Genomic DNA, 134,398 nt, shown 5'->3' on the forward strand with positions numbered 1-134,398 from the left:
GCAGACACTCGAACAAAATTGCAAAGCGATTGGGGTATTTCTATTTTCCGACTATACAGTAAAATATTTTTTCCTGAAGATAACTAGCCTCGATGAGGGTATCGATTGTAAATTATTTTAGTTAACACTAGCGTTGGGAGTTTAATTGAGACAGGTAATGCACCTAACAATAAATGAAATAACAAAATTGGAAAACCTGATAATCATGATATAATTGATTAAGTTTGCATTTTGTAATTTTAAAACATATCTCAGCTGTTTTGTAGCAGTTCATCCATTATTCTGATAGATCAATACAGTTGCTTTTGCTGGTTGTCAACACGTTTTTAGTTCACATGATTATTGCTTGGATTAGAACATTTCCCCAACAATTCAGGTTTGAGTATTATGTAAATTTGTGTGTATTTAAAATGTAATTAGAATAAAAGTGGTTCTTTTTCTATCTATTTCTATATTTAAGGTTTACATGATACACAACTACTTGGTTATCTGTTTATCTTTCCCTGCACCACAATGACAGAAGTCCTGCAACATTGACAGCTTTCACCTGACCCCAACTGGTATCACTGTACACGTCAATTGCAGGAAGCTTTCATTATTGGTACTATTATACTGAAGGTGGTCGGTGTGGTCGAGTCGGTAAAGCTCATGGTTGCTAAACCGAAAAGTCTCGAGTTCGAACCCTCGGGCAGATGAGGCTCGCTAGCTGGGGACAGCCAACTCCAAAAGCAAACAACTGCTGCCTTGTAGCTTGTTCTTGGTTGGACAAAGGCTATGGAAGTAAATCCAAAAAGAAAAGCAGGCTGAAATCAGAGTCAATGGCTTCAATGGCGCACAAACAGTTGACACGTAACGCTTAATTGTGATGGAAGCATGGTCGAGTCGGCAAAGCTCATGGTTGATAAATTCGAACAAAGTCTCGAGTTCAAACCCACTGGCAGATAAATCTCGTTCCCCTTCAACACTAATAATTAAGAACGAAGAAGAAGAAACAACGCAGTTTAATTAAGCATTTACTTTTTTTTTCTAAAAATGAAGCCTACGTAGGTCGCTAGTAAAACATCAACATTATGTAGGTCACTAGTAAAACATCAACACACCTTAGGTCACTAGTAAAACATCATCACCATTTAGGTCACTAGTAAAACTTCAACACACCATCCCCCGCCCCTCTCCTCATCACCTTGTCATAAACCTATTATCCCCCCCCCCCCACCGTTTGTATTACTCTACTCTTCACCTCTAGTCCTCAAACCCCTCCCACATCCCCCATCCGCCTGTTTACGTTCTCCTCTGTTTACACCCCCTTCCCCTCCGCCAAATACACCGAATATCTTCGTAAACCAGATAGAAGAATCTGGATCCTATTCTAAAGATAGAATAGCTTTCTTATATTTGACTTGTTGCATTGTGTTACAAAGATGTGGAAGAGGGGGGGGGGGGGGCGCATGCCATTCAAGTGGAGGGGTGGGGGCCAATGATAAAACTATTTGCTTGTGTTGGTATGTATGTGAAGCCGTGTGTGACCGTTGGCTTATTTCTCAAGTCGTTTGTCTGGTGTGTCGTTTGTCTGGTGTGTCGTTTTTTTCTACGGTGGCGGCTCGTAGCGCTGATTTATGGCAACAGTTTAGTCGGTGAGTTCCCCTTTTTTTATACAGCTACATCATTGTAACTCTACGGTCAAATAGTTTGTTAAGACACCAGCGTAGAACACCTCCCCATTACCTCAACATCACTACCAAGCACCCACTATAACATACCACTCACCACCACACTATTGCTATACCACACAACTACCACCCACCCACTATACCACACAACTACCACACCCACTATACCACACAACTACGACACACCCACTATACCACACAACTACCACCCACCCACTATACCACACAACTACCACACACCCACTATACCACACAACTACGACACACCCACTATACCACACAACTACCACCCACCCACTATACCACACAACTACCACACACCCACTATACCACACAACTACCACACACACACTATACCACACAACTACGACACACCCACTATACCACACAACTACCACCCACCCACTATACCACACAACTACCACACACCCACTATACCACACAACTACGACACACCCACTATACCACACAACTACCACCCACCCACTATACCACACAACTACCACACACCCACTATACCACACAACTACCACACACACACTATACCACACAACTACGACACACCCACTATACCACACCACTACTACACTACCACACCCACTAAATCACATCATTGAAATTCATTGAATTAATGTCCTCATACATTTGAAATCTAAGACCAATGTTTTCCCACACATCAGCTAAAGACACCTCTTGTTTTCCCACACATCAGCTAAAGACACATCTTTGTTTTCCCACACATCAGCTAAAGACACCTCTTTGTTTTCCCACACATCAGCTAAAGACACCTCTTGTTTTCCCACACATCAGTTAAAGACACCTCTTGTTTTCCCACACATCAGCTAAAGACACCTCTTTGTTTTCCCACACATCAGCTAAAGACACCTCTTATTTTCCCACACATCAGTTAAAGACACCTCTTGTTTTCCCACACATCAGTTAAAGACACCTCTTGTTTTCCCACACATCAGTTAAAGACACCTCTTGTTTTCCCACACATCAGTTAAAGACACCTCTTTGTTTTCCCACACATCAGCTAAAGACACCTCTTGTTTTCCCACACATCAGTTAAAGACACCTCTTGTTTTCCCACACATCAGTTAAAGACACCTCGTACCTGAAGACACCACTGTGGTGGCTCAACAGAGAAATATTTTCGAGGCCTCCAGCAATGTCTTGGTTAGAGATAACTTGTGACCCATAGTGACCTATAAACTAATGACCTAAAGTGACCTATAGTGACCTATAAGCTAATGACCTATAGTGACCGATAGTGACCTACAGTGACCTATAAAATAATGACCCATAGTTACCTACATTGACCTATAGTGACCTATAAACTAGTGACCTATAGTGACCTATAAACTAGTGACCTATAGTGACCTATAAACTAGTGACGTCATGGAGAACGAGATGCTGACCAGGCACATGACCTTGACCTCTAGGAATATGGGGGACTGGCTTCAGATCCAGAAGAACACATTCACAAACTGGGTCAACGAAACTCTGAGAGACACAGGTGTTGAAGTTCAGGAGTTAAGGACTGACCTCTCTGATGGTGTCAGGCTTGTGGCACTCATTGAGTCTTTGACTGGACACAGGTCAGTGTTTGATGCTATTTTTAGTTGAAGGTTTAATTATACCGTTAGAACTATAACCAAGATGTCGTGCTTTTTTTGTGGCCTAGTTGCTAACTCCTATCTGAGTTTGGACCCCCTGACCATTGAGGTGCATTAGCTTGAGACAGCGTACCATCTTGGGAAAAAAAAACATCCCTAACGAAATAGTTTCTGCCTTACAATGAGTTCTTAGATGGACAAAGGCTATGGAAGCAAATCCAGAGCAAACCCAAGCTGAAGAGCCAGTCAACAGGCCGTTTGGCGCACTGCTTGTTGACACGTAATACTTCATTGTTGTGTAGAGAATGCTCCTTGAAAATTGCAAATACGAATATAGAAGAAAAACATGCTCTGAACGTGACCTAGTTTTTATACTTTTTCTAAGGATAAGCGGGACCGTGTCCAAGCCAAGCAATGAATTCCAGAAACTCCAGAACATCACCATATCATTGGAGGCAGTGAAAACAGATGGCGTCAAGATTGTCAATATAGGTACACCATTGAATCGTTTTATGTCAATATAGGTACGCCATTGAATCGTTTTATGTCAATATAGGTACAATAATTGAATCATGTTACGTCAATTTAGGTACAACCTTGTGTTGAACTTAGAACATGTCGAGCAAGAGTTCACACAATACATGATCACATAGTATTGGGCAGGTGTGATCATAACAAAGTACCTGCCGGTATAGAAACGTAAACGTTATGTTTATTGATGATGCGTTAAAAAAATAGTTATACGTTACGAACTTGGAGACCCATTCACGTATTTGAAAAATATTTCGCGTGTTTTAAACATTAATGTTGTATATCTACCGTTATTTTTTTTTTGTTTTGTTTTATGCATTATCATTTATTATACCTTTCCGGTTAAAGGAGTAAGTTTGTTTTAATTTTTACTGTTTCAAATCAAATGCTATTACAAAGATTAAGTTAAATACATCTTTTGATGCTTTGTTAAGTTTAACAAATTCATTTTATTCACAATTATTATGTGTGAAAATGTAAACAAAACCATATTGACAGTCAATAAAAAAAGTTCAAATCAACTAAAATTATTATTTTGCTGTGAGGTATTATGTCTGAGATATTTTGTCTGAGATAATTTGGCAATAATATCATTTGTCCTGATATATTATGTCCTGAGATCATTTGTCCGTGAGATTATTTTTCCTTGAGATCATTTGCACTGAGATAATTTTTCCTGAGATCATTTGTCCTTGAGATATTTTGTCTGAGATATTTTGTCTGTGATCATTTGTCCTGAGATCATTTGTCCGTGAGATATTTTGTCTGTGATCATTTGTCATGGAACCCTACGCTGTTATCAAACAACGGGAGGGCCAATCATCTAAGGTCGAAGCACCTTCAGTCAACAGCATCGATGGATGTATGATCGGAAAATCCTAGCAATTTACGTTTCGGTGCATTAAAAAAAAACAGTTGCATTTGTTTTTGTTTTATTCCGTTTGTTTGCCAGACAGCAGTGACGTATTAGAGGGAAACCAAAAACTTGTGCTAGCGCTCATCTGGCAACTCATCTTGAAATACCAGATTGGCTTGTCGGCCAAACAAAATAAAACCTGGCTATTGAAGTGGTTGAAGGCCGTCATACCCGAAAGTGACGTCCAAAATTTGACCACAGACTGGAACTCTGGTTTAGCCCTGCAGTGAGTTTCACATTTTAAATTCACACTTTAGTTGGACACTTTAAATTCATACGTTCACATATTATTTCTTGACAGTTTGACACACAACTAAGAAGACCAAAATGTGGTCAATTATGTTTCGTATTTTGACACTCTACTGACCTCATTGTTAACAGCTCGCTGTTGGAGTTCTGCAAAGCCGGTCTGGCACCAGGGTGGAGGGAACTGGACCAAAACAACAAGTAGGTTCAGGTCATTTCATGTCCAGTCCATGTCCTGTCTATGTCCTGTCCATGTCCTGTCTATGTCCTGTCCATTTCCTATTTATATCATGTCCATGTTCGTAATACGTTTAAAAACTATAAGATTATTATTCTCTATACGTCAAGTAAAAGAAAAAGAAAAATATAGCTTCAGTCCATTTGGTCAGATCTATTGACGTGACAACTGTCCATTTGGTCCGTGTTGTGTGTTTGTGTGTAAGAGTATGCAGGCACATATATCATGCCTGCTTTTGAGTGTGAAGTGTATAGTGTTGTCATACTTGTGCATTCTTGAACAGGTTAGAGAACTGTAGTGCTGCCATGAGATTAGCGCAGCAGAACTTCAATATTCCCGTCATATTGCGAGCTGAGGACTTAGCTAGCCCCGACTTGGACGAGAAGTCGACCTTGACCTACCTGTCCTACTTCACCAGGGTGGGGGGCCCGGGGTATGATGCAACATTGCAAAGGATAGCTGCTCGAACTCAGCCAAAGGTCGTTACAAACTTTACGGTAAGTCTAGACTTCGCTAACCTTAACATGGTACTAAAGAGAAATAAATATCACAGAACCTTACGTGGCTATCTGACAGATTTTTAGGTTAAAAGAAGAATTTTTTTAAATCGAAATTTTAATGATGTCCGGTCATAGAACCCCTGGACATAAACCCCCCGCGACATGAACCACCTGGACGAAAATTCCTCGCAATTTAAACCCCCTGGACAACCCCTTCCCCCTAATTGAGGTTTATATAAGGAAAAACCGAAGATGATGAGAACCAACATTAATAAATAAAAAAAAAACGTTAGAAAAAAAACAGTGTATTATTATAACTTAATAAAGAGAGATTGTGAGCGATGCCTCGCAAATACTCTATAATGGTGGGCTCATTAAAAATTTTAACAACAGTTGAAATTCGATCGCTGTTTTCTGTTTTGGTAAACAGTGACCTGAATTAATCTTTGTACAATAAACCTCTTGGAGCGATTGTTTCTTTATAGTAAAGTCAATGAATTTCCAAATATTTGGGTGGCAACATCGCATATTCGACTGAAAACTTCTGTGCCAGCCTTCGACTGAGTTGTTTGTTTTTGGCATATGGTCTTCTGCACGTGTGAGCATGTTCCACATATCAAATGGAAATAGGTTGTCTTCGACCTCGACGTTGTGGTCTGCCAATATAGTAGTCCTTGAAACAGTCTGCAATAGGCATTGCTTCTTGTGGGAAAATTTCCGATAATTTATTAAAGACATAACTAATGTGTTCATGGCCACAAAAGCCAACACAGGTAGCATTCTGAGCTTGAGAGAAAATTCCCTATCAAGTTGGGAACGTTGTTGAAGACCAGGGCCCTGTATTTTTCTGTATATATTTTGGCTAAGATGGAGAAAGCATCCTTTTACCTCACACTCTAAAAATATCCTTTCAACAATGTTTTATCACAAGTAAAGCATAAACACATGGAACAGTCCGTCCATTGACCAATGCATGGACTGTGTACGGCTGTGAAACAACGCATGAGCTGTTTTGAATGTACCATCTATAAACCAGTGCTGATTAACCTCCAATAACCCCAGGGTATCCTCAGTTCCAAACAAAAATATCCTACCTTTGACTCCGCACCAGAATCGAACAGAAGAAATTGTTGTCCATCTTGTGCCATTTTATACTGATCAGGAATAATTATATCAGCAACACTCATTGAATCAGCCAGGGGATATATCAACGTTTGACGCCTGATGTTATGACTTATGTGTAGAACTGAGGGCACCTTGAGTTTCGCATCTTCACTAATCGTAGTAATGGACTGAGTGATGATCTGCAGGAGGGGGGGGGGGTGGGGGTGCTTCCGTTTCTTCTGCCAGTTGCTTCATCTGCTGCACTACTTTACACACTTCTAGTTGAGATGGATCTGGTCAATGCGAATGTTCATTATATATATATATATATATATATATATATATATATATATATATATATATATATATATATAATTTCAATTGCGCTTTTAATTACAATTAGTTAAGCATTGTAATAATAAATCTTGGTTTTCCGAGTTTAATTTCTACATTTCGAGGTGCGACTTTAAAAGTAGGCCTACTCTTTTATGGTGTTGACAGCAAGAATGAGAGCAAGTATTTATTTAATTAACAGAGACAAAACATTTTTAATGGATAAGGAGTAGATACAAATGTTAAAACGAAAATGGTTTAACAACCAATAAAATAATCCTAGTGAAAATTGACATGTATACTAAGATGGGAAATAAAATGTTCACTGATAGTAATTTGGCAAGAAATTAAAATACACTTAGTTTTGCATCATGCAGCTATCTCAGAATTTATCTTGGAGCTGAAGATTGTAAATCTACACAAACTTTTGATAAATAAAAGAGTCAAAATCTATTCGAAAACGAAGAAGGAACTATATAGCACTTGCTATTAAAGCAGACAAAAAAAAACGACTTTGTGACAGGCCATTACAATTAAATTTTTTAAAGCAAGCTCCAACTGTCACAAAAGAAAAAGTACTAACTTAAAGCTGTCATTAATACATTCGCCACAACCTACAAATAGTATGCAATAACCTAATCGACTATGATTTGTTTAAGAAAACATGCAGTCTATTATTACTTTCTTGTATACAGAGTATAGAGGAAGTATTGTAATGGTGTACAAAAATTACATTAAATTTTGACAGTTTAACCATTTTACTTCTCAATATTTCATCATATATGGAGTATAGGGGACTTATTCTAATCGGGCTAAAATTCTAAATCCAGCTTTTTCAAAATTTCGGCGTTTTACGCGTAATCAAGTCAAGAACACTGGGTTTTGCTATTCTATCCGTGTGTGTATGTGTGTCTGTGAATAGGATCACTTGAGTACCGTTACAGCTAGGTTGATGAAATTTCATATATAAGTATTATATCACATTTGTAGATCCGTATAAACTTTTTCCAATAACCGGAAGTGGAACCTTTTCTACTTTTAATTTTACAAAAGCCTATTACTTGAGTACTATTTCAGAAAAAATAAACTAAATTTCACATATAAGTAAAAATATCTAATTTTCTGCTTTCTATCAAATTTGGAGTAATTTCCGTTTACCGTAAGTAGTAAATTATGCTATTTCCGATTTCCAAAAACGCACATGATTTTATAAAATACTAATATTCCGCACTATTATACACATTTTGGTTGCCGTTCACTTGGCGCGCAATTCTTTTTTCTTCGTGATTCTATTTTATTTTTAAAAATTAAAAAAGTAATTAAATTTAAAAAAAAAAACATCATGTTTATATCCGAAGTCACTATCCCCCCCCCCGTAGTCAAGGGCGGGGGGGATATATGTATATATGTATATATATATATATGTATATGTTTATATATATATATATATATATATATATATATATATATATATATATATATATATATATATATATATATATGTATATATATATATAATTATGTATATATATATACATATATATATATATGTATATATATATATATGCATATATATATATATATATATATATATATATATATATATATACTAGGCATACTGCCTACCTTCGCTTAGGTTTTCAAAAAAGTTGAGAAATTGAATGATTAATTAATAGGTGATTGGCTGTAATGTTAAATGCTTAGGGCCTAAATTTATACAGTGGGGTAGTTTTTTTGTACACATAGATTGATGGAATATTCGCAAACTTATTACTCGCAAGGTTATTAGAACTGAAAGGGCTTTCATAAAAATTATCAATAAAATATTATACTAAATTACTTTTGCAATAAATTTTACAATTTCAATAAATACAAAACTTAATTTATAACAAAATATCCATTTAAAACAATGCTATACTTTATGATTTTTGTTTTTTCTTAAAAAGAGTATACAAAATATTAAAAAAAATTATTACATTAAAAAGTTACCTCCCCTGCTCATAGACCAATTGACCAAATCACGTATAATGAGAGTTTCACTCGCGGTCACTTTTTAGCCCTCGTCGAGGGCTTTGATGCTGACCAACAGGTTTTCCATACGGCCCATTCATCTATAGAGGTGTATGCAAAAAATTAGCCAGTTATACAAAGAGTAAGTACCCTAAAATTTGCGTAGAAATTACCCTCTTTTCCCCATAAAATACAAAGATTATATAGGGAAATACAACTGGTCAGTTTTGACCCCTTTACGAAGTTTTCCCAGATATGCCGAGTTTTTTGTGACACCCCAAGGCGTTCTCCTACCACCTCACAAAATATCAAGGGGGGTCGTCGGAGGAAATTTTTTTTCGTAATAGAGCTCATATAAAGAGAATTTCACTCGCGGTCACTTTTTAGCCCTCGTCAAGGGCTTTGAGTAAAACCGACAGGTCTGCCCTACGGCCAAGCCATTTACCTATAAGCATGCCAAAACTTAGCCAGATGTGAAGAGGGTAAGTGCCCTAAAATCTGTTTTGAAATGACCCTCTGTTTTCCCCATAAAATACAAAGATTATATAGGGAAATACGACTGGTCAGTTTTGACCCATTTCCCGATTTTTCCCGGACATGGCGAGTTTTTTGTGACACTCCAATGCGTTCTCCTACCACCTCACAAAATATCAAGGGGGGTCGTCGGAGGAAATTTTTTTTCGTAATAGAGCTCATATAAAGAGAATTTCACTCGCGGTCACTTTTTAGCCCTCGTCGAGGGCTTTGAGTCAAACCGACAGTTTTCCCTAAAGGTCAAGCCATTGACCTAAGAGTACGCAAAAAATTAGCCAGATATACTGAGTTTAAGTACCCTAAAGTCTGCGTTGAAATGACACTCTGTTTTTCCCATAAAATACAAAGATTATATAGGGAAATACAACTGGTCAGTTTTGACCCCTTTACGAAGTTTTCCCAGATATGCCGAGTTTTTTGTGACACCCCAAGGCGTTCTCCTACCACCTCACAAAATATCAAGGGGGGTCGTCGGAGGAAATTATTTTTCGTAATAGAGCTCATATAAAGAGAATTTCACTCGCGGTCACTTTTATGCCCTCGTCAAGGGCTTTGAGTAAAACCGACAGGTCTGCCCTACGGCCAAGCCATTTACATATAAGCATGCCAAAACTTAGCCAGATGTGAAGAGGGTAAGTGCCCTAAAATCTGTTTTGAAATGACCCTCTGTTTTCCCCATAAAATACAAAGATTATATAGGGAAATACGACTGGTCAGTTTTGACCCATTTCCCGATTTTTCCCGGACATGGCGAGTTTTTTGTGACACCCCAATGCGTTCTCCTACCACCTCACAAAATATCAAGGGGGGTCGTCGGAGGAAATTTTTTTTCGTAATAGAGCTCATATAAAGAGAATTTCACTCGCGGTCACTTTTTAGCCCTCGTCGAGGGCTTTGAGTCAAACCGACAGTTTTCCCTAAAGGTCAAGCCATTGTCCTAAGAGTATGCAAAAAATTAGCCAGATATACTGAGTTTAAGTACCCTAAAGTCTGCGTTGAAATTTTTTTTCGTAATATTGCCCATATAAGGCGCCGGTCAGTCGAGGTCAGTTTTGACCCCCTGTCCTTAGACTTTTCGGCAAACCGTCACCGGCCCTCGTGTTCTATCGCCCCAAGGCACCATCGTGCCAAATTTGACGCGCCTGCGGCGCCGGGAAGTGCCCTATCGGGCACCCGACCACTTTGCTTTATATATATATATATATATATATATATATATATATATATATATATATATATATATATATATATGTGTGTGTGTGTATCCAAGATAGGACAAAAAAGTCAAATGATGGGAATTTGCAAAAAATATTTATACACGTTATCCTTTGTATCAGATGGCAGAATTTGCATTAACATTTTTTTAAATTACCTCCCCTGGCAACATTATAAAACATTTAAATTAATTAGTTTTTTTTTACCCTACTTCTATTAAAATGTATCCAATTTTTCTAGTAATCTAAACGAAAGTATTATTTGACATTGATCCGTTTAATATCTTTTGGCAATGTCGTCTCCTCTATGTTCTCAGTGGTCTTCCTCTCTTTCGCTTTCTAGGCGGAGTCCACTTCAGCGCCATGTTGGGGAGTCTTCTTTTGCTCATGCGTAGGACATGGCCCATCCATCTCCATTTCCTCATTCGAACTTCTGAAACAATGTCTTTATATTTCCTTGTTCGGGACTTTGTCGTCCCACTTTATTCTGAGGATAAGTTGGAGGGATCTCTCCTTTCTTGTTTAGTTTTCACGAAAAAGGAGAGAGCTGAAAACTCAGAGGCTTTGAAAGAAGTTCTCTCTATTATTACATGAAAGCTTGTTATTAAATTTTTTTTTATGAATTTTTTTTTTATATTTTAAAAATTTGAAAATGATGCCATTAGTTTTGTTTTCTTTCCGTAGTTAAACATGTGGCACGTGACGTCATTGTTTAATGCGTTCTTGTCGTGACAATATACATTTTTTTCAGCTGCATAGTTTGAAATGTGTTTCTACAGTCATATATGCCTTTATATTTATTTTCCTTCTATAAATAAATTTTAGTTTATACATTTATAACATCCACCATAATACCAGATTGTTCTCAACAAAAGTCCGTATCTTTAAGATCTCCATATATCTCTGAACATACTCATCACATCGCCTCCCAACAGAGAGAGATAGAGATAGAGAGAGAGAGAGAGAGAGAGAGAGAGAGAGACAGAGAGAGATAAGCGCTCACATTGGCTTTTATATATTAGGATAATTCGGGAAAGTTTAGGAGAGATCACTCCCGCTTTATTTTCTTAAAATTTAGTTGAATATTCTAAAACTTCTCTCCATATCTAAGTACTTTTGCGGTCATTTTAGAGTTACATCGCTGCTAGTCTAATCCAATGGAAGAGGCAGGATTTCAATAGATATGTCACCATGTGTTATGTTAGATCCGTCCACTTAACACATGCACATTTGATGCAGGCTAGAGCTAGTCTAATGTAATGTACTCACTGGTTTTATAAGTATTAGGGGTTCATGGAGAAAGAGATCTGAGATCCCACTTCTGACACCAAAAATGTATGGGGTGAAACCGAGAGAAGAGATGGTGATGGTATTTATTCTCTCAAATCCATGCACCCTCGTTGAAACAAGGCAGTTTACCAGACCTGAGTGAAACGGACACCAATCTATCAGCCAGATAGATGGCGAACGCTCCTGGATTCGTTTAACTGATTATACACAGATGGCGATAAGCCTAAATAAAAGAAAGTTAACACACTAGCTCGCTAGGACTCGTAATGGATGTCTAGGGGAAACACTAGAGAAACTACTGATGCCAACAATACCTTTAATCTGCATATAACTTGTAATGAGTGTACAAAATCGTGGCAGAACACTAGATTTATACAGGAATAAAATAGATTTACAGAATGAACAAAACCCAACTTACAATGTGTGGGAAATAATAATATGATACACTATCACAGCTTTTAACACTTCAGAAAAATCACCACAGTTTACACAACGCTGCTATAAGCATAAAGAATTACTTAACCACAAGTAATATAATAATATGCTACTTAAACAACTTAGTACTAAACGGCAACACACAGGGCTTATGTCTCTTCAACGACGTCTGATCAATGAACTGCCTCGAGACACCTGTGGGCAGTCTATTTATAGATTTATGTTATGGTTACTACCTAACTTTTGTGATTTATGTTATGGTTACTACCTAACTTTTGTGATTTATGTTATGGTTACTACCTAACTACACAATCTACTACCTAACTACACAATCTACTACCTAACTACACAATCTACTACCTAACTACACAATCTACTACCTAACTACACAATCTACTACCTAACTACACAATCTACTACCTAACTACACAATCTACTACCTAACTACACAATCTGTCTTCCTTTTTTTAAAAAGGGGCAAATCGTAGGTCCTACACTTTTTGGTCTGAATTCTGCTGCTGTTTGTGATATTTTTAACTCTTAAATCAACTCATTTTCTTGACATAGTCCGGACTATGTTATTTTAGGAAGCATCAGCCTTTTGTCAACAATGTCTGAGCAAGAGGTGATGACAGCTGATATTTATACTAAAGTGTGTGCACGTGTTTGATATGTTGAAGAAAATTATTTATGCTTTAAAACATTGGTTTTTATATTAAAAACCAATAAATAAGTTGTAAACTGAAATTTACAATGGTTTTTAAATGAAAATTTGAGGACCTCTTAGCCCCCCCCCCCCCCCCTTAATTTGCCTCAGCAATACTCGTCCGACTAACTGGGTTTTTTACAAGTCCTGACAACCCAGCTCCCAATATAGCCCGTGGGTGTATAGAATGTGATGTCAGCCAGGATGATACAACTGAGATATCAGCCAGTATGATACAACTGAGATATCACCCAGTATGATACAACTGAGATATCAGCCAGTATGATACATCTATTCAGTGGCCTAGTTTTGTGGCCCAGTTTTGTGGCCCACGTTGGCCGCTAAGTTTTTATGCTACATAAAGCCACAAGAGTACACATGCAAGTGTGCAACACACCTTTGACCACCCCCCCCCCTCCGACACCCACGTTTTACTGACTTAGACCTACAGAACCGGTTCTTGTTTGGTCTAATTATAGATCGTCTCAACATTCCCCGGTAAAGCACGCATGAATAAATTCTATGACACGGTCGGTTTGCAGGCTCACTGGCTTCAAATCGCCGTCTGCAAAAAGATCTAGCTATCAAATCAAACAAAAAGATCTAGCTATCAAATCAAACAAAAAGATCTAGCTATCAAATCAAACAAAAAGATCTAGCTATCAAATCAAACAAAAAGATCTAGCTATCAACTCAAACAAAAAGATCTAGCTATCAAATCAAACAAAAAGATCTAGCTATCAACTCAAACAAAAAGATCTAGCTATCACATCAAGCAAAAAAGATCTAGCTATCAAATATGAACTAATATTGACTACGTGTAACGGTTTGACCTGTCTCTGTTTTCATCATTGGTTTCTCACAGACTCAGTCTCTAAATGCAATTTAACAGTACCCCCCACCTTCCCCTCCCTCCTTTTTACTATCTCTACCCCCCCCCCCCCCCCCCCCCCTTCTCTCAGTTTCTAATAGTGCCAGCCTAAAAATCCAAATTGCTAGTAAATAATGGTATAAAAGCGCTTCCCAATCATCCCCGCCCCTCATCGGCCCCACCCACCCCACCCTTTAGTGTTGTGTCATTTGATCGTGGTGTGTCAGAATTTTATCAACCTGTCAGCCAGGAATGGGCGCACACAGGTAGACCCACACATACACACAGGTAGACCCACACATACACACAGGTAGACCCACACATACACACAGGTAGACCCACACATACACACAGGTAGACCCACACATACACACAGGTAGACCCACACATACACACAGGTAGCCCCACACATAGAGGTAGGCGGCTCTATGAAGTCGGCGATCTGCTTCGATTGATCGACTCGCGAGAAAGGACAGGTCGAATTGATCGATCTGTTGCTTGAAATCATTTGGATACAGTGTTCTCTTATGTTCTCTTGTGTTCTGATTGTGTAAGTTGTCAAATTTTTAAATTACTAAACTAATTTTACAAGACAAATATTTTCAAATCTGTTGGATAGGTTGATCGATCAATGGATATATAGACTGTTGGATAGGTTGATCGATCAATGGATATATAGACTGTTGGATAGGTTGATCGATCAATGGATATATAGACTGTTGGATAGGTTGATCGATCAATGGATATATAGACTGTTGGATAGGTTGATCGATCAATGGATATATAGACTGTTGGATAGGTTGATCGATCAATGGATATATAGACTGTTGGATAGGTTGATCGATCAATGGATATATAGACTGTTGGATAGGTTGATCGATCAATGGATATATAGACTGTTGGATAGGTTGATCGATCAATGGATATATAGACTGTTGGATAGGTTGATCGATCAATGGATATGTAGACTGTTGGATAGGTTGATCGATCAATGGATATATAGACTGTTGGATAGGTTGATCGATCAATGGATATGTAGAATCTACCTTAATAATTGAGCCGCAGAGCCAAGGGGGTTAAGAGTGGGGTTTGGATAAATGTTACGAGTGGGATTGGAGTGGATTTTGAGGGGTGTGTGATGATAAAACTCTGGACATAAGCCCCCACCCCGACATAAACTCTTCCTGGACCCCCCCCCCCCCACCCCACGCCACACAACAATCCTCGTGAACATTACCCCCCACCCCCCGATAGAGGCTTTTGTAAGAGAATAATCACGAAGATCAGAATAAAAATCATTATTGTAAACAAAACAAATCTTAAGTTCCAATTTTTTAAAATAATGAATAAACAGTTTTAATCAATGGAAATAAATATTGTGAGCTGTGTCTAATATAGAGTCCACTTTAGAGAATTCATACTTTGAACAACAGTTTAAATTCAGGCGTTAGTCTAGATACATTTTTGTGTTTAGGTAAAGTGCTCAGAATGAATCTGTGCCAGCCTTCAACTAAGTTGTTTGACTTTGGCAAATGGTGCATGTTCCACATGTCATGTCATGTTCCACATGTCATGTTCCACATGTCATGTTCCACATGTCATGTCATGTTCCACTTGTCATGTTCCACATGTCATGTTCCACATGTCATGTTCCACATGTCATGTTCCACATGTCATGTTCCACATGTCATGTTCCACATGTCATGTTCCACATGTCATGTTCCACATGTCATGTTCCACATGTCATGTTCCACATGTCATGTTCCCCATGTCATGTTCCACATGTCATGTTCCACATGTCATGTGCAAACATAGGTCGGCTGCTAATACAGTCCTCGAAATAGTCGGCAGGCGGCGTGAGATAATTAGTCAGGTATTGGTCAGGTATTGGCCAGGTATTGGTCATGTATTAGTCAGGTATTAGTCAGGTATTAGCCAGGTATTAGTCAGGTATAGGTCAGGTAGTGGTCAGGTAGTGGTCAGGTATTGGTCAGGTATTGGTCAGGTATTGGTCAGGTATTGGTCAGGCATTGGTCAGGTATTAGTCAGGTAGTGGTCAGGTAGTGGTCAGGTATTGGTCAGGTATTGGTCAGGTATTGGTCAGGTATTGGTCAGGTATTGGTCAGGTATTGGTCAGGTATTGGTCAGGTATAGTCTGGTATTGGTCAGGTAGTGGTCAGGTATTGGTCATGTATTGGTCAAGTATTGGTCAGGTATTGGTCAGGTATTGGTCAGGTATTGGTTAGGTAGTGGTCAGGTATTGGTGAGGTATTGGTGAGGTATTGGTCAGGTATTGGTCAGGTATTATCCTAAAAGTCTGGGGTGCAATTGCAGGGACCCAGGGTGGGGACAAATGGGTGGAGACATGTGTTGGGACATGTGTGTGGACATGTGTGGGGACATGTGTGTGGACATAAGTGTGGGACATGTGTGTGGACATGTGTGGGGACATGTGTGGGGACATGTGTGAGGACATGTGTGGGGACATGTGTGGGGACATGTGTGGGGAAATGTGTGGGGGACATGTGTGGGGACATGTGTGGGGACATGTGTGGGGACATGTGTGGGGACATGTGTGGGGACATGTGTGGGGACATGTGTGTGGACATGTGTGGGGACATGTGTGGGGACATGTGTGGGGACATGTGTGGGGAAATGTGTGGGGGACATGTGTGGGGACATGTGTGGGGACATGTGTGGGGACATGTGTGGGGGACATGTGTGGGGACATGTGTGGGGACATGTGTGTGGACATGTGTGGGGACATGTGTGGGGACATGTGTGGGGAAATGTGTGGGGACTTGTGTAGGGACATGTGTGGGGACATGTGTGTGGACATGTGTGTGGACATGTGTGGCGACATGTGTGGGGATATGTGTGGGGACATGTGTGGGGACATGTGTGGGGACAACTGTGGGGACATGTGTGGGGACATGTGTGTGGACATGTGTGGGACACATGTGTGGGGGACGTTGTGGGGGACATGTGTTGGGACATGTGTGGGGACAACTGTGGGGACATGTGTATGGACATGGGTGGAGACATGTGTGGGGACATGTGTGGGGACATGTGTGGGGACATGTGTGGGGACAACTGTGGGGACATGTGTGGGGACATGTGTGGGGACAACTGTGGGGACATGTGTGGGGACATGTGTGGGGACATGTGTGGGGACATGTGTGGGGACATGTGTGGGGACAACTGTGGGGATATGTGTGGGGACATGTGTGGGGACATGTGTGGGGACATGTGTGGGGACATGTGTGGGGACAACTGTGGGGACATGTGTGGGGACATGTGTGGGTACATGTGTGGGGACATGTGTGGGTACATGTGTGGGGACATGTGTGGGGATATGTGTGGGGACATGTGTGGGGACATGTGTGTGGACATGTGTGGGGACATGTGTTGGGACATGTGTGGGGACAACTGTGAGACATGTGTGTGGACATGTGTGGGGACATGTGTGGGGACATGTGTGTGGACATGTGTGGGGACATGTGTGGGGACAACTGTGGGGACATGTGTTGGGACATGTGTGGGGACATGTGTGGGGACATGTTTGTGGACATGTGTGGGGACATGTGTGGGGACATGTGTGGGGACATGTGTGGGGACATGTGTGGGGACATAAGTGTGGACATGTGTGGGGACATGTGTGGGGACATGTGTGGGGACATGTGTGGGGACATGTGTGGGGACATGTGTGGGGACAACTGTGGGGACATGTGTGGGTACATGTGTGGGGACATGTGTGGGGACATGTGTGGGGATATGTGTGGGGAAATGTGTGGGGACATGTGTGGGGACAACTGTGGGGACATGTGTGGGGACATGTGTGTGGACATGTGTGTGGACAACTGTGGGGACATGTGTGGAGACATGTGTGGGGACATGTGTGGGGACATGTGTGGGGACATGTGTGGGGACATGTGTGTGGACATGTGTGGGGAACATGTGTGGGGGACGTTGTGGGGGACATGTGTGGGGACAACTGTGGGGACATGTGTGGGGACATGTGTGGGTACATATGTGGGGACATGTGTGGGGATATGTGTGGGGACAACTGTGGGGGACATGTGTGGGGACATGTGTGGGGACATGTGTGGGGACATGTGTGTGGACATGTGTGGGGACATGTGTGGGGACATGTGTGGGGACATGTGTGGGGACATGTGTGGGGACATAAGTGTGGACATGTGTAGGGACATGTGTGGGGACATGTGTGGGGACATGTGTGGGGACATGTGTGGGGACAACTGTGGGGACATGTGTGGGTACATGTGTGGGGACATGTGTGGGGACATGTGTGGGGATATGTGTGGGGAAATGTGTGGGGACATGTGTGGGGAAATGTGTGGGGACATGTGTGGGGACAACTGTGGGGACATGTGTGGGGACATGTGTGTGGACATGTGTGTGGACAAGTGTGGGGACATGTGTGGGGACATGTGTGGGGACATGTGTGTGGACATGTGTGGGGAACATGTGTGGGGGACGTTGTGGGGGACATGTGTGGGGACAACTGTGGGGACATGTGTGGGGACATGTGTGGGTACATATGTGGGGACATGTGTGGGGATATGTGTGGGGACAACTGTGGGGACATGTGTGGGGACATGTGTGGGGACATGTGTGGGGACATGTGTGTGGACATGTGTGGGGACATGTGTGGGGACATGTGTGGGGACATGTGTGGGGACATGTGTGGGGACATGTGTGTGGACATGTGTGGGGGACATGTGTGGGGGACGTTGTGGGGGACATGTGTGGGGACAACTGTGGGGACATGTGTGGGGACATGTGTGGGTACATATGTGGGGACATGTGTGGGGACAACTGTGGGGACAACTGTGGGGACATGTGTGGGGACATGTGTGGGGACATATGTGTGGACATGTGTGGGGACATGTGTGTGGACATGTGTGGGGACATGTGTGGGGACAACTGTGGGGACATGTGTGGAGACATGTGTGGGGACATGTGTGGGGACATGTGTGGGGACATGTGTGGGGACATGTGTGTGGACATGTGTGTGGACATGTGTGGGGACATGTGTGGGGGACATGTGTGGGGACATGTGTGTGGACATGTGTGTGGACATGTGTGTGGACATGTGTGGGGACATGTGTGGGGACATGTGTGGGGACATGTGTGGGGACAACTGTGGGGACATGTGTGGGGACAACTGTGGGGACATGTGTGTGGACATGTGTGTGGACATGTGTGGGGACATGTGTGGGGGACATGTGTGGGGACATGTGTGTGGACATGTGTGTGGACATGTGTGTGGACATGTGTGTGGACATGTGTGGGGACATGTGTGGGGACATGTGTGGGGACATGTGTGGGGACATGTGTGGGGACATGTGTGTGGACATGTGTGTGGACATGTGTGGGGACATGTGTGTGGACATGTGTGGGGACATGTGTGGGGACATGTGTGGGGACATGTGTGGGGACAACTGTGGGGACATGTATGGGGGACATGTGTGGGGACATGTGTGGGGGACATGTGTGGGGACATGTGTGGGAACCCATAACCAGTGTATGGACCATTCATTTGATAATAGAAACAGATGAATACGATTCAAGTGGCAAATATTTGTTATCAAATATGTAAAAAAGATAGAACTGCTAGTGTCAATATCTCCTTAAAAATCCTAAACTATTAGGCTTCTTATATGACTTGAAACTTTGTATAAAGACATAAATGGGCGTAGGACGCAAGTGTATCATTAGGACATGAATTGGTATAGAGGCCAAAAACGACATACAAAAATCTAAATTAAAATTTGCCGACTGGACCCATTGCCTACCAAATATGTAATCTTAAATAGGTTTCTAATATCGATATATAAGCGATACTGCTGTAAGGCGATACAATCTAAAACAAATGAATGAACTAATTAACATCACATCTGGTGATCAACTCACGGAGAATCCAACTAAACCCCAGAGAAATGGTGGTTAGAGAAATGGTGGTTAGAGAAATGGTGGTTAGAGAAATGGTGGTTAGAGAAATGGTGGTTAGAGAAATGGTGGTTAGAGAAATGGTGGTTAGAGAAATGGTGGTTAGAGAAATGGTGGTTAGAGAAATGGTGGTTAGAGTAGATCTGCATGATGGGTCTTGTAAGTTTTTTTAATTGCATGAAGGTCAGCCTGACATGCTAACTCCAAATGCCACAAGTTTGAACTCTAGGGAAGATCAGGTTTGATGTTCGGGGACATCAAATTTTCTAAATCAGTTTCTGCTTTGCAGAATATTATAGTGTGGACAAAGGCCAAAGAAGAAATCTAAAAATCTGAGTGTGCTTCACTCAACGGACTTAGGTTAGGTTTGCCTGTCGTCCCTCCTGGGACATAAGCCGTTGACAAGAGCTTTCCAGGCTTCTCTGTCTTGGGCTTGTCTCTCCAACTGTCCCCAGGTGTATCCAATCTTCTTGGTGTCTTCTTCCAGGTCACGTCTCCAGGTCTTTCTTGGTCTGCCTCTCCTCCTCCTGCCTTGTGGATTCCAGATGAGAGCCTGTCTTCTTATGCTGGATACAGGCTTCCTAAGTGTGTGGCCAATCCATTTCCATTTTCTCTGGAGGATCTCTACTTCAACTGGCAGTTGATTTGTCCGTTGCCATAGAACATCATTTCTGATGGTTTTAGGCCAGCGTATTCGCAGGATCTTTCTGAGGCATGCATTTATAAATGATTGTATTAGTCAACGGAGCAAAAGGTGCATAACATGTTGACACATGTTCTGTGGGATATCCCATTGGATATTGCAAGAGTTTGAAGTCTGAACTCATGTGTTAGATGTACAAATTAACATTACCGTTAAAGGGCTGAGGTCTAAACTCTTATGTTAGATGTACAAATTAACATTACCGTTAAAAGGCTGTGGTCTGTAACGTTTACCTATCTATCAGCCAGATAGAAGGAGAACGTCCCCGGATTCTTTTTTCGGGGTTATATGCAAATGCCTTACGGCCTAAATGGATGAACACTAACACAACGGCACACTAGGGCTCGAATTCGATGTCTAGGGAAAACTAGTGATACTATTGAAATTAACACTCATCCAATCTGCATACAACCTTTAATAAGCGAACACAGTTGTGGCAGAACACAAAGTTAAACTAGATAAAATATTTAATGTATAAAATATCAAAACCTAACTTACAAAATGTAAGAAAAAACACTATCACAGATTTCACCACTGTAAAAACTAGCCACAGGCCACACAACACTGCTATAGCTTCAAGAATTACTTGGCGACAAGTAATATTATACTAGAAGACTAAATCAACTTAAGAAAGCAAGGCACACACAGGACTTAAGTTCTCTCACGTTCAAATGGTCAGAATCTATTGCCGGACAATATGGACGGCTTGGTCGTAATGGACCGTTTGTTCCAGGTAGACTCTTGATCAAGGTAAAACTGCCACGTGTGGCGAGTGTGCGGGGCAATTAAAGACTTCTGCCACAGGGGAGGTCATCCTCAACTCATGTAGCCATTGGTTGGGAGGGTCATATGATCAGAATCATTCAATCAGATCTTAATGGAAAATTTCTTAGTCTTAGACACCCTTAATACGACAGTGGAAAATCCCCAGGAGTTGCACAATCATTCCATATAAGGTATTATACAATGTCAAAATACAAATGGAACCTGACTCGACCTAAGTAGGTCACATCCCCTCCCTTTTTGGAAGTGACAGATAGGTTCCACAAAAGCATACATTAGGAACCAATCTGGCAATGAAATAAAAAAAAATGTTTTACAAATGTAGGCAATCAAAATCTTAATACCAGATGAAAATATCCCTGAACATAAAAGGGAAGTAACTCAACCTTTTACAATTGGTGAAAGGGGAGTAACCCTTCAAAAAGTAATTATACATCAAAATCCCTCAAAAAAGGGTATTACAATATTTCCATGTGGATATTAAAAGTGGTAAACCCGCCAGGGTAAGACCTTTATTTCAATGACTAGCTACAATATCAACTGAGTTATATGACACATATTATTATAAAAGATTACATATAATCAAAAACCACCTTTAATTAAGGTTCACCTGAAAATAAACAAAATATTCAACAGGAATGGAATTTTGAAAAAATCAAAATCATACCACTCATTTCCATGTTAAAACACAACACTTGAGTATGGCCCCAATGAACCACAAAACATGTCACATGATCAATGTATACAACAAGATCTTACATCCTTGACAAACAATCAGCCACAACATTATCACTACCCTAAATGTGTGAAATTTCCAGATTAAAATTTTGGAAATATAAGCACCATCTCAATATTCTTTGATTTGTCTGTCCTAACTTAGAGGTAAATTTCAGGGGATCATGGTCAGAAAACACTCTGACTGGATTGGTTGAAGAAGAGACATAGACTTCAAAATGTTGTAATGACAAAACCAAAGCTAAAGCCTCTTTTTCAATAGTAGAATAATTCTTTTGGTTCTCATTTAACTTCCTGGAAAAAAAAGCAATGGGATGGTCAATTCCCATGTTGTCTTCTTGAAATAGGACTGAGCCAACGGCTAAGTTGCTAGCATCAATGGCAAGTTTAAAGGGCTTGCTGAAATCTGGCGCAGCCATAACAGGAGCATTAGATAGAAATGACTTAATGGTTAAAAAAGCTTCTTGACATTTATCTGACCATTCGAACTCAACACCCTTTTTCAATAATGCAGTTAGAGGTTCAGCAATAGCTGAAAAGTTTTGACAGAACCGCCTATAGTAACCAGCCATCCCAAGGAACTTTTTGATTTCTTTACAATTTTTGGGAGGAGGTAACCTTACAATAGCATCTACTTTAGCTTCAATGGGCCGAACTTGGTTCGTTCCCACTTGATAACCCAAATAGGTAATTGAACCTTTACAGAAATTACTTTTATGTAAGTTTACAGTAAAATTCACTTCAGATAATTTTCTAAAAAGGTTAGTCAACTGAACAATATGTTCTTCAAAAGTATTAGAAAATACAACTATATCATCTATGTAGGCCTCACATTGGTTTATGTCAGCAATGACAGAGTTAATGACCCTCTGGAAAGTTTGACCAGCATTGCGCATACCAAAAGGCATACGTTTGTATCTATAAAAACCATTAGGGGTTACAAAAGAAGATATTTCTTTTGCACGGTCAGATAAGGGGATTTGCCAGTATCCTGAAAGTAAATCAATTTTGGAAATTATCTTAGCCTGACCAACTTTATCAATAACGTCTTCTATTCGAGGTAAAGGATAGGAATCAGCTTTGGTGAGCGCATTTACCTTCCTAAAGTCGGTCACAGACCTGAAAGATCCACCGTCTTTCGGTACTAGGAGACATGGGGAACTCCAGCTGCTGAAACTGGGCTCAATGATATCATTCTTGAGCATATAATCAATTTCATCTTTTATCAAAGCAGCTTTTTCCGGATTAACTCTATAGGGGTGTTGCTTAATGGGTTTTGCGTCACCTACGTCTACATCATGAGGTGGAACCTTCGCTTCCTTGGGGACATCCCCAAAAATAGAGGGAAATGTCTCGAATAACTGAGACAATCTATGGCTTTCCTCTGTGGACAAATGCATAAGGTGGACATTCAAATTATCTAAAAAGGAAGAATTTACCAATTTTGGGGGTTTCAATTTATCATGTATCACATCATCAGAAACATTTGAACATACAGGTAAAGTAATTTTAGCTGTGGAATGAAAATTGTTACAATTATCATAATACTTTTTCAGTGAGTTAACATGATACACTGTCTGTTTCTTTCTTCTGTCGGGCGTATTGACAACATAGTTCAAATCACTTAATTTTGAATGCACAGTAAAGGGTCCACAATATCTCAAGGATAACGCATTGTTCAGATTAGGCACTAGCACAAGAACTTTGTCGCCTGGATTGAATGTTCGTTTACAAGAACTCTTATCATACAGTCCTTTCATTCTCACTTGGGCCTTTCTTAAGTTCTTGTGAGCCATTTCGCACACGGCTTTCAGTCGAACGTGAAAATCGTCAAAGTTTTCCACAGGATGATCGCTGGTACCTGTCCACCGTTCGTGTATCAGCTTCAGGGGACCACGGACAGAATGTCCAAACACAAGTTGAAAAGGAGAGTAGCCTAAAGAGTCCTGGACACAGTCCCTCGCGGCGAAAATAATCCAAGGAACAGTCTCATCCCATTGGGTGTTACTGTTAGCGAACGTTCTTAGCATGGTTTTGAGGGTTTGGTGGAACCTCTCAAGTACGCCTTGAGACTGAGGGTGGTAGGCTGAGCTGGTGATGTGGGTAACGCCTAGCTTGGCTAGTGCTTCCTGAAAATGGTGACTGGTGAAGTTGCTGCCTTGATCTGTTTGCACGATTCTAGGTAATCCAAAGGTAGTGAAGAACCGGGTCATGGCTCTGACTACAGTCTTTGCCTTAATGTTCCGTAAGGGAATCGCCTCGGGAAAACGGGTACTTGAACACATAAAGGTAAGTAGGTACTCGTTGCCCGCCTTGGTTTTAGGCAAGGGACCTACACAGTCCATGACGATTTTAGAAAAAGGTTCTTCTAATACAGGAATCGGACTCAAAGGGGCCTTAGGAATTGTCTGGTTTGGCTTTCCGGCCAACTGACAGTTTGTGCAACTTTTACAGTAACGCGACACATCATTTCTCATTTTGGGCCAAAAGAACAGTTCTTTGATCTTCGCCGTCGTTTTAGAGACTCCTGGGTGCGCTGACATTGGATGGTCATGTGCCAGCTTAAGTATTTCATGCCGATAAGGTGGAGGGACCCACAGCTGGTTTTTACCCAACCATGGTTCGGCCGGTGAGGCATTCACTGGTATAGCGCGACGAAAGAAGAGGCCGTTCTCGGAGAAATATTCTCCATCGTCAGATGAGAGAGATTTTTCGACCGTTGCTTTGAGTTCCGCGTCGACTTGTTGAGCTTTAATGATGTCTTCCTGAGATATTCTCAGGGGTAAGCCCAGGCTTGTGTTTTCTGGAAGCATAGACTCCAGTTTGGGAGTCGAATTTCTTGACGATGATGGTAGGTGTGGTTCAGACGTTGTGTCAGCCAATTGTTTGGTCTGGCTTCTTGTAACCGCACATGCAGGATACAGTTCATTATCATTATCTGGAACTGTTGACAAAGGGTCTGAAACCGTACAGGGGTATACTTTGCTTCCCGCAAGGTCATTCCCTAAAAGTAGGTGTACTCCTGGGACAGGAATACTATCTATCACACCTAAAATGACTTCACCTTCGACGAGATGATGTTTCAGGGCAAACTTGTGTAGAGGGACGACAGTAGATTTTGTCCCTACTCCCTGGATAATGGAAATCCTTCCGGTGTTCGTCTCTGGTGAAATGTCCATTGAACTTTTCAAAAGAAGTGATTGTGACGCTCCTGTGTCTCTTAGGACGGTGATATTCCGCTGAGACAACGGATCACCTGGTTTGCTAATGATGGCTTCGGCAATAAAAGATGAAAAGTCAACTTTTCTCGATCCCTCGAGATCGGTAGACTCGGAAGAAACTGGATGGTGGCGAGAACAGTCAAAATGTGACTGCACATAATGTGTGGAGACTTGACTACCTTCTTGCGGACACTTAGGGTTAGAGTCCTTTAGAATTCTAGAGTTCATAGTTGAACTGGCTGCTTGAGGGGATAGAGCATAGTGCGCAGAAGTACGCACCACCTCTCTGTTATATTGACGACGTTTGTAACAGTCCTTGACAAGATGACCAGGTCTTTTGCAGAACTGGCATACCGCTCGACGATTGAGAGTTGATCTTGGGTTCTCTCTGGACTGTGATGCCTTCAAGTGTTGGCCAACAGGAGGATTGCTGCCAAAAAGGGGAAGCACGGGGTTGAGGCGGTTTCCTGACACTGGTGGTTTCTTATGCACCAACATATATGTGTCAGCCGACTCAGCAGCCTTCCGGATGTCAATTATCTTGTTATCCAGTATGTGTAGTCGTATCTCTTCAGGCAGGGACGATAGGAATTCTTCCCTTAGGATAAGTGACCTGAGTTTCTCAAACTCAGAAACTTCCTCCGAGTGTAGCCACCTTGAAAATATTTTCTCCTTTTCAAAGAGAAATTCCACATATGATTGAGTGGGTAACTTGCGGAGTGTTCGGAATTTTGTCCGATAGGCCTCAGGCGTCAGCTCGTAGGCCTTCAAAATGGCAGTCTTGACCAAACTATAGTTATTTTGAACGTCGTGAGAGAGTGCCTGGTATGTTTTTGCAGCTTTCCCAGTAAGGACCGAGCTCAATAAAGCAGTAATGGAAGTTTCGGGCCATTCACATGTCTTCGCTAAACTCTCAAATGAGTTAAAGAAAACGACCAAATCTGTTTCATCAAATTTAGGAACTAATTTCCCGAATTTGACAATCACTTGCCCCACCGACAACTTTTTTGGATCTACCAGAGAAGTAACATCACTAACTTGACCAAATTCTGATTCCAACCTCCTCCTATCTAAAGCAATTTTAACCTCTAACTCCTGTTCTTTTAATGCCTTCTCTAAAGCAACTTTCTCCTCCCGGAGTAATACACCAGCCAACAAACTTTCATCAAATACCCCTTCATTAATAAAATGAACAACAATTTTATCCCTCAACACCTCTGACTTCTGCGTAACAGAATAATCCAATTTCAATTCCTTAACAAGACTAATCAAAACTTTTCTACTCAACTTCTCGACCTCCTCAAAAGTGGGATTAGCCAAAAAAGACTCCATAACACTAACTTTCAAAAACACAACAAGCCTAGATTCACTAACTTAACACTGAGCGTTGGGCCGTGTACTTGACCTCTTATCGTGACACGTCTGGCTGTTGACCTAGATACCTCTAGGCTTGTGCGCGCTGTAAGAACACGGCGCACTGGATAGAAAAACAACCAAATCAAACTAAACTTAGTGCTTACTGATATAACCAACAACTGGAACGACAGATTAAATCTCGGCGAGCCCCCACTTTGTAACGTCCCCTATCTATCAGCCAGATAGAAGGAGAACGTCCCCGGATTCTTTTTTCGGGGTTATATGCAAATGCCTTACGGCCTAAATGGATGAACACTAACACAACGGCACACTAGGGCTCGAATTCGATGTCTAGGGAAAACTAGTGATACTATTGAAATTAACACTCATCCAATCTGCATACAACCTTTAATAAGCGAACACAGTTGTGGCAGAACACAAAGTTAAACTAGATAAAATATTTAATGTATAAAATATCAAAACCTAACTTACAAAATGTAAGAAAAAACACTATCACAGATTTCACCACTGTAAAAACTAGCCACAGGCCACACAACACTGCTATAGCTTCAAGAATTACTTGGCGACAAGTAATATTATACTAGAAGACTAAATCAACTTAAGAAAGCAAGGCACACACAGGACTTAAGTTCTCTCACGTTCAAATGGTCAGAATCTATTGCCGGACAATATGGACGGCTTGGTCGTAATGGACCGTTTGTTCCAGGTAGACTCTTGATCAAGGTAAAACTGCCACGTGTGGCGAGTGTGCGGGGCAATTAAAGACTTCTGCCACAGGGGAGGTCATCCTCAACTCATGTAGCCATTGGTTGGGAGGGTCATATGATCAGAATCATTCAATCAGATCTTAATGGAAAATTTCTTAGTCTTAGACACCCTTAATACGACAGTGGAAAATCCCCAGGAGTTGCACAATCATTCCATATAAGGTATTATACAATGTCAAAATACAAATGGAACCTGACTCGACCTAAGTAGGTCACAGGTCTAAACTCTTATGTTAGATGTACAAATTAACATTACCGTTAAAGGGCTGAGGTCTAAACTCTTATGTTAGATGTACAAATTAACATTACCGTTAAAGGGCTGAGGTCTAAACTCTTATGTTAGATGTACAAATTAACATTACCGTTAAAGGGCTGAGGTCTAAACTCTTATGTTAGATGTACAAATTAACATTACCGTTAAAGGGCTGAGGTCTAAACTCTTATGTTAGATGTACAAATTAACATTACCGTTAAAGGGCTGAGGTTCAAACTCTTATGTTAGATGTACAAATTAACATTACCTTTAAAGGGCTGAGGTCTAAACTCTTATGTTAGATGTACAAATTAACATTACCGTTAAAGGGCTGAGGTCTGAACAGGTTCATAGCAAGTGTGAGATCTATGGGGGAAAGTCTAACAAGACAAAACCATGGCTAAGCTTACAATCTAAGAGCGCTAATGTTGACTTGCCCATGCTTTCATATGAGCATATTTTGTTGTCCACATGTTGACATAGTCTGACTGGCGAGATGGGGAAGCACTTTACAACCTGGTGTGTCAGTCTGGAGGCCAAATAAAGGGAGAGTACAAGACTCAAGGGACACCACTAGAGCTGACACTGATTGGTGAGTTTCCTCGCCTGTTTGGGCCACATTCGGGCCAAATATAAATTCATTCGGGTCAAATATTAGTTCATTCGGGTCAAATATTAGTTCATTCGGGTCAAATATTAGTTCATTCGGGTCAAATATTAGTTCATTCGGGTCAAATATTAGTTCATTCGGGTCAAATACTAGTTCATTCGGGTCAAATATTAGTTCATTCGGGTCAAATATTAGTTCATTCGGGTCAAATATTAGTTCATTTGGTCTTTGAGTGTGACACAGGTCCTTATGTCACTCTGTTAGTTTGTACCCTGGGTCACTGGTCACTCTGTTAGTTTGTTCCTTCCAGTTTCTGTTATGCTGATCGTCGAGGACATTGTCCTGTACCTTAATTATTGAGGACATTGTCCTGTACCTTAATTATTGAGGACATTGTCCTGTACCTTAATTATTGAGGACATTGTCCTGTACCTTAATTATTGAGGACATTGTTCTGTACCTTAATTATTGAGGACAGTGTCCTGTATATTTGCTATATTTAGCCTTGGAGTCTGGCCGCCATCTTGGAGTGGAGCCACTGCTGACAGGAGAGCAGATTGTTGAGGCGGGCAGCGGGCATCTGGGCATGATGGCATACACTGCCCAGTACCTGAGCCTACCACACGTGGCAACCCCACCCCACGGGGCGCCATACAGCTTGCCACATCGGCTGGACGACCACCGGACACACAATGGAGAGCATAGTCAGGAAGATTTCCGTAGTGGCAACAACGACATCACAATGGTGAACCACACCCACTACAGCGAATACAAGGACATGAAACCGTTAAAGGTGAAGTACGGGGGGGGGGGGATAACTATGGAGAAGGGATGCCATGCTGCAGGAGAAAAGTTTAGGTTTAGGGGGAAAGTTTAGGTTTAGGGGGAAAGTTTAGGTTTAGGGGAAAGTTTAGGTTTAGGGGGAAAGGGTTATGTTAAGGGGAAAGTTAAGGTTTAGAGGAAAAGTTTCGGTTTAGGGTAAAGGGTAAGGTTTAGGGGAAAGTTTAGGTTTAGGGGGAAAGTTTAAGTTTAGGGAAAAGTTTAGGTTTAGGGAAAAGTTTAGGTTTAGGGGATAAAGTTTAGGTTTAAAGGAAAGTTTAGGTTTAGAGGGGAAGTTTAGGTTTAGGGGAAAGGGTTAGCTTTAGGGTAAAGTTTAGATTTAGGGGAAAAGTTTAGGTTTAGGGGAAAAGTTTAGGTTTAGGGGAAAAGTTTAGGTTTAGGGGGAAATGGTTAGGTTTAGGGGAAAGTTTAAGTTTAGGGGAAAAGTTTAGGTTTAAGGTAAAGGGTAAGATTTAGGGGAAAGTTTAGGTTTAGGGGAAAAGTTTAGGTTTAGCGGAAAGTTTAGGTTTAGGGGGAAAGGGTTAGGTTTAGGGGAAAGTTTAGGTTTAGGGGAAAAGTTTAGGTTTAGGGTAAAGGGTAAGGTTTAGGGGAAAGTTTAGGTGTATTGTAAAAGTTTAGGTTTAGGGAAAAGTTTAGGTTTAAAGGGAAAGGGTTAGGTTTAGGGAAAAGTTTAGGTTTAGGGGAAAAGTTTAGGTTTAGGGTAAAGTTTAAGTTTAGGGGAAAGTTTAGGTTTAGGGGAAAAGTTTAGGTTTAGGGGAAAGTTTAGGTTTAGGGGAAAAATTAGGTTTAGGGGAAAGTTTAGGTTTAGGGTAAAGTTTAGGTGTATTGTAAAAGTTTAGGTTTAGGGAAAAGTTTAGGTTTAGAGGGAAAAGTTTAGGTTTAGGGTAAAGTTTAGGTTTAGGGGAAAGTTTAGGTTTAGAGGGAAAGGGTTAGGTTTAGGGAAAAGTTTAGGTTTAGGGGAAAGTTTAGGTTTAGGGTAAAGTTTAGGTGTATTGTAAAAGTTTAGGTTTAGGGAAAAGTTTAGGTTTAGAGGGAAAAGTTTAGGTTTAGGGTAAAGTTTAGGTTTAGGGGAAAGTTTAGGTTTAGAGGGAAAGGGTTAGGTTTAGGGGAAAGTTTAGGTTTAGGGGGAAAGGGTTAGGTTTAGGCGAAAGTTTAGGTTTAGGGGAAAAGTTTAGGTTTAGGGGAAAGTTTAGGTTTAGGGGAAAGTTTAGGTTTAAGGGGAAGTTTAGGTTTAGGGGAAAGTTTAGGTTTAGAGGAAAGGTTTAGGTTTAAGGGGAAGTTTAGGTTTAGGGGAAAGTTTAGGTTTAGAGGAAAGGTTTAGGTTTAGGGGAAAGTTTAGGTTTAGGGGAAAGTTTAGGTTTAAGGGGAAGTTTAGGTTTAGGGGAAAGTTTAGGTTTAGAGGAAAGGTTTAGGTTTAAGGGGAAGTTTAGGTTTAGGGGAAAGTTTAGGTTTAGAGGAAAGTTTAGGTTTAGGGGAAAAGTTTAGGTTTAGGGGAAAGTTTAGGTTTAGGGGAAAGTTTAGGTTTAGGGGGAAAGTTTAGGTTTAGGGGAAAGTTTAGGTTTAGGGGAAAGTTTAGGTTTAGGGGAAAGTTTAGTTTTAGGGGGAACGGTTAGGTTTAGGGGAAAAATTTAGGTTTAGGGGAAAGGGTTAGGGTTAGGGGAACACCTTGTTGATAAATCTGTGGTTACATTTTTTAAAAATCATGAGATAAAAGCTGTTTGATGTAACGACAGCTTTTTTTTATGGACAGCAGTTTTATCAACCAGCTCAGCTGTTGGATGTAACAGGCCTTTTGTTTGACAGGTGACAACCTTTGAGGATGTGGATGAAATCATGGGCAGCCACACCGCCATCCTCAAGTCACCTAAAGCACCAACAACATTTCACCTCATCAGAAAGTCCTCTTTCCACGCCCCACATGTTGAGCTTCCGCCTGTGGATCAACTTAAGGTGGACACATACAGTGTTGGTGTCATAATGGAGAGTAGGGTAAGTGTTGTCCTCTTGGTCCTCTAAATGTTGTCCTCTTTGTCCTCTAAATGTTGTCCTCTTGGTCCTCTAAATGTTGTCCTCTAAATGTTGTCCTCTAAATGTTGTCCTCTTGGTCCTCTAAATGTTGTCCTCTTGATCCTCTAAATGTTGTCCTCTAAATGTTGTCCTCTAAATGTTGTTGTCATCTAAATGTTGTCCTCTAAATATTGTTCTCTAAATGTTGTCCTCTTGGTCCTCTAAATGTTGTCCTCTAAATGTTGTCCTCTAAATGTTGTTGTCATCTAAATGTTGTCCTCTAAATATTGTCCTCTAAATGTTGTCCTATTGGTCCTCTAAATGTTGTCCTCTTGATCCTCTAAATGTTGTCCTCTTGGTCCTCTAAATGTTGTCCTTTTGGTCCTCTAAATGTTGTCATCTAAATGTTGTCCTCTTGGTCCTCTAAATGTTGTCCTCTAAATGTTGTCCTCTAAATGTTGTTGTCATCTAAATGTTGTCCTCTAAATATTGTTCTCTAAATGTTGTCCTCTTGGTCCTCTAAATGTTGTCCTCTAAATGTTGTCCTCTAAATGTTGTTGTCATCTAAATGTTGTCCTCTAAATATTGTCCTCTAAATGTTGTCCTATTGGTCCTCTAAATGTTGTCCTCTAAATGTTGTCCTCTTGGTCCTCTAAATGTTGTCCTCTTGATCCTCTAAATGTTGTCCTATTGGTCCTCTAAATGTTGTCCTCTTGGTCCTCTAAATGTTGTCCTCTAAATGTTGTCCTCTTGATCCTCTAAATGTTGTCCTCTTGGTCCTCTAAATGTTGTCCTCTAAATGTTGTCCTGTAAATGTTGTTGTCATCTAAATGTTGTCCTCTAAATATTGTTCTCTAAATGTTGTCCTCTTGGTCCTCTAAATGTTGTCCTCTAAATGTTGTCCTCTAAATGTTGTTGTCCTCTAAATGTTGTCCTCTAAATATTGTCCTCTAAATGTTGTCCTATTGGTCCTCTAAATGTTGTCCTCTAAATGTTGTCCTCTTGGTCCTCTAAATGTTGTCCTCTTGATCCTCTAAATGTTGTTCTCTTGGTCCTCTAAATGTTGTCCTCTTGGTCCTCTAAATGTTGTCCTCTAAATGTTGTCCTCTTGGTCCTCTAAATGTTGTCCTCTAAATGTTGTCCTCTAAATGTTGTCCTCTAAATGTTGTCCTCTAAATGTTGTCCTCTAAATGTTGTCCTCTTGATTCTCTAAATGTTGTCCTCTTGGTCCTCTAAATGTTGTCCTCTAAATGTTGTTGTCATCTAAATGTTGTCCTCTAAATATTGTCCTCTAAATGTTGTCATATTGGTCCTCTAAATGTTGTCCTCTTGGGTCTCCCCAGATGCCTGGTGCTTTTAATCCTGAGAAGTTCCGGGTGGAGGCCGTGGCCCCGAGTGGTCGAGTGATTAAGATCACTGGCGATGGCCACTACGCGGCCCAGTTCAATGCTGACGAGATAGGCCGATGGAAGGTTTCCATGTTTTACGAAAACAGGTTCCTGGATGGATGTCCCATAGAGGTCAGTGACCCTTCACAGGTCAAGGTCATTGGACTCCAGGGAGGTCATGTTGGAAAATCGAATTCCTTTAACGGTGAGTGGCAACATACAAAAATCACATCCCACACACATTTAGACCCACACACATTTAGACCCACACACATTTAGACCCACACACATTTAGACCCACACACATTTAGACCCACACACATTTAGACCCACACACATTTAGACCCACACACATTTAGACCCACACACATTTATTTCAACTAGATATCTATAGGAATCGGATATTTTGTTGAATTGACTTAGTCTTGACTGATTTGTGATTTAGTTGACTTAGTCTTGACTGATTTGTGATTTAGTTGACTGCACAAGGGCCGGCCCAGGAGACTTGGGAGTGGACATTTCACATAAAGGTCGAAAGATAGTGGCGAACATTGTCCAGACCTCGACTCCTGGCCTTCACAAGGTGACCTTCACCCCCTACAACCCAGGAGCTTATGAGATCAACGTACATTTTAACAGAGCTGAAATACGAGGTGGGTTAACAAGATTCAAAACTTGGACAGATCTGACCATAAAACTTAGACACATCTGACCATAAAACTTAGACACATCTGACAATAAAACTTAGACAGATCTGACCATAAAACTTAGACAGATCTGACCATAAAACTTAGACAGATCTGACCATAAAACGTAGACAGATCTGACCATAAAACGTAGACAGATCTGAATAATGAACTTGGAAACCGTCTCACAGAAAGCGAGATTGAGCTGCACGACCCGTCAGACAGGACAAGAAAAGCAGTGTTTTACACACATGTGGACCCCCAAAACGGATATGTTGATGTAAAAGCTGCTTGTAAGTTTGGTTTTTAATCTTTCAAACAGTACAAAGTAGCAGATATTTTGACTGTTATCACTTAGCACTATCAAAATGTTATCCACTCTCTTCCACTCTCTTCTACTCTCTTCCACTCTCTCCCACTCTCTCCCACTCTCTCCCACTCTCTCCCACTCTCTCCCACTCTCTCCCACTCTCTCCCACTCTCTCCCACTCTCTTCCACTCTCTATCTGACTATCCCATCTCCCTTAACTTTTAAACATCTTTTATTTGTTACGAATAATCGTTTTTTACATCCTGGTCTGGTCTGTCTGGTCTGTCTGTCCGTAGCCTGTTTGTCTTTCTGTCTGTCTGTCTGTCTGTCTGTCTGTCTGTCTGGTTCCACCTGTAATCACTATGGCGACTAGTTTCATTTTAAAAGTGTTGTCAGTGTTGTCAGTGTTGTCAGTGTTGTCAGTGTTGTCAGTGTTGTCAGTGTTGTCGGTGTTGTCAGTGTTGTCAGTGTTGTCAGTGTTGTCTATGATGTCAGTGTTGTCAGTGTTGTCAGTGTTGTCAGTGTTGTCAGTGTTGTCAGTGTTGTCAGTGTTGTCTATGATGTCAGTGTTGTCAGTGTTGTCAGTGTTGTCAGTGTTGTCAGTGTTGTCAGTGTTGTCTATGATGTCAGTGTTGTCAGTGTTGTCAGTGTTGTCAGTGTTGTCTATGATGTCAGTGTTGTCAGTGTTGTCAGTGTTGTCAGTGTTGTCAGTGTTGTCAGTGTTGTCTATGATGTCAGTGTTGTCAGTGTTGTAAATGAAGTCTACCTTGCAGGTGACTGGGAAGTCGATTACCTGACAGGTGTTCCCTTCATATGTCACGTGACTGATGCCTCCGACATCTCAGTGTACAGCATGGAGGATGGCACCGTGTGTCTTCATCCTCAGCTCATTGGTAAGTTGTAGGTAACCATGGCAACATCATTGGTAAGTTGTAGGTAACCATGGCAACATCATTGGTAAGTTGTAGGTAACCATGGCAACATCATTGATACGTTGTATGTAACCATGGCAACAGCACGCTAGCCTGAACAAAAATATGCCAATGTGAGAGGTTTTGTAGTCTATTTTCCACATGAACTAAAAAAATCTATAGATAGGTTGTTGGTGTACTGTCCACATGAACTAAATATAGCTATAGATAGGTTGTTGGTGTACTGTCCACATGAACTAAATATAGCTATAGATAGGTTGTGTGGTGTACTGTCCACATGAACTAAATATAGCTATAGATAGGTTGTTGGTGTACTGTCCACATGAACTAAATAAAGCTATAGATAGGTTGTTGGTGTACTGTCCACATGAACTAAATAAAGCTATAGATAGGTTGTGTGGTGTACTGTCCACATGAACTAAATAAAGCTATAGATAGGTTGTTGGTGTACTGTCCACATGAACTAAATAAAGCTATAGATAGGTTGTTGGTGTACTGTCCACATGAACTAAATATAGCTATAGATAGGTTGTGTGGTGTACTGTCCACATGAACTAAATATAGCTATAGATAGGTTGTGTGGTGTACTGTCCACATGAACTAAATAAAGCTATAGATAGGTTGTTGGTGTACTGTCCACATGAATTAAATAAAGCTATAGATAGGTTGTTGGTGTACTGTCCACATGAACTAAATAAAGCTATAGATAGGTTGTTGGTGTACTGTCCACATGAACTAAATAAAGCTATAGATAGGTTGTTGGTGTACTGTCCACATGAACTAAATAAAGCTATAGATAGGTTGTGTGGTGTACTGTCCACATGAACTAAATAAAGCTATAGATAGGTTGTTGGTGTACTGTCCACATGAACTAAATAAAGCTATAGATAGGTTGTTGGTGTACTGTCCACATGAACTAAATATAGCTATAGATAGGTTGTGTGGTGTACTGTCCACATGAACTAAATATAGCTATAGATAGGTTGTGTGGTGTACTGTCCACATGAACTAAATAAAGCTATAGATAGGTTGTTGGTGTACTGTCCACATGAATTAAATAAAGCTATAGATAGGTTGTGTGGTGTACTGTCCACATGAACTAAATAAAGCTATAGATAGGTTGTGTGGTGTACTGTCCACATGAACTAAATAAAGCTATAGATAGGTTGTTGGTGTACTGTCCACATGAATTAAATAAAGCTATAGATAGGTTGTGTGGTGTACTGTCCACATGAATTAAATAAAGCTATAGATAGGTTGTTGGTGTACTGTCCACATGAACTAAATATAGCTATAGATAGGTTGTGTGGTGTACTGTCCACATGAACTAAATATAGCTATAGATAGGTTGTGTGGTGTACTGTCCACATGAACTAAATAAAGCTATAGATAGGTTGTTGGTGTACTGTCCACATGAATTAAATAAAGCTATAGATAGGTTGTGTGGTGTACTGTCCACATGAACTAAATAAAGCTATAGATAGGTTGTGTGGTGTACTGTCCACATGAACTAAATAAAGCTATAGATAGGTTGTGTGGTGTACTGTCCACATGAACTAAATAAAGCTATAGATAGGTTGTGTGGTGTACTGTCCACATGAACTAAATAAAGCTATAGATAGGTTGTTGGTGTAATGTCCACATGAACTAAATAAAGCTATAGATAGGTTGTTGGTGTACTGTCCACATGAATTAAATAAAGCTATAGATAGGTTGTTGGTGTACTGTCCACATGAATTAAATAAAGCTATAGATAGGTTTTGTGGTGTACTGTCCACATGAACTAAATAAAGCTATAGATAGGTTGTTGGTGTACTGTCCACATGAACTAAATAAAGCTATAGATAGGTTGTGTGGTGTACTGTCCACATGAACTAAATAAAGCTATAGATAGGTTGTGTGGTGTACTGTCCACATGAACTAAATATAGCTATAAATAGGTTGTTGGTGTACTGTCCACCTTGACCTTGACCTTGACCTGCAACCATTTCCCAGCTGACTGCACGCGGGTTGGCGAGGGCCGCATTGATGCTGACGTCACGTATCAGGGCCTGCGGTATCCCTGCAGGGTGAAGCAGGACAAACCCTGCGTGTACAAAGTTTCATTCAAGCCACAGGGCCCGGGCGTCTACAAGGTCTGGATCAATTATGACGGGCAGCCGGTCAAAGGTCAGCTACATTCTACTTAACAGGGCTAAGATAAGCTACACTTAACAGGGCTAAGATAAGCTGCATTCTACTTAACAGGGCTAAGATAAGCCACACTTAACAGGGCTAAGATAAGCTACATTCTACTTAACAGGGCTAAGATAAGCTACACTTAACAGGGCTAAGATAAGCTGCATTCTACTTAACAGGGCTAAGATAAGCCACACTTAACAGGGCTAAGATAAGCTACATTCTACTTAACAGGGCTAAGATAAGCTACACTTAACAGGGCTAAGATAAGCTGCATTCTACTTAACAGGGCTAAGATAAGCCACACTTAACAGGGCTAAGATAAGCTACATTCTACTTAACAGGGCTAAGATAAGCTACACTTAACAGGGCTAAGATTACCTACACTTAACAGGGCTAAGATAAGCTACACTTAACAGGGCTAAGATAAGCTGCATTCTACTTAACAGGGCTAAGATAAGCCACACTTAACAGGGCTAAGATAAGCTACACTTAACAGGGCTAAGATAAGCTACACTTAACCAATCTAAGATAAGCTACACTTAACAGGGCTAAAATAAGCTACACTTAACAGGGCTAAGATAAGCTACACTTAACAGGGCTAAGATAAGCTACACTTAACAGGGCTAAGATAAGCCACACTTAACAGGGCTAAGATAAGCTACATTCTACTTAACAGGGCTAAGATAAGCTACACTTAACAGGGCTAAGATAAGCTACACTTAACCAATCTAAGATAAGCTACACTTAACAGGGCTAAAATAAGCTACACTTAACAGGGCTAAGATAAGCTACACTTAACAGGGCTAAGATAAGCTACACTTAACAGGGCTAAGATAAGCCACACTTAACAGGGCTAAGATAAGCTACATTCTACTTAACAGGGCTAAGATAAGCTACACTTAACAGGGCTAAGATAAGCCACACTTAACAGGGCTAAGATAAGCTACATTCTACTTAACAGGGCTAAGATAAGCTGCATTCTACTTAACAGGGCTAAGATAAGCTGCATTCTACTTAACAGGGCTAAGATAAGCAACACTTAACAGGGCTAAGATAAGCTACATTCTACTTAACAGGGCTAAGATAAGCTGCATTCTACTTAACAGGGCTAAGATAAGCTACACTTAACAGGGCTAAGATAAGCTACATTCTACTTAACAGGGCTAAGATAAGCTGCATTCTACTTAACAGGGCTAAGATAAGCTGCATTCTACTTAACAGGCAGGCACCCTCGTTCACACCGCTCCCCCCTTTTATACGGTCCATTTTCTCCCCTTACGTCAATGAGCGATCTCACAAAAGCATGAAAAAACATGACGAGTCGCTCAGACAGTCCTTCCGTTAGCTAGGTACTCTACATTCATGCAACTTCATGTAAAACATAATATAATAAACATACCCAACAATTCAGTCAGTGACTTAACCCATCTAAGATAAGCTACATTTTACTTAATAAGTCTAAATTGACTTCACTAGACTGCTATTTGTAAATTTATTTAAATTTTTGAAATTTTAGAATTTTTTGCGCACAACATATACTGAAGATTTACAGTCAAACAACCCCACCCTACCCCATCTGGCGACCCCACCCCATTTGTTGACCCCTCAGGCTCGCCATTCATACAAGAGATATCAGAACTGGAAAAACCTTCAGCGAATGGCGACGGACTTTACCGAGGTGTGCCGGGAGCACCAGCTACTTTTACCGTAGACCCCCGCGGATTTCCCGGGCAAGTTTCCGTGTCTGTCATTGGTAAGTCGCTTACGTCATAGCTAGTTTTCAAAATGGTCAAATGTTCAATTTACTAGTAAATAGTTTAGAATTTAGATTGATTTGTAAGTGACCCGTTTGAGAAGTTTTGAAAGTGTCCAAATATCTTTTGACCCCGTTCACAGCCAGCCTCTCGGGTCTTGTTGTGCAGACATCTTTTGACCTACTGACCTAAATCTAACCTACAGGTCCATCAAAACCTGTTTCAAGTCAGCTGGAACCTTTAGCTGACCAAACGGTCAAGGCCACCTACGTGCCCACCGAACGTGGACCCCATCAGATTGATATAAAGCTGGACAACAAACACATCGAAGGTCTCTGAATGTCATCTTGTCATAAATGTCACATTCTCTGATTTATGTTGCCATAATTTCATATTCTCCTCTATATGCTGTCATAAATGTCATGTTCTTTTTTTTTCTCGTATACGAAGTATTGAGGTAGTATTGTAATCGTGCAAAAAAATCGAAATCGAGATTTAAGATTTTCACAAGTCTTGACGTTTTACACCTCTGAGTCGGGTAAAAAAAAAAACAGCTTTACAATTTTGTCCGTATGTCTGTGTGTGTGTTTGTATGTAGGCTATGTACGTATGTGTGTATGTCTGTGAACATGATAACTTGAGTATACCGTTGAAGCTAGGTTAACGAGATTTCATATGTAAATATTATATCAAATTTGTAGTTCTGTTTCAGCTTTTCAGAGATTTCCGGTATCCGGAAGTGGAACTAATTCTACTTTTGGTTTTTCAAAAGCATATAACGAGTACTGTTTCAGATAGATAAACGAAATGTCACATATAAGTAAACAATCTAATTTTCGGCCTTCTATCAAATTTTGAGTAATTTCCGTGGACCGGGAGTAGTACTTTAGGCTATTTACGATTTCTAAAACAAAAACGCATATGAATTTATAAAGTACAAGTATTCCGCATTATTATACACACATTGCTTGCTTTTCACTTTGTGCACAATTCTTTTTTCGAAAAGATAAAAAAACAAATGGTAGCTGCAGTGAGGTTAATGTAATTAGTAATAAAACAGATAGTATTAGTTACCTCACAAGTTAAAGACAGTTACAAGTACTATGGACGTTTCGACCCAAGGTCTTCGTCAGCACACAACAGTGTGATTACAGATTAGACAAATAAAGACAAACAGTAACACATTTTTTGACTTAGCTCGACAGTGTCGAGCTAAGTCAAAAAATGTGTTACTGTTTGTCTTTATTTGTCTAATCTGTAATCACACTGTTGTGTGCTGACGAAGACCTTGGGTCGAAACGTCCATAGTACTTGTAACTGTCTTTAACTTGTGAGGTAACTAATACTATCTGTTTTATTACTAATTCTTTTTTCTACGTAATTCAATTCTATTTTAAAAAAGTTTAAGTAATTAAAATGGATTAAAAATCATGCATATATCCCGAGTTGCCATCCCTCGAACTGTGATATAAGAATGTTCGAGAAAGTTTAGGGGAGATCACTCCCGCTCTATTTATGTTCGTGATGTCATGTTCTCTGTTTTAAGTGGACCATTCTATGAGATGTTTGATGACTCCACTAACCAATGCTAACAGTTTGTATTGACCAATCTTTGACTAGACAACCAATGCTAACAGTTTATATTGACCAATCTTTGACTAGACAACCAATGCTAACAGTTTGTATTGACCAATCTTTGACTAGGCAACCAATGCTAACAGTTTGTATTGACCAATCTTTGACTAGGTAGCAAATGCTAACAGTTTGTATTGACCAATCTTTGACTAGACAACCAATGCTAACAGTTTGTATTGACCAATCTTTGACTAGGCAGCCCATTCAAACCGCTGATTGTGGACCCAGTAAAGGTGCGGGTCTCTGGCGGATGGAAGCCATACCTGGACGACAAAGGGGTCATTCCATTAAAGGTCAACAAGGAAAAGCATCTACCTTTTGATGTCTCTGAGGCTGGGCCAGGTCATTTTCATAGAGTCAATGTGTCCAGTCAATGTGTCCAGTCAATGTGTGCAGTCATAGAGTCAATGTATCCAGTCATATTGTCCAGTCATATTGTCCAGTCATAGATTCAATGTGTCCAGTCAATGTGTCCAGTCAATGTGTCCAGTCAATGTGTCCTGTCAATGTGTCCAGTCAATGTGTCCTGTCAATGTGTCCTGTCAATGTGTCCAGTCGTGTAACTGTATTCACTGTTTGAATAATTTATTTCCTCATGTGAACAGGGGAACTAACTGCACAAGTTCAGGGTCCCAACGGTAAAATCCCAGTCGCCATAGACGCTAGACAAGACGGCAAGCATTCTGTTGTGTTCACACCAAGAGAGGAAGGTATGAACCTGTTGCAACCTGCCCATAAACTTAACACTAACACACAAAGGTATAAACCTATTGCAACCTGCCCATAAACCTAACACTAACACAAAAAGAAGGTATAAACCTGTTGCAACCTGCCCATAAACCTACCACTAACACACAAAGAAGGTATAAACCTGTTGCAACCTGCCCATAAACCTAACACTAACACACAAAGAAGCTATAAACCTGTTACAACCTGCCCATAAACCTAACACTAACACACAAAGAAGGTATAAACCTGTTGCAACCTGCCCATAAACCTAACACAAACACAAAAAGAAGGTTTAAACCTATTGCAACCTGCCCATAAACCTAACACTAACACACAAAGAAGCTATAAACCTGTTACAACCTGCCCATAAACCTAACACTAACACACAAAGAAGGTATAAACCTGTTGCAACCTGCCCATAAACCTAACACTAACACAAAAAAGGTATAAACCTGTTGCAACCTGCCCATAAACCTAACACTAACACACAAAGAAGGCATAAACCTATTGCAACCTGCCCATAAACCTAACACTAACACACAAAAAAGTATAAACCTGTTACAACCTACCCATAAACCTAACACTAACACACAAAGAAGGTATAAACCTGTTACAACCTGCCCATAAACCTAACACTAACACAAAAAGGTATAAACCTGTTGCAACCTGCCCATAAACCTAACACTAACACACAAAAAAGTATAAACCTGTTGCAACCTGCCCATAAACCTAACACTAACACACAAAGAAGGTATAAACCTGTTGCAACCTGCCCATAAACCTAACACTAACACACAAAGAAGGTATAAACCTGTTGCAACCTGCCCATAAACCTAACACTAACACACAAAAAAGGTATAAACCTGTTGCAAACTGCCCATAAACCTAACACTAACACACAAAGAAGGTATAAACCTGTTGCAACCTGCCCATAAACCTAACACTAACACACAAAAAAGTATAAACCTGTTGCAACCTGCCCATAAACCTAACACTAACACACAAAGAAGGTATAAACCTGTAGCAACCTGCCCATAAACCTAACACTAACACACAAAGAAGGTATAAACCTGTAGCAACCTGCCCATAAACCTAACACTAACACACAAAGAAGGTATAAACCTGTTGCAACCTGCCCATAAACCTAACACTAACACACAAAGAAGGTATAAACCTGTTACAACCTGCCCATAAACCTAACACTAACACAAAAAGAAGGTATAAACCTGTTGCAACCTGCCCATAAACCTAACACTAACACACAAAGAAGGTATAAACCTATTGCAACCTGCCCATAAACCTAACACTAACACACAAAAAAGTATAAACCTGTTACAACCTACCCATAAACCTAACACTAACACAAAAAGGTATAAACCTGTTGCAACCTGCCCATAAACCTAACACTAACACACAAAAAAGTATAAACCTGTTGCAACCTGCCCATAAACCTAACACTAACACACAAAGAAGGTATAAACCTGTTGCAACCTGCCCATAAACCTAACACTAACACACAAAAAAGTATAAACCTGTTGCAACCTGCCCATAAACCTAACACTAACACACAAAGAAGGTATAAACCTGTTGCAACCTGCCCGTAAACCTAACACTAACACACAAAAAAGGTATAAACCTGTTGCAACCTCCCACAGGTAGACACAATATCCACGTCAGCTGGTGTGGCTACCCATTGTCCAACTCTCCCTACCTGGGTTTTGCCACACGCGAACCAGAACTTGACGAGCCAGCTATGACGAGGATAATACCTGTAGCTGTACCTGTAGCAGATAGGTAGGTGGGTGTACATGTAGCATAAAGGTGTGTGGGTGTACATGTAGCATAAAGGTGTGTGGGTGTACATGTAGCATAGAGGTGTGTGGGTGTACATGTAGCATAGAGGTGTGTGGGTGTACATGTAGCATAAAGGTGTGTGGGTGTACATGTAGCATAAAGGTGTGTGGGTGTACATGTAGCATAAAGGTGTGTGGGTGTACATGTAGCATAGAGGTGTGTGGGTGTACATGTAGCATAAAGGTGTGTGGGTGTACATGTAGCATAGAGGGGTGTGTGTGTACATGTAGCATAGAGGTGTGTGGGTGTACATGTAGCATAGAGGTGTGTGGGTGTACATGTAGCATAAAGGTGGGTGGGTGTACATGTAGCATAGGGGTAGGTGGGTGGGTGTACATGTAGCATAAAGGTGGGTGCGTGTACATGTAGCAGAAGGGTAAGTGGGTGTAACCATATTATATTGTACACGCCCCTGACCCTGCCTGTCAATATTTCAGTTACCCAAGTCCAAGGAGTTCTGTGTTTGATGGCCCCTCCCACATCGCTGAACCTGAGTTCTACAAACCTGGCAATGTGGTCTACCAACCGGAAGGTCGTGTTCAGGTATTCAAACTCTTCCATTAGTAACTAGAGCCCATACAGTTCATTATCTCTTATCCTAACCACCCATCCTAACCACCCATCCTAACCACCCATCCTAACCACCCATCCTAACCACCCATCCTAACCACCCATCCTAACCACCCATCCTAACCACCCATCCGATCCCTCCCATTCAACTGATAATAAAATATGTCTCTAGGTTCTGCCTGTGACGTATACAGCCCCGCCCCCTAAGAGATATATCGAGCACGCCCCAGCAGACGTTGAGCAAGTGGAGCCACCCAAGCGATACATTGAGACTAAATTGGAGCCCAGATTGAAGCTAGACCAGGAGACTTTGCCCAGCCCGAATACATTCCCTAAGCACACGTCGTCCTCAAGATCGTCCACGTCATCACAGGCTAACTCAGTTCAACCTAAACCTCAGAAGGTAATCAAAACAAGTTTTTTATAACCTCAGAAGGTAATCAAAACAAGTTTTTTTATAACCTCAGAAGGTAATCAAAACACGTTTTTTTTATAACCTCAGAAGGTAATCAAAACAAGTTTTTTTTATAACCTCAGAAGGTAATCAAAACAAGTTTTTTTATAACCTCAGAAGGTAACCAAAACAAGTTTTTTATAACCTCAGAAGGTAACCAAAACAAGTTTTTTATAACCTCAGAAGGTAATCAAAACAAGTTTTTTTATAACCTCAGAAGGTAACCAAAACATGTTTTTTATAACCCCAGAAGGTAACCAAAGCATGTATTTTTTATCACCTCATAAGGTAACCAAAACATGTTTTTTTATAACCTCAGAAGGTAACCAAAACATGTTTTTTTTATAACCTCAGAAGGTAACCAAAACAAGTTTTTTTTATAACCTCAGAAGGTAAACAAAACATGTTTTTATAACCTCTGAAGGATGTTTTTTATAACCTCTGAAGGTAGTTAAACAATTTTTTTGTAATCTCTGAAGTTAACCAAAACAAGTTTTTTTATAACTCCAAAAGGTAACCAAAACAAGTTTTAAAACATGTTTCTTAAAATCTTGCCGAATGTTTGACAGTGAGTGCAATATTGTTGTAATTGACGGCCCCAAATATGTGTCGTTTGATTGCATTTGACGGAGTGACATTACAGGTCTAAGTTTACATATGCCATGACAAGTTGATATGCCATGAAAAGTTGATATGTCATTACAAGTTGATATGTCATTACAAGTTGATATGTCATTACAAGTTGATATTCCATTACAAGTTGATATGTCATTACAAGTTGATATGTCATTACAAGTTGATATGTCATTACAAGTTGATATGCCATGAAAAGTTGATATGTCATTACAAGTTGATATGTCATTACAAGTTGATATGCCATGAAAAGTTGATATGTCATTACAAGTTGATATGTCATTACAAGTTGATATGCCATGAAAAGTTGATATGTCATTACAAGTTGATATGTCATTACAAGTTGATATGCCATGACAAATCGATATGCCATGACAAGTTGATATGTCATTACAAGTTGATATGCCATGACAAATCGATATGCCATGACAAGTTGATATGTCATTACAAGTTGATATGCCATGACAAATCGATATGCCATGACAAGTTGATATGTCATTACAAGTTGATATGCCATGACAAATCGATATGCCATGACAAATCGATATGCCATGACAAGTTGATATGCCATTACAAGCTATATTTTGCATGTGACCTCAAGGTCATACTCAGCGGCAAAGGTCTTAAGGAAGCAGAAGTCGGCAAGCCGGCAACATTCAAGGTAGACGGCAGACAGGCGGAACCAGGTAAATGGAGACAGCTAGAGACAGCTAGAGACAGCTAGGACAGCTAGAGACAGCTAGAGACAGCTAGAGACAGCTAGAGACAGCTAGAGACAGCTAGAGACAGCTAGAGACAGCTAGAGACAGCTAGAGACAGCTAGAGACAGCTAGAGACAGCTAGGACAGCTAGAGACAGCTAGAGACAGCTAGAGACAGCTAGGACAGCTAGAGACAGCTAGAGACAGCTAGAGACAGCTAGAGACAGCTAGAGACAACTAGAGACAGCTAGAGACAGCTAGAGACAACTAGAGACAGCTAGGACAGCTAGAGACAACTAGACAGCTAGAGACAGCTAGAGACAGCTAGAGACAGCTAGAGACAGCTAGAGACAGCTAGAGACAGCTAGAGACAGCTAGAGACAGCTAGAGACAGCTAGAGACAGCTAGAGACAACTAGAGACAGCTAGGACAGCTAGAGACAACTAGAGACAGCTAGGACAGCTAGGACAGCTAGAGACAGCTAGAGACAGCTAGAGACAGCTAGAGACAGCTAGGACAGCTAGAGACAGCTAGGACAGCTAGAGACAGCTATAGACAGCTAGAGATAGCTAGAGACAGCTAGAGACAGCTAGAGACAGCTAGAGACAGCTAGAGACAGCTAGAGACAACTAGAGACAACTAGAGACAGCTAGGACAGCTAGAGACAACTAGAGACAGCTAGAGACAGCTAGAGACAGCTAGAGACAGCTAGGACAGCTAGAGACAGCTAGAGACAGCTAGAGACAGCTAGAGACAGCTAGAGACAACTAGAGACAGCTAGAGACAGCTAGAGACAACTAGAGACAGCTAGGACAGCTAGAGACAACTAGACAGCTAGAGACAGCTAGAGACAGCTAGAGACAGCTAGAGACAGCTAGAGACAGCTAGAGACAGCTAGAGACAGCTAGAGACAGCTAGAGACAGCTAGAGACAGCTAGAGACAACTAGAGACAGCTAGGACAGCTAGAGACAACTAGAGACAGCTAGGACAGCTAGGACAGCTAGAGACAGCTAGAGACAGCTAGAGACAGCTAGAGACACTAGGACAGCTAGAGACAGCTATAGACAGCTAGAGATAGCTAGAGACAGCTAGAGACAGCTAGAGACAGCTAGAGACAGCTAGAGACAGCTAGAGACAACTAGAGACAACTAGAGACAGCTAGGACAGCTAGAGACAACTAGAGACAGCTAGAGACAGCTAGAGACAGCTAGAGACAGCTAGAGACAGCTAGAGACAGCTAGAGACAGCTAGAGACAGCTAGAGACAGCTAGAGACAGCTAGAGATAGCTAGAGACAGCTAGAGACAGCTAGAGACAGCTAGAGACAGCTAGAGACAACTAGAGACAGCTAGGACAGCTAGAGAGAACTAGAGACAGCTAGAGACAGCTAGAGACAGCTAGAGACAGCTAGAGACAGCTAGAGACAGCTAGAGACAGCTAGAGACAGCTAGAGACAACTAGAGACAGCTAGGACAGCTAGAGACAACTAGAGACAGCTAGAGACAGCTAGAGACAGCTAGAGACAGCTAGAGACAACTAGAGACAGCTAGGACAGCTAGAGACAACTAGAGACAGCTAGAGACAGCTAGAGACAGCTAGAGACAGCTAGAGACAGCTAGAGACAGCTAGAGACAGCTAGAGACAGCTAGAGACAGCTAGAGACAGCTAGAGACAGCTAGAGACAGCTAGAGACAGCTAGAGACAGCTAGAGACAGCTAGAGACAGCTAGAGACAGCTAGAGACAGCTAGAGACAGCTAGAGACAGCTAGAGACAACTAGAGACAGCTAGGACAGCTAGAGACAACTAGAGACAGCTAGAGACAGCTAGAGACAGCTAGAGACAGCTAGAGACAACTAGAGACAACTAGAGACAGCTAGAGACAGCTAGAGACAGCTAGAGACAACTAGAGACAGCTAGATACAGCTAGAGACAGCTAGAGACAGCTAGAGACAACTAGAGACAGCTAGGACAGCTAGGACAGCTAGAGACAACTAGAGACAGCTAGAGACAGCTAGAGACAGCTAGAGACAGCTAGAGACAACTAGAGACAGCTAGAGACAGCTAGAGACAGCTAGAGACAGCTAGAGACAGCTAGAGACAGCTAGAGACAGCTAGAGACAGCAAGAGACAGCTAGAGACAGCTAGAGACAGCTAGAGACAGCTAGAGACAGCTAGAGACAGCTAGGACAGCTAGAGACAGCTAGAGACAGCTAGAGACAGCTAGAGACAGCTAGAGACAACTAGAGACAGCTAGGACAGCTAGAGACAACTAGAGACAGCTAGAGACAGCTAGAGACAGCTAGAGACAGCTAGAGACAACTAGAGACAGCTAGGACAGCTAGGACAGCTAGAGACAGCTAGAGACAGCTAGAGACAGCTAGAGACAGCTAGAGACAGCTAGAGACAACTAGAGACAGCTAGGACAGCTAGAGACAGCTAGAGACAGCTAGAGACAGCTAGAGACAGCTAGAGACAGCTAGAGACAGCTAGAGACAGCTAGAGACAGCTAGAGACAGCTAGAGACAGCTAGAGACAGCTAGAGACAGCTAGAGATAGCTAGAGACAGCTAGAGACAGCTAGAGACAGCTAGAGACAGCTAGAGAGACAGCTAGAGACAGCTAGAGACAGCTAGAGACAGCTAGAGACAGCTAGAGACAGCTAGAGACAGCTAGAGACAGCTAGAGACAACTAGAGACAGCTAGGACAGCTAGAGACAACTAGAGACAGCTAGAGACAGCTAGAGACAGCTAGAGACAGCTAGAGACAACTAGAGACAGCTAGGACAGCTAGAGACAACTAGAGACAGCTAGAGACAGCTAGAGACAGCTAGAGACAGCTAGAGACAGCTAGAGACAGCTAGAGACAGCTAGAGACAGCTAGAGACAGCTAGAGACAGCTAGAGACAGCTAGAGACAGCTAGAGACAGCTAGAGACAGCTAGAGACAGCTAGAGACAGCTAGAGACAGCTAGAGACAGCTAGAGACAGCTAGAGACAGCTAGAGACAGCTAGAGACAACTAGAGACAGCTAGGACAGCTAGAGACAACTAGAGACAGCTAGAGACAGCTAGAGACAGCTAGAGACAGCTAGAGACAACTAGAGACAACTAGAGACAGCTAGAGACAGCTAGAGACAGCTAGAGACAACTAGAGACAGCTAGATACAGCTAGAGACAGCTAGAGACAGCTAGAGACAACTAGAGACAGCTAGGACAGCTAGGACAGCTAGAGACAACTAGAGACAGCTAGAGACAGCTAGAGACAGCTAGAGACAGCTAGAGACAACTAGAGACAGCTAGAGACAGCTAGAGACAGCTAGAGACAGCTAGAGACAGCTAGAGACAGCTAGAGACAGCTAGAGACAGCAAGAGACAGCTAGAGACAGCTAGAGACAGCTAGAGACAGCTAGAGACAGCTAGAGACAGCTAGGACAGCTAGAGACAGCTAGAGACAGCTAGAGACAGCTAGAGACAGCTAGAGACAACTAGAGACAGCTAGGACAGCTAGAGACAACTAGAGACAGCTAGAGACAGCTAGAGACAGCTAGAGACAGCTAGAGACAACTAGAGACAGCTAGGACAGCTAGGACAGCTAGAGACAGCTAGAGACAGCTAGAGACAGCTAGAGACAGCTAGAGACAGCTAGAGACAACTAGAGACAGCTAGGACAGCTAGAGACAGCTAGAGACAGCTAGAGACAGCTAGAGACAGCTAGAGACAGCTAGAGACAGCTAGAGACAGCTAGAGACAACTAGAGACAGCTAGGACAGCTAGAGACAACTAGAGACAGCTAGAGACAGCTAGAGACAGCTAGAGACAGCTAGAGACAACTAGAGACAGCTAGGACAGCTAGAGACAACTAGAGACAGCTAGAGACAGCTAGAGACAGCTAGAGACAGCTAGAGACAGCTAGAGACAGCTAGAGACAGCTAGAGACAGCTAGGACAGCTAGAGACAGCTAGAGACAGCTAGAGACAGCTAGAGACAGCTAGAGACAGCTAGAGACAGCTAGAGACAGCTAGGACAGCTAGAGACAGCTAGAGACAGCTAGAGACAGCTAGAGACAGCTAGAGACAACTAGAGACAGCTAGGACAGCTAGAGACAACTAGAGACAGCTAGAGACAGCTAGAGACAGCTAGAGACAACTATAGACAGCTAGAGACAGCTAGAGACAGCTAGAGACAGCTAGAGACAGCTAGGACAGCTAGAGACAGCTAGAGACAGCTAGAGACAGCTAGAGACAGCTAGGACAGCTAGAGACAGCTAGAGACAGCTAGGACAGCTAGAGACAACTAGAGACAGCTAGGACAGCTAGAGACAACTAGAGACAGCTAGAGACAGCTAGAGACAGCTAGAGACAGCTAGAGACAGCTAGAGACAGCTAGAGACATCTAGAGACAGCTAGAGACAGCTAGAGACAGCTAGGACAGCTAGAGACAACTAGAGACAGCTAGGACAGCTAGAGACAACTAGAGACAGCTAGAGACAGCTAGAGACAGCTAGAGACAGCTAGAGACAGCTAGAGACAACTAGAGACAGCTAGGACAGCTAGGACAGCTAGAGACAACTAGAGACAGCTAGAGACAGCTAGAGACAGCTAGAGACAGCTAGAGACAACTAGAGACAGCTAGGACAGCTAGAGACAACTAGAGACAGCTAGAGACAGCTAGAGACAGCTAGAGACAGCTAGAGACAGCTAGAGACAGCTAGAGACAGCTAGAGACAACTAGAGACAGCTAGAGACAACTAGAGACAGCTAGAGACAGCTAGAGACAGCTAGAGACAGCTAGAGACAACTAGAGACAGCTAGGACAGCTAGAGACAACTAGAGACAGCTAGAGACAGCTAGAGACAGCTAGAGACAGCTAGAGACAGCTAGAGACAACTAGAGACAGCTAGGACAGCTAGAGACAACTAGAGACAGCTAGAGACAGCTAGAGACAGCTAGAGACAGCTAGAGACAGCTAGAGACAGCTAGAGACAGCTAGAGACAGCTAGAGACAGCTAGAGACAGCTAGAGACAGCTAGAGACAGCTAGAGACAACTAGAGACAGCTAGAGACAGCTAGAGACAGCTAGAGACAACTAGAGACAGCTAGGACAGCTAGAGACAACTAGAGACAGCTAGAGACAGCTAGAGACAGCTAGAGACAGCTAGAGACAGCTAGAGACAGCTAGAGACAGCTAGGACAGCTAGAGACAGCTAGAGACAGCTAGAGACAGCTAGAGACAGCTAGAGACAGCTAGAGACAGCTAGAGACAGCTAGAGACAGCTAGAGACAGCTAGAGACAGCTAGAGACAGCTAGGACAGCTAGAGACAGCTAGAGACAGCTAGAGACAGCTAGAGACAGCTAGAGACAGCTAGAGACAGCTAGAGACAGCTAGAGATAGCAGGCCATAATTGAATGACCCCTTAAGACCCTGTCTGATAGATACCTTAGATCACATTGAATAGACTTTAGTTATCTGATAGATACCGTAGATCACATTGAATAGACTTTAGTTATCTGATAGATACCTTAGATCACATTGACTTTAGTTATCTGATAGATACCTTAGATCACATTGACTTTAGTTATCTGATAGATACCTTAGATCACATTGAATAGACTCCAGATATCTGACCCAACAGGTAAACCTACAGCTCATCTTGAAGGTGTTCGGGCCAACATACCTGTGACGTCAGAGCCCATTGAGCCGCAGCGTTACAAATGTGAATACGTACCGGAGAAGCCCGGAGCCTACCTGCTCTATGTTGATTGGAACAACAAGCCTTTAAAAGGTACGTGCCCGCCCCTCGTGGCAACACTGGGCGTGGCGTAAGATTCTTTCAGTCAATAAACGACATATTTACAATACCTATTGTCACTTGCTAGCTGCATGCAATTGTGCCGTTGTCCATCAGTTTGTCAAATTTGTTCCCTCCATCAGTTTATCAAATTTGTTCCTTCCATCAGTTTATCAAATTTGTTCCCTCCATCAGTTTGTCAAATTTGTTCCCTCCATCAGTTTATCAAATTTGTTCCCTCCATCAGTTTATCAAATTTGTTCCCTCCATCAGTTTATCAAATTTGTTCCCTCCATCAGTTTGTCAAATTTGTTCCCTCCATCAGTTTATCAAATTTGTTCCCTCCATCAGTTTGTCAAATTTGTTCCCTCCATCAGTTTATCAAATTTGTTCCCTCCATCAGTTTATCAAATTTGTTCCCTCCATCAGTTTATCAAATTTGTTCCCTCCATCAGTTTATCAAATTTGTTCCCTCCATCAGTTTATAAAATTTGTTCCCTCCATCAGTTTATCAAATTTGTTCCCTCCATCAGTTTATCAAATTTGTTCCCTCCATCAGTTTATCAAATTTGTTCCCTCCATCAGTTTATCAAATTTGTTCCCTCTTAGGTTCCCCATTTAAGGTAACCATCAGAGAGCCGAGCAAGCCCCACAAAGTGACCACATCCGGTGAGCCACTAGGCGCCGTGATGGGCCGGGATCTGGAGATGAGGATCGACCCACGAGAGGCGGGGCCGGGTAGGTCTTCCAGTTGTAGTCGTGGGCTGGGTTAGCTGGTCGTAGATGTGCTGGTGTGGTAGATGTGCTGCTGTGGTAGATGTGCTGTTGTGGTAGATGTGCTGCTGGTGGTAGATGTGCTGTTGTGGTAGATGTGCTGGTGTCGTAGATGTGCTGGTGTGGTTGATGTGCTGGTGTGGTAGATGTGCTGTTGTGGTAGATGTGCTGCTGGTGGTAGATGTGCTGTTGTGGTAGATGTGCTGGTGTGGTAGATGTGCTGGTGTGGTAGATGTGCTGTTGTGGTAGATGTGCTGCTGGTGGTAGATGTGCTGTTGTGGTAGATGTGCTGGTGTGGTAGATGTGCTGCTGTGGTAGATGTGCTGCTGTGGTAGGTGTGCTGCTGTGGTAGATGTGCTGTTGTGGTAGATGTGCTGGTGTGGTAGATGTGCTGGTGTGGTTGATGTGCTGGTGTGGTAGATGTGCTGTTGTGGTAGATGTGCTGCTGGTGGTAGATGTGCTGTTGTGGTAGATGTGCTGGTGTGGTAGATGTGCTGGTGTGGTAGATGTGCTGTTGTGGTAGATGTGCTGCTGTGGTACATGTGCTGGTGTGGTAGATGTGCTGCTGTGGTAGATGTGCTGGTGTGGTACATGTGCTGGTGTGGTAGATGTGCTGTTGTGGTAGATGTGCTGCTGGTGGTAGATGTGCTGCTGTGGTAGATGTGCTGCTGTGGTAGATGTGCTGTTGTGGTAGATGTGCTGGTGTGGTTGATGTGCTGGTGTGGTAGATGTGCTGTTGTGGTAGATGTGCTGCTGGTGGTAGATGTGCTGTTGTGGTAGATGTGCTGGTGTGGTAGATGTGCTGCTGTGGTAGATGTGCTGGTGTGGTAGATGTGCTGCTGTGGTAGATGTGCTGGTGTGGTAGATGTGCTGCTGTGGTAGATGTGCTGTTGTGGTAGATGTGCTGCTGGTGGTAGATGTGCTGTTGTGGTAGATGTGCTGGTGTGGTAGATGTGCTGGTGTGGTAGATGTGCTGTTGTGGTAGATGTGCTGCTGTGGTACATGTGCTGGTGTGGTAGATGTGCTGGTGTGGTAGATGTGCTGGTGTGGTAGATGTGCTGCTGTGGTAGATGTGCTGGTGTGGTAGATGTGCTGTTGTGGTAGATGTGCTGTTGTGGTAGATGTGCTGTTGTGGTAGATGTGCTGCTGTGGTACATGTGCTGGTGTGGTAGATGTGCTGTTGTGGTAGATGTGCTGGTGTGGTAGATGTGCTGCTGTGGTAGATGTGCTGGTGTGGTAGATGTGCTGGTGTGGTAGATGTGCTGGTGTGGTAGATGTGCTGCTGTGGTAGATGTGCTGGTGTGGTAGATGTGCTGGTGTGGTAGATGTGCTGTTGTGGTAGATGTGCTGCTGGTGGTAGATGTGCTGTTGTGGTAGATGTGCTGGTGTGGTAGATGTGCTGGTGTGGTTGATGTGCTGGTGTGGTAGATGTGCTGGTGTGGTAGATGTGCTGCTGTGGTAGATGTGCTGGTGTGGTAGATGTGCTGGTGTGGTAGATGTGCTGGTGTGGTAGATGTGCTGCTGTGGTAGATGTGCTGGTGTGGTAGATGTGCTGCTGTGGTAGGTGTGGTAATGTGGAGGGTTTTGACAAGTGCAGAATTTTGGTAGGTTTGGTGTGATAATATGGTGGGTTTGGTGTGATGGTGTGGTAGGTTTGGTGTGATGGTGTGGTAGGTTTGGTGTGGTGGTGTGGTGGGTTTGGTGTGATGGTGTGGTAGAATTGGTGTGATTGTGTGGTAGGTTTGGTGTGATGGTGTGGTGGGTTTGGTGTGATGGTGTGGTGGGTTTGGTGTGATGGTGTGGTAGAATTGGTGTGATTGTGTGGTAGGTTTGATGTGATGGTGTGGTGGGTTTGGTGTGATGGTGTGGTAGAATTGGTGTGATTGTGTGGTAGGTTTGATGTGATGGTGTGGTAGGTTTGGTGTTATAGCGTGGTAGGTTTGGTGTGATGGTGTGGTGGGTTTGGTGTGATGATGTGGTGGTGTGGTAGGTTTGGTGTGATGGTGTGGTGGGTTTGGTGTGATGATGTGGTGGTGTGGTAGGTTTGGTGTGATAGTGTGGTGGGTTTAGTGTGATGGTGTGGTAGGTTTGATGTGATGGTGTGGTGGGTTTAGTGTGATGGTGTGGTGAGGTTGGTGTGATGGTGTGGTAGGTTTGGTGTGATGATGTGGTGGTGTGGTAGGTTTGGTGTGATGGTGTGGTGGGTTTAGTGTGATGGTGTGGTAGGTTTGATGTGATGGTGTGGTGGGTTTGGTGTGATGGTGTGGTAGGTTTGGTGTGATGGTGTGGTGAGTTTGTTGTGATGGTGTGGTAGGTTTGGTGTGATAGTGTGGTAGGTTTGGTGTGATGGTGTGGTGGGTTTAGTGTGATGGTGTGGTAGGTTTGATGTGATGGTGTGGTGGGTTTAGTGTGATAGTGTGGTGAGTTTGGTGTGATGGTGTGGTAGGTTTGGTGTGATGGTGTGGTGGGTTTGGTGTGATGGTGTGGTAGGTTTGTTGTGATGGTGTGGTGAGTTTGTTGTGATGGTGTGATGGTGTGGTAGGTTTGGTGTGATAGTGTGGTAGGTTTGGTGTGATAGTGTGGTGGGTATAGTGTGATGGTGTGGTAGGTTTGATGTGATGGTGTGGTGGGTTTAGTGTGATGGTGTGGTAGGTTTGGTGTGATGATGTGGTGGTGTGGTAGGTTTGGTGTGATGGTGTGGTGGGTTTAGTGTGATGGTGTGGTAGGTTTGATGTGATGGTGTGGTGGGTTTAGTGTGATAGTGTGGTGAGTTTGGTGTGATGGTGTGGTAGGTTTGGTGTGATGGTGTGGTGGGTTTGGTGTGATGGTGTGGTAGGTTTGTTGTGATGGTGTGGTGAGTTTGTTGTGATGGTGTGATGGTGTGGTAGGTTTGGTGTGATGGTGGGGTAGGTTTGATGTGATGGTGTGCTGGGTTAGGTGTGATGGTGTGGTAGGTTTGTTGTGATGGTGTGGTGGGTTAGGTGTGATGGTGTGGTAGGTTTGGTGTGATGGTGTGGTAGGTTTGGTGTGATGGTGTGCTGGGTTAGGTGTGATGGTGTGGTAGGTTTGTTGTGATGGTGTGGTGGGTTTAGTGTGATGGTGTGATGGTGTGGTGGGTTTGTTGTGATGGTGTGATGGTGTGGTAAGTTTGGTGTGATGGTGGGGTGGGTTTGTTGTGATGGTGTGATGGTGTGGTAGGTTTAGTGTGATCGTGTGGTAGATTTAGTGTGATGATGTGGTAGGTTTGGTGTGATGGTGTGATGGGTTAGGTGTGATGGTGTGATGGTGTGGTAAGTTTGGTGTGATGGTGTGGTTGGTTAGGTGTGATGGTGTGATGGTGTTGTAGGTTTGGTGTGATGGTGTGGTGGGTTTGTTGTGATGGTGTGACGGTGTGGTAGGTTTGGTGTGGTAGAATTGGTGTGATTGTGTGGTAGGTTTGATGTGATGGTGTGGTAGGTTTGGTGTTATAGCGTGGTAGGTTTGGTGTGATGGTGTGGTGGGTTTGGTGTGATGATGTGGTGGTGTGGTAGGTTTGGTGTGATGGTGTGGTAGGTTTAGTGTGATGATGTGGTAGGTTTGGTGTGATGGTATGATGGTGTGGTAGGTTTAGTGTGATTATGTGATGGGTTTTATTTGATGGGGTACTTTTGTGGTTAGCATAAAAAACAATTTTGTAGTAAAGACATAGCAGTAATATAGCACTAAATAAACCGCGAGTAATATCCCCTAAACTTTCTCGAATATTCTTATATAACTTGGACTATAGACATGATTTTTAATTACTTAAACTTTTAAAAATAGAACAGAATCTCATAGAAAAAAGAATTGCGCACCAAGCGAACGCCAAAACAAAATGTGCATAATAGTGCGCAAAATTATTAGTACTATATAAATTTACATGCGTTTTTTGAGAAATCGGAAGTAGCGTAAATTCGTACTTCCGGTCAACGGAAATTACTCAAAATTTGACAGAAGGTAAAGATTTAGATCTTTTACTTACATTTGAAATTTCATTGATCTTTCTGAAATAATACTCAAGTTATAGGCTTTTGAAAAATTCAAAGTAAAAAAGGTACCACTTCCGGTTATCGGAAATCGCTCAAAATTTGATACGGATCGACGATTTTGATAAAATACTTATATATGAAATTTCATCAACCTAGCTGTAACGATACTCAAGTTATCGTGTTTACACACAGAGAGACACACAGACACACAGACAGACACACAGACATACGGACAAGATTGCAAAATTATGTTTTTCCGTATCAGTGAGGTGTAAAACGTCGAGATTTGTAAAAATCTCGATTTTTTTTTTGCACGATTACAAGACTTTCTCTATACTTCGTATATACGAGAAAGTAAAAATGTGAAATAAAGAAATAATATCACATAGTTATAATACAAAATGAGATAAAATAAGAATATAATAGATGAATGAGAAATGTTTCAATAAGTCAGTTAGGGAGGTCATTGAATAATTGTTGTTTTAGTTTTGTTTTGAATATATTGTCACGCCTAAGTAGTTTTAATTTATTAGGAAGATTGTTCCACAAATTAGAACCAGAGTAGCCGAAGCTATGATTTTGGAAAAAAAGTTGTATATGGGATCGGTAAACTAAGACGACGATTTAATTTTGTGTTAACATAAAATAGGTCTGATAAGTGGAATATTTATTATAAAAAAATGTTTAAGCTCCTCACTGATTGTGTAATCAGCATCTGTGTTGAGCGCTACAGATGATATAAAATGATTGTTAAAGTCATCAGCAGATATCTGGCAATGTCCAGCTGTATTGCATGTGCATTTTTTTTCTAATTATTTGCTTTATGGCAGTCCAGATAGATTTGGAATTAGGATTGCCTGACAATAACTTATTAAAATACTCTTTCTTCGACCTACACACGAGCAGTTTGACATACTTTCGTTGCTTACAAAAGTCTTCAGTAGCTCCATATTATCTAAGCCAGTCTCTTTTATTTATTGCAGATTCGATATTGTTGTTAAACCAAGAAGGTTTGTTTCTAGTTTTAACCCTTTTAGAGATTTTACACATATGTTTCTCATATATGGTATAGAAAATACGAAGCCATTCAGAAATGTCTAGATCGGGACAATTATAATTGTATACATTGCAGAAGGGGGCAACCAATAAATCCACAAGAAAAAGATTTTCATTAAATTTTCTAATTGAGCGATAAAAAATAAAGTGATGTGTTGCGGCGAAGGTACACCTAATCTTTTCTGTAAAACAAGGAAGTGGTCACTAACACCACAAGAGGGGACACAGACCTCTATTAGGTTGCAGTCAGGTGTAGTGTAGATGTGATCAATTATTGTACATGATTTATCATTAACCCTGGTAGCCGTGTGTACAAATTGTTTTAGATTCAGAGAATTAACAATATCTTGCCAAAATCCTTGAGAGTTTAGTAAATTTATATTTAAATCTCCCAATATGATATTCATTGTTAGTAAATAAAAGGGACAAGTGAAAATGTGTTAGGTTCCTGTCAATGAGCATCATTCATTTCAACAGGAAGGCGCTTAAGCGACAACATTAGAGCTTGCTGAAGCAACAAAGAGCTAAAGCCCATTAAGTGATGTAAGCCTGGGCTAGAGTTCAATTGACCTGAAGATATTGTTGGTGGTATATCAACAGTCGAAGATTCATAAACCAAATCAGCCTTTGTACCTTTTACGTTTGAAAGGTGCACCTGGTCTTTATCTGTTAAACTGACGGTTCTTTGGGGATACTTTATATTTTTAGCAAGAATACTGCTTCCAATTTTAGTTAAATGAATACTGTCACTGTACAAGCGTTATCTCGGGGCACCTGACTTCGCAGTGAAAAAAGGTGTATTGTTTATAAAACAGTAGTTATAACTAATACAGAAAGACTGTAAAATGTATTATTTATTTCTATCAAGTGCCTACCCTTGCCCCGACATGGGGGTACGATGGATGAGAATCGGATTGTTGCGTTGGGAAATGTGTGAGAGATACATCTCACAATTTCTAGCATATTAGCTTGTGACAGTCTGACGTTTGATAGACTGTCGTTGACACCACAATGTAAGGTTACAGTTGTGGTGCTAGAGTCACGTGAGCGGTTAGTTTGAGAAGTTTTTCGCTTAACGTGAAGAAAATATTAAATACGCACATTACTAAAACGTATTAAACTGATCAATGTCAAATAATATTATTGCCCTAGAAAATGTTTAATAATTATGCCGGTGGAGGTAATTTAAAAAATTTCAATCAAGCTAAAAAAATGTGAATGCAAATTCCGCGGACAGTCAAGAGGACATTATTGTTGGAATAAAATAACTAGCAAGGTTTGATAAAGTGCAATATGGTAGGTAAAACGCGGATATTTTAAATACTGGCTTTATTTATTTTATACACTGTAATCAACACGTTACCAATCGTGTATTTATTTTATAAAGCAGCTATCAAGTCAAAAATTCTAGCACATTTAAAAAAACTTTTTAACATTGCGGGGTCTGGCGGTATTGTAGTTCCGCCCCTGAAGGGTGTGCTGATTTTTAGGCTTTCGTCTGTGGGGTTTTGATAGTAGGCGGGTACATGGTAATCTGTGATAGCGAAGTACATTTCTGTGATCAGCTATTTGAAATTTTGTTTGATCCTAGGCCAACTGACCGTGTCATGCACTGACCCCAACGGTCGAGACGTTCCTTGCAGCTTGAAGGAGAATATTGACGGCACAAGGTCATTGAAGGTCACACCCAAGATGGCGGGTAGACATATTGTTGACATTCGCTACGACGGAGCTCACATTTTAGGTCTGTTGTCTTCAACTTCTGCTAACCTAGCTTGTTCACTACATTTAAATCTGTTTTAGAAACTTTTACTCAAAGCTTAATACAGTCATCACATCATTCTGATGACCTTGACTAATACAGTAGTTAATTTATTCAAATGACCTTGACTAACAGTCATCACATCATTCTGATGACCTTGACTAATACAGTCATCACATCCTTCTGATCACCTTGACTAATACAGTAGTTAATTTATTCAAATGACCTTGACTAACAGTCATCACATCATTCTGATGACCTTGACTAATACAGTAGTTAATTCATCGAAAACTTGTCCTCCACAGGAAGCCCCTACGCTATTGATATTAAGGAGTCACAAGTGAAGGGCAAGGTCAAGGTTTGGGGTCCAGGAGTTGAAAATGGAATTATTCCAAACTTCCAAAGTACATTTTGGGTGGAAACTACAGGGGCGGGGGCCGGAGACCTTCGTGTGAGGATCATTGGACCTAAGGGTAAGTCAAAGCTCTATAGCTGTAGTGGGGGGGGGGGGGGATCACGGACCTAAGGGTAAGTCAAAGCTCTATAGCTGTAGTGCGGGGGGGGGGGGGGAATCACGGACCTAAGGGTAAGTCAAAGCTCTATAGCTGTAGTGGGGGGGGGGGGGGGGAATCACGGACCTAAGGGTAAGTCAAAGCTCTATAGCTGTAGTGGGGGGGGGGGGGGAATCACGGACCTAAGGGTAAGTCAAAGCTCTATAGCTGTAGTGGGGGGGGGGGAAATCACGGACCTAAGGGTAAGTCAAAGCTCTGTAGCTGTAGTGGGGGGGGGGAATCACGGACCTAAGGGTAAGTCAAAGCTCTATAGCTGTAATGGGGGGGGGGGGTCAAAAGCCATATGGCGTATAACTTGTTATATTTAGGATTTCCTTAATCAACACAAGAGATTAGGGTTTATTTAATCAACAAAAAGGATTATTTTCTCAATGATATGACCAACATTTTCCGTTGAGCTTTTAGCATTTAACATCTTAATCAACGAATAGAATTTAACATCTTAATCAACGAATAGCATTTAACATCTTAATCAACGAATAGCATTTAACATCTTAATCAACGAATAGAATTTAACATCTTAATCAACGAATAGCATTTAACATCTTAATCAACGAATAGAATTTAACATCTTAATCAACGAATAGCATTTAACATCTTAATCAACGAATAGCATTTAACATCTTAATCAACGAATAGAATTTAACATCTTAATCAACGAATAGCATTTAACATCTTAATCAACGAATAGAATTTAACATCCTAATCAACGAATAGCATTTAACATCTTAATAAACGAATAGCATTTAACATCTTAATCAACGAATAGCATTTAACATCTTAATCAACGAATAGCATTTAACATCTTAATCAACGAATAGCATTTAACATCTTAATCAACGAATAGAATTTAACATCTTAATCAACGAATAGCATTTAACATCTTAATCAACGAATAGCATTTAACATCTTAATCAACGAATAGCATTTAACATCTTAATCAACGAATAGCATTTAACATCTTAATCAACGAATAGCATTTCACATCTTAATCAACGAAAAGCATTTAACATCTTAATCAACGAATAGCATTTAACATCTTAATCAACGAATAGCATTTAACATCTTAATCAACGAATAGCATTTAACATCTTAATCAACGAATAGCATTTAACATCTTAATCAACGAATAGCATTTAACATCTTAATTAACGAATAGAATTTAACATCTTAATCAACGAATAGCATTTAACATCTTAATCAACGAATAGAATTTAACATCTTAATCAACGAATATAATTTAACATCTTAATCAACTAATAGAATTTAACATCTTAATCAACGAATGGCATTGAGCAAAGCCCTACTTTTGTATCGCCAGGAGCCTTTCATGTCAAGATGCGCAAGGCTAGCACCAAGGAACGAATCTACCAGTGTTTCTATGACCCAGTGGAGCCGGGCATCTACACGGTCAACGTCGAGTGGTCAGGCAGCCACGTAGATGGCAGTCCGTTCACAGTTCTGCTGGCCACAAGTGCCCGGGAGTTGCGGGCCTTACAGGGAGATGTACTTGATGTCAGCGGCGACACTGAGAGCGTCTTGCACAGGAGTCAGCGCAGCAACGGCCAGACCATGCATGACTTTTTATACTGACCACAGCCTGACGCTTTATACTGACCACAGCCTGATACTGACCACAGCCTGACGCTTTATACTGACCACAGCCTGACGCTTTATACTGACCACAGCCTGACGCTTTATACTGACCACAGCCTGACGCTTTATACTGACCACAGCCTGACGCTTTATACTGACCACAGCCTGACGCTTTATACTGACCACAGCCTGACGCTTTATACTGACCACAGCCTGACGCTTTATACTGACCACAGCCTGACGCTTTATACTGACCACAGCCTGACGCTTTATACTGACCACAGCCTGACGCTTTATACTGACCACAGCCTGACGCTTTATACTGACCACAGCCTGACACTGACCACAGCCTGACGCTTTATACTGACCACAGCCTGACGCTTTATACTGACCACAGCCTGACACTGACCACAGCCTGACACTGACCACAGCCTGACGCTTTATACTGACCACAGACTGACGCTTTATAATGACCCCAACCTGACGCTTTATACTGACCACAGCCTGACGCTTTATACTGACCACAGCCTGACGCTTTATACTGACCACAGTCTGACGCTTTATACTGACCACAGCCTGACGCTTTATACTGACCACAGCCTGACGCTTTATACTGACCCCAACCTGACGCTTTATACTGACCACAGTCTGACACTTTAAAATGACCACAGCCTGACGCTTTACACTGACCACAGTCTGACACTTTAAAATGACACCGGCCTGACTCTTTATACTGACCACAGCCTGACGCTTTATACTGACCCCAGCGTGACGCTTTATACTGACCACAGCCTGACACTGACCACGGTCTGACACTTTATACTGACCACAGCCTGACGCTTTATACTGACCACAGCCTGACGCTTTATACTGACCCCAGCCAGACGCTTTATACTGACCACAGCCTGACGCTTTATACTGACCACAGTCTGACGCTTTATACTGACCACAGCCTGACGCTTTATACTGACCACAGCCTGACACTGACCACAGCCTGACGCTTTATACTGACCACAGCCTGACGCTTTATACTGACCACAGCCTGACACTGACCACAGCCTGACACTGACCACAGCCTGACGCTTTATACTGACCACAGACTGACGCTTTATAATGACCCCAACCTGACGCTTTATACTGACCACAGCCTGACGCTTTATACTGACCACAGCCTGACGCTTTATACTGACCACAGTCTGACGCTTTATACTGACCACAGCCTGACGCTTTATACTGACCACAGCCTGACGCTTTATACTGACCCCAACCTGACGCTTTATACTGACCACAGTCTGACACTTTAAAATGACCACAGCCTGACGCTTTACACTGACCACAGTCTGACACTTTAAAATGACACCGGCCTGACTCTTTATACTGACCACAGCCTGACGCTTTATACTGACCCCAGCGTGACGCTTTATACTGACCACAGCCTGACACTGACCACGGTCTGACACTTTATACTGACCACAGCCTGACGCTTTATACTGACCACAGCCTGACGCTTTATACTGACCCCAGCCAGACGCTTTATACTGACCACAGCCTGACGCTTTATACTGACCACAGTCTGACGCTTTATACTGACCACAGCCTGACGCTTTATACTGACCACAGCCTGACGCTTTATACTGACCCCAACCTGACACTTTATACTGACCACAGCCTGACGCTTTATACTGACCACAGCCTGACGCTTTATACTGACCACAGCCTGACGCTTTATACTGACCCCAACCTGACGCTTTATACTGACCACAGTCTGACACTTTAAAATGACCCCAGCCTGACGCTTTACACTGACCACAGTCTGACACTTTAAAATGACACCGGCCTGACTCTTTATACTGACCACAGCCTGACGCTTTATACTGACCACAGCCTGACACTGACCACGGTCTGACACTTTATACTGACCACAGCCTGACGCTTTATACTGACCACAGCCTGACGCTTTATACTGACCCCAGCCTGACGCTTTATACTGACCACAGCCTGACACTGACCACAGTCTGACACTTTATACTGACCACAGCCTGACGCTTTATACTGACCACAGCCTGACACTGACCACAGTCTGACACTGACCACAGTCTGACACTTTAAAATGACCCCAGCCTGACGCTTTATACTGACCACAGCCTGACTCTTTATACTGACCACAGCCTGACACTGACCACAGTCTGACACTTTAAAATGACCCCAGCCTGACGCTTTATACTGACTACAGCCTGACTCTTTATACTGACCACAGCCTGACGCTTTATACTGACCACAGCCTGACGCTTTATACTGACCACAGCCTGACGCTTTATACTGACCACAGTCTGACGCTTTATACTGACCACAGCCTGACGCTTTATACTGACCACAGCCTGACGCTTTATACTGACCACAGTCTGACGCTTTATACTGACCACAGCCTGACGATTTATACTGACCCCAACCTGACGCTTTATACTGACCACAACCTGACGCTTTATACTGACCACAGTCTGACGCTTTATACTGACCACAGTCTGACGCTTTATACTGACCACAACCTGACGCTTTATACTGACCACAGCCTGACGCTTTATACTGACCACAGCCTGACGCTTTATACTGACCGCAGTCTGACGCTTTATACTGACCACAGCCTGACGCTTTATAATGACCCCAACCTGACGCTTTATACTGACCACAGCCTGACGCTTTATACTGACCACAGCCTGATACTGACCACAGCCTGACGCTTTATACTGACCACAGCATGATGCTTTATACTGACCACAGTCTGACGCTTTATACTGACCACAGCCTGACGCTTTATACTGACCACAGCCTGACGCTTTATACTGACCACAGCCTGATACTGACCACAGCCTGACGCTTTATACTGACCACAGCATGATGCTTTATACTGACCACAGCCTGACGCTTTATACTGACCACAGCCTGACGCTTTATACTGACCACAGCCTGACACTGACCACAGCCTGACGCTTTATACTGACCACAGCCTGACGCTTTATACTGAACACAGCCTGATACTGACCACAGCCTGACACTGACCACAGCCTGACGCTTTATACTGACCACAGCATGATGCTTTATACTGACCACAGCCTGACGCTTTATACTGACCACAGCCTGACGCTTTATACTGACCACAGCCTGACACTGACCACAGCCTGACGCTTTATACTGACCACAGCCTGACGCTTTATACTGAACACAGCCTGACGCTTTGAACTGACCACAGCCTAAAACTGACCTTTCAATCTGTAGGCTAAGAGACGGTGGAGCCTTTGGTTTACTGAACTAAAATTATTTACAATACAATGGCTACTTGCATATAGGCAATTTACTATTGAAACATTGTATACATACTATATATATATATATATATATATATATATATATATATATATATATATATATATATATATATATATAAGTTTATTACATTCTTCTTCAGTTTATACTAACATGGTTTTAAAAAGTTAGGCCTAGACCTTAGTGCTCAGACACTACTCGTTGCCACAAATGTATACATTTTCACATATGTATACTCCTTGCAGATATCCCTCTAAAATATATTGAGATTAATCGGACAGCTAAATTTATAAGTAGACCACTTTTAAAATGACACACTTTGCTGTCACAAAGTTTGTTGTCAGATCTCACAATCTCTGCTGTCACAAAGTTTGTTGTCACAATCTCTGCTGTCACAAAGTTTGTTGTCACAATCTCTGCTAGTCAGCGAGTGCAGAAAACCTCATCTGATAATAGTAGCTAAGTATGGTGACGTCACTTCAGGACATGACCTATCACTAGGATCATGTGACTTATTATAGTACCATGTGACCTATAGCAAGAGTGTATCATATGAATACAATTTTAGGGTGCTAAAATGGACTGGTTGATTTATTTTAGTGTCATAGTAGTCACATTTATATTCAACATCTATTTATATTTGTATAAAAAAATAATTATTCAATCATTAAAAAGTATATTTGAACTGTGTTTTGCCCTGTGAGATTATCTAATTAATCACCTGTTTCCAGCGCATGACATTAATTAGCCTCGTATTTATGACATCTGGTTTTGTTTCCAATTTTCTGCTCAGTTTTGACGTCACAACGATACACACTGGCAGCAAGTGAAATTAGCGACAACATGACATTAATTAGCAATCACACGACATTAATTAGCGACAACATGACTTTAGTTAGCAATCACATGACATTAATTAGCGACAACATGACTTTAGTTAGCAATCACATGACATTAATTAGCAATCACACGACATTAATTAGCGACAACTAGACATTAGTTAGCAATCAAATGGCATTAATTAGTGACAACTAGACAGTTAACAATCACATGACATTAATTAGAGAGAACCTGACATTAATTAGCGAGATCGTGACATAAAACTGAGAGAAAACCACGAAATTCAGGCATTTCTAACAGAATTTTATTATAAAGGTAAAAAATTGTCCATGGAATATAGGAATGTTAGCTGTGATGATTTCATCAGACGAATAGAAAAGTTAAGGTGACATTTCAAGTGTTTCATGCCGTGCTTGACACAACTCAATGCAATCGGTTACATTACATCATGTTATTAGCCGGCAAAAATAAAGCCAGCCGGACCGGTTACATTACATCATGTCATTAGCCGGCAAAAATAAAGCCAGCCGGACCGGTTACATTACATCATGTCATTAGCCGGCAAAAATAAAGCCAGCCGGACCGGTTACATTACATCATGTCATTAGCCGGCAAAAATAAAGCCAGCCGGACCGGTTACATTACATCATGTCATTAGCCGGCAAAAATAAACCCAGCCGGCCCCGAGTTGGATGCGACCTCCTTAGCCGCGGCCTCCTTCTCTTTAGCCATGGCTACCATATCTCTATGAAGGTCAAGGGCGTCAGCAGCCTTGTCGGCCGCCAGCCCTTTCATGTCGTTCATTGACATCTGAGTGGGGATGGGCGGGGCTAAAGCGGGTGTAGGCGTGTCCTTGGCTGGAGTGTTGTTCAGTTGGTCTTGCTTAAGGTCGAGGAGGTCGTTCTGTCGGTCTAGAGCTAAGGCATCTGCTTCAGCTTTAAATCCAGACTTCTCATTAGTGCTGGTACGATCTGATTTGACGGGGGGAGGTGGTGGGGGAGCGATCAATTCCGGGGGTAGGATATGTGGGTGGGGTGGATGAAGTATTTGTACCGGATGGGGTGGAGGAAAAACATTTCCTTTCATAGGGGGTGGGGGTGGAGGAGGGCGAATGGGCATTAGAAAGTGAATGGGTGGCGGTGGGGGCGGGGGGTTGTTAGGGTGAATAAAGGGATCAAAGGGGTCGTTGTATTTTGGCGTCTGATGGCCGAGATCACCAGGAGGAACGTCAAAAGGATCGGGGGATCCACCCGCCCCACCCCCCACACCGTCAGGGGCGCCAATATTGATAGAAGAAGGGTCGACCATGTTCTCCAGAGGCACCTCCTCCGAGCTGTCCGGGCTGTGGGCGTGGTCGGCTGCATGAGACTTTTCGTTGGCGGTGTCCACCGGTAGTGGTTCAGTCGTTTCTGGTGCAGCAGGTGGCGGCTCTGTGGGTACAGCTTCTGGCTGCTGCTGTTGTTGTTGCTGTTGTTCTTCTTGCTGCTGTTGTTGCTGTTGTTCTACCTGCTGCTGTTGCTCCTGTGCAGCTGGAGCTGACGGGGTATCCACCCCACCATTGTTACCATCGCCATCACCATCTTCTTTATTTGAGTTATCCGGCCCTGGGGGGTCGACTTTAGGGGGGTCGACTTTAGGGGGGTCGACTTTAGGGGGGTCGACTTTAGGGGGGTCGACTTTAGGGGGGTCTGGAGACTGCACCGGGTCCGGCTCAGTAGCTGCTGGTGGCTTTATGTCGGGAACCGGTGCAGGATCCGGAGATTGAATGTCTATCTGTGAGGAAAAAACAACAGAGGCTGTGAGAGACATATGATACAGCTATTTAGATGAATGATACACAGCTATTTAGATGAATGATACACAGCTATTTAGATGAATGATACACAGCTATTTAGATGAATGATACACATAGCTATTTAGATGAATGATACACAGCTATTTAGATGAATGATACACAGCTATTTAGATGAATGATACACAGCTATTTAGATGAATGAAACACAGCTATTTAGATGAATGATACACAGCTATTTTAATGAATGATACACACAGAATCACCGTCGAACAACACGCTTTCCTGGGCGTCCGTTCCCAGAGAGAGCTTTCCCCACATTCTCTGATATAACCATCCGTTTAAATAACACAGAAAAACAAAATTTAAAAAAAAATGTGATTTGGAGAGATCATAGAAATTAAAAAAAAAACAAAAAAACCTATAATACTCCGTTCCGACTACTCCAGGAATAAAATAAATAATAAAAACATTATCTATTTAATTATGAGCCTTAACATATAATAATCAATGCGGTAAGAATAAAAAAAAATTTTTAACCTAAATAACAATATTTAGAATGAGTTGAATTTCCCCCCCCCCCCCCCCATTGTAAAGGTGGATTTCTCATGTATTTTATAATCATAGATTCCATCGTCTAGGAAACACCCTAAGCTTACAATCAGCTTTACAAATCACACAGATATGGTATTTTCGTGACCTACTTTTCGTGACTTGTTGCTGTTCTCATTTCGCACTTTTTAACACTAAAAAGCCTACTACATTTTTATTTCTCAAACAATGCAAACGATATTTTGAGTAATTGTTCTTCATGCAGAAATAAAACTTCTGTCGCGAGGGATTTGCGATGGTTTTTATAGAAAATAAACCGGGAGTGATCTCCCCTAAACTTTCTGGAATATTCTTATATATCACTAAGGGGGATGGCAACTCGGGATATAGACATGATTTTTAATCAATTTTTAAATACTTAAACTTTTTAAAATAGAATAGAATCTCATAGAAAAAAGAATTGCGCACCAAGTGAACGCCAAAACAATCTGTGTATAATAGTGCGGAATACCATTAGTGCTTTATTAATTCACATGCGTTTTTTTTTTTGAGAAATCGGAAATAGCGTAAATTACTACTTATGATCAACGGAAATTGCTCAAAATTTGAGAGAAGACAGACAATTAGATCTTACTAGACTACCCGTTATCTAGTTAGATAACTGTGGGTTTCGGGGGTCATCCATAAAAAACATCACGTCTGTCACTTATCATCACAAAATAACCAGACCCCACATTCAAAAAGGCGTCACATCTCAGGCGTTTTTGTCTTTTAAAAAAAAATTCATAAAAAACGTTTTAATAACAAGCTTTTATGTAATGATGCACTAAAAAGTAGAAAATAAATTATAGACTACTATTTAAATAACTATAAAGAAAAGCGTGGGTCACTTTAGTATCTATTGGATGCCTTTACTAATGTTAAGGAAGACACCCACGCTTTTCTTTATAGTTATTTAAATAGTAGTCTATAAGTTATTTTCTATTTTTTAGTGCATCATTACATAAAAGCTTGATATTAAAACGTTTTTTATGAATTTTTTTTTCAGTACTTTACATGTTTTATTTACAATAGAGTTACATGACTAAAAACCATTGCGCGCCTACTGAACATCACGTTCAGTAGGCGCGCAATGGTTTTTGAACGCAGCCATTACGTGATGGCGCAGCTATTGAAGGTGATGACGCGTGTGGTGTGGTTGGCTAGACATGCCTACTAATTCGGTCCAAATTTTAATTAATTCATAAAAAATTAATTAGGCATCCAATTAAGTCAAATTTAGTTTCAGATTGCATTGTCTTCATGTCTTGACCCACGTGCCAACTGTGAATCGTATCGGTCAAGTAGAACTGTCCGAATTTTCACTCCTGCGTTTCCGTCTAGACAGACAGACAGAGGAAGTGAGTTAAATAAAAGCTTGTAAAAAAATTCATAAAAAACGTTTTAATAACAAGCTTTTATGTAATGATGCACTAAAAAGTAGAAAATAAATTATAGACTACTATTTAAATAACTATAAAGAAAAGCGTGGGTCACTTTAGTATCTATTGGATACCTTTACTAATGTTAAGGAAGACACCCACGCTTTTCTTTATAGTTATTTAAATAGTAGTCTATAATTTATTTTCTACTTTTTAGTGCATCATTACATAAAAGCTTGTTATTAAAACGTTTTTTATGAATTTTTTTTTCAGTACTTTACATGTTTTATTTACAATAGAGTTACATGACTAAAAACCATTGCGCGCCTACTGAACATCACGTTCAGTAGGCGCGCAATGGTTTTTGAACGCAGCCATTACGTGAAGGCGCAGCTATTAAAGGCGATGACGCGTGTGGTGTGGTTGGCTAGACATGCCTACTAATTCGGTCCAAATTTTAATTAATTCATAAAAAATTAATTAGGCATCCAATTAAGTCAAATTTAGATTCAGATTGCATTGTCTTTATGTCTTGACCCACGTGCCAACTGTGAATCGTATCGGTCAAGTAGAACTGTCCGAATTTTCACTCCTGCGTTTCTATCTAGACTGACGACAGACAGACTGTCGACAGAGGAAGTGAGTTAAATAAAAGCTTGTAAAAAAACTCATTTCAGCCGAGCTTGCTCCGACCACACTATCCACGTTATATAATGAGGACAAAGAAATAGGTGAACTCTACTTCACCTGCCCTGTATCCCGCTAAGTTCCAATAGGCAAAGGCAGCTTTATCATTCACAACAAAAAAACAAATAAATAAATAAAAGAATATTAACATTGACATGTCTCGAACCCGTGCCACCCGCAAGGTATCCTCATGTGCTAACCTCTTAGCTATCTAGGTTCGTACTCTAGAGTAGGTAATAACTTATATATTTTACTTCTAGATCTAGAATTATTTCAAATTAAATTTAATCTAAAATTAGCCAATTGTATAACTAAACAAAGATTTATATAAAATAATTAAGGCCTGAAATAGATTCTAGATGTAGAATTTACATTAAGTCTAGATCTAGAATTTACCTTAAGTCTAGTGACCTAGATCTAGATCTAGATCTAGATCTAGATCTAGATAACTAGATTCATAGCTTTTTCTTCCTTCGACAGCTGATCTGCAGATCTAGAGAAATGTATTGTATAATAAAATAAAAAGAACTGTTAAAATATTGATTATAGTGTTGAAACGTAATAAAAACACCAAACGGACGTATTGTTAAAGTTATAGCCGACAGAAAATTAGCTTTAGAATGCGTTAAACATTGGAATGGGAACACAATCTTCAATAGGAGCCGCCATTGTTTATGCAAAAAGTAAACAAATCATGTGACGTCACTATTCCGTCAAAATAAAGCCATTGTTTGAAACTTTTAAAATTAATGTGGTTAATCTACAAATGAATAAATCAATAAATTAATTAACGTCTTTAAATAAATTTGTGAATAACAGTCTGTCTGAAAACAAAAATTGTTCTCTGCCTACATACTATTTTACAGCTCTACACATATTACATATTACAGATTGTGATTTATCTATCTAGATCTAGAATAGGTCTAATCTAGATATAGCAAGAGCTACGCAAAAACTAGACTTAAGACTTGAGCAAGCCAGTCGTAGATAATATAGATAATTCTATCTAGATTTAGATAATAATGAGTTTCTATATACTAAACTATTTCAGACCTTTATTATTTTATATAATTTTTGTTTAACTATGGGATTGGCTAATTTAAGATAAAATTTAATTTGAAATTTACTAGACTTAGATCTAGATTTAGATAGGGCCTATGCGCGTAAATCAAGTTACATAAGGAGACTTTACGTATTATTATATAGCACAAAAAAAAACATCAGTGTGGTCAAGAGTCTACATAGCTAAGTTGTTAGTGTAATAGGCTTTCATGCGGGCGGCACAGGTTCTAGACACATCACGTCAATGTTAAAAAAAAAAATTCAATTTGTTGTTTTTTAGATGTGAATGATAAAGTTGCCTATCTGAACTTGGCGGGATACAGGGCAGGTGAAGTAGCGTTCATCTGTTTCTTTGTCCTCAGCATATGAAGGGATAGTGTGGTCAGAGACATGCTAGGCCGGAATCGTTTTCTTAAGGGGGTAGGCTCCAGAAAAAACCAACTTCTTAATTAAAAGCTTTTATTGATTCATTTGTGTATATCTAAGTTAGGGTACTTGTAGGGAAATATTTCCATGCATCAGGGACTCTTTTGAAAATTTGGTTGCCATGGCAACGGCGGCCATCTTGAAAAAAACATCCTTTTTTGGAGTTCTAAAATTTCATAAACTAACATAAATATCGGCTATATAACCATTGATCCTTCTTGTACAAACGCTAATAGAGTCAGCTGGCTAGTTTTTGTAACAGAAATCACTCTAGAAATTTTTTTTTTTTAATTTTCAAAATTTGGTGTGACGAAATTCCAATAAAAATAATGCTAAATTCAATGGAATTTCACCAAATTTTTTTTTGAAAATTTGAAAAAAATATGTCTAGCTGTTTTTCGATAACAAAAATTAGCCAGTTGGCTCTATTGGTGTTAGTACAATAAAGATCAATGATTATATGGGCGGTTTATATGTTACTTTAGGAAATTTTAGAACTCCACATCGGTAGTTTTTTCCAAGATGGCCGTCGTTTCCATGGCAACCATATTTTCAGAAGAGTCCCTGGTACATCCAAATATTTTTCCTTAAGTACCCTAACTTATACATACACAAATAAATGTAAAAGGCTTTTTAATTAAAAAGTTTTTTTCCCCGTTTTTTTCGGGAGCCTATCCCCTTAAACGATAAAAACAAGTTGTCTGAGACTTGGCGGGACACTGGGCAGGTGAAGTAGAGTTGAGTAGATCACCTGTGACGTCAGTATATGAAGGGATAATGTGGTCAGAGCTATGCTCAGCCGAAATCGGTGTTTTTAAAAGATAAAAGACGTCTTTTTGAATGTGGGTTCTGGTTTTTGTGTGATGATAAATGACAGACGTGATGTCATTTATGGATGACCCCCAAAACCCACAGTTATCCAAGGCATGACCGAGTAAGTCTAGTTGTAAATAAAACATGTAAATTACTTAAAAAAAAGTTTCATAAAAATCGTTTTAATAACAAGCTTTATTGTAATAATGCACTAAAAAGTAGAAAATAAATTATAGACTACTATTTAAATAACTATTAAGAAAAAGCGTGGGTCTCTTCCTAAATATTAATAAAGGTATCCAATAGATACTAAAGTGACCCACGCTTTTCTTTATAGTTATTTAAATATTAGTGTATAATTTATTTTCGCCTTTTTAGTGCATTATTACATAAAAGCTTGTTATTAGAACGTTTTTTATGATTTTTTTTACAAGCTTTTATTTAACTTGCTTCCTCTGTCGTCAGTCTGTCGTCAGTCTGTCGTCAGTCTGTCTGTCTAGATCGACTAGTCCTATTGCAATATGCGATCAGATTTCTCCATAAATTGCTATATAAAGTATTATTGAAACTTGAACCTTAATGAATAACACGGCTACTCTATCTATCTATATATATAATTCTCTTCTGGAAGACGCTAGAAAACAAGCTGTAAACGCGATCCCTACCATCTCACCCCTACATGGTCTTAGTGAGCTGTGGTTCACGCTATGTTTACCATCGTGGAGTCGGGTTTAGTGACGGCATTTGGGGCAGATAATTTAGTTTGAAACGATTTTAAACGTTGGGGGGGGGGGGGGGGGGGAAGGAAGGGGGGGGGGGTATGGTCTTTAACGAGCTACTTATAGTGTTTTAAAGAAATATTTTCAGTGTCAGCGTTGGTACTGTCGAATTCACAAATTATGAATTACTGAAAAGTAGAAAAAACAAGAACTAAATAGCGGCGTATGTTATGCCGCGGGCCGGCTCGTATATATAATTCTCTTCTGGGAGCCGTTAGAAAACAAGCTGCAAGCTGCGCCTTGCAGTCCCCTCTCTTCCTTTCTGTCACTACCACCCCCCCCCCATGGTCTGGTGAGCTGTGGTTCACGCTAAATGTTTACAAATCGTAGAGCCGGGTTTAGTGACGGCTATTAGGGGCAGATAATTTAGTTTGAAACGATTTTAAACTTAGAGGAGGTAACTAAGAGGAGGCTGCTTTAAAAGGGGGGGGGGGGCGGGGGAGTATAGGGTAGGGGTTGAGGGAAAGGGGTGGGTAGTGTTTTAAAGCAAATATTTTCAGTGGCAGCATTGGTACTGTCGAATTCACAAATTATGAATTACTGAAAAGTAGAAAATAAAACAACTAAATAGCGGCGTATGATACGCCGCGGGTCGGCTCGTTGTTTATAACACAAAAAGCTGTAGTGGCAGACCCTCCTCCTACACACATCCCCGAACTTCGACCCCCCCCCCCCCTAGGGCACAACTGAGCTGTTAAGACCACGTGACAACAGACACACCATGTTCCCATGATTCCCGTCGCCATCTTCCTTGTTGCTTCCTGTGTAAATGTCGCTATGGAGATCTGAGAGCGACAGATGAAGGCTTTGTGTCCCATCCCGTCTTGAACGTATCACTGCTGCATGCGAGGGCCCCACCAACAAACCTGTCACAAATAGAAGAATTGCTCGTTTTCAGATCATCAAGGAAGTCAAGTCTATTAGGATATAATAATACTAGCTGCATCCCGTGCTCCGCCACGGTAAATCTTTTTTAAATGTACCAACTTGGGAACAGGACAAAACTAAACACAACACAAACGAACGCAAAAAAAAAACACAAACGAAAAAACAAACACAACACTCATAACATAAATACAATTTAAATGCAATCATAAAGGCATATTGCTCACAGTCTAGCCCGTAGCGCCTATTCGCGCCCTTTCCGGTGATTTGCATCCCCCTCAAACTTTCGATTTGCACCCCTGTCCCCCCCCCCCCCCGCCCTAAAACTTTCGATTTCCACCCCCCCCCTCGCATATTTTTTTCCAACCAACTTTGGTGCCCCCTAAGGTCGGCATCCGCGGACACAACCCCCCCCCCCTCGGTACGCCTCTCCTATAAAACCCCTAGCTTGTCCGCAAACCGAAAGATAGAATAATAATTAGTAAACAGTATAAATAATAGGCAGTATTTAAAATATCCTTGTTTTACCTAGAATATTTCACTTTATCCATTCACGCATTTTTTTCCAGTTCTTTAAATTTTAATAAACCGGGAGTGATCTCCCCTAAACTTTCTCGAATATTCTTATATAAAATAACAGGGGATGGGAACTCGGGCTATAGACTTCTAGACATGATTTTTAATCCATTTTAAATACTTAAAGTTTTAAAAATAGAATAAAATCTCGTAGAAAAATTAATTGCACACCAAGTGAACGCGAATAAAAAAGCGCATAATAGTGCGCAATATTATTAGTACTTTTAAAATTTACATTAGTTTTTTGAGAAATCGGAAGTAGCGTAAATAAGTACTTCCGGTCAACGAAAAATTCTCAAAATTTGACAGAAGGTAGAGAATTAGATCTTTTACTTACATATCAAATTTCATTTATCTATCTGAAATAGTACTCAAGTTATAGGCTTTTGAAAAATTCAAAGTAGAAAAAGTACCACTTCCGGTTATCCGAAATCGCTCAAAAGTTGATACGGATCTACGATTTTGATAAAATACTTGTATATGAAATTTCATCAACCTAGCTGTAACGGTACTCAAGTTATCGTGTTTACACACGGACACACACACACACACACACACACACACACAGACACACAGACATACGGACAAGGTTGCAACATTATGTTTTTCCGTATCAGTGAGATGTAAAACGTCGAGATTTGCAAAAATCTCGATTTTTTTTTTGCACGATTACAAGACTTTCTCTATACTTCGTATATACGAGAAAGTAAAAATGTACAATAAAGTTTCATAACTAAAACCATTGCGCACCTAATGAACGTGATGACGCGTCTATAATAGTGCTGAATAGTTGATTAAAAATTATAAGTAATAAACAGTAGGGCCTACATTTAGTGAATAAAATAAATAAAAGTTTGCCTTTTATCAATCCATGCTAATTATAATTTTCTAACAATAATTTCCTCTTACACATCCACATAATTTGCATTCACATTTTGCTAATTATATTATTGAAACACTAATTCCTTCTATGACGAACGTATATTTGCATTCACATTTTTTATTAGCGTGAGTTTAATGTATTTTCAAATTACCTCCTTTGTCAAAATTAGAAAAAAGAGTTAAATTAATTTGATTTTTCTACCATACGGTTATTACGTTATTAAAATGTATCCACTTTTTCTAGGAATATTAACGAAAACTATATTTGACATTGATCCTTTTAATATGTTTTAGCAATGTGCGTGTATTTAATATTCTCTTTACGTTATGCAAAATTGTACAAACAGTGGAAATTATAAAATAGCTCTATGCCGCTATATAAACAAACCCTACTCTAATACTTATAATAAGACACTGCGGTGCACTGAAAAGCACAGCATGGTGCGTAGTTTACTTTTATAGTCCCAAAATCTATAGCGATGACGGACGGACGGACGGAAGGAAGGAAGGACAGACACAGCCTGCTTATATTATAGATTATAAACTGGCAACTAAATAGTTATTTGAATATTTTTGGTAAAGAGGCTGTTTGTTAAATAAGATATTGGGTTTACATTTCCGATTGCCGTCACCGTGATAGTGGGCTTTATATTGCTGTGATTCAGATTGTGGATTTTATTAGCATGTCTAGGTGTGTTAAAAGCTATTTATAGACATATCGACACAAATGACGTAACATATTATGTCAATATTAGTTGCGTACATCAAATAGCGAATTGCTGTCAGCGGGCGTTCTCTAATGTGGATGTTCTGTGGACGTTCTCTAATGTGGATGTTCTGTGGACGTTCTGTGGACGTCCTGTGGACGTGCTGTGGACGTGCTGTGTACGTTCTGTGGACGTCCTGTGGACGTTCTGTGGACGTTCTGTGGACGTTCTGTGGACGTTCTGTGGACGTTCTGTAGACGTCCTGTGGACGTTCTGTGGACGTTCTGTGGACATTCTGTGGACGTCCTGTGGACGTTCTGTGGACGTTCTGTGGACGTTCTCTAATGTGGACGTTCTGTGCACGTTCTGTGGACGTCCTATGGACGTTCTCTAATGTGGACGTTCTGTGGACGTCCTGTGGACGTGCTGTGGACGTGCTGTGGACGTTCTGTGGACGTTCTGTGGACGTTCTGTGGACGTTCTGTGGACGTTCTGTAGACGTCCTGTGGACGTTCTGTGGACGTTCTGTGGACGTCCTGTGGACGTTCTGTGGACGTTCTGTGGACGTTCTCTAATGTGGACGTTCTGTGCACGTTCTGTGGACGTCCTATGGACGTTCTGTGGACGTTCTGTGGACGTTCTGTGGACGTTCTGTGGACGTTCTGTAGACGTCCTGTGGACGTTCTGTGGACGTTCTGTGGACGTCCTGTGGACGTTCTGTGGACGTTCTGTGGACGTTCTCTAATGTCGACGTTCTGTCGACGTTCTGTCGACGTTCTGTGGACGTTCTGTGGACGTTCTGTGGACGTTCTGTGGAAGTTCTGTGGACGTTCTGTGGACGTTCTGTGGACGTTCTGTGGACGTCATGTGGACGTTCTGTGGACGTTCTCTAATGTGGACGTTCTGTGGACGTTCTGTGGACGTGCTGTGGACGTTCTCTAATGTGGACGTTCTGTGGACGTTCTGTGGACGTTCTGTGGACGTGCTGTGGATGTTCTGTGGATGTTCTGTGGACGTTCTGTGGACGTTCTATGGACGTTCTGTGGACGTTCTGTGGACGTTCTGTGGACGTTCTGTGGACGTTCTGTGGACGTTCTGTGGACTTTCTGTGGACGTTCTCTATTGTGGATGTTCTGTGGACGTTCTGTGGACGTTCTGTGGACGTTCTGTGGACGTTCTGTGGACGTTCTCTAATGTTGACGTTCTGTGGACGTTCTATGGACGTTCTTTAGACGTGCTGTGGACATTCTGTGGACGTTCTCTAATGTTGACGTTCTGTGGACGTTCTGTGGACGCTGTCTAACGTTGACGTTCTGTGGACGTTCTATGGACGTGCTGTGGACGTTTTGTGGACGTTCTCTAATGTTGACGTTCTGTGGACGTTCTGTGGACGTTCTTTGGACGTTCTGTGGACGTTCTGTGGACGTTCTCTAATGTGGACGTTCTCTAATGTGGACGTTCTGCGGACGTTCTGTGGACGTTCTGTGGACGTTCTGTGGACGTTCTGTGGACGTTCTGTGGACGTTCTTTGGACGTCCTGTGGACGTGCTGTGGACGTTCTATAATGTGGACGTTCTGTGGACGTTCTGTGGACGTTCTGTGGACGTTCTGTGGACGTTCTGTGGACGTTCTGTGGACGTTCTGTGGACGTGCTGTGGACGTTCTGTGGACGTTCTGTGGACGTTCTGTGGACGTTCTGTGGGACGTTCTGTGGACGTCATGTGGACGTTCTGTGGACGTTCTCTAATGTGGACGTTCTGTGGACGTTCTGTGGACGTGCTGTGGACGTTCTGTGGACGTTCTCTAATGTGGACGTTCTGTGGACGTTCTGTGGACGTTCTGTGGACGTGCTGTGGATGTTCTGTGGACGTTCTGTGGACGTTCTGTGGACGTTCTATGGACGTTCTGTGGACGTTCTGTGGACGTTCTGTGGACGTTCTGTGGACGTTCTGTGGACTTTCTGTGGACGTTCTCTATTGTGGATGTTCTGTGGACGTTCTGTGAACGTTCTGTGGACGTTCTGTGGACGTTCTGTGGACGTTCTCTAATGTTGACGTTCTGTGGACGTTCTATGGACGTTCTGTAGACGTGCTGTGGACGTTCTGTGGACGTTCTCTAATGTTGACGTTCTGTGGACGTTCTGTGGACGTTCTGTGGACGTGCTGTGGACGTTCTGTGGACGTTGTCTAACGTTGACGTTCTGTGGACGTTCTATGGACGTGCTGTGGACGTTTTGTGGACGTTCTCTAATGTTGACGTTCTGTGGACGTTCTGTGGACGTTCTGTGGACGTTCTTTGGACGTTCTGTGGACGTTCTGTGGACGTTCTCTAATGTGGACGTTCTGTGGACGTTCTGTGGACGTTCTGTGGACGTTCTGTGGACGTTCTGTGGACGTTCTGTGGACGTTCTTTGGACGTCCTGTGGACGTGCTGTTGACGTTCTATAATGTGGACGTTCTGTGGACGTTCTGTGGACGTTCTGTGGACGTTCTGTGGACGTTCTGTGGACGTTCTGTTGACGTTCTGTGGACGTGCTGTGGACGTTCTGTGTACGTTCTGTGGACGTTCTGTGGACGTTCTGTGGACGTTCTATGGACGTTCTCTAATGTGGACGTTCTTTGGACGTTCTGTGGACGTTCTGTGGACGTTCTGTGGACGTTCTGTGGACGTTCTGAGGACGTTCTCTAATGTGGACGTTCTGTGGACGTTCTGTGGACGTCCTGTGGACGTGCTGTGGACGTTCTGTGGACGTTCTGTAGACGTTCTCTAATGTGGACGTTCTCTAATGTGGACGTTCTGTCGACGTTCTGTGGACGTCATGTGGACGTTCTGTGGACGTTCTCTAATGTGGACGTTCTGTGGACGTTCTGTGGACGTGCTGTGGACGTTCTGTGGACGTTCTGTGGACGTTCTCTGGACGTTCTGTGGACGTTCTGTGGACGTTCTGTGGACGTTCTGTGGACGTTCTGTGGACGTCCTGTGGACGTTCTGTGAACGTTCTCTAATGTGGACGTTCTGTGGACGTCCTGTGGACGTTCTGTGAACGTTCTCTAATGTGGACGTTCTGTGGACGTTCTGTGGACGTCCTGTGGACGTTCTGTGGACGTTCTGTGGACGTTCTCTAATGTGGACGTTCTGTGGACGTTCTCTAATGTGGACGTTCTGTGGACGTTCTCTAATGTGGACGTTCTGTGGACGTTCTGTGGACGTTCTCTAATGTGGACGTTCTGTGGACGTCCTGTGGACGTCCTGTGGACGTTCTGTGGACGTCCTGTGGACGTGCTGTGGACGTTCTGTGGACGTTCAGTGGACGTTCTGTGGACGTCCTGTGGACGCTCTGTGGACGTTCTGTGGACGTTCTTTGGACGTTCTGTGGACGTTCTTTGGACGTTCTGTGGACTTTCTGTGGACGTTCTGTGGACGTCCTGTGGACGTTCTGTGGACGTTCTGTGGACGTTCTGTGGACGTTCTGTGGACGTTCTGTGGACGTTCTGTGGACGTTCTGTGGACGTCCTGTGGACGTTCTGAGGACGTTCTGTGGACGTTCTGAGGACGTTCTCTACTTTAAAACAGAAGTCTGCTTATCGTCAGACAAGATTTCTCACGCGACGAAAACTAAATTTGTGAAGAAGACTAAATTTGTGACGCGACGAAGACTGAATTTGTGACGCGACGAAGACTAAATTTATGACGCGACGAAGACTAAATTTGTGACGCGACGAAGACTAAATTTGTGACGCGACGAAGACTAAATTTGTGACGCGACGAAGACTAAATTTGTGACGCGACGAAGACTAAATTTGTGACGCAACGAAGACTAAATTTGTGACGCGACGAAGACTGAATTTGTGACGCGACGAAGACTAAATTTGTGACGCAACGAAGACTAAATTTGTGACGCGACGAAGACTAATTTGTGACGCGACGAAGACTAAATTTGTGACGCAACGAAGACTAAATTTGTGACGCGACGAAGACTAAATTTGTGACGCGACGAAGACTAAATATGTGACGCGACGAAGACTAAATATGTGACGTGACTGACTCCGAAATGTTTGGTTTAAGCAGGATAAGACTTTTTTTCCGCTTGCCTATCTGACATGAGATTGTAGTCTATGAATTATTCACTTGACAACTGGGGCAAATTTATGTTCCCCCCCCCCCCCCCCCCTAAATTTTGCCTACAGGAGACAACTGCGCCATATTTGTCTTGTCTAAATTCTGTCAGAGGTGGCGGAGGAGGAATGTGAAGGGTCAGAGGTCAGAAAAATAAATGGAGGGACACATTAACAGAGTGCACGAAAAACAGAAAATCTTGAAAGAAAGAAATTATACGAGTAAGACATTTACAAAATGGGATCATTAGGAGATTTCTGATATGCCTAAATTTCTACACGTTATGTTGGTAACACATTAGATTAGCAACACATTAGATTAGCAACACATTAGGTTAGCAACACATTAGATTAGCAACACATTAGATTAGCAACACATTAGATTAGCAACACATTAGGTTAGCAACACATTAGATTAGCAACACATTAGGTTAGCAACACATTAGGTTAGCAACATATTAGGATAGCAACACATTAGATTAGCAACACATTAGATTAGTATACTCTGTATACAAATGGTGTTATTTATTTTGCACGATAACAATACTTTCTGCGTACAAATAGTGAAATAAATTAAACTAATATTCTATTTAAATACTGATGATGATTGCATTATAATTTATATTACATAATTTTAAATTACAAAAAAAACAAACGATTTTCATTGTTTACGATCAAGGAGAACAGGGAATGCCAAAGGAGAAGTAGAGGTACACAAAAGAAGAGCAACTGACAAATGTATCTGTATCTGTATCTGTATCTGTATCTGTATCTGTATCTGTATCTGTATCTGTATCTGTATCTGTATCTGTATCTGTATCTGTATCTGTATCTGTATCTGTATCTGCATCTGCATCTGCATCTGCATCTGCATCTGCGTCTGCGTCTGCGTCTGCGTCTGTGGCTGTGGCTGTGGCTGTGGCTGTGTCTGTGGCTGTAGCTGTGTCTGTGTCTGTGTCTGTGTCTGTGTCTGTGTCTGTGTCTGTGTCTGTGTCTGTGTCTGTGTCTGTGGCTGTGTCTGTGTCTGTGTCTGTGGCTGTGTCTATGTCTATTTCTATATCTATTTTCATCAGGTATATTTTGCAAAGTTGAGATAACGATTTTTATCCTTTTATCCTAGGACCTTTGACCACAGGTGCTTTGACCATAGGGGGTTTGACCATAGGGGGTTTGACCACAGCGGGGCTTTGACCATAGCGGTGCTTTGACCATAGGGGGTTTGATCATAGGGGGTTTGACCATAGGGGGTTTGACCACAGGTGTTTTCTCAGGACAGGGTCTTTGATCACAGGTGGTCTATCAACGGGTGTTTGATCACAGGTGGTCTATCAACGGGTGTTTGATCACAGGTGGTCTATCAACGGGTGTTTGATCACAAGCGCTGCGTCCGGCTTTGATCATAAGGTCTTTGATCTCAGGTGGTTTGTCCAATGCTGTCCATATATGGTAAGGATTTATTTTAAAAGTTGCTAAATTATATTTAAAATTTCGACATGATGTAATAATATGTTAAATCATCATGTATAAATACAAGTCATCTAAACTACTCTATGTCAAAACCATGGAGAATCTTGGAGAGTATAGCACGTCGAAAAAAGGTAAAAGAACTTTGTTGTATCGTGGCCACGAGTTTTGGTTACACAGAGAACGCCAGGACGGGTCACGCGTTTGGCGGTGTACGAAGAATCGCACTTGTAAGTGCAAAGCTTCATTAGTTGCACAAGATCTTATTATAAATCTATGAGGCCTAGCACCAGCCTTTATGTGGAGACTAAAATATAGTTCTTGGCTTTTTTTTAATACATGTTAATTTCTATTAACGTACTCTCAGGAAACATGTATAAAATCGTGTTAATTGTATCACACCTATGATCGAAGCCGGACACAGCGCTTGTGATCAAACACCCGTTGATAGACCACCCGTGATCAATGACCCTCTGCTAAGAAAACACATGTGGTCAAACCCCCTATGGTCAAACCCCCTATGATCAAACCACCTATGGTCAAAGCACCGCTATGGTCAAAGGCCCGCTGTGGTCAAACCCCCTATGATCAAACCCCCTATGATCAAACCCCCTATGGTCAAAGCACCGCTATGGTCAAAGGCCCGCTGTGGTCAAACCCCCTATGGTCAAACCCCCTATGATCAAACCCCCTATGGTCAAAGCACCTGTGGTCAAAGGTCCGCGCACCGATACTCTATCATTAGCAGGTCTCATCCCCCCCCCCCCCTCTACAGCCAACCTTTGTCGGGATTTCTCAAATTAGCACTTAAAAGACTACTTAACTCACTCTAATTAATCATTAAATTAAGTAGAACTATCATTTTTCAATATATAATTTGCTACTTTTTTGCTTTGGTGTCACCTCACTAAATGGTGTCACCCGGTGCGGTCCTAACCCCCGCCTCCCCCCCCCCCCTCGCTATGCCTCTACACACATGGGTTTTATATAATATTAGTATGTTTTTAAACACTATTTGTTAGTTTAGTAAATATGTGATGCTACTGAAATCAATTAAATAACTGTGTTGAGCGTGAATGTTGGTTGAACTTACCCAGCAGAGATGTGGAGACGAAAACCCAAAACTTGTGTTGTAGCATGCCGAGTACACGGGTCTTGAGCTGCCTAAAGAAAATATATATTTTAAAAAATTGTACTCCGCCTTACGATCGTGTTGCTAGTGGGCAGGTGGACTAAACTACCTGGCGTCAAGTCTTTTGGGCGAGTCCATTATGTTTTATTGTTTGTCATCCTCTTGACACGCGAGATCCTACGACAACAGGGTCCGGTTTTATTTTTAGCTTGGATATAAAACACAGACAAACACAAGGTAGGGTTCGAAAAGACAAGCTGGAATTTAGAGAAATATTCAAGCCAACTCATGTTTAAGACATTACACACACAGACACACAGAAACAAACACACAAACACACACACACACACACACACACATGTGTGTGTGTGTGTGAAATATTACCCTTTAACGTAAAAAGGAGGAACAGGTTAATTATTACATTAATTATTATATTAATTATTTCATAGAATTATTTCAAAAGCTTAAATATTTTAAAATGTACCCAGTAACTCAAATGATTACAAAATAGAATGCATTTCTTTTTCGTTTCAACTGAATATAAAATACGTTGAAAAGTTTTAAATTTAGAAAGTTACTTCCCTTACACTAAGGTCACATCAAGCGGTCATCTTTTTTTGTTTTTCCCGTGGGTCAATGCACCAGCTCAGAGTTTTCAATTCTTTGAATTCACGTCATTTACTATGTTTATAGAAGTAAGTTTTTAATTCACGTCATATACTATGTTTACAGAAGTAAGTTTTTAATTCACGTCATTTACTATGTTTATAGAAGTAAGTTTTTAATTCACGTCATTTACTATGTTTATAGAAGTAAGTTTTTAATTCACGTCATTTACTATGTTTATAGAAGTAAGTTTTTAATTCACGTCATTTACTATGTTTATAGAAGTAAGTTTTTAATTCACGTCATTTACTATGTTTATAGAAGTAAGTTTTTAATTCACGTCATTTACTATGTTTATAGAAGTAAGTTTTTAATTCACGTCATTTACTATGTTTATAGAAGTAAGTTTTTAATTCACGTCATTTACTATGTTTATAGAAGTAAGTTTTTAATTCACGTCATTTACTATGTTTATAAAATTAATTTTTTAATTCACGTCATTTACTATGTTTATGGAAGTAAGTTTTTAATTCACGTCATTTACTATGTTTATAGAAGTAAGTTTCCTTGGCAGCCTTAATCCATTAACGCTTTTCCCCAGAAGCGACACGTTTTTTTAAAATAAAATATTTTTTTTTACAAGGTTTATTTCGCTTCCTCCGTCTGTCTGTCGTGCTTTTGTCTGTTGTCCGTCTGTCTGTCGAGCTTTTGTCTGTTGTCCATCATCCATCAAAACTGCGGGGACAATCTGACATATAATTCGACTTAATTAGATACATAACTAATTTGTTTATGAATTAATTAAAAATGTGTATATTAAGTGCTATTCACCGCCATTGTACGCGAATTATACGGCAAGTACCCTAACCCTAACCCTAACCCCAACCCTAACCCTAACCCTAACCCTAACCCCAACCCTAACCCTAAACCTAACCCCAACCCTAATCCTAACCCCAACCCCAACCCTAACCCTAACCCCAACCCCAACCCCAACCCCAACCCCAACCCTAACCCTAACCCTAACATTAACCCTAACCCTAACCCTAACCCTAACCCTAACCCTAATCCTAACCCTAACCCTAACCCTAACCCTAATCCTAATCCTAATCCTAATCCTAACCCTAACCCTAACCCTAACCCTAAACCTAACCCTAACATTAACCCTAACCCTAACGCTAACGCTAACCCTAACCCCAACCCCAACCCTAATCTTAATCATAACCTTAACCCTAACATTAACGCTAACATTAACCCTAATCCTAACCAGCGTCTGACAACTTTTCCTAACATATTATGTAAACTAGCCGTCTCGACCAGGCCCTGCACTGGCCTCTGTGCAAACCGTACCTGTAAAGGACCTTGATTTGTGTGTCTGTTAAGTAGTAAATACCAGGCGATATCAGGGTTTAGAAATACATTAGATAATTTTCAAATTAAATGTCTATATGCACATATTTTGTGAAAATATATGTATTAAGTTTCAAACTAAATGTCTATATGCAAAGATTTTGTGAAAATATATATATTAAGTTTCAAATTAAATGTCTATATGCAAAGATTTTGTGAAAATACATGTATTAAGTTTCAAATTAAATGTCTATATGCACATATTTTGTAAAAATACATATATTAAGTTTCAAATTAAATGTCTATATGCAAAGATTTGGTGAAAATACATATATTAAGTTTCAAATTAAATGTCTATATGCAAATATTTTGTGAAAATACATATATTAAGTTTGAAACTAAATGTCTATATGCACATATTTTGTAAAAATACATATATTAAGTTTAAAATTAAATGTCTATATGCACATATTTTGTGAAAATACATATATTAAGTTTCAAATTATATGTCTATATGCAAAGATTTTGTGAAAATACATATTTTAAGTTTCAAATTAAATGTCTATATGCACATATTTTGTAAAAATACATATATTAAGTTTCAAATTAAATGTCTATATGCACATAATTTGTGAAAATACATATATTAAGTTTCAAACTATATGTCTATATGCAAATATTTTGTGAAAATACATATATTAAGTTTCAAATTAAATGTCTAAAATATTCAAATATTTTGTGAAAATATATATCTTGGGCACAAACGGGACAAGATTATGATATAAAAAATGTATACTTGTTTAAGATATATAATTTATAATAGTAATTGGTCAAAACAAAATCTTCGTTTATCTGTACACGAAAAATCTATCGAGAATTGAACACTTTATCTGTAAGATAAAACTAAAATTTAAACAGAAATGAAACTTAACAGGCGACGATTTTTCGATTTGTTTCATGTGACAACATTCCCATTGTCAGTTTTTGCTTTTGTTTTTTAGCTTGCAACTGATGGCCATCAAACCTTGTCAATGAGAAAAGCTCATCGGAAGGAAAAGGTTATTGTAAAAATATTTTACGGTCATAATACCACTGTCAGTTATTTAAAACTTTTTCTAAATCAGTATGTATGTATAATTGTATTTGTATGTTTAGAACATTCATCTAAAAACTTACGCTATGTTCACTCTGTGTTGGTTATTCCCCCCCCCCCCCACCTCACCACCATTGTGTGGAGCGACATTTACGTCACAACTAGGTATACGCTGGGTAGGATAATTGACCTAAAGTGACCGGACAGTGGTGAATAAAGTTGAACCAACTCACCCCGAAACTGATGTTAAGTACGTTTGGGAAAACACGTAATGAGGTACCATTATATCATGCCGCCAGATCATAGCTTTTAAAAAAGGTAAAATTCTGTAAATATTCTTTTGCTGTGAGTAATACAGTGATTTAACCCATACCTTATCATTATGTTAATAATGGCCTTTAAAAAACACAAAAATCAGTAGCTAATTAAATAAATCGGGAGTGATCTCCCCTAAACTTTCTCGAATATTCTTATATAATACAACAGGGGATGGCAACTCGGAAAATATACAAGATTTTTAATCAATTTTCAATTACTTAAACTTTTAAAAATAGAATAAAATCTCGTCGAAAAAAGAATTGCACACCTAGTGAACGCAAAACCAAATGTGTATAATAGGGCGAAATATTATTAGTACTTTATAAATTCACATGCGTGTTTTGAGAAATCGGAAATAGCAAAAAATACTACTTCCAATCAACGGAAATTACTCAAAATTTGAAAGAAGGCAAAGTATTAGATCTTCTACTTACATGTGAAATTTCATTTATCTATCTGAAAAAGTACTGAAATTATAGGCTTTTGAAAAATTAAAAGCAGAAAAAGTTCCATTTCCGGTTATCAGAGATCGCTCAAAAGCTGACTCAGACCTACGATTTTGATGTAATACTTATATATAAAATTTCGTCATCCTAGCTGTAACGGTACTCAAGTTATCGTGTTTACTGACAAAGACACACACACACACATAGGCCTACACACACACACACACAGATAGAGAAATACAGACAAGATTACAAAAATATGCTTTTCCAACTCAGGGGGGTGTAAAACGTCAAGATTTGCAAAAAAATCTCGTTTTTTTTCTACGATTACAAGACTTTCTCTATACTTCGCATATACGAGAAAGTAACAATGAATGAACTGCAAGATCAATATTTCAGTAAAATGTAGGCTATTATTCTGAAAGTTCACCTATTAAATTCAGTTTCTCAAAAATAAAAATAGTAAAAACACCTTTTAATAACAAGCTTTTATGTAATAATGCACTCACAAAGAGAAAATAAATTATAGACTACTATTTAAAAAACAATAAAGAAAAGCGTGGGCCACTTCAGTATCTATTGGATACCTTTACTAATGTTTAGGAAGAGACCCACGCTTTTCTTTATAGTTCTTCAAAAAGTAGTCTATATTTTATTTTCTCCCTTTTAGTGCATTATTACATAAAAGCTTGTTATTAAAACATTTTTACAAGCTTTTATTTAATTCACTTCCTCGTCAGTCTGTCGCCAGTCTGTCTAGATCGAAACGCCGGAGCGAAAATTCGGACACTTCTACTAGACAGATACGGTTCACAGTTGGCACGTGGGTCAAGACATGAAGACAATGCAATCTGATATTAAATTTGACTTAATTTGATGCCTAATTATTTTTTATGAATTAATTAAAATTTTGACCAAATTAGTAGGCATTTCTATCCAACCACACCACACGCGTCATCACGTTCAATAGCGTGTCATTACGTTCAATAGGCGCGCAATGGTTTTTAGTCATGTAACTCTAGTGTAAATAAAAACATGTAAAGTACTAAAAAAACTGTCATAAAAAACGTTTAAATAACAGTCTTTCATGTAATAATGCACTAAAAAGTAGAAAATAAATTATACACTACTATTTAAATAACTATAAAGAAAAGCGTGGGTCTCTTCCTAAACATTAGTAAAGGTATCCATTAGATACTAAAGTGACCCACGCTTTTCTTTATAGTTATTTAAATAGTAGTCTATAATTTATTTTCTACTTTTTAGTGCATTAGTACATAAAAGCTTGTTATTAAATCATTTTTTATGAAAAAAATTGTATGGCCTTTGGTTTTATTAAACGTGATGACGCCCTATTGAACATGATGACGCGTGCGGAGTAGTCGGCTAAAATTGACTACTAATTTGGACACAATTTTAATTAATTCATAAAAAATTAATCAGGAAACCAATGAAGTCAAAATGAATGTCATGTTGCATTGACTATGTCTTGACCCACGTACCAACTATGAACCGTATCTGTCAGTTAGAAGTGCATGCTATTTCGCTCGGGCGTTTCGATATAGACAGACTGACGACAGATAAAGTGAGTTAAGTAAAAGCTTGTAAAAAGACTGAAACGCGTGGTATTATACCAACTCTGATTTCAAAAACTTTCATTATGATGTAATATTTTAGCATTTATGATGACAATATATTTAATTTTGATTAGACAACATATTTTTGTAAAAACGAATAGTGTTAAGCTATTATGTTACATACTAAAGTAGGCCCTAATTATTAATCTGTCTTGACATTTACAATTAAATTTGTAGAAATATACATATTTAAGAGAGTGATTATTTCCCCTAGTTCGCTTGTCTTAATATTCTAGAGATCATTATGTTAAATCATGGGTTCCCAACCTGGGGGTCGCGACCCCCTTGGGGGTCGCGAAGGGCTTTCTGGGGGGTCGCCAACTGGTAGACTTAACTCTAGCAATGAATAAAAAACATAAATATTTAGAAAAATATTTGAAATTCGGCATTACTAACATCACTGGAAATGAAACAGAGAATAAACAATTTGTACTGTGCAAAGTTGTTCTTAGTCAGGAGTCTGTGAAAACTTCCAAACGTCAATTTGAGACGAGTCATTCGGAACACACCAAAAAAGATATGTAGTTCTTTCGTCGGCATGAAGCTAGTTGCAAACGTCAGAGACCAGAGTTTCTTCCAGGCATCTCTTCGGGGGGGCGAAGCCCCCCGAAAATTTTTTACCGCCCCCCCGAACGAAATGAAATTTATATAATTTATATAGAAAATATATACTTTTAACAGTGTCCGCCCCCCCCCCCCCCCCCGAAGAAAGTTTACCGCCCCCCCGAAGATTTCAAGTGCCCCCCCCGGAGAAAAAAGTCTGGAAGAAACACTGTCAGAGACTTGATCGAACAGAACGTTTTCACCAAGAAAACACAGCATTAGTGCAAGCATCATATGAAGTAGTATTAGAAATTGCCAAGCAAAAAACCTCTCACACAAAGGAGAAAATCTCATCTTGTTTTTTAATTGAAAGATGAGATCAAGTTGTTCTTGGAAGTGCAAGGAAACAAGACCTTTTGATATACTTTAACGACATGGTGTGGTTAGAGAGAGTATCATACCTAGCAGATATATTCGAACATCAACATAAGCTTAACCTGATAAAGGAACGAATATTATCTCTTTTCATGATAATCTCTTGGCATTTTTATCAAAGCTGCAAAATTGGCGAGGAAAAATAAATATTTGAAATACTGCTATGTTTGAGAAACTCTGCAGTGTTGTGTGATAGATAAAATTTTCAAAGGATTATGGGCATCTTGAATCTCTTGACAACGAACTGCGGCGTTATTTTCCCCGAGCATTGTCACCCATTCTCTGCTTTCTTGATGTTACCAGCATTGCCGATGAATAACAAGATGAATTCCTAAATATGCAAAATTTAATTGTTAATGCTAGTTAATGCTTGTTAATAGCATGTAATTTTGCTCATCGTATTAAAACAGTTATCAAGAATAATTCATATTGAAAGTCTACTAGAAAATATTAATTTAGTGGTTATTATTTTCATTACTAATTTCGACTTGTTAATTATAAGTAGTATATTAGGTCACTTTTGGTTATCATTTTTGGCGGAGCAGGATGTGGGGAGGAGCAATGACATATAGCAAAATACTCGGGAGCAGGATGGTGAGGCGGGACAATGACATATAGCAAAATACTCCCAGCCTGGCGCATCGGGATGTGGAGGCTGGGTGAGCAGGATGCGCAGGCGGGACAACGAGATATAGTAAAATACTACGCCAACTGGGGTTGGCGGAGCAGGAGCGTGGGTCACCTTTTGGTGACCTTGTGACGTAATCATTGACCTTGTGACGTAATCATTGACCTTGTGACGTAATTAGTGACCTTGTGACGTAATCACTGACCTAGTTACGTAATTTTAATGCGTTTTTAAATTAGATTTAATGAGTTTTTAAAAGGGTGGGTCACCTTTTGGTGACCTTGTGACGTAATCATTGACCTTGTGACGTAATTAGTGACCTTGTGACGTAATCACTGACCTAGTTACGTAATTTTAATGCGTTTTTTAATTAGATTTAATGAGTTTTTAAAATTTTAATTAATTTTTGACCTAGTTACGTAATTTTAATGTGTTTTTATTACGTAATTTGATTATTTGTTTGATTTAAATTGTTTAATTACTTTGTTTATATTTTGTAATTTTTATTAACGAGTTACGTAATTTGATTATTTGTTTACTTTTTAATTATTTTTATTGACGAGTTACGTCATTTGATTTTAATTTTTTAAAATTTTAAATTTTTAAATTTTTAAATTTTTTAAATTATTATTTTTAAATTTTAAATTTGATTATTTGTTTACTTTTTTTAATTGTTTAATTTGTTTGTTTACTTGTTGTTTAATTTAATTACTTTGTTTATATTGTGTAATTTTTATTAACGAGTTACGTAATTTGCTTATTTGTTTGAAATTCCTTTTATTTCTTTGTATGTTGCTTTAAATTCTCCCCCACAACTAACGTCTACAAAAAAACAGGTTACATTCTCCAACACAACGAACGTTACAAAAAATAGAACATCCATTAACCAGCCGTCCAACATGTGTTACTTATCGATCCGCCCGTGAACCTCCCCGCCCGGAGATTTATGGGTTTTATATTGATCGCAGCTACAGGCCCATCACAGCATGATGTCCCACCTAATTAAATTTTGTTATGCATCACCGATTTTCCCCCGCTCGGTTTGAAAGGTCATGGTAATTAACGACGTACATTAAGTGGCTTTCCGCGAAGTACGTAGGTCATTATGCACCAGCTGTGTAATATCGATCGCACCCACTGACCATCAGTATGATGGTCCACCTAATTAAATTTGGTCATGCATCGCGGATTTATGTGGGTTCGCGAAGCGAACACTGCAGGGGTTATGGTAATTAAGGCGAGCCATTAAGCGCGTCTCCACGTTAACTGTGGTAACAGATGTTACGTATCGATTCACCAGCAAAGTTTTTAATATCGGTCACACCCACTGGACCATCAAGGCTTTATTTTAAGTCCACCTCGTGCACGTTTGTTTACATTTTAAAAGACGTGTCGCGTGTCTTCTCTATTTCATTATGGTACCACACTTAGGCTGAGCAACCGGCTAACTATACATACACACACACTTACACACATACACACTAAATTAGAACAAAACTCTTTTTATATTTTATTTGTTTATTAACGTTTTTCCAATTCATCAAAGGCTTTTAAAATTTCATCCTGTAAACTTAATAGGCGCTCAAAGCAGACGCGACTCATACTAACACCAGAATTTGTAGGAAAATTAAGATCGGTCCCATCTATAAGCTCTCTAAGATTTAAAGTGTTTTTGTTCATGAATTGGCTAACAATCGCCAATTTAAATCCGGTGTGATTCAGCGTTCGTATTTCCGTCACTTTATTGTTACTCCTGGCCACAAGTATCCAATCTTCATTAGACATCTTGAAATAATCTAACGAGTTTACTCCCCCTATCGAAAGTACATGTAAAGACGGATATCCCATAGATCTGTAATGAATTAGGCCTTTTTGACTATGACTTGTTGCCCAGGTGTTGACATGATAAGCTTTTTTGAGATACGCACACACACACACACACACACACACACACACACACACACACACACACATACACACATGTACACACGTACACACACACACACACATACACACACACATACACACACGTACACACGTACACACACATACACACACACGTACACACGTACACACACACATGCGCGCGCACGCGAAATTCATACTAGGTCGGTAAAGGCGGAGAGAACTTATAGGTATACATTATCATGGCGACAACAAAAGCGACCCTTATTTTATTTACATGAAAGCGTGTTTTCCAAAAAGTGTCACCATGCCATTGTCATTTTCGCAGCGGGGTTTATTTTAAGTGCACCCCGTGCAAGGTTGTTTACATTTTAAAAGAAGTGTCGCGTGTCTTCCCCATAGGTCTTCCCTAATAGAGAAACGAGAGCAAAGACAACTGTTCTAAAATTAGAACAGCCTTGTTTACAGCCACGAGTATCGTCCCTTGTGAAAAAATTCGCGTCAGAATCCTTAACTAAACAGTCAATTTCTTTAACAAGTTAAAAAATAATTTAGGAAGACAAGGGTTAACAACATTAGACGCCACCGTTTTTGTTTCCTGTGACGACAAGGCACAATACACTTTTGTATTTTATGTCTCAAGTAGAGGGGTGGGATATTTTTTCTTTGTAAGCGTGTTGTAAACAATGGGTTCATACTAGGTCGGTGAAGTTCTCACCTAGGTAGGTTACAAAGTTGGGACATGCATGTTTAGGAATTGTTGGCAGTCGAGTTCATACTAGGGTCGTGGAGTTTTGTTAACACTGAGGCAGGTTGCAAAGTTGATACATGCATGTTTAGGAATTGTTGGTAGCCGAGTTCATACTAGGGTCGGTGAAGGATGGTTTTGAACTCGGAACATGCATGTTTTGGAATCGGTAGGTGTAGAGTCCGTACTAGGGTCGGTGAAGTTTTCACCGAGGCAGGTTACAAAGTTGGTATATGCATGTTTAGGAATTGTTGGTAGCCGAGTTCATACTAGTGTCGGTGAAGGTTGGTTTTGAACTCGGAACATGCATGTTTTGGAATCGGTAGGTGTAGAGTTCATACTAGAGTCGGTGAAGTTTTCACCGAGGCAGGTTACAAAGTTGGTACATGGATGTTTTGGAAGGGGTTGGTACCGTGTTCATACTAGGGTCGGTGAAGTTTTCACCGAGGCAGGTTTCAAAGTTGTTACAGGCATGTTTTGGAACTGATGGGGTAGAGTTTAAACTAGCGTCGGGGGAGTTTGGGTTTCACCGAGGCGTGTTTCAAAGTTGGTACAGGGATGTTTTGGAAGTGATGCGGGAAGAGTTTAAACTAGCGTCGGGGTAGTTTGGGTTTCACAGAGGCGTGTTTCAAAGTAGGTACAGGGATGTTTTGGAAGTGTTAGGGGTCGAGTCTATACTAGAGTGGGAAGGATTTTGTTTTCACCGAGGCAGGTTTCAAACGTGGACCTTCCCTGTTTCGGAGTTGGTCGGGGTAGAGTTTACACTAGAGTGGGACGGTCTTTGTTTTCAACAAAATTGGTACATTCATGTTTGGTACAGGACTGTTTTGGAATTGGTGAGGTAAAGTTAAACTAGGGTCAGGGGAGTTTTCAACGAGGCTGGTTTCGAAATTCGGCCATGGATGTTTCGGAGTTGGATGGGAACGTTGTCACTTGTGACATTAGTTGAATACAGATAAATGTTTGTCTGTTACTTTGTCTGTCCAAGTAATAGTGTGGTTAGACGTACGGTGTGTTTATCTATCGGTTGTTTAGGGATGGGGCGAGGGCGGCGGACAAAGTTGTCGATGTGGGTAGGGTGCATGTGGTATTCATTACGGAGTGGTGTCTACAAGTTACATATCCCAGTCTGTTGGAGTAGTGTCTAGGAGTTATGATATTAGTTGAGTGCAGATAAATGTAGGATTGTCATACATCCTTTGTCTCTTTAATGGAATAGAATGGGTAGTGTTTCGGTTGGTATTGAGGTTAGCGATGGGAGAAGGGGAAAGGGGATGCGGACAAAAGGAAGGGGAAGGGTGAATAGTGATAAAAATAACTCACCCAGCCCCTTAATCAATAAAAATTATTGATTTGTACTTTAGAGTGATTAGATTGAATGATATGTATGCTAACGTCATATCATATTTAGTTTTTACGTCATTATTTTGGTGAACTTTAAATGTAGACATTTTAAACGGTGTGTCATTTGACACGACGTACTATAACGTTGTTGTTTTTTAAAACTTGACTTTTATAATCTTAAGCAAATTTTTACTTAGGTGATCAAAAATTAAGATGACAATGTAAGATATAGAAAAACAAAATACATTGAGTGGTAAAAATAAAAAAAATTGTCATTAGACGTAATGTATTATGTATAAGTAAACCTTCTTAAAAAATTAAAGAAGTTCAAGTCAAAAAAGAAGTTTGATGAAAACTGTAATACTAAAGCGAACATGGGAAGGTAATCTGCTGCAAGACTAAGATATATATTCGTCTTCCTTCTAGGTTCATTGCCTTTTTTGGTTGAGGTTAAACATCGCCATGTTTTCAAATATCGCGATGTACGTCACGTTCTCTCCGCTCTTACCTAGTAATCGCTTCCTCTACCCATTGTTTACAACACGCTTACAAAGAAAAAATATCCCACCCCTCTACTTGAGACATAAAATACAAAAGTGTATTGTGCCTTGTCGTCACAGGAAACAAAAACGGTGGCGTCTAATGTTGTTAACCCTTGTCTTCCTAAATTATTTTTTAACTTGTTAAAGAAATTGACTGTTTAGTTAAGGATTCTGACGCGAATTTTTTCACAAGGGACGATACTCGTGGCTGTAAACAAGGCTGTTCTAATTTTAGAACAGTTGTCTTTGCTCTCGTTTCTCTATTAGGGAAGACCTATGGGGAAGACACGCGACACTTCTTTTAAAATGTAAACAACCTTGCACGGGGTGCACTTAAAATAAACCCCGCTGCGAAAATGACAATGGCATGGTGACACTTTTTGGAAAACACGCTTTCATGTAAATAAAATAAGGGTCGCTTTTGTTGTCGCCATGATAATGTATACCTATAAGTTCTCTCCGCCTTTACCGACCTAGTATGAATTTCGCGTGCGCGCGCATGTGTGTGTGTACGTGTGTACGTGTGTGTGTATGTGTGTGTACGTGTGTACGTGTGTGTATGTGTGTGTGTATGTGTGTGTGTGTGTACGTGTGTACATGTGTGTATGTGTGTGTGTGTGTGTGTGTGTGTGTGCGTATCTCAAAAAAGCTTATCATGTCAACACCTGGGCAACAAGTCATAGTCAAAAAGGCCTAATTCATTACAGATCTATGGGATATCCGTCTTTACATGTACTTACGATAGGGGGAGTAAACTCGTTAGATTATTTCAAGATGTCTAATGAAGATTGGATACTTGTGGCCAGGAGTAACAATAAAGTGACGGAAATACGAACGCTGAATCACACCGGATTTAAATTGGCGATTGTTAGCCAATTCATGAACAAAAACACTTTAAATCTTAGAGAGCTTATAGATGGGACCGATCTTAATTTTCCTACAAATTCTGGTGTTAGTATGAGTCGCGTCTGCTTTGAGCGCCTATTAAGTTTACAGGATGAAATTTTAAAAGCCTTTGATGAATTGGAAAAACGTTAATAAACAAATAAAATATAAAAAGAGTTTTGTTCTAATTTAGTGTGTATGTGTGTAAGTGTGTGTGTATGTATAGTTAGCCGGTTGCTCAGCCTAAGTGTGGTACCATAATGAAATAGAGAAGACACGCGACACGTCTTTTAAAATGTAAACAAACGTGCACGAGGTGGACTTAAAATAAAGCCTTGATGGTCCAGTGGGTGTGACCGATATTAAAAACTTTGCTGGTGAATCGATACGTAACATCTGTTACCACAGTTAACGTGGAGACGCGCTTAATGGCTCGCCTTAATTACCATAACCCCTGCAGTGTTCGCTTCGCGAACCCACATAAATCCGCGATGCATGACCAAATTTAATTAGGTGGACCATCATACTGATGGTCAGTGGGTGCGATCGATATTACACAGCTGGTGCATAATGACCTACGTACTTCGCGGAAAGCCACTTAATGTACGTCGTTAATTACCATGACCTTTCAAACCGAGCGGGGGAAAATCGGTGATGCATAGCAAAATTTAATTAGGTGGGACATCATGCTGTGATGGGCCTGTAGCTGCGATCAATATAAAACCCATAAATCTCCGGGCGGGGAGGTTCACGGGCGGATCGATAAGTAACACATGTTGGACGGCTGGTTAATGGATGTTCTATTTTTTGTAACGTTCGTTGTGTTGGAGAATGTAACCTGTTTTTTTGTAGACGTTAGTTGTGGGGGAGAATTTAAAGCAACATACAAAGAAATAAAAGGAACTTCAAACAAATAAGCAAATTACGTAACTCGTTAATAAAAATTACACAATATAAACAAAGTAATTAAATTAAACAACAAGTAAACAAACAAATTAAACAATTTAAAAAAGTAAACAAATAATCAAATTTAAAATTTAAAAATAATAATTTAAAAAATTTAAAAATTTAAAAATTTAAAATTTTAAAAAATTAAAATCAAATGACGTAACTCGTCAATAAAAATAATTAAAAAGTAAACAAATAATCAAATTACGTAACTCGTTAATAAAAATTACAAAATATAAACAAAGTAATTAAACAATTTAAATCAAACAAATAATCAAATTACGTAATAAAAACACATTAAAATTACGTAACTAGGTCAAAAATTAATTAAAATTTTAAAAACTCATTAAATCTAATTAAAAAACGCATTAAAATTACGTAACTAGGTCAGTGATTACGTCACAAGGTCACTAATTACGTCACAAGGTCAATGATTACGTCACAAGGTCACCAAAAGGTGACCCACCCTTTTAAAAACTCATTAAATCTAATTTAAAAACGCATTAAAATTACGTAACTAGGTCAGTGATTACGTCACAAGGTCACTAATTACGTCACAAGGTCAATGATTACGTCACAAGGTCAATGATTACGTCACAAGGTCACCAAAAGGTGACCCACGCTCCTGCTCCGCCAACCCCAGTTGGCGTAGTATTTTACTATATCTCGTTGTCCCGCCTGCGCATCCTGCTCACCCAGCCTCCACATCCCGATGCGCCAGGCTGGGAGTATTTTGCTATATGTCATTGTCCCGCCTCACCATCCTGCTCCCGAGTATTTTGCTATATGTCATTGCTCCTCCCCACATCCTGCTCCGCCAAAAATGATAACCAAAAGTGACCTAATATACTACTATTATATGGGGGTCGCGGGTCACTTACGTTTTATGAAAGGGGGTCGCCACTCGAAAAAGGTTGGGAACCACTGTGTTAAATGATGAAGTATATGATGAAGTACTGAGGTGTAAAACGATGAAAACTGTCAAAATTTTATGTGATTTTGTGCACGATAACAATACTTCCTCTATACTCATGTAATTTTTGTGCACGATAACAATACTTCCTCTATACTCATGTAATTTTTGTGCACGATAACAATACTTCCTCTATACTCATGTAATTTTTGTGCACGATAACAATACTTCCTCTATACTCTTGTAATTTTTGTGCACGATAACAATACTTCCTCTATACTCATGTAATTTTTGTGCACGATAACAATACTTCCTCTATACTCATGTAATTTTTGTGCACGATAACAATACTTCCTCTATACTCATGTAATTTTTGTGCACGATAACAATACTTCCTCTATACTCATGTAATTTTTGTGCACGATAACAATACTTCCTCTATACTCATGTAATTTTTGTGCACGATAACAATACTTCCTCTATACTCATGTAATTTTTGTGCACGATAACAAGACTTCCTCTATACTCATGTAATTTTTGTGCACGATAACAATACTTCCTCTATACTCATGTAATTTTTGTGCACGATAACAATACTTCCTCTATACTCTGTATACGAGAAAGTAAAAAACTTGACAGGAACAGATATTACCCTGACAAAAGTAAAAACAATAGATGGTCGGAAAAGGGAGGCAGACTTGTGTAAAGTATTTATAACATTAGCCTAAACACAAACAGGATCTTATGAATATTGGTAAAATATAACGCATAGGGTAACTAGTACCACACGTATTTTTACCCGGTAGAGCATGCTAAACTAAGCCGACAATAACTTCAAATAAATTTCTGTTTCAAGTATTGAATTAGCAAAGTTTATTAAGAAAAAAATATGTATTAAGCTGTAGAATGATTAGGTCAGCACCAACAAAGGTATAAATGGTAGGCTAAACATTACGTCGTACAGTTACAAAGGTAGGCTAAACATTACGTCGTACAGTTACAAAGGTAGGCTAAACATTACGTCGTACAGGTAGGCTAAACATTACGTCGTACAGTTACAAAGGTAGGCTAAACATTACGTCGTACAGTTACACAGTTACAAAGGTAGGCTAAACATTACGTCGTACAGTTACAATGGTAGGCTAAACATTACGTCGTACAGTTACAATGGTAGGCTAAACATTACGTCGTACAGTTACAATGGTAGGCTAAACATTACGTCGTACAGTTACAAAGGTAGGCTAAACATTACGTCGTACAGTTACAAAGGTAGGCTAAACATTACGTCGTACAGTTACAATGGTAGGCTAAACATTACGTCGTACAGTTAGAAGGGAGGCTAAACATTACGTCGTACAGTTACAATGGTAGGCTAAACATTACGTCGTACAGTTACACAGTTACAAAGGTAGGCTAAACATTACGTCGTACAGTTAGAAGGGAGGCTAAACATTACGTCGTACAGTTACAATGGTAGGCTAAACATTACGTCGTACAGTTACAAAGGTAGGCTAAACATTACGTCGTACAGTTACAATGGTAGGCTAAACATTACGTCGTACAGTTACAAAGGTAGGCTAAACATTACGTCGTACAGTTACAAAGGTAGGCTGAACATTACGTCGTACAGTTACAAAGGTAGGCTAAACATTACGTCGTACAGTTACAATGGTAGGCTAAACATTACGTCGTACAGTTAGAAGGGAGGCTAAACATTACGTCGTACAGTTACAATGGTAGGCTAAACATTACGTCGTACAGTTACAAAGGTAGGCTAAACATTACGTCGTACAGTTACAAAGGTAGGCTAAACATTACGACGTACAGTTACACAGTTACAAAGGTAGGCTAAACATTACGTCGTACAGTTACAAAGGTAGGCTAAACATTACGTCGTACAGTTACAAAGGTAGGCTAAACATTACGTCGTACAGTTACACAGTTACAAAGGTAGGCTAAACATTACGTCGTACAGTTACAATGGTAGGCTAAACATTACGTCGTACAGTTACACAGTTACAAAGGTAGGCTAAACATTACGTCGTACAGTTACAAAGGTAGGCTAAACATTACGTCGTACAGTTACAAAGGTAGGCTAAACTTTACGTCGTACAGTTACAATGGTAGGCTAAACATTACGTCGTACAGTTAGAAGGGAGGCTAAACATTACGTCGTACAGTTACAATGGTAGGCTAAACATTACGTCGTACAGTTACAAAGGTAGGCTAAACATTACGTCGTACAGTTACAAAGGTAGGCTAAACATTACGTCGTACAGTTACAATGGTAGGCTAAACATTACGTCGTACAGTTAGAAGGGAGGCTAAACATTACGTCGTACAGTTACAATGGTAGGCTAAACATTACGTCGTACAGTTACACAGTTACAAAGGTAGGCTAAACATTACGTCGTACAGTTACAAAGGTAGGCTAAACATTACGTCGTACAGTTACACAGTTACAAAGGTAGGCTAAACATTACGTCGTACAGTTACACAGTTACAAAGGTAGGCTAAACATTACGTCGTACAGTTACAAAGGTAGGCTAAACATTACGTCGTACAGTTACAATGGTAGGCTAAACATTACGTCGTACAGTTACACAGTTACAAAGGTAGGCTAAACATTACGTCGTACAGTTATAAAGGTAGGCTAAACATTACGACGTACAGTTACAAAGGTAGGCTAAACATTACGTCGTACAGTTACAAAGGTAGGCTAAACATTACGTCGTACAGTTACACAGTTACAATGGTAGGCTAAACATTACGTCGTACAGTTACAAAGGTAGGCTAAACATTACGTCGTACAGTTACACAGTTACAAAGGTAGGCTAAACATTACGTCGTACAGTTACACAGTTACAAAGGTAGGCTAAACATTACGTAGTACAGTTACACAGTTACAAAGGTAGGCTAAACATTACGTCGTACAGTTACAATGGTAGGCTAAACATTACGCTGTACAGTGACAAATCTCACAGACTTAAAATCTTTGAGTTGACATTGAACTGTTCGATTTTATGATCTTTAGCCTATAAAGTTTACTTTGTTCTTAATAGAATACTGATCGACTGGTACTCATTCAATGCATATAAATAAAATGGCCAATAACACTAAGATGATAAAAAAAAAGACGAAATCAACATTAGAATGATAACGATAATGAATCTAATAATAGGATGATAAAGATGACCAAGCTAACATTAGGATGATAAAGATGACCAAGCTAACATTAAGATGATAAAGATGACCAATCTAGGATGATAAAGATGACCAAGCAAACATTAAATGATAAAGATGACCAAGCTAACATTAAGATGATAAAGATGACCAAGCTAGGATGATAAAGATGACCAAGCAAACATTAAGAGGATAAAGATGACCAAGCTAACATTAAGATGATAAAGATGACCAAGCAAACATTAAGATGATAAAGATGACCAAGCTAACATTAAGATGATAAAGATGACCAAGCTAGGATGATAAAGATGACCAAGCAAACATTAAGATGATAAAGATGACCAAGCAAACATTAAGATGATAAAGATGACCAAGCTAACATTAAGATGATAAAGATGACCAAGCTAGGATGATAAAGATGACCAAGCTAACATTAAGATGATAAAGATGACCAAGCTAACATTAAGATGATAAAGATGACCAAGCTAACATTAAGATGATAAAGATGACCAATCTAGGATGATAAAGATGACCAAGCTAGGATGATAAAGATGACCAAGCTAACATTAAGATGATAAAGATGACCAAGCTAGGATGATAAAGATGACCAAGCTAACATTAAGATGATAAAGATGACCAAGCTAGGATGATAAAGATAACCAAGCTAACATTAGGATGATAAAGATGACCAAGCTAACATTAGGATGATAAAGATGACCAAGCTAACATTCAGATGATAAAGATGACCAAGCTAGGATGATAAAGATGACCAAGCTAGGATGATAAAGATGACCAAGCTAGGATGATAAAGATGACCAAGCTAACATTAAGATGATAAAGATGACCAAGCTAGGATGATAAAGATGACCAAGCTAGGATGATAAAGATGACCAAGCTAGGATGATAAAGATGACCAAGCAAACATTAAGATGATAAAGATGACCAAGCAAACATTAAGATGATAAAGATGACCAAGCTAACATTAAGATGATAAAGATGACCAAGCTAACATTAGGATGATAAAGATGACCAAGCTAGGATGATAAAGATGACCAAGCTAGGATGATAAAGATGACCAAGCTAGGATGATAAAGATGACCAAGCTAACATTAAGATGATAAAGATGACCAAGCTAGGATGATAAAGATGACCAAGCTAGGATGATAAAGATGACCAAGCTAGGATGATAAAGATGACCAAGCAAACATTAAGATGATAAAGATGACCAAGCAAACATTAAGATGATAAAGATGACCAAGCTAACATTAAGATGATAAAGATGACCAAGCTAACATTAGGATGATAAAGATGACCAAGCTAGGATGATAAAGATGACCAAGCTAGGATGATAAAGATGACCAAGCTAGGATGATAAAGATGACCAAGCTAACATTAAGATGATAAAGATGACCAAGCTAGGATGATAAAGATGACCAAGCTAGGATGATAAAGATGACCAAGCTAGGATGATAAAGATGACCAAGCAAACATTAAGATGATAAAGATGACCAAGCAAACATTAAGATGATAAAGATGACCAAGCTAACATTAAGATGATAAAGATGACCAAGCTAACATTAGGATGATAAAGATGACCAAGCTAGGATGATAAAGATGACCAAGCTAGGATGATAAAGATGACCAAGCAAACATTAAGATGATAAAGATGACCAAGCTAACATTAGGATGATAAAGATGACCAAGCTAGGATGATAAAGATGACCAAGCTAGGATGATAAAGATGACCAAGCAAACATTAAGATGATAAAGATGACCAAGCAAACATTAAGATGATAAAGATGACCAAGCTAACATTAGGATGATAAAGATGACCAAGCTAACATTAGGATGATAAAGATGACCAAGCTAGTATGATAAAGATGACCAAGCTAACATTAGGACGATAAAGATGACCAAGCTAACATTAAGATGATAAAGATGACCAAGCTAGGATGATAAAGATGACCATGCTAACATTAAGGTGATAAAGATGACCAAGCTAGGATGATAAAGATGACCAAGCTAACATTAGGATGAAGCAACGGTTTAGTCTTTGGGCTCGTAAGGACGGTTCATGGTGGATGTAATGACTGATCTCTCGGTGATTGTGGCTCGAGGAAGCTGGTTTGTTATCTTGATGTGTTTGACGGCCGCGTAAATCTTGGGCAGGAACAACAAGACGATTGGCACAGTAAGATTTATCAGGAGAGACAACGTCTTTAGCAGAAGCTTGACCCTCTGGGGACACAAGTAACGTCTACACTTTTCATACTAAACATCTACATCTAACCACAGTACACACACAGAACCACAGTACACACACACACTCACACAGAGCCACAGTACACACACACAGGGCCACAGTACACACACAGAACCACAGTACACACACACTCACACAGAACCACAGTACACACACACACTCACACAGAGCCACAGTACACACACACTCACACAGAGCCACAGTACACACACACTCACACAGAGCCACAGTATACACACACACTCACACAGAGCCACAGTACACACACAGAACCACAGTACACACACACTCACACAGAGCCACAGTACACACACACTCAAACAGAGCCACAGTACACACACACTCACACAGAGCCACAGTACACACACAGGGCCACAGTACACACACAGGGCCACAGTACACACACACACACACTCACACAGAGCCACAGCACACACACACACTCACAGAGCCACAGTACACACACAGGGCCACAGTACACACACACTCACACAGGGCCACAGTACACACACACTCACACAGAGCCACAGTACACACACACAGGGCCACAGTACACACACACACACATGGCCACAGTACACACACACAGGGCCACAGTACACACACACTCACACAGAGCCACAGTACACACACATGGCCACAGTACACACACACTCACACAGGGCCACAGTACACACATCCTCACACTGAGCCACAGTACACACACATAGGGCCACAGTACACACACACTCACACAGAGCCACAGTACACACACAGAGCCACAGTACACTCACACAGAGCCACAGTACACACACAGAGCCACAGTACACACACACAGGGCCACAGTACACACACACTCACACAGGGCCACAGTACACACACACTCACACAGAGCCACAGTACACACACACACACAGAGCCACAGTACACACACACTCACACAGAGCCACAGTACACACACACAGGGCCACAGTACACACACACTCACACAGAGCCACAGTACACACACAGAGCCACAGTACACTCACACAGAGCCACAGTACACACACACTCACACAGAGCCACAGTACACACACAGAGCCACAGTACACACACACACACAGGGCCACAGTACACACACACACAGGGCCACAGTACACACACACTCACACAGAGCCACAGTACACACACACAGGGCCACAGTACACACACACTCACACAGAGCCACAGTACACACACAGAGCCACAGTACACTCACACAGAGCCACAGTACACACACACACACAGATCCACAGTACACACACACAGGGCCACAGTACACACACACTCACACAGGGCCACAGTACACACACAGAACCACAGTACACACACACTCACAGAGAGCCACAGTACACACACAGAACCACAGTACACACACACTCACAGAGAGCCACAGTACACACACAGAACCACAGTACACACACACTCACACAGAGCCACAGTACACACACACTCACACAGAGCCACAGTACACACACAGAACCACAGTACACACACACTCACACAGAACCACAGTACACACACACTCACAGAGAGCCACAGTACACACACAGAACCACAGTACACACACACTCACAGAGAGCCACAGTACACACACAGAACCACAGTACACACACACTCACACAGAGCCACAGTACACACACACTCACACAGAGCCACAGTACACACACACTCACACAGAGCCACAGTACACACACACTCACACAGAGCCACAGTACACACACACAGAGCCACAGTACACACACACAGAACCACAGTACACACACACTCACACAGAGCCACAGTACACTCACACTCACACAGAGCCACAGTACACACACACACACTCACACAGAGCCACAGTACACACACACTCACACAGAGCCACAGTACACACACACTCACACAGAGCCACAGTACACACACACAGAGCCACAGTACACACTCACAGAGCCACAGTACACACACACTCACACAGAGCCACAGTACACACACAGAGAGCCACAGTACTTACACACAGAGCCACAGTACACACACACAGAGCCACAGTACACTCACACTCTAACAGAGCCACAGTACACACACACAGAGCCACAGTACACACACACACACAGGGCCACAGTACACACACAGAACCACAGTATACAGACACTCACACAGAGCCACAGTACACTCACACTTACACAGAGCCACAGTACACACACACTCACACAGAGCCACAGTACACACACAGAGCCACAGTACACACACAGAGCCACAGTACACACACACTCACACAGAGCCACAGTACACACACACTCACACAGAGCCACAGTACACTCACACTCACACAGAGCCACAGTACACACACACAGAGCCACAGTACACACACACTCACACAGGGCCACAGTACACACACACACTCACACAGAGCCACAGTACACACACAGAGCCACAGTACACTCACACAGAGCCATAGTACACACACACACTCACACAGAGCCACAGTACACACACACAGAACCACAGTACACACACACTCACACAGAGCCACAGTACACACACACTCACACAGAGCCACAGTACACACACACTCATACAGAGCCACAGTACACACACAGAACCACAGTACACACACACACAGAGCCACAGTACACACACAGAGCCACAGTACACACACACTCACACAGAACCACAGTACACACACACTCACACAGAGCCACAGTACACACACACAGAGCCACAGTACACACACACTCACACAGAGCCACAGTACACACACACACTCACACAGAGCCACAGTACACACACACAGAACCACAGTACACACACACAGAACCACAGTACACACACACTCACACAGAGCCACAGTACACACACACTCACACAGAGCCACAGTACACACACACTCACACAGAGCCACAGTACACACACAGAACCACAGTACACACACACTCACACAGAGCCACAGTACACACACACTCACACAGAGCCACAGTACACACACAGAACCACAGTACACACACACTCACACAGAGCCACAGTACACACACACTCACACAGAACCACAGTACACACACACTCACACAGAGCCACAGTACACACACACACACAGATCCACAGTACACACACACAGGGCCACAGTACACACACACACACACAGAGCCACAGTACACTCACACAGAGCCACAGTACACACACACTCAGACAGAGCCATAGTACACACACACTCACACAGAGCCACAGTACACACACACTCACACAGAGCCACAGTACACACACACTCACAAAGAGCCACAGTACACTCACACTCACACAGAGCCACAGTACTCACACACTCACACAGAGCCACAGTACACACACACACACACAGAGCCACAGTACACACACACTCACACAGAGCCACAGTACACACACACAGAGCCACAGTACACACACAGAACCACAGTACGCACACACTCACACAGAGCCACAATACACTCACACAGAGCCACAGTACACACACACTCACACAGAGCCACAGTACACACACACTCACACAGAGCCACAGTACACACACACACACACAGAGCCACAGTACACACACACTCACACAGAGCCACAGTACACACACACAGAGCCACAGTACACACACAGAACCACAGTACGCACACACTCACACAGAGCCACAATACACTCACACAGAGCCACAGTACACACACACTCACACAGAGCCACAGTACACACACACTCACACAGAGCCACAGTACACACACACTCACACAGAGCCACAGTACACACACTCACAGAGCCACAGTACACACACACTCACACAGAGCCACAGTACACACACACTCACACAGAGCCACAGTACACACACACTCACACAGAGCCACAGTACACACACACTCACACAGAGCCACAGTACACACACACTCACACAGAGCCACAGTACACACACACTCACACAGAGCCACAGTATACACACACTCACACAGAGCCACAGTACACACACACTCACACAGAGCCACAGTACACACACACACACAGAACCACAGTACACACACACAGAACCACAGTACACACACACAGAGCCACAATACACTCACAAAGCTTACCTGGTGAATAATTTATCGGTTCAATGAGCTTTTCTGATGATTAAAAGACTTCAAAATAATATACTAATTGAATAGCTTTGTGAATGACTTACTTGGTTGTTGGACTGAAAGTAAGCTGGTATAAAGGCCAGCCAGATGACGAGAGTGGTGTACACACATATTGCTATGAAATGGGACTCGTTGAAGTTGTCGGGTAAAGTTCGGGTTTTGAAGGCAAAGATGGAGGACAGTACGAGCAGAATATTGTTGTAGATGAGGAATGTCAAGATTCCAGCCACCGTCCAGTCACACTGTAGCTCTACGTGCTTTTCTGAAAACATTAAATATCAAGTACTACATCAAAAATAATACACATAATGCAGCATTCTTTTAACCACTGGATCCAATAATTAATAATTATTTCTCTAACACATCACACACTTCATCTCACACAACACGCACTTCATCTACAACACGCACTTCATCTCTCTAACACAACACGCACTTCATCTAACATAACACACACTTCATCTGACACTACTCACACTTCATCTTTCTAAAACAACACGTACTTTATCTCTCTAACACAACACGCACTTCATCTCTCTAACACAACACGCGCTCATCTAAAAAACACGCACTTCATCTAACACATCACACACTTCATCTAACACATCACACACTTCATATAACACATCACACACTTCATCTAACACATCACTCACTTCATATAACACAACACTCACTTAATCTTTCTGATGTAATGTAGTCCAAAGTCTTACCTGTTCTAGTATATATCTGATCTAATGTCATCCAAAGTCTTACCTGTTCTAGTATATGTCTGATCTAATGTCGTCTAAAGTCTTACCTGTTCTAGTATATGTCTGATCTAATGTAGTCTAAAGTCTTACCTGTTCTAGTATATGTCTGATCTAATGTCGTCTAAAGTCTTACCTGTTCTGGTATATGTCTGATCTAATGTAGTCCAAAGTCTTACCTGTTCTAGTATATGTCTGATCTAATGTCGTCCAAAGTCTTACCTGTTCTAGTATATGTCTGAGCTAATGAAGTCCAAAGTCTTACCTGTTCTAGTATATGTCTGATCTAATGTAGTCCAAAGTCTTACCTGTTCTAGTATATGTCTGATCTAATGTAGTCCAAAGTCTTACCTGTTCTAGTATATGTCTGATCTAATGTCGTCCAAAGTCTTACTTGTTCTAGTATATGTCTGAGCTAATGAAGTCCAAAGTCTTACCTGTTCTAGTATATGTCTGATCTAATGTAGTCCAAAGTCTTACCTGTTCTAGTATATGTCTGATCTAATGTAGTCCAAAGTCTTACCTGTTCTAGTATATGTCTGATTTAATGTAGTCCAAAGTCTTACCTGTTCTAGTATATGTCTAAATTAATGTAGTCCAAAGTCTTACATGTTCTATTATATGTCTGATTTAATGTAGTCCAAAGTCTTACCTGTTCCAGTATATGTCTGATCTAATGTAGTCTAAAGTCTTACCTGTTCTAGTTATGTCTGATCTAATGTAGTCCAAAGTCTTACCTGTTCTAGTATATGTCTGATCTAATGTCGTCTAAAGTCTTACCTGTTCTAGTATATGTCTGATTTAATGTAGTCCAAAGTCTTACCCGTTCTAGTATATGTCTGATCTAATGTCGTCTAAAGTCTTACCTGTTCTAGTATATGTCTGATCTAATGTAGTCAAAAGTCTTACCTGTTCTAGTTATGTCTGATCTAATGTCATCCAAAGTCTTACCTGTTCTAGTATATGTCTGATCTAATGTCGTCTAAAGTCTTACCTGTTCTAGTATACGTCTGATCTAATGTAGTCAAAAGTCTTACCAGTTCTAGTTATGTCTGATCTAATGTAGTCCAAAGTCTTACATGTTCTAGTATATGTCTGATCTAATGTAGTTTAAAGTCTTACCTGTTCTAATATATATCTGATTTAATGTTGTCCAAAGTCTTACCTGTTCTGGTATATGTCTGATCTAATGTCGTCTTAAGTCTTACCTGTTCTAGTATATGTCTGATCTAATGTAGTCCAAAGTCTTACCTGTTCTAGTATATGTCTGATCTAATGTCGTCTAAAGTCTTACCTGTTCTAGTATATGTCTGATCTAATGTAGTCAGAAGTCTTACCTGTTCTAGTATATTTCTGATCTAATGTAGTCCAAAGTCTTACCTGTTCTAGTATATGTCTGAACTAATGTCGTCTAAAGTCTTACCTGTTCTAGTATATGTCTGATCTAATGTAGTCCAAAGTCTTACCTGTTCTGGTATATGTCTGATCTAATGTCGTCTAAAGTCTTACCTGTTCTAGTATATGTCTGATCTAATGTAGTCCAAAGTCTTACCTGTTCTAGTATATGTCTGATTTAATGTAGTCCAAAGTCTTACCTGTTCTAGTATATGTCTGATCTAATGTAGTCCAAAGTCTTACCTGTTCTAGTATATGTCTGATCTAATGTAGTCTTAAGTCTTACCTGTTCTGGTATATGTCCTGATCTAATGTAGTCCAAAGTCTTACCTGTTCTAGTATATGTCTGATCTAATGTAGTCCAAAGTCTTACCTGTTCTAGTATATGTCTGATTTAATGTCATCCAAAGTCTTACCTGTTCTAGTATATGTCTGATCTAATGTAGTCCAAAGTCTTACCTGTTCTAGTATATGTCTGATCTAATGTAGTCCAAAGTCTTACCTGTTCTGGTGTATTGCAGAAGTTTGACATTTGGCCTTGACACTATTAACATAATGATGCACAAGATGAGCTGTGAAAAAATTCTCTCGCTATTTCAATTGGTTAGGGTTAGGGTTAGGGTTAGGGTTAGGGTTAGGGTTAGGGTAAGGGTTAGGGATAGGGTTAGGGTTAGGGTTAGGGTTAGGGTTGGGGTTGGGGTTAGTGTTAGGGTTAGGGTTAGGGTTAGGGTTAGGGTTAGGGTTAGGTTTAGGGTTAGGGTTAGGGTTAGGGTTTGTGATATAGAAAACTATAGATGGGCAAATAGATAACAATATACAGTGTTTCTTCCAGAATTTTTTCTCAGGGGGGGGGGCACTTGCAATTTTCGGGGGGGGGGGGCAGACTAATATTTCCGGGGGGGGGGGGGTTCGGACACAGTTAAAAGTAAATATTTGCTATATAAATTCCATTTCGTTGTCGGTGGGGGGGGGGCAAGAGATATCTGTAAGAAACTCTGCATATATAAATGGGCAAATAGATAGACAAAAACATCAGACATCAGAGATTAGACTGATTTAGAGTGTCAGGACAACTGATCACAGGACAAATGATCTCAGGACAAATGATCTCAAGGACAAATGATCTCAGGACAAATGATCTCAGGCCAAATGATCTCAGGACAAATGATCTCAGGACAAATGATCTCAAGGACAAATGATATCAGAACAAATGATATCAGGCCAAATAATCTCAGGACAAATGACCTCAGGACAAATGAGATCATGACAAATGATCTCAGGCCAAATGATCTAAGGACAAATGACCTCAGGACAAATGACCTCAGGACAAATGACCTCAGGACAAATGATCTCAGGACAAATGACCTCAGGACAAATGATCTCAGGAAAAATGATCTCAGGACAAATGACCTCAGGACAAATGATCTCAGGACAAATGATCTCAGGACAAATGACCTCAGGACAAATGATCTCAGGACAAATGATATCAGGACAAATGATCTCAGGACAAATGATCTCAGGACAAATGATCTCAGGCCAAATGATCTCAGGACAAATGACCTCAGGACAAATGATCTCAGGAAAAATGATCTCAGGACAAATGATCTCAGGACAAATGATCTCAGGACAAATGATCTCAGGACAAATGATCTCAGGAAAAATGATCTCAGGACAAATGACCTCAGGAAAAATTATCTCAGTACAATTGATATGGGGAAATGCCTGTAGTATTTATGATAATTTTTCAACCAAGTTGCAAAATGACACAGGAGACGAACGTTTCACTTGAACGAAAGTTGAACTCACCTGGATGGATGTAAAAAGACATGAAAAGAAGACCATCCATGGTGGTTTTATCATGGTTATCCGCAGTTTCTTCTCATTGCGGTGAGTGAAGATCCGATGGATTCTGATCGCCTGGTTATCCAAAAAGTAGAAAGTAACTGACACTAAGTTCACGGCGTAATGTTATAATATTTTCTATGACAATAATATACTTAACAAAATGACTTTTCCTTTGTTAATGTCTTAAGTTATGTTCGACGATTTGACTTTTTCTATTCACTTCTTTACAGAAAGATTAGTTCTGTTTGAAAATGACAAATTGTTTTTCTTTTATTTAGCCAACCCATCAGTATAGAGAATTAAAGAAAATGCATTCAACTAAATGTTAACAAAATAATGTTCTAAAAATAATGTTGTTAAAATAATGCGACTCTTCAAAAGTTAACAGTACAAATAAAACTAGCAAGGAACATTAGTAGAGCGGATTCTCTTGTGTTTGTACAAAACTCTCTATTTTATAAAATACAAACTTGGTGTGTTTGTACAAAACTCTCTATTTTATAAAATACAAACTTGGTGTGTTTGTACAAAACTCTCTATTTATAGAATACAAACTCGTGCGAACATTTAAAAAATAAAATAAGAAATCCATGGGTCTGATTTTTTGCGTCAAGTGATTTCAAATTTTTGAAGGTCTACAGTAAACATACCTTGACTAGAATTGGAGCGTCAAGTGATTTCAAATTTTTGAAGGTCTACAGTAAACATACCTTGACTAGAATTGGAGCGTCAAGTGATTTCAAATTTTTGAAGGTCTACAGTAAACATACCTTGACTAGTATTGGAGCGTCAAGTGATTTCAAATTTTTGAAGGTCTACAGTAAACATACCTTGACTAGTATTGGAGCGTCAAGTGATTTCAAATTTTTGAAGGTCTACAGTAAACATACCTTGACTAGAATTGGAGCGTCAAGTGATTTCAAATTTTTGAAGGTCTACAGTAAACATACCTTGACTAGAATTGGAGCGTAGAGCAAGACAAAACTGAGGCAGTACATGAAGTATGAGAGGATACACTCGGCATCGGTGTTGCTGTTGTGTAAAACAGGTACTGTTAGGAAACCTGTAATGACCATATAAGGGCAAGTGACGGGGTTAGGATTAGGAGTAGGGGTAGGGTAGTGGTAGTGGTAGGGGTAGGGTTGTGGTGTGTTTGACAGGCATGGTACTGTCTAAATCCTTCTGAATTATGTTCGAAGCGTGTAAAAAACTATTTGTGCTGATGTTTTCCTATCATACTGACACTCAATTTGAGGTATATTTTTGTTTTGAAATTTGGACATATTTTTTAAGGCTAATTACGGTATGTCCGGCACAAAAAGACTAAACAGTAAGTACATTTTTTAGTCCATTTTACCATTTTTACTGACACATGTTTCTCTAAATATCCAAGCAAAAGCAAATGAATATCACTAACTAAACCTATGGACATGCAAGGAGATGTAGATTCACTTGTAAAATTCATGAAAACTATAGAACTCTGCTTCACCTGCTCACTGTATACCTTTTATGAATGGGTACTTTGAAACATTGATGTCTTGTGGGTCTACTAGACTACAGTAACACACTACACATGCAATGACTTCCTTCAATATATAGAGCCTTAGTTGTGTCTGGTTACGCCCTTTTCGTGAACTCCTATTCAATGTCAACTAATAAAACGCATAGGGGTCATCCATAAATGACGTCACGCTTTTTGGACCATTTTTACCTCCCCCTCCCCTCCGTCTGACATCGGCACAAAAAGCCAGCCCCCCCCCCCCCCCTAAAATGATGTCACACCTCAGCCTACAACTCCCCTCAAAATTGCAGTTGAATTTTTTTTTAAACATCGATATTGTTCTTAAATCTTGTCTAATCTCTGTCAAAATAGAGTATTTTAATCAATTTCCATTGCAATTTATTAAATCAGTTTTCTAAAACGCGAAATAACGTCTAAAATTCCTTTTCTAACGTTGCTTTTTTATAATGTAAAAGTGTGACGTCGCACCATCTGAACCCCCCCCCCACCCCTTCGTCACACGCCGTCACAAAATTACGGACCCCCCTCCCCTTGTGAGTGTGACGTCATTTATGGACGACCCCATATTTCTCATTGGACATATTTGCTATAAACACAAAGCCCGTGAACAAATACTGTCCTAAATGACAGTGTTCAGCCGTTGTATATTCTTCCATGCTCAATGCCACTGCTGTGGGTACTCAGTGCCACTGCTGTGGGTACTCAGTGCCACTGCTGTGGTATTTACTGTTACTGATGGTACCCAATGTTTCTGGTTTTGGTACTACGTTTTATTGCTGTTGTACTCAAATGATACTACTATGAATTACCAATGACAGTGCTGTAGCTACATATTGCTACTGCTTTGGGTACTCAGTGCTGAAACAGTGGGTACTGAGTGTTAAAGCCATGTGTACTGAGTGCTGAAACTGTGGGTACTCACTGTTGAAGCTGTGGGTACTCAGTATCACTACTGTGGGTACTTAGTACTGAATTTGTGGGCGCTCAGTGTCACCAATGTTGGTACCCGGTGCTGAAGATGTGGGTACTCAATAACACTGCCGTCGGTACTGAATACAGTATAATGCCACTGTTATAGGTACTCAATAGCACTGCAATGAGTACTTTTTTTTAGTACTCAACCTTACTGTATTTATGAGGAGTTTTAGGTCTATGCTCAGTATTTTTATTGTCATGGTCACTTTGAAGACCTTTCTTTGCTAGTATCCAGGATAGTGGTCCACCACCTCACAATGCTATTTCAAAGCTAAATGTGTTATAATGTACCCAGCAGCATGATCATATTATTCCAGCATCGCTCTCTCTCTCTTTCTCTCTCTCTCTCTCCATATATACAGAGGTCAATAAAACAGGTGAACTCTACTTCACCTGCCAAATGGACCGTAACGTTCTAAAGTGTCCTTTTATATAAAGGCGAACGCCATATTGTAAATCCTTGACTTATTTATAATCATACTTGAAGAAATGAAAGCTTGGCGAGGCATCTTATTTTGCTATACCTGCTTGGCACCAAAGTACTATTTGATGTCTTATTGCCGGATGTCGCGAAAACGCGACAAACCGTAATCAGCAGATAACTTCCAAAATTATTCTCATATGTGATTTATACTGTTTATATACATGAAAGAGTGAATAATAAAGCTATTATTATTTTTTGTAGTAAAAACGGACAACCTATTTAGTAATTATAATCAATGTAATTAGGCTGAATTCACAAAGTCTAAAAATTTACGATGCGCGTGAGTCAATAGAGTGTGACGTCATAAATTTCGACTTGACAACGTGACCGCTGGTACCGATACAACCGTCTGGATGTACCCAATACACAACGAACGTCTGAATGTACCCAATACACAACGACCGTCTGGATGTACCCAATCCACAACGACCAATAGCAGTAGCAGAAATGTACCTATGCGCATATGTTAATAGCATCACGTATCAATTTGTGTTTCAAATTCTACAAGTCTACCACTCTGCTGGCGTGCCATTATGTTATTTATCTGACTAACGTGCCAATGAGGGTAGCACCAACTACTAACGTGCCAATGGCGGATAGCACCAACTACTAACGTGCCAATGAGGGTAGCACCAACTATTAACGTGCCAATGAGGGTAGCACCAACCAACCCTAACCCTAGCACCAACCAACCCTAACCCTAGCACCAACCAACCCTAACCCTAGCACCAACCAACCCTAACCCTAGCACCAACCAACCCTAACCCTAGCACCAACCAACCCTAACCCTAGCACCAACCAACCCTAACCCTAGCACCAGCTACCCCTAACCCTAGCACCAACCAACCCTAACCCTAGCACCAACCAACCCTAACCCTAGCACCAACCAACCCTAACCCTAGCACCAGCTACCAACGTGCCAATGAGGGTAGCACCAACCAACCCTAACCCTAGCACCAACCAACCCTAACCCTAGCACCAGCTACCCCTAACCCTAGCACCAACCAACCCTAACCCTAGCACCAACCAACCCTAACCCTAGCACCAACCAACCCTAACCCTAGCACCAACCAACCCTAACCCTAGCACCAACCAACCCTAACCCTAGCACCAGCTACCCCTAACCCTAGCACCAACCAACCCTAACCCTAGCACCAACCAACCCTAACCCTAGCACCAACCAACCCTAACCCTAGCACCAACCAACCCTAACCCTAGCACCAACCAACCCTAACCCTAGCACCAACCAACCCTAACACTAGCACCAGCTACCCCTAACCCTAGCACCAACCAACCCTAACCCTAGCACCAACCAACCCTAACCCTAGCACCAACCAACCCTAACCCTAGCACCAACCAACCCTAACCCTAGCACCAACCAACCCTAACCCTAGCACCAACCAACCCTAACCCTAGCACCAACCAACCCTAACCCTAGCACCAACCAACCCTAACCCTAGCACCAGCTACCAACGTGCCAATGAGGGTAGCACCAACCAACCCTAACCCTAGCACCAACCAACCCTAACCCTAAAACCAACCAACCCTAACCCTAGCACCAACCAACCCTAACCCTAGCACCAGCTACCAACGTGCCTATGAGGGTAGCACCAACCAACCCTAATCCTAGCACCAACCAACCCTAACCCTAGCACCAGCTACCCCTAACCCTAGCACCAACCAACCCTAACCCTAGCACCAACCAACCCTAACCCTAGCACCAACCAACCCTAACCCTAGCACCAACCAACCCTAACCCTAGCACCAGCTACCCCTAACCCTAGCACCAACCAACCCTAACCCTAGCACCAACCAACCAACCCTAACCCTAGCACCAGCTACCCCTAACCCTAGCACCAACCAACCCTAACCCTAGCACTAACCAACCCTAACCCTAGCACCAACCAACCCTAACCCTAGCACCAGCTACCAACGTGCCAATGAGGGTAGCACCAACCAACCCTAACCCTAGCACCAACCAACCCTAACCCTAGCACCAGCTACCCCTAACCCTAGCACCAACCAACCCTAACCCTAGCACCAACCAACCCTAACCCTAGCACCAACCAACCCTAACCCTAGCACCAACCAACCCTAACCCTAGCACCAACCAACCCTAACCCTAGCACCAGCTACCCCTAACCCTAGCACCAACCAACCCTAACCCTAGCACCAACCAACCCTAACCCTAGCACCAACCAACCCTAACCCTAGCACCAACCAACCCTAACCCTAGCACCAACCAACCCTAACCCTAGCACCAACCAACCCTAACCCTAACCCTAGCACCAGCTACCCCTAACCCTAGCACCAACCAACCCTAACCCTAGCACCAACCAACCCTAACCCTAGCACCAACCAACCCTAACCCTAGCACCAACCAACCCTAACCCTAGCACCAGCTACCAACGTGCCAATGAGGGTAGCACCAACCAACCCTAACCCTAGCACCAACCAACCCTAACCCTAGCACCAACCAACCCTAACCCAAGCACCAGCTACCAACGTGCCAATGAGGGTAGCACCAACCAACCCTAACCCTAGCACCAACCAACCCTAACCCTAGCACCAACCAACCCTAACCCTAGCACCAACCAACCCTAACCATAGCACAAGCTACCAACGTGCCAATGAGGGTAGCACAAACCAACCCTAACCCTAGCACCAACCAACCCTAACCCTAGCACCAACCAACCCTAACCCTAGCACCAACCAACCCTAACCCTAGCACCAGCTACCCCTAACCCTAGCACCAACCAACCCTAACCCTAGCACCAACCAACCCTAACCCTAGCACCAGCTACCCCTAACCCTAGCACCAACCAACCCTAACCCTAGCACCAGCTACCCCTAACCCTAGCACCAACCAACCCTAACCCTAGCACCAACCAACCCTAACCCTAGCACCAGCTACTAACGTGCCAATGAGGGTATCACCAACCAACCCTAACCCTAGCACCAACCAACCCTAACCCTAGCACCAGCTACCCCTAACCCTAGCACCAACCAACCCTAACCCTAGCACCAACCAACCCTAACCCTAGCACCAGCTACCCCTAACCCTAGCACCAACCAACCCTAACCCTAGCACCAACCAACCCTAACCCTAGCACCAACCAACCCTAACCCTAGCACCAACCAACCCTAACCCTAGCACCAACCAACCCTAACCCTAGCACCAACCAACCCTAACCCTAGCACCAACCAACCCTAACCCTAGCACCAACCAACCCTAACCCTAGCACCAACCAACCCTAACCCTAGCACCAACCAACCCTAACCCTAGCACCAGCTACCCCTAACCCTAGCACCAACCAACCCTAACCCTAGCACCAACTACTAACGTGCCAATGAGGGTAGCACCAACTACTAACGTGCCAATGGCGGATAGCACCAACTACTAACGTGCCAATGAGGGTAGCACCAACTACTAACGTGCCAATGAGGGTAGCACCAACTACTAACGTGCCAATGGCGGATAGCACCAACTACTAACGTGCCAATGAGGGTAGCACCAACTACTAACGTGCCAATGAGGGTAGCACCAACTACTAACGTGCCAATGAGGGTAGCACCAACTACTAACATGCCAATGAGGGTAGCACCAACCAACCCTAACCCTAGCACCAACCAACCCTAACCCTAGCACCAGCTACCCCTAACCCTAGCACCAACCAACCCTAACCCTAGCACCAGCTACTAACGTGCCAATGAGGGTAGCACCAACCAACCCTAACCCTAGCACCAACCAACCCTAACCCTAGCACCAACCAACCCTTACCCTAGCACCAGCTACTAACGTGCCAATGAGGGTAGCACCAACCAACCCTAACCCTAGCACCAACCAACCCTAACCCTAGCACCAACCAACCCTAACCCTAGCACCAACCAACCCTAACCCTAGCACCAACCAACCCTAACCCTAGCACCAACCAACCCTAACCCTAGCACCAACCAACCCTAACCCTAGCACCAACCAACCCTAACCCTAGCACCAACCAACCCTAACCCTAGCACCAACCAACCCTAACCCTAGCACCAACCAACCCTAACCCTAGCACCAGCTACTAACGTGCCAATGAGGGTAGCACCAACCAACCCTAACCCTTGCACCAACCAACCCTAACCCTAGCACCAACCAACCCTAACCCTAGCACCAGCTACCCCTAACCCTAGCACCAACCAACCCTAACCCTAGCACCAACCAACCCTAACCCTAGCACCAACCAACCCTAACCCTAGCACCAACCAACCCTAACCCTAGCACCAACTACCTGTAATGATGGCAGAAAGCTGGATGAAGCTAAGCTCCTTGCTGGTGGCTTTGATGATTCGCGAGTTCCTGTACTTGATGAAACAGCAGACGACACCTAGCGTCGTGATGACGCCAATGATGGAGAACAGGTAGCTGACGTAGAGGAGCACGTCGTCATCGGGGCGACTGAGCTGGGGTTTAATGGGCAGACAAACACGAGACTGGCGAGAAAGGGAAGCAATTTTTTATTTAGACACACAATAATCGAATACATCAAGCAAACAAAAACAATAATCGAACACATCAAGCAAACAAAAACAATAATCGAACACAACAAGCAAACAAAAACAATAATCGAATACATCAAGCAAACAAAAACAATAATCGAATACATCAAGCAAACAAAAACAATAATCGAATACATCAAGCAAACAAAAACAATAATCGAATACATCAAGCAAACAAAAACAATAATCGAATACATCAAGCAAACAAAAACAATGATCGAATACATCAAGCAAACAAAAACAATTATCGAATACATCAAGCAAATAAAAACAATAATCGAATACATCAAGCAAACAAAAACAATAATCGAATACATCAAGCACACAAAAACAATAATCGAATACATCAAGCAAACAAAAACAATAATCGAATACATCAAGCACACAAAAACAATAATCGAATACATCAAGCAAACAAAAACAATAATCGAATACATCAAGCAAACAAAAACAATAAGCGAACACATCAAGCTAACAAAAACAACCAGTGGCGTAGTCAGGATCATCTCATCGCATGAGGAGGTGGGATTTATGTTGGTTCTATCTAGATATTGATCTAGATCTAGATATTCTAGATCATCTAGATCTAGAGATTCTAGATCATATAGATCCAGGGGCGTAGCGAGGGGGGGGGGGGCGGGGGGTGCGGACAGCACCGGGTGACACCATTTAGGGGGGTGACACCAAGGCAAAAAATAGCAAAATATATAGAGAAAAACTCGAGGGGGGGGGGTGCAAATCGAAAGTTTGAGGGGGGGGGGGGTGCAAATCGAAAACTCGAGGGGGGGGGGGTGCAAATCGAAAGTTTGAGGGGGGTGCAAATCGAAAATTTGAAAGTTTGTCCCTGGGAAGGGTCTCTATGCCTCTGGGGGGGTGACACCATTAAGTGCCGCACCGGGTGACACCCGACCTCGCTACGCCACTGTATAGATCTAGAGATTTTTGGCCCATATCTCGGCAACCAGACCACTTAGCGACTTGAAACATTTACCAATCGATTCCTGCCATAATTTAGAACAATATTGCCGAAGAAAGTTTTCAAAAATATCCTTTCGTTCGGTCACAAAAATTTTTTTTTAATTAATTAAAATTTGGACCGAATTAGTAGGCATGTTTATCCAACCACACCACACGCGTCATCACGTTCAATAGCTGCGCCATCACGTTCAATGACTGCGTCATCACGTTCAGTAGCTAGGCGCGCAATGGTTTTTAGTCATGTAACTCTATTGTAAATAAAACATGTAAAATACTGAAAAAAAAATTCATAAAAAACGTTTTAATAACTAACCAATGGTTTTACTAACCCTGCTCTTGATTTACGCTACGACAGAGCTATTTTTAGATAACATAAGGAAATTGCGCTAAAATTGTCACTAGACTTTTTAATTACCTTGTTTTATTTATGCACCTATAGCAATCAAATTTAAACTGCTTATATTTCAGTATATATTTAAATTTTTGTCACGACAACTTTTTGATAATTACTAGTATGAGTTTTACAAGGTCTAAAAAATCGTACCATTTTTAGTGTTCAATAATTTCAAAATGTGCATATTGAGAAAAACAGCCAAAAGTAACGAAAACTAGGTCAGGAAAGTGCCATATATGTGAAAACTGCAAAGCAGATTGTAAGCTTTCGGTGCTTCCGAGATGTAGGAAATTAAGTTTACTAAATACATGAGAAATCCAGCTTTCCAAAGATGTCAAATACAATATAATGACGGATATAAAACTTTTCATAGAGAGCTTGTAAGATTGGGAAAAAAAAATGATTATTTTTTAATTAATAGGGTCATAAAAATCGTAATTCAAACACATAAAATATTTTATTCTCTTTAAAGTTATTATTTTCTTTATACAAAAATGGACAAAGTATCCAAAAGTGCAAGAAACCCATCATGACGAAAAACAAGAAATTTTGTGATTTTTTCCCGCGCATATCCCCTTAAGATACATGTTTTAATGGTTCCACGACAAATGATCTCAGACAAAATATCTCACGGACAAATGATCTCAGGACAAATGATCTCAGACAAAATATCTCAGATAAAATATCTCACGGACAAATGATCTCAGTACAAATGATCTCAAGGACAAATGATCTCAAGGACAAAAGATACCAGGACAAAATATATCAGGACAAATGATATCATGGACAAATGATCTCAGACAAAATATCTCAGACAAAATATCTCACAGCAAAATGTTGATAGTATGTGCAATGATTTTAGTTCATTTGAAAAATTTTTTAAATTGACTGTCAATATGGTTTTGTTTACTTTCTTTACGCGTCATAATTGTGAATAAAATGAATTTGTTAAACTTAACAAACCATCAAAAGATTTATTTAACTCAATCTTTGTAATGGCCTTTGATTTGAAAAAATAAAAATGAAAACAAATTTTCTCCTTTAGCCTGAAAGGTACGATAAATGATAATGTATAAAACAAAGTAACGGTAGCTATACAACAATAATGTTTAAAACATGCGAAATATCTTTCAAAAATATTAATGGGTCTCTAGGTTCGTAACGTAAAATTATTGTTTTTATTGCACGATCAACACAAACATAACGTTTACGTTTCTTTGCTGACAGTACATCGTTATGATCACACCTCTCCAATACTATGTGATCATGTATTGTGTGAAATCTTGCTCGACATGTTCTAACTCCGCGATGACCGCTGTTTGTCTTAAATAAGCATTAGTCACCTGATCACTAAGGTGTGACCGACGCATAATTATTGAATTTAGCTATTAGTTGTATTGTTCATGGAGGGCGGATGTCTTTCCCTTAAGGCTTGTCTCTACCATCAAAGCGGGCTGCCACCTTGATACGAAGGTGTTTCTCTATTGTTATTTCATCATCTTTGATCTAGTTTCGTCCACCTGACATGGTTGGATTGTCTCATGTTTGGCAAGCCCGCCTACGCTGTCTATCGAACAATTTCTTTAATTTTCTATAGTAATAATCCTAATTTTAAAATGCAATATACAATTTTAAAAGTGCAATATGATAAATTTATACGGCAAACATTTCTTACAATTATCATATGCGCCTATAAACAATATTAAACATATTAAACAAAACCATACGACAGTTAATAAAAATTGTTCAGATCAACTAAAGTCACAATACACTATTAAAATTTAGGTGTGAGGTATTTTGTCTGAGATATTTTGTCTGAGATCAATTGTCCGTGGTATCATTTGTCCTGATATATTTTGTCCTGGTATCTTTTGTCCTTGAGATAATTTGTCCTTGAGATCATTTGTCCTGAGATCATTTGTCCTGAGATCATTTGTCCGTGAGATATTTTGTCTGAGATATTTTGTCTGAGATCATTTGTCCTGAGATCATTTGTCCTGAGATCATTTGTCCTGTCACCGTTTTAATATATAATGGAATGCTAAATTTCTTCATTTTCTCCTTTAAAAAAATCCTAAAATTTGATTGAAAATTAATTACTTTGAGAAGTTACCTCCCTTGTAAAAGATGGAATGACGTAGTCTTTGTTTTCTTTTTTCACCAAAGAGTTGCTATGTTTATATAAGGAAAATGGCATCTGGTCAGTTCTAACGGCCAGAGGGGGGTTTACGACGGACAGAAAGTTTTCTTTTTTGTTACCCCCCCCCCCCCCCCCCCCCCGGGTTGTTGTATGACGTCGCTGTGCGGCCTTGGAGGTCGTCAAACAAAAATTTGTTTTCGATGTGTATCAAAGGAGAATTTCACTGGCGGTCATTGTTTAGTCCTCATCGATGTCTTAGAGTCTCACCATCAGTTTTCCCTAACCCTAACCCATAAGGCCTAGCCATAACCCTAACCCTAACCCATAAGGCCTAGCCATAACCCTAACCCTAACCCATGCTGCCTAGCCATCTATCGAGGTGCATGCCAAAAATTAGCCAGATGTACAGATAGTAGGTACCCTAGGGTTAGGGTTAGCTACAGATAGTAGGTACCCTAGGGTTAGGGTTAGGGTTAGGGTTAGCTACAGATAGTAGGTACCCTCAAATCTTTTAAAAAATTACCCTTTAAGTTTCACATAAATTACAAACATTGTCTAGGGAAATACGACTGGTCAGTTTTGACCGCTTCACTGAATATTTTCACAGATAGGAACTTTACAGATCAGTACAGGGGTGGTGGTGGGAGGTGGGGGGGGGGGGGGTTCAACTTCATTCACCACTCTCCGGTCACTTAAGTTCTATTATCTTACCCAGCGTAAACCTAAGTGTGACATTAATGTTGCACTACATAGCGTCGTTTTTAGATGACTCTTCTAAACATACATATACAATCATACATTTATACTGATTGAAGAATATATTTAAATGAGTTACAGTGGTTTTATAACTATAATGGACATAGACGTCCATGGGGGGGGGGGATTAAATCCCCAGACCCTAACTGGGAGTGGGGATTAAATCACCAGCCCCTAACTGGGAGTGGGGATTAAATCCCCAGACCCTAACTGGGAGTGGGGATTAAATCCCCAGCCCCTAACTGGGAGTGGGGATTAAATCCCCAGACCCTAACTGGGAGTGGGGATTAAATCCCCAGACCCTAACTGGGAGTGGGGATTAAATCCCCAGCCCCTAACTGGGAGTGGGGATTAAATCCCCAGCCCCTAACTGGGAGTGGGGATTAAATCCCCAGCCCCTAACTGGGAGTGGGGATTAAATCCCCAGCCCCTAACTGGGAGTGGGGATTTAATCCCCAACCCTTAACTGAGAGTGGGGATTAAATCCCCAGCCCCTAACTCCCTCGGCTTAAGCCACTGCACACAACAATCTAATACATCGGTCAGAAATTAATGACCTCATTTACATAGTTGATAGCTTTCACAGTCCAGCTTGTCATGGTTTAACTGACGTTTAACTGATGTTTAACCGATGTTTAACTGATGTTTAACTGAAGCGCATACCGTCGAGTCCGGCCAGTAGAATGCTGGACACACTTCGCAGGTCGCATTCTCCACGTCCAAAATCTCGTTGTCCAGACAGGAAAGACAATTCCAGCAGCATTGTGATAACACAATCTTCAGCGCCCCTGTATCAAAGGTGAGCAGCATTCGATAAAGATGGCTACATCTCATCTGCCTTACATTCTGTACTACACCTCAACTTACCTGCATTACATTCTGTACTAAACCTCAACTTACCTGCATTACATTCTGTACTAAACTTCAACTTACCTGCATTACATTCTGTACTAAACTTCAACTTACCTGCATTACATTCTGTACTAAACCTCAACTTACCTGCATTACATTCTGTACTAAACTTCAACTTACCTGCATTACATTCTGTACTAAACTTCAACTTACCTGCATTACATTCTGTACTACACCTCAACTTACCTGCATTACATTCTGTACTAAACCTCAACTTACCTGCATTACATTCTGTAGTAAACTTCAACTTACCTGCATTACATTCTGTACTAAACCTCAACTTACCTGCATTACATTCTGTACTAAACCTTAACTTACCTGCATTACATTCTGTACTACACCTCAACTTACCTGCCTTACATGCTGGGCTACACCTTGACGACAATCGACCGTTGACAAGGTTATCAAAGTAATGAAACGAAATACCCTCCAGTCCTGACAGGACTCCGTTTTCAAACTGGGCAACATATTTATATCCAAAACTTTCATTCTTTTTGTCGGGTATAATCTGAAACAAAGAGTGTTGGGCCTCTACTTGTTTTTGGGTCTCTATGTATGTTTGTCCAGTTGTATTTATTCACATATATATATACATATATATATATATATATATATATATATATATATATATATATATATATATATATATATATATATATATATATATATATATATATATATATATATATATATATAATTAGATGTATGTATGTATGTCTGTCCATATGTAACACCCGTATGGCCAAATGATTTTTTTCTATCAACTTTCATTGCTTTGTTAAACTTTTTGAGGTTGTGATTTCTTTGTTAAACTTGTATAAGGTCGTCATTGCTTTGTTCGACTTTATGAGGTCGTGATTTCTTTGTTAAAGTTGTAAAAGGTCGTCATTGCTTTGTTAAACTTTATGAGGTCGTCATTGCTTTGTTAAACTTTATGAGGTCGTGATTGCTTTGTTAAACTTGTATGATGTCGCGATTGCTTAAATTTCAACTGGCGTTATGTTCGTGTGACGTGAACTTCAAAGTGTTAGTGGCGGTTGTAAAACGTCTTACTTTTGGAATGTTTATATTTATTGTGTTTCACATTCTTTTTTTACTCTCAACAGACGTTTTGGCACTAGTTCTGATAAGTATGATGTATATTCGTCGTCAGCTGCCATTGTTAACTGGATATTAAATTCTAGTTCAATTTCTAGTTAACATCACACCTCCCAGATATTACTGATGACCGGGATGACAGTAAGAAAGTTTTGTTGAATAGAGAAAAAGCTAAATCAGAATGATAGCTAACATTTATTCAGTAAAAGAAATCCATCAACAAAAGAAAGATGGTGGGCACATTGTATTGTTTTTGTAAATGTAAAAATGTAAACAAAGTAAAATTTTATTAAACAAATATAAAAATGTAAACAAAGTATTTTTTTTAAACAAATGTAAAAATGTAAACAAAGTAAAATTTTATTAAACAAACTAGCCGTCCCGGCCAGGCCCTGCTCTGGTTTTTGTGAAAAACCTTTCTGTTAAAGACCATTACTTGTGTGTTTAGTAATCATCATAAACCCGGCATTGCCCACCCAAACCACAACCAACCAAAACAACAAAACGGAAACAACGCTAACACAATTACAAATACAAACGAAAACAAAAACCTAACAACAAACCCAACCACAATCACAAACACTAATACAAACACAAAGAAAAAACAAACAAAAAAGCAAACGAAAACAAAAAACTAACAACAAACCCAACCACAACCACAAACACCAATACCAACACAAAAAAACAACGAAAAAGCAAACGAAAACAAACCAAATCCAAACGCAAAACCAACCAAAAACACAAATACAAACCCAAAGAAAAAAACACAAACAAAAACGAAAAAAGAAAGAACAAAAACGAACCAAATCAAAACGCAACCACTAACGCAAACCTACCTAAACACAAAGAAAACACTACCGCGAACATAAACGCCCGGGGCGGAATCACCTGTTTTTGCTTAATGAACGACTATAGTACCCCAACTTATTCATAGTCTTTTGCACTCACGTAAACGAACGCGCCTGTTTCAATTTAATGAACAATTATAATACTCCAAGCTTATCCGTAAAATACCTACAACATTTGCACTTGATCAATCCCCGCTAATTATGTAATTTTTTTTCCCAACACCAAAATAAAGTAATAAAAAGTAAATTCTTTTCCACTAATGCAATGGTTTTATAAAGGGAAGTAATTGTGTTTTCCTAATTTATCAAAGGGAAGTAAGTGCTATAGGACTAAATAAAGACATAATTAGAATTTTTGTAAAAGATGATATTTTTTTAAAACTTGTGTTTAATGAACATGCCGACAATTATTACTATAATTTGAAAAATGAAAATTTTTTCCCAACACTTTCAAAGGTAATTTTTTAACTCATAAATTTAGACAAATGCGCACGATAATTGTCTAACACTTAAATCCATCCAAGACCAACGACAAACATATGCGTTACATACAGAACTGAGCTTTATATATTAGATGTAAAAATGTATGACGTAGGGTAAACCTGACATTGATAGGGTTTATACTGACTTGTCTTGAATCATAACAGACATGGCTACAAGATGGCCTATGTTGTAGCCACTAGCATCATGGCTACAAGATGGCCTATGTTGTAGCCACTAGTATCATGGCTACAAGATGGCCTATGTTGTAGCCACTAGCATCATGGCTACAAGATGGCCTATGTTGTAGCCACTAGCATTATGGCTACAAGATGGCCTATGTTGTAGCCACTAGCATCATGGCTACAAGATGGCTGCTAGCCTATGTTGTAGCCACTGGCTACATCCCCACCCCGAGAAGCTGCCCCAGGCTACGTCACAACCCTTGATTCCGTCTGTTCTCACTAAGAGCTTCCGTACATTACTTCAAGAATATTCCAGAAAGTTTTGGGGAAATCACTCCCACTTTATTCTCTAGGATACAGCTTTGCCTAAATTGTGTTAATTTATATACAATTTTTCCCAAGAATAAAACTATCAGTAACTGAAAATATATTCAAACAAAACCAATAAAACAAAACACAAACAAAACAAAATTAAAAAAACAAAAACAAAACAACAATTTCATCCAGTCTATTCTCATTGTATTCTATTATGTAAAAGTATTTATTACTCCACATGCTAAAAGGCAGAGTTACTACTATGTATTGAATATTTAATAGCTATTTTGTATGAAATCTTTCTTTATTCATTAGTAGAGGCCAAGGTGGGAACAAAGCCTCCCTGTTCACCATTATAGGACAACTATTAGTCGTCTAGTGTTGCGTTGTTGTTTGAGGTGCGTTGTTGTAGTATTTTTTGTGTGCTTTATTAATGAGCTATAATGTTGTTGTGTTTTTTTTTTGTTTTTTTTAATTTGTTGTTGTATTTTTGTTGTATTGTGTAGTAAATTTGTTGTGTTATGTTGTTATGGTGTATTGCTCTAGTGTATTGTTGTCTGATGTTGTTTTGGTGTATTGCTCTAGTGTATTGTTGTGTTATGTTGTTATGGTGTAATGTTGTGTTATGTTGTCATGGTGTATTGCAGTGTTATGTTGTCATGGTGTATTGTTCTAGTGTATTGTTGTGTTATGTTGTTATGGTGTATTGCTCTAGTGTAGTGTTGTGTTATGTTGTTATGGTGTATTGCTCTAGTGTAGTGTTGTGTTATGTTGTCATGGTGTATTGCTGTGTTATGTTGTCATGGTGTATTGTTGTGTTATGTTGTTATGGTGTATTGCTCTAGTGTATTGTTGTGTTATGTTGTTATGGTGTATTGTTGTGTTGTTGTCATGGTGTATTGTTGTGTTTTGTTGTCATGGTGTATTGTTGTGTTATGTTGTCATGGTGTATTGTTGTGTTTTGTTGTCATGGTGTATTGTTGTGTTATGTTGTCATGGTGTATTGCTCTAGTGTATTGTTGTGTTATGTTGTTATGGTGTATTGCTCTAGTGTATTGTTGTGTTATGTTGTTATGGTGTATTGCTCTAGTGTATTGTTGTGTTTTGTTGTTATGGTGTATTGTTGTGTTATGTTGTCATGGTGTATTGCTCTAGTGTATTGTTGTGTTTTGTTGTTATGGTATATTTTGTGTTATGTTGTTATGGTGTATTGTTGTGTTTTGTTGTTATGGTGTATTGTTGTGTTATGTTGTCATGGTGTATTATTGTGTTTTGTTGTTATGGTGTATTGTTGTGTTATGTTGTCATGGTGTATTGCTCTAGTGTATTGTTGTGTTTTGTTGTTATGGTATATTTTGTGTTATGTTGTTATGGTGTATTGTTGTGTTTTGTTGTTATGGTGTATTGTTGTGTTATGTTGTCATGGTGTATTGCTCTAGTGTATTGTTGTGTTATGTTGTCATGGTGTATTGCTCTAGTGTATTGTTGTGTGATGTTGTTTTGGTGTATTGCTCTAGTGTATTGTTGTGTTGTGTTGTTATGGTGTATTGCTCTAGTGTATTGTTGTGTTTTGTTGTTATGGTGTATTGTTGTGTTATGTTGTCATGGTGTATTGCTCTAGTGTATTGTTGTGTTTTGTTGTTATGGTGTATTGTTGTGTTTTGTTGTTATGGTGTATTGTTGTGTTTTGTTGTTATGGTGTATTGTTGTGTTATGTTGTCATGGTGTATTGTTGTGTTTTGTTGTTATGGTGTATTGTTGTGTTATGTTGTTATGGTGTATTGCTCTAGTGTATTGTTGTGTTATGTTGTCATGGTGTATTGTTGTGTTTTGTTGTTATGGTGTATTGTTGTGTTATGTTGTCATGGTGTATTGCTCGAGTGTATTGTTGTGTTATGTTGTCATGGTGTATTGCTTTAGTGTATTGTTGTGTTAAATAAAAGTTTATGGTGTATCGTTGTGTTTTGTTGTTATGGTGTATTGTTGTGTTATGTTGTTATGGTGTATTGTTGTGTTATGTTGTCATGGTGTATTGTTGTGTTTTGTTGTTATGGTGTATTGTTGTGTTATGTTGTCATGGTGTATTGCTCTAGTGTATTGTTGTGTTATGTTGTTATGGTGTATTGCTCTAGTGTATTGTTGTCATGGTGTGTTGCTCTAGTGTATTGTTGTGTTATGTTGTCATGGTGTATTGCTTTAGTGTATTGTTGTGTTATGTTGTCATGGTGTGTTGCTCTAGTGTATTGTTGTATTATGTTGTCATGGTGTATTGCTTTAGTGTATTGTTGTGTTATGTTGTCATGGTGTGTTGCTCTAGTGTATTGTTGTATTATGTTGTCATGGTGTATTGCTCTAGTGTATTGTTGTGTTATGTTGTTATGGTGTATTGTTCTAGTGTATTGTTGGGATTTGACGTCTGTCTGCACTCAGCGTATTTTATCTCCAGGTGTTTAGGTTCCACTTACCTGTTCAAACTCTATCACACCTTCAGCACTTCCGGTTTCTGTAAACTTGAAGTGGCCACGTGGTCCGAAGAAATGGTTAGTTAACATGACCTGTCGAGAATATAGGACAAACTGTACAGTACACAAACTTGTACAATAGTTTCAGTACACAAACTTGTACAACAGTTTCAGTACACAAACTTGTACAACAGTTTCAGTACACAAACTTGTACAACAGTTTCAGTACACAAACTTGTACAACAGTTTCAGTACACAAACTTGTACAATAGTTTCAGTACACAAACTTGTACAACAGTTTCAGTACACAAACTTGTACAACAGTTTCAGTACAAAAACTTGTACAATAGTTTCAGTACACAAACTTGTACAACAGTTTCAGTACACAAACTTGTACAACAGTTTCAGTACACAAACTTGTACAATAGTTTCAGTACACAAACTTGTACAATAGTTTCAGTACACAAACTTGTACAACAGTTTCAGTACACAAACTTGTACAACAGTTTCAGTACACAAACTTGTACAACAGTTTCAGTACACAAACTTGTACAATAGTTTCAGTACACAAACTTGTACAACAGTTTCAGTACACAAACTTGTACAACAGTTTCAGTACACAAACTTGTACAACAGTTTCAGTACACAAACTTGTACAATAGTTTCAGTACACAAACTTGTACAATAGTTTCAGTACACAAACTTGTACAATAGTTTCAGTACACAAACTTGTACAATAGTTTCAGTACACAAACTTGTACAACAGTTTCAGTACACAAACTTGTACAACAGTTTCAGTACACAAACTTGTACAACAGTTTCAGTACACAAACTTGTACAACAGTTTCAGTACACAAACTTGTACACTAGTTTCAGTACACAAACTTGTACACTAGTTTCAGTACACAAACTTGTACAATAGTTTCAGTACACAAACTTGTACAACAGTTTCAGTACACAAACTTGTACAATAGTTTCAGTACACAAACTTGTACAATAGTTTCAGTACACAAACTTGTACAACAGTTTCAGTACACAAACTTGTACAACAGTTTCAGTACACAAACTTGTACAATAGTTTCAGTACACAAACTTGTACAATAGTTTCATTACCTAAACCTCCTGAGGCCGGATGATTTAAAGAGTAAATAAACTTGGCTTTAGACCTAACCCTAATCGTAATCCTAACCCTAACCCTAATCTTATCTTTAAAATATCTCAGTTGATTTAAAGTTATTCATTCAAAATTTTTGTTGCATTTTAATACATTAATTCAAGTTTGACTTATTTGAATTCCTCGACGAACTGTAACAAAGTCTGGGCCGGCTAGGCGTCGCGCATGCCATTAAAAGTTAAACACTTAAAACGGCATATATGGATGTGTTAATATAGGTATATACTAGCACTGGCCTCTGTAAAGGACCATGACTTGTGGGTTTATTAAGTAGCCTATACCCGCCATTGCCCGGGTTTAGGAAATATATTACTTTCCGAACTAACCTTAACCACAACCAACAAAACGAAAACACAAAATAAAAAACGCAAACATAACATAAACACAAATACAAACATAAACGCAAACACAAACCCAACAACTAATGCAAACAAAAAAAGCAAAGAAAACACAAACGCAAATAAAAAAATAAACAAAAACAAACCCAAATACAAATACAAACCCAAACCTAAACGCAAATACAAAAAAAAAATAAACGCAAAGAAAACACAAACGCAAACAAAAAATCAAACACAAACGCAAATACAAATAGAAACACAACCGCAAACCTAAACGCAAACAATAACTCAAAATAATGCAAATAAACGCATATATAAACACAATCTTAAATGCAAACATAAACGCAAAATGCTCACAGTTTAGCCCGGGGCGCCGGCGGAATCGTCTGATTCATCTTAGTAAACGACTATAGTACCCCAACTTATGCATAGTCTTTTGCACGGTGGCCGGAAAGAACCGCAACGGAAAAAAGCGCAACGGAAAAAAGCGCAAAACAAAAAGCGCAACGGAAATAAGCGCACACGGAAAAAAGCGCAAAGAGAAAAAAGCGCACACGGAAAAAAGCGCAAAGAGAAAAAAGCGCAAAGAGAAAAAAGCGCAAAAAGAAAAAAGCGCACACAGAAAAAAAGCGCAAACAGAAAAAAGCGCACACGGAAAAAAGCTCAAACAGAAAAAAGCGCACACGGAAAAAAGCGCAAAGAGAAAAAAGCGCACACAGAAAAAAGCGCAAAAAGAAAAAAGCGCACACAGAAAAAAGCGCAAACAGAAAAAGGCGCAAACGGAAAAAAGCGCAAACAGAAAAAAGCGCAAACGGAAAAAAGCGCAAACAGAAAAAAGCGCACACAGAAAAAAGCGCAAACAGAAAAAAGCGCAAACGGAAAAAAGCGCAAACAGAAAAAAGCGCAAACGGAAAAAAGCGCAAACAGAAAAAAGCGCACACAGAAAAAAGCGCAAACAGAAAAAAGCTCAAACGGAAAAAAGCGCAAACAGAAAAAAGCGCACACAGAAAAAAGCGCAAACGGAAAAAAGCGCAAACACAAAAATGCGCAACCAGAAAAAACAACGAAAAATGTGCAAAAGAGAAATTTAGCACAAATACCTATATCGACTTGATGACACATTTATACATGACTGTTAGGGATGCTGTAAGAGTTTCGTGTTTGATCACGTGATTTACTACCATTTAAAGCGTACCACTACCATGTGAGTATCTCTCACATTCTCCCTAGTCCGAACTACCTAGCTTGCATACCATAACTACCCGTTCCTATGGCAAAACTTCACTCTCTTTCATCCGCGTCATCTAACATGCATTCGTCATATCTCTCATATCTCTCGCAACAACATTCATTCGCACCAAAATAACAATTATGTATTTAATATTATTTCACATCATGACGCACTTACCTACCTACCTACTACCTACTACCTACCTACCTACCCACCTACACACTTACCCACCTACCCTCCTACACACCTACCTACCTACCTACCCACCTACCCACTTACCCACCTACCCACCTACCCACTTACCCACCTACCCACTTACCCACCTACCCACCTACCCGCCTACCCACTTACCCACCTACCCACCGAAAAAGGATCGGCGAAGTTCGTTAGTTTCGTAATCTGTACATTTTTTAAATGAAAATTCATTGACATCATTGACATATGTTACATATATGTTACATTTTGCGACAATCTTAATTAGTGCGTTGGGCTTGTATGAAAAATCACTTCGAACTAACTCAATTACATGCTATTTATTTTAACATTACACGGTAAGCGTCACCCAACAGTTGTGATGTGAGGTGAGGACAGGTTCGACAATAAACCAACACGAAAGTACGAAAGAGACATAGACTGCCTGTTAGAGAATGGACCCCCTAACTTTCCTAACCCCACCATTTATTATACCCTACCTAACCTCTAAATTTCTTGCGCTATATGTAACTTCCCTCCCAATCGTTCCTATTCTACAGAATTGTGTGTACTATATATTTACATTCTTTAATCTCAATATAACTAAAATAGACTATTGTTTGAAGGGTAATGAAAACATGTAAACATACACTTTTACTAGTGTCCGCCCCCCCTCCCCCCGAAAAAAGTTGACGCCCCCCCCCCCCCCGAAAATCCCCTTCCCTCCCTTCCCCCCCCCCCCCTTAGCCCCGGAGAAAAAAGTCTGGATGAAACACTGCATGTAGCCTATATAACAGAAGAGCTATGGTTGTTTATATCATTTTGCGAATGAATGTTGTTGCGAGAAATATGACGAATGCATGTTTAATGACGCGGATGAAAGAGAATGAAGTTTTGCCATACGAACGGGTAGTTATGGTATGCAAGCTAGGTAGTTCGGACTAGGGAGAATGTGAGAGATACTTCGTGTAATGTCGATATCAAGGATAGTTTTATGTTTATTTATACGAGAATAGTAGTTGAATAATTTTTGACCAAGAAAATAGTAGGCATTGTGTAAAGCGATTATCGCCTGTATCGTGGTGAGGGGAATTCACATGGTAGTGGTACGCTTTAAATGGTAGTAGATCACGTGATCAAACACGACACTCTTACAGCAGCCCTAACAGTCATGCATAAATGTGTCATCAAGTCGATATAGGTATTTGTGCTAAATTTCTCTTTTGCACATTTTTCGTTGTTTTTTCTGGTTGCGCATTTTTGTGTTTGCGCTTTTTTCCGTTTGCGCTTTTTTCTGTGTGCGCTTTTTTCTGCTTGCGCTTTTTTCCGTTTGCGCTTTTTTCTGTTTGCGCTTTTTTCTGTGTGCGCTTTTTTCTGTTTGCGCTTTTTTCCGTTTGCGCTTTTTTCTGTTTGCGCTTTTTTCCGTTTGCGCTTTTTTCCGTTTGCGCTTTTTTCTGTGTGCGCTTTTTTTCTGTTTGCGCTTTTTTCCGTTTGCGCTTTTTTCTGTTTGCGGTTTTTTCTGTGTGCGCTTTTTTCTTTTTGCGCTTTTTTCTGTGTGCGCTTTTTTCTCTTTGCGCTTTTTTCCGTGTGCGCTTTTTTCTGTTTGCGCTTTTTTCCGTGTGCGTTTTTTTCTGTTTGCGCTTTTTTCTGTGTGCGCTTTTTTCTTTTTGCGCTTTTTTCTCTTTGCGCTTTTTTCTCTTTGCGCTTTTTTTCCGTGTGCGCTTTTTTCTCTTTGCGCTTTTTTCCGTGTGCGCTTATTTCCGTTGCGCTTTTTGTTTGGCGCTTTTTTCCGTTGCGCTTTTTTCCGTTGCGCTTCTTTCTGGGAACCCTTTTGCACTCACTTAAACGAACGTAGGCGCCATAGCTAACACGGGAAGGCCCTAGGCGCTAAATAGCACCATGTTTGAGTGTCGGAGTGCGTCCTGAATTCGATTTAGTGAAGGACTATAGTAACCTTTCTTATCCATAGTCTATCGCACTGTTTAAAACGAAATTACACAGACACGCGCTGATAGGATAACCCAGGGCGCCAAATCGAACCCTGCAGGGGCGCCGGCGGACGCGCCTGATTTAATTTAGTGAACGACTTTAATACCCCAAGCTTATCCGCAAACGGAAAGATAGAAGTAAACATAGAGGTTATTTAGGATATGGATTCTAAACTGTTTTTGATTTTTAAAAAATAGTAAACAGTACGTTCAGTGTATAAATTAAATAAAAGGCGGTATTTGAGATATGTATTTTACCTACCACATTTCACTTCATCAATCCACGCTATTTATGTAATTATGTATTTCCCGACACCAAAAATAAGGTAATAAAAAGTAATCCCCGATGTAATGTTTATTTTAAAGGGGAGTAATTGTGTTTTCCTAATTTATCCAGAGACGTAATGAGTGCTAAAGGACTAAAAGTAAAAAAATTTCAGACACATTTAGAATTTTTGTGACGGGTAATACATTTTCTTTAATTTTGTTTAATGCACATGCCGTCAATTAACACTATAAATTTGGAAAATGAGATATTTTTATTACACCTTAAATATAAATATTTTTAATCATTAATTTAGATGATTAGCACTTTAGATATATTACACAATGACCATCAAGTCTATTTTGTTTGTTATATTCCTTTGAAATACATACATATAGAATTTAACTTTTAAAAGCCTCTGTCCTATTTTTTAACCAACAAGCTTTAAATTCAATGTATCTTATGTATTCATTTACTTATTTCTTTATTTATTTACTATACTCTGTACATCAATGTAACTACCTTGTAAATATCCATCCAAACGGCGTGTGATGTTACTGTATTTGTTTTGAATTGGAAAATAAAAGTATTCAAAAAAAATAAAAATCCAACATTCTATTGAAAATAAAAATATTGAAGAAAATGAACACATTATTGAAACTGATACTATCAGAGCCTCACACGGTCAAGCCCAACACGGTCAAGCCCAACACGGTCAAGCCCAACACGGTCAAGCCCAACACGGTCAAGCCCAACACGGTCAAGCCCAACACGGTCACCAACACGGTCAAGCCCAACACGGTCAAGCCCAACACGGTCAAGCCCAACACGGTCAAGCCCAACACGCCCAGCCCGAAAAGACAAAACCACGACGAAAGGGAAAACAATTACACTCCCCCCCCCCCCCCCACTGATCCCAAAACAGA

At 40.5% G+C, this 134,398-nt stretch overlaps 3 protein-coding genes across 4 annotated transcripts in view; 1 reads left to right on the forward strand and 2 right to left on the reverse strand.

Annotated features, from left to right (window-relative positions):
* The first annotated feature begins 1,545 nt into the window (after positions 1–1,545).
* On the forward strand, positions 1,546–64,256 carry LOC131938089 (filamin-C). Of its 2 annotated transcripts, XM_059295985.1 has the most exons (28): positions 1,546–1,634; positions 2,771–3,271; positions 3,675–3,781; positions 4,773–4,962; positions 5,118–5,183; positions 5,504–5,717; positions 28,513–28,621; positions 29,143–29,432; positions 31,283–31,468; positions 32,830–33,079; positions 33,351–33,527; positions 33,752–33,853; positions 34,644–34,763; positions 36,798–36,971; positions 38,593–38,736; positions 38,943–39,068; positions 40,568–40,714; positions 40,978–41,082; positions 42,757–42,895; positions 43,393–43,498; positions 43,698–43,928; positions 45,214–45,298; positions 50,944–51,093; positions 51,709–51,837; positions 58,528–58,680; positions 59,004–59,171; positions 60,592–60,870; positions 60,912–64,256. In XM_059295985.1, the coding sequence occupies exons 2-27, from the start codon at positions 3,072–3,074 to the stop codon at positions 60,861–60,863; spliced, it is 4,140 nt and encodes a 1,379-aa protein (XP_059151968.1). In that variant the 5' UTR covers positions 1,546–1,634; positions 2,771–3,071; the 3' UTR covers positions 60,864–60,870; positions 60,912–64,256. The 2 variants fall into 2 exon arrangements, with proteins under 2 accessions (XP_059151968.1, XP_059151967.1); XM_059295984.1 differs by lacking the exon at positions 60,912–64,256 and having other exon boundaries at positions 60,592–60,905.
* A 1,053-nt stretch (positions 64,257–65,309) lies between these two features.
* Positions 65,310–82,444, reverse strand: LOC131938095 (uncharacterized). The gene is made up of 3 exons (XM_059295991.1): positions 82,282–82,444; positions 73,280–73,425; positions 65,310–66,800 (listed from the first exon to the last, which is right to left on the reverse strand). The coding sequence occupies exons 1-3, from the start codon at positions 82,325–82,327 to the stop codon at positions 65,682–65,684; spliced, it is 1,311 nt and encodes a 436-aa protein (XP_059151974.1). The 5' UTR covers positions 82,328–82,444; the 3' UTR covers positions 65,310–65,681.
* A 19,443-nt stretch (positions 82,445–101,887) lies between these two features.
* Positions 101,888–134,398, reverse strand: part of LOC131938098 (metabotropic glutamate receptor 1) — a 45,265-nt gene continuing 12,754 nt past the window's right edge. The window contains exons 7-15 of the mRNA XM_059295994.1: positions 128,288–128,377; positions 123,248–123,404; positions 122,648–122,772; positions 117,449–117,650; positions 111,144–111,256; positions 110,155–110,265; positions 108,851–108,920; positions 106,249–106,466; positions 101,888–102,079 (exon numbers count right to left, since the gene is read on the reverse strand). Of these exons, the coding sequence (XP_059151977.1) occupies positions 101,888–102,079; positions 106,249–106,466; positions 108,851–108,920; positions 110,155–110,265; positions 111,144–111,256; positions 117,449–117,650; positions 122,648–122,772; positions 123,248–123,404; positions 128,288–128,377 (1,278 nt within the window). The remainder of the gene's footprint in view (positions 102,080–106,248; positions 106,467–108,850; positions 108,921–110,154; positions 110,266–111,143; positions 111,257–117,448; positions 117,651–122,647; positions 122,773–123,247; positions 123,405–128,287; positions 128,378–134,398) is intronic.

Source organism: Physella acuta, unplaced genomic scaffold, assembly GCF_028476545.2.
Source record: "Physella acuta isolate Inbredline_101_S28 unplaced genomic scaffold, ASM2847654v3 ptg000233l, whole genome shotgun sequence".
In the NCBI taxonomy this organism is placed as follows: domain Eukaryota; kingdom Metazoa; phylum Mollusca; class Gastropoda; family Physidae; genus Physella; species Physella acuta.

Bases quoted from the DNA above. Each gene is read 5' to 3' on its own strand.
- LOC131938089 (XM_059295985.1), top strand. From the start codon at position 3,072: ATGGAGAACGAGATGCTGACCAGGCACATGACCTTGACCTCTAGGAAT. The intron at 5,184-5,503 runs GTAGGTTCAGGT...ATTCTTGAACAG, and splicing joins GAACTGGACCAAAACAACAA to GTTAGAGAACTGTAGTGCTG. The intron at 51,838-58,527 runs GTAGGTCTTCCA...GTTTGATCCTAG, and splicing joins CCCACGAGAGGCGGGGCCGG to GCCAACTGACCGTGTCATGC.
- LOC131938095 (XM_059295991.1), bottom strand. From the start codon at position 82,327: ATGCTACAACACAAGTTTTGGGTTTTCGTCTCCACATCTCTGCTGG. The intron at 73,426-82,281 runs GTAAGTTCAACC...TATTTGTGACAG, and splicing joins CGTCTCCACATCTCTGCTGG to GTTTGTTGGTGGGGCCCTCG. The intron at 66,801-73,279 runs GTGTGTCTGTTG...TTTTCCTCACAG, and splicing joins ACGGGAATCATGGGAACATG to ATAGACATTCAATCTCCGGA.